This window comes from Bos javanicus, chromosome 19 (genome assembly GCF_032452875.1).
Source record: "Bos javanicus breed banteng chromosome 19, ARS-OSU_banteng_1.0, whole genome shotgun sequence".
Taxonomy (NCBI): domain Eukaryota; kingdom Metazoa; phylum Chordata; class Mammalia; order Artiodactyla; family Bovidae; genus Bos; species Bos javanicus.
The window spans coordinates 38,876,621-39,002,114 of NC_083886.1; the positions used below are offsets into that span (position 1 = coordinate 38,876,621).

The window sequence follows — 125,494 nt, forward strand, 5'->3', positions numbered from 1 at the left end:
AGACTGAAACCTCAGCAGGCAAATGGACTGCCTCCAAGAGCCTGAGAATTTGATCATCATACTTAATTGGGAACTCTCAATTAAGTATGGTCAACTCTTGACCAACTCTCAGGTGGTCAAGTGGCCTCTTTCTTTCCAAATAGCAGCATGTGCATGTAGCACCAGCAAGGCACACTTGGAGTCAGTGTAAATGGCTACTCTTTTTCCTTTTCCCAGCTCTAAAGCTCAAGTCAGGGTTATGAGCTCAGCTAATTGGGCTGAAGTGCCTGGTGGTAAAGGTTTAGCCTCTATGGTCTTGAAGTTAGAGACTACTGCATATCCTGCTCTCTTTTTTCATCTAAGACAAAGCTGCTCCCATCAGTGTACCAGATTTCCTCAGGATTGGTCAGAGGATCTTCTGACAATCCCTCTTGGGGTTTTGTCCAATGGTCCAAAGTTTCTAAGCAAGAGTGAAAGAAGAGAGAGCCCTTTGGGGTAAGCAGGAGGGTAGCTGGGTTAAGAAGCTCACAAGGGGATACAGTCAAGCCTGGATTTTTTGAGGATTCTTTGATCAGACTTGATATCTGAGGATTCTTTGATCAGACATCCATAAATGGCCCTCTCCCATTCAGGAGTTGTTTCCCATGGTGACTGGTAAAAATAGTTTGTCCTCAAGAGAAAGTCTTAAAGCATCTTCTATCAGGACTGGAATAGCTGCAAATTTTCTAAGGCAGGGAGGCTAGCCTCGGGCGGTTGGGTCAAGCCTCTTGGGTAAGTAACCTACTGACTAGGGCACAGGTCTCAACCTTTGAGTTAACACTCCCAAGACTATTCCTTCCTTTCCATGGACATATAGTTGGAATGCTTTTTCTGGGTCTGGCAACCTTAAGGCAAGTGCTTGGGTTAAGGATTGTTTTAGTGTAGTCTCTGTCTCCTTTTGAGGAGATCCCCACATCAGTGGGATTGAATCATCCCATCTCTTTAAGCTTTCATATAATAGCTGGGTAATTAGGCCATAGTTGGGTATCCAGATTCTACAATATCCAGTTAGCCCCAGGAAAGCTCACAATTGTTTTTGAGTCATGGGGGAAGGCAACTTGACATATCCGTATATACCAGTTTGCATCTGCTAATCTCAGACTCCCAATCCAACCCTCTCCCACCCCCTTCCCCCTTGGCAACTACCTGTCTATTCTCTGATTCTATTTCTGTTTCATAGATAAATGCATTTGTGTCATATTTTATATGACACTTACATATTCCACATGTAAGTGATATCACATGGTATTTGCCTTTCTCTTTCTGACTTACAAGTTAATATTGAATTTAGTGGAATCACAAGTGTAAGCTCCATATTCAAGGAACAAATCTTATTTTTTGTAGTGGAATGAACTATGGGTTCCAATACTTTACTCCCCTGTACTAGAGTTTTATATCACATGCTTGCCATGGCCACAAGGTGAGCCAAGCTGAAACTTGGGGTCAGCCAAAACATTCGCTTTAGCCTGGGGGATGTTAACAGAGGCTGAAATATGCATGGATTGCCTTTTTCTCCCTAGTTCCAGCAAGCTCTCCTTGGAAGAACATGCCCCAGGTAGCAGATGGCTTTTCAGCCTTGACTCCAGAAGAAAATCCAGGAAGGGGATTCAAACTGAACCCATGGCCAGGAGCCAAGCCAGCTGACAAGCAGTCTAAAGCTTATTGAGCCCAGTCTAGGTCTGCTGAAATCTAGTTGATCTTTGGACCCACAAGCATGAGAATAAATGCTTGTAAGCATTGCTGGGATGGCTTTTACACAGCAGTATTGCAAGAAAAGTCAACTAAGACATATTTTTTATTAATAAATCCAGTATATTTGAATCCTAAGCTTTAAGAGAAACTCTGATTAATATTTAAACTTCCTTATGCTGAGGGGCAACTAAGCCCGTGTGCAACAACTACAGAGCCCACGCCCAGGTGCCTCAACTACTGAAGCTTGCATGCTCTAGATACTGTGCTCTGCAACAAGAAAAGCCACCACAATGAGACGCGCATGCAGTGCAACGAGAGAGTAGCCCTTGTTTGCCGCAATTAGAGAAAGCCACCCCACCCCACCCGTGCAGCAATAAGACGAGAAGAAGTAAGGCCATTGGTCATCTCTTTGCCAGAAGCCAGGGGAATCTGCTCCTCAGTCAAAAATAAATAAATAAAAATTATTTAAATTTCCTTAAACAATCATATACATCTGTCCATGTCAGCTTCACTGTTGACTCAGTCCAAAGGGTTTGACTGGAGAACTATTTACAGAGATGTGAGTAGGGTTAAGAAATCAAAATGAGATGGTAAAACCCTTGGGCAGTAAGCAGCAGTAAGAAGTTGTTACCATCTTAGGCTGAGTGACACGAGGTGGGAAGAGGGATATCTGAAGTACCTCCCACTCTAAAGGATATCTGATGGCATTGTTCACCTGTAATTGGACTCCCCTGGAAAAACTGCTTATTTGTATCGGTCCTGTAGTTAACTCAGAGGCCCCCATGGAGACCCAAATGGCCAGGCCAGAGTGGGTAGAGCTTGTTTGCAGTTTTTTATGAGTACTTTACAAGGGTGCTTCACTCAACCAGGTAAAACTGCATAAGCCTCTGGTTACCTGTAATATCACTGGGTTTATTGGGTACCTGATAGCAGACCTGGGCATGGGAGCAGCATACACACCAAACGAAGCGGTGAACTGGGCCTGTCATCTGGTAGACCAGCTACACCGCTGCCACCACCACCAACATATGAGCTACACCTGTCATCTCTGAGGGCTTCCCTGGTGGCTCAGACAGTAAAGAATCTAGCTGCAGTGTGGGGGACCTGGGTTCAATTCCTGGGTTGGGAAGATCCCCTGGAGGAGGGCATGGCAACCCACTCCAGTATTCTTGCCTGGAGAATCCCCATGGACAGAAAAGCCTGGTGGGCTACAGTCCATGGGTAGCAAAGAGTCTGACACAACTGAGTGACTGAACACACTTATCTTTGAATCACCTGCAAAATAATATTCTTCCCTTAGCCTGATTCTGGGTATTAGTAGAAGATGGAGAATTTAAGAGTCTCTACATATCATAGGGACAAGATGGGGCAAAAGAAGAGAGTAGAAACTGAGACCCAGAGAGGTGACCTGACCTTCTCAAGGACACACAGGGAAGGGCACAGCTGGAGCTTTACTCAGAACTGGATCTCTTGCCTCTTGGATTAGCTTTCTATCACCTCCACCCCGCTGATGCTGATAGCCCCAACGATCACTGTGGAGCCTTATAAGTGCCTTTTTGTCCTTTACTCCACATCTAGTGTGTCACCCTATGGGTGTGAATCTAACAGCTGGGCAAACTCCAGGGTCATATCAAGATGAAGACTGTGACTTTTTTTTCAGCCTCAGGTAACACCTGGCTAAAAGGGCTTAAGAAGCAAGGCCATTGGCCATCTCTTTGCCAAAAGCCAAGAGAGCCTGCTTCTCAGAATTTTCAGTGACTCACCAGTGTCACAGAGGTCCCAAACGCATGATCCTCTACTGTTCCTAAGAGTACTGTCTTCATGGTGGAAAGACTAAAGCAGCAGCTCCTCTAATGGGGAGAGTGGAGCAGGTGCCCCCCACTTACATTACTCTCACACCAGAGGCCCCAGCATCCTCCCACTAAACTTCTTCCCAGCCCCAGGCCAAGCCTTTTTCCTAAGAGGGGATGTTCCAAGGATTTGGTATTAGTCAGAGTTCTCCAGAGAAACAAAACCAAAAGACCCCTAGGGTATCAACATATCTATATCTAAATAGACAGATTTATTATGAGGGATTGGCTCATGTGATTATGGAGACTAAGACGTCCCAAGATCTGTAATCAGAAAGCTGGAGATCCAAGAGGGCTGATGGAATAGTTCAGGTCAGTGACTGAGTCTGAAAGACCAAGAAAAGGATTTCCCAAGTGTGAAGATAGAAAGAATTCTCTCTCACTCAGCCTTTTTGTTCTATTTTGGACTTCAACAGATCAGATGAGGCCCACCCACATTGGGGAGGGCAATCTGTTTTTCTCAACCTACTGATTCAGATGTTAATCTTATACAGAAACACCTCCACAGACACATGCAGAATAATACTTTAACCAAATATCTGGGCAACCCATGGCTTAGTCATGCTGATGCAAAAAAGCCAACCAGTACAGTCTCCAAACAATTCTGGACCTTCTGATCCAAGGCTAGAACTTGTGGTGCTTGCTTTCACAGCAACAATGTTGAGGGAATCTAGTGAAGACTGAGTTGATTCTGGTGAAATGTATGGGACTAAATATCCAGAGGGGCACACAGATCCAAAATACTGATGCTCCATGGCAGGAAAAGGAAGTCAGAGCATACTACACCAGCTGTGGAAAAGATGGGGGAGTCAGTTTCTTCTCTAAGTTCATTATGAGTCGAGTGGGACCTGGTGGTGTCCCTTCTCCTCCCTATAATGCAAGTCTCCCCTGTTTCCTGGGTTCCTCCATGCCCCCTTTTCCAGGCCTTGCCCTATCAGTCACCTCCTCTACCTCGTATATCTCCAACTTCTCCCTTTCTACTGGACCCTTATAGGCAACATTTAACATGTTTGTGCCTCTTTCATTAAAAAAGAAGAATCCTCAGATTGTTCTTCAGCTACTAGTCTCCTTCCTCCCTTCACAGCTAGATCTCTGAAATGTTGTCTATACTCATTACCACCATTCTTCCACCTGCCACACATGCCTCTATCTCCCCGTTGTGGATTCCACTCCACAATATCACAAAATTAGCTTTTGTTAATATCACCAGTGGCCTGCATGTTGCTAAGCCTAATGTATGCTTTTCAGCTCTCATCTTTCTCGATCTCCCAGCAGTGTCCTCACAATTCTAAGTCTAGAGAATTGGGTTATTTACACCTCCTTTTTTCAACTGCTGATGAACATACCATATATAGTAGATTGCATTATTGTTCCCAATTATTCACCCTTCCTTATGCCTTTTGTAGCGTGACTTTGCATTTCCTCTGTGCCGCTGCCATCACTATGGGAGAAAAAATGCCCTGGTTCCAGAAAACTGAAACATACATGAGAAGAGCATTTCCAGCTGACCCACCGACCCATAAGCATGAGTGTGATGGCTAATATGCACTGCTGCATGCCACTGGGTTAGGGGCTGTTTGTTACACAGCACTGCTGTAGCAGTTGCAACTTGATAATGCTGTGCCTTCCCCACAAAAAAGTCATGGGCCTCAAAACTGGTCAATCTAGAAATCAAAGCTGTTCACCAGAGGCTGTCTTAAGACTCTTCTTCCATTTCTCTTGTCTTTGAAGTGAAAGAAGAATGAAAGGTTCTACGAAGAAGACATGTCAGCTCTTGGAATTTTTGTGAGGATCTCATATTTCCATGTCAGATTTTGGGATGGGATCTGTCAGTTGGACCTTGTGGGAGCTCTTCAAATATCAAACCAATTTGGTCCAGGAACTGCTATGTGGAACTTAAAGTAACAAAATTTTGTTTCAATTTTGTATAAATGGGTATCCACTTATTTTTTTGGTTGGTATTTATGATCTTAGATTCCTAATGTTCAATGCTTATGGCCATAAATATTAACAGAGTTTCCTATACTTCCAAAAACAGTAAAATGCTCTTTATTAAATTCCAAAATGCCTTCCAACAATTTCTATTATTTTCTGAGTTATGTATCTCTTTGACACTGGCCCTAAAGTTACATCAGCAGCAGTAGTTTTAGTCATATTTCATAGCTAAGTCATCTATAATTTTTTATTTCTATATTATTCTATATTTGTAATGCCAAGCTAGTGTAGTTTTTTAATGATCTTTCTCTAATCTCTGTGGCACATCCATGAAAAAATGTGAAGAAGAATTGAGTTGGGTTCATAAATATTAATAGGTACCCTTTCTAGGCTTGAAGTGTCCAGCTCTGAAGGGGACTGCCTTGGCTGGATGAATTTAAAAACCAACTTGGGTTATAATCCTTGTGTCAGAGATCATCAGTTCAGTTCAGTCACTCAGTCGTGTCTGACTCTTTGCAACCCCATGAATCGCAGCACGCCAGGCCTCCCTGTCCATCACCAACTCCGGGAGTTCACTCAGACTCACGTCCATCAAGTCAGTGATGCCATCCAGCCATCTCATCCTCTGTTGTCCCCTTCTCCTCCTGCCCCCAATCCCTCCCAGCATCTGAGTCTTTTCCAATGAGTCAACTCTTCGCATGAGGTGGCCAAAGTACTGGAGTTTCAGCTTTAGCATCATTCCTTCCAAAGAAATCCCAGGGTTGATCTTCAGAATGGACTGGTTGGATCTGCTTGCAGTCCAAGGGACTCTCAAGAGTCTTCTCCAACACCACAGTTCAAAAGCATCAATTCTTTGGTGCTCAGCCTTCTTCACAGTCCAACTCTCACATCCATACATGACCACTGGAAAAACCATAGCCTTGACTAGACGGACTTTTGTTGGCAAAGTAATGTCTCTGCTTTTGAATATGCTATCTAGGTTGGTCATAACTTTGCTTCCAAGGAGTAAGCGTCTTTTAATTTCATGGCTGCAGTCACCATCTGCAGTGATTTTGGAGCCCCCCAAAAATAAAGTCTGACACTGTTTCCACTGTTTCCCCATCTATTTCCCATGAAGTGATGGGACCAGGTACCATGATGTTCGTTTTCTGAATGTTGAGTTTTAAGCCAACTTTTTCACTCTCCTCTTTCACCTTCATCAGAGATCATGAGTGCACATAAATATCAGGGTTTTCCTCTTCTTTCTGACATACAACTCAATAATAATGCCCCAGCTGTAGTTAGAAGCTGCACAAATTTTATGATGGGGTTACCCCCGTGTTCTCTTCTGTCTGGCTCTATTACCCACTGTAACTGATGCTTCAGCAAGTGCCCACAGCTCCCTCCCACCTCCAGGTGTATTATGGGGCCACAGAGTCTTCATGCCATCATGCCCACGAATTTCATGCCATTGCCTAGATTTGGAAAGTTCATTAAATACCCACATTATTCATAAATCCTTAACTCTTCACATATCAGTGACTCCAGGTTCTGTTTGTATCACCCACACATGTTAAGGAAATATCTTGGTTTCTTAGAGCTGAGATTCACTTAAGTTCTCTGTTCTGCCCCATGCACAAGCTCGGACAGAAAAGGGCAGAGATATTTTAGGTATACTGTTTTTTATCATCTAGAACCAGCATTCTGTTTCTAGAGCAAATACAGAGAACATGGCACTGGGTGAACCAGTCACAGTTCCCACCGAAGCTTCATAGGAGGCTTTTGTTCATGCTTGGAACCATGCACTCATTGCTCTGTGTATCCCCACAGGCTCTCAACTTGTCCAGAGTTGTGCGAGCAGAATGATTTCCCACTTCAAAAGACAACTGATGACATTTTCCACCTGTGATCCTTGGGAAAGCTGCTTATTTGCCTCATCCTGCAGTTAACTCAGAAGGCCCTTGGAGACCCAAATGGCCAGGTGAGGAGTGGGTGGAGATTGTTTGCAGTTTTTTATGAGCACCTTACAAAGGTGCCTCACTCAACCAGATGGCATCATGTAAGCCTCAGGTTACCATAGAGTTTTGTTGGGTACCTTGTGGCAGTCCCAGGCCTGGGAGCAGTGTGTGTGTGTGTGTGTGTGTGTGTGTGTGTGTGTGTGTGTGTGTGTGTGTGTGTTTAGTTGCTCAGTCATGTCCAACTCTGCAACCCCATAGACTGTAGCCTGCCAGGCACCTCTGTTCATGGGGATTCTCCAGGCAAGAACACTGGAGTGGGTTGCCAAGCCCTTCTACAGGGGATCTTCCTAACCCAGGGATCGAACCTAGGTCTCCCACATTGCAGGCAGATTCTTTAAGAGAGCAATGGAAATACCAAACAGGGGTAGTAAGCCAGAGGGGAGCTTTGCCTTAGTCTTCCAATCTAAGCATAGGAAGAGTTCTGGGCACTTCTGACCATACCCCTTTATCTGTGATTACCAAACCAGGGCTCAGCTATCCAATTATTCGGTGTTTTATATACTTTTTTTTTGCTTACACACATATCCTCCAGGTCTTAAGCCCCTTCTGGCATTCAGTCACTTACAAGAAAGCTGCTGGAGCCCCAGTCAAGCTGTCCATACGCCAGGCAGCAGGCAGAAAATACATTCAATCTGTTGGGAATTGAAATCTTCTGCAAGAAAAAGAGACTCTCAAAAGTGTGGCTTGTACAAAATAAAAGTTTTATTTACCTTGTATAATAAGAAATCCAGAGAAAGGTAATCCAGAACTGGAATGATGGCTTCACATCACCAGGAACCCAGATTCCTCTGGTTCCCACTCTGCTATTCCTGGGGTGAGTCTTCATCCTTCCGCTCACATAATGGCTGCTAAGGCTGGAGCCATCAATTCCACATTCCTGGGAGTAGGGAAGGAAGGACCAAGTATACAAAGCGGAAACTACCAGTGGGGTTTTCCCCCCTTAATAAGCCAGTGTCTTCCACTGACATCTTATTGGCCAGAATTGTGTCACACGACCACCCATAACTTTAAGATAGGCTTGAAAATGTGGAGGTTTTTTTTCAGCCGAACTTATTGACATCCTGAATACAACTGAGGTTCTACTATGAAGAAAAAGGGGTAGAATGGATATTGGAAAGCACCCCGCAGTTCCTATCACACCCAGAGAAGACTGCCATTTGAACTTGGATATGCATGCAACACCCAAGAAGAGGAGCCTACCCTAATTACCCTAATGGAAGATGTCTAATGTTAGTTCAAGGCAGGGCTGGAATTTGAGCCCTGCCTTGAACCTCATCCTTTTTCTATAAAGCCAACTGTGTAAATTTCTTTGATTAATAGCTGTCACTGACTGTACTGCTTACTTGTGGAAACTCCCAGGTGACAAATTAATGTAAACCTGATTCAGAACAAGTATTTCTTTCTCTATTTTTACTGGAGTATAGTTGATTTACAATGTTGTGTTAGTTTCTGCTGAACATCAAAGTAAATCAGTTATGTTGTTGTTCAGTTGCTAAGTCGTGTCTGACTCTTTGGGTCCCCATGGACTGTCGCACACCAGGCTCCTCTGTCCTCCACTATCTCATGGAGTTTGCTCAGATCATGTCCATTGAGTCCATGATGCTATCCAACCATCTCACCCTCTGCCACTCCCTTCTCCTTCTCCTTTTGCCTTCAATCTTTTCCAGCATCAGAGTGTTTTCCAGTGAGTTGGCTCTTCACATCAGGTGGCCAAAGTGTTGGAGCTTCAGCTTCAGCAACAGTCCTTCCAATGAATATTCAGAACTGATTTCCTTTAGGATTGACTGGTTGGATCTCCTTGCAGTCCAAGGACTCTCAAGAGTCTTCTCCAGCACCACAACTCAAAAGCATCAATTCTTCAGCATTCAGCCTTCTTTATGATCCAGCTCTCACAACCATACATGACTACTGGAAAAACCATAGCTCTGATTATACAGTCCTTTGTCAACAAAGTGATATCTAGGTTTGTCATAGCTTTCCTTCCAAGGAACAAGCATTTTTTAATTTCATGGCTGCAGTCACCACCCACAGCGATTTTGGAGCCCAGGAAAATAAAATCTGTCACTGCTTCCACTTTTCCCCTTCTATTTGCATTACAGTGATGGGACTGGATGCTACGATCTTAGTTTTTTGAATGTTGAGTTTTAAGCCAGCTTTTCACCCTCCTCTTTCACCCTCATCAAGAGGCTCTTTAGGTCCTCTTCACTTTATGCCATTAGGGTATTATCATCTGCATATCTGAGGTTGTTGATATTTCTCCTGGCAATCTTGATTCCAGCTTCTGATTCATCCAGTCTATCATCTCACATGATGTACTCTGCATATAAGTTAAATAAGCAGGGTGACAATATACAGCCTTGTCATACTCCTTTCCCAATTTTGAACCAGTCAGTTGTTCCATGTCTGGTTCTAACTGTTGCTTCTTGACCTACATACAGGATTCTCAGGAGACAGGTAAGGTGGTCTGGTATTCCCATCTCTTTATGAATTTTCCACAGTTTGTTGTGACCCATGCAGTCAAAGGATTTAGTGTAGTCAATGAAGCAGAAGTAGATGCTTTTCTGGAATTTCCTTGCTTTCTCCATGATCTAACGAATGTTGACAATTTGATCTCTGGTTCCTATGCCTTTTCTAAACCCATCTTGTACATCTGAAAGTTCTCAGTTCACATATTGCTAAAGCCTAGCTTGAAGAATTTTGAGTATAACCTTACTAGCATGTGAATTGAGCCCAGTTGTATGGTAATACGTTGAAATACTAATGATAAAAATGAATGAAATCTTGCCATTTGCAACAGCATGGATGGACCTGGTGGGTATTATGAACTAAGTCAGACAGAGCAAGAGAAATACTACATGTTTTCACTTATATGTTGAATCTAAAAAGCAAAACAAACAAATATTAATATAACAGAAACAGACACAGATACTGAGACAAAGTAGTGGTTACTACAGGGGGAAGGATGAGGGAGGGGAAAAATAGGTAAAGAGGATTAAGAGGTACAAACTAGCAGAGGAAACTCAACTTTGAACTTAGGGTTCTGCCATCCCTGTATCGCATGGCAAGCCAGTTCCCACAGTCTAGCCTGGTCTTGCATTCCACGGTCCAGTCCCTTCCCCTTCCAACCACTTCCTTCATCTTTCCACAGATTTTCATAAATTTTCATGAACCAAGCCTTCACATCTCACATGCTATCGGCTCATCCTGCAAAGAACTAACCCTTGGCCACTCCGTAAGCCTAGGGATGTATATGCTGACAGTGGTGACACAGGCCTGTGGGAGAGGCCTGTGCAGATTCTGGAAGTGGGCATGGAATTCCAGGGTCCTGGGCACCTAGAGAGTGGCTTGGGTATGTGTGGGCTCTGGGTTGATACATCCCCTTGGCCCAGACTCCTCCTATCATGAGGACCCCACACCCCTCATAGGAGAAACATAGCAGGGCCTCTGAAGTGCTTGGCCCAAGTCAGGGCCCCTTTTTGCCTCTGTCTAATGAGCATATCCTTTAAACCTGTGGCCAATATATGCTATTTTCTTCCCCTCAGCCTGGAAGCATGGACTGCAGAAGCATGCTTCATGGATGAAGCAGCCCTCTTACTATTACACATAATAATTTTCTTGAATAATCTTTTTCCATCCCCCATGACCTTGGGTTTGGGTATGTGAAGGTCCTAGTGAATGAACAAGGAGGAATGCTGTCACTGAAATGCACACTCATGACTTCACTGAATTACAAGCTGAACCAGTCTCCTGGAGGCTTGGGGACAGAAGTGACTCTCCAGGTTGGTTGACCTGTTTTCCTTAGCCCTTCACTTGTCTGTGCTGCCCTGATTTCGTTCTGAGGAAATCTGGACAAGCTCTGAGGTGTGAGTTTATATACCCCACAGTAGTGAGCCTTGAGCTAAAACTACTATCCTATACCTTCCACCCATTACCCAACCCCTAGATTCTTTCACAATCTTTCCATTTTATGGTATTTTCCCTCCACAGTTCAGCTTATTGGTAAAAACCAGAACTGCACCATAGTTCATTTCTAAATATTTAGAGATTTCCATTAAGATTTCCTCTTTAAGGCACACACTATTTAGAAGTATATGTCAGTTTCCAAATTAATAAGGTTTCTTGGCCTGTGTATGTGTGTGTATAATTCTAACTGCACTGCAATGTGGTTAGAGAATGTGGTCTATAGGATACTGACTTTTGGGAGATTTTTGAAGGCACAGTAAAGCATCCATTTTGTAAGTGTGTGTGTGACATTAAAAAAAAAGAATGTGTATTCTCTACCTTTTGGTTATAAGTATGTGTGTGTGTGTGCATATATGTCCATGTACATAAGCATACATGGAACAACTGACTGGTTCAAAATTGGGAAAAGAGTACAACAAGGCTGTATATTGTCACCCTGCTTATTTAACTTATATGCAGAGTACATCATGTGAAATGATAGACTGGATGAATCAGAAGCTGGAATCAAGATTGCCAGGAGAAATATCAACAACCTCAGATATGCAGATGATAACACCCTAATGGGCAGAAAGTGAAGAGTCTTTTTCACTTCACAATGAGTCAGTTCTTCGCATCAGGTGGCCAAAGTATTAGAGTTTCAGCTTCAACATCAGTCCTATCAATGAACAGCCAGGACTGATCTCCTTTAGGATGGACTGGTTGGATCTCTTTGCAGTCCAAGGGACTCCCAAGAGTCTTCTCCAACACCACAGTTCAAAAGCATCAATTCTTCGGTGCTCAGCTTTCTTTATAGTCCAACTCTCACATCCATACATGATTATTGGAAAAGCCATAGCTTTGACTAGATGGGCCTTTGTTGGCAAAATAATATATCTTTGGTTTTTAATATGCTGTCTAGGTTGGTCATAGCTTTTCTTCCAAGGAGCAAATGTCTTTTAATTTCATGACTGCAGTCACCATCTGCAGTGATTTTGGAGCCCTGAAAAATAAAGGTTATCACTGTTGCCATTGTTTCCCCATCTATCTGCCATGAAGTGATGGGACCAGATGCCATGATCTTAGTTTTCTGAACGTTGAGTTTTAAGCCAATTTTTTCACTCTCCTCTTTCACTTTCATCAAGAGGCTCTTTAGTTCTTCTTCACTTTCTGCTATAAGGGTGGTGTTATCTGCGTATCTGAGTTTATTGCTATTTCTCCCAGCAGTCTTGATTCCAGCTTGTGCTTCATCCAGCCTGGCATTTCGCATGATTTACTCTGTATAGAAGTTAAATAAGCAGGGTGACAATATACAACCTTGACGTACTCCTTTCCCAATTTCCTGACATACAAGATGACGGAGTAGAAGGACATGTGCTCATCTTCTCCTGCAAGAACTCCAAAATTACAACTCATTGCTGAATAACCATCACCCAGAGAATGTGGATCCCACCAAAAAAAAAAGATTGTCGTACTTGCTTCACCACAAAAAGTGTCCCCTGATTGCCATTCCACATTTTATGAGAGGCATCATGGTAATGGATGATGCATTCTATGCAGGGGGTTCTGGCAGGAGTGCTGAGGGCAGGCAGGCAAATTTGTACCCAAATGTATCTTACCCCCATGTGGACAAAGCACTGCCCTCCCTTATGGGGAAGGGTTGAGTGAAGTCCATCCACCTTGCCTCTAGGTAGCCAGCTGATTCCCAGGGAATTTGGGGAGGTTAGTATAGTCTGCTTTGGCAGGCTGGGCGCTCAGCAGTGGCAGGAGCCAATTCACCCTTGGGAAGGGAAGAATATGTCTCCACTATGGCTGCTTTGTACCTGGGCCCACTGAGCAAGCACTAAGGGGCTAGGCAGGGAAAACAACCTCATGCCGGCTATTTACATTGATCCTAGTTAGGACCTTCCAGAGCAGAAAGGGTCTGCTGTTATCAACCTGCCTCTGAGTGGCAAGTTGGTCTCCTAGAAATGGGAGACAGCTTAGCCATTGTTTCTGCTGCTGACCAGTCAGACACTCAAAAGACAGCAGCAGAAAGTAGACCAGCCTTGAAGTTGGGAGCCCACGCACAGGGCCATGCTTAGCTGCACCCCTGCCATTATAGCTATACTGCTCATGGGCACATTGGCATGCACTGGGCAGGGCTGGAGGGTGGGGAAGGAGAGGCTGGCTGACATCCATTGAATGAGTTAGCGTATCTACCTGGTTGTTGAGCCCCTCTGAGATGGATGCCCTTTTAAGGTTACTGATGGAAAACATGGGAGAAGGCACTGGTGACCCACTCCAGTACTCCTGCCTGGAAAATCCCATGGGTAGAGGAGCCCGGTGGGCTCCAGTCCATGGGGTCACTAATAGTAGGGCACTACTGAGCGACTTCACTTTCACTTTCCACTTTCATGCATTGGAGAAGGAAATGGCAACCCACTCCAGTGTTCTTGCCTGGAGAATCCCAGGGACGGGGGAGCCTGGTGGGCTGCAGTCTATGGGGTCGCACAGAGTCGGACACGACTGAAGCGACTTAGCAGCAGCAGATGGAAAACATATGCACATTGATGCCCACTCCCATGTCCGTTCACACGTATCTCTAGACCTCCTCTCTCTAGTCTTTCAATTTTTCTCCTTCCAGACCAATCCACCAAGCTATTCTTTATCATCTGGAAGTTCAGTGAGAGGGCAGACCCTTCCCAAGCCTCTGCTTTCATCACTTTTGCTAATGTACCATTGCACAAAGCAAACCACCTGGCCCAACCTAGATTAAAAGGGTGAAAAACACGATCTATTTTTTGATGGAAGGACTGGCAGTCACAATGAAAGGGGTATGAATATAGCAATTTGTGGCCATTATTGCAATCTACCACAGGGCTTTAGGACAAAGAAAAATCAAGGGTGTGGCTATCACACCCTTTGTAAATGACCCTTGAGAAGATAAAGGCAGTGCCTATAAATTCATTCAGCTAGACAAAAGTGTTCCTGGAATGATTAACTATAAACCAACAGAAGCCTGATATGTCTGTTCTTAAATATTTGATATTAAGAGGAAGCATAAAAGAAATGTTTGCATGGCTTTTAGCCCATGAAGCTGTCTGAAATAAAATACATAGGAAACATTCATTTGTGGTAGAATTGTTGGCAAGGTGCCCCCAACTTGGACTGAAAGAGACAGGAGATGTAAAAGGATTCTGATGCCCCCAAGTTTCTACTGTGAAAGGAAAATCAAAATGGACTCTGTACTGCTAAGGGCACTCTCCACAATTGAGCCAGGAAGCCACTAGGGAAGTGTGACATATGCACGTCTCAGCCTGGATGGAATCTAACCTTTTGACCTGATGAAGTCATGTTGAACATGTGCCAGAAGCTCAAGATAATTATCAGACCCTTACCCTAAAATAACTTGTGATTCCTTGAGGACAAATATTTTCATCAAATATTTGCATCAGAGTCCATCATAATTCTTACCAGGTAACTTTTAACAACCCAGTGGCTTGGAACTTTCTTTTGGAGTTACTCAAATCTGTGCCTCTCCAGTTGCAATTCTTAAGATCCCAAATAAATACATAAATTCTTTGCTTATTTGCAGCTCCTGCATTATTATTTTAGTTGACACTGAAGACAAGAAGAAGGCTAACAAATCTTCTCCACCAGCACAGAGGGCATATTTTTAATGCCTGCTTCCAAAGTGACCAAGGAGGAGAGTAAGAAAGGAAGGATCTTGTGAATACTGAGGTAGATCCTAGCAGGAAGGTTATTAAGGTGGTAAACACTTTGCTGAGAATGTCATGGTGCCATGATGGTCCCATCTCTACACTCATACTATTTGCCTTCTTGGGAACTGTGAGCACAGTTGGCCACTCCCTCTTTCTAGGTACCCATTCTTTTTTTGGTTTCCACCCTATGACATCTTTCAGGTTTCCCTCCTACATCCTGACAGCTGCTTTCCAGTCTCTTTTACTGGCTCTCTCTCTGCTCAAACTCAAAGTGCTGGAGTAATCCAAGGTCATTTCTGAGAGTCCTTTCTCCAACTATACAATATCCCTAGGAAATTTCACTCAGACCATGACATTAGATACCAACCCCATGCCAATGACTATTAAATCTGTATATCTATCATTTTCTTAAATCCAGACTCGCTGCAATACTGCAATCCAGTTCTGACACTAACTACTCAGAGTTAGCACAGACATTACAGGTTTAAGGGCACAATCTCCCCCAACTGCTCTTACTTCACATGCCAAGTTTAGGGGTGTCATCCCCCTCACATTCAATAATTTGCTGGAATGACTCATAGAACTCAGGAAACTTTATACTTACTACACAGTTTTATTATAAAGGATATAAATCAGGACCAGCCCCATGAAGAGATATATAGTGGAAGGTTTTGGAATGAAATTAGATGAGCTATTCTCACTCAGCTGAAGGCTGAGCTAGTTTGCCCTGCATTTCCTGGTTCTGGAACAACTTGATTGTATATGTTAGTCAGCTGGGGCCACTGTGACAAAATACCATAAAATGGGTGGCTTAACCAAAAGGAAGTTCTTTTCTCATAGTTCCAGAGGCTGAAAATCTGGGATCAGGGTACCAACATGGTCAGGCTCTGGTGAGAGCTCTCTGCCTGGCCTGCAGACTGCCACGTCCTTGCTATGTGCTCATATGGAGGAGAGAGAGATTAGAAGTTCTCTTATGTACCTTTTTTTTTTTTGACTCATCCCATGGCATGTGCAGAGAAGGCAATGGCACCCCACTCCAGTACTCTTGCCTGGAGAATCCCATGAACGGAGGAGCCTGGTGGGCTGCGGTCCATGGGGTCGCTAGGAGTCAGACACAACTGAGCGACTTCACTTTCACTTTTCACTTTCATGCACTGGAGAAGGAAATGGCAACCCACTCCAGTGTTCTTGCCTGGAGAATCCCAGGGACAGGGGAGCCCGGTGGGCTGCCGTTTATGGGGTCGCACAGAGTCGGACACGAATGAAGCGACTTAGCATAGCATAGCATAGCATAGCATAGCATAGCATAGCATGACATGTGATGTGAGATCTTAGTTTCCCAACCAGGGATCAAACCCATCCCTCCTGCAGTGGAAGCTCCGATTCTTAACCACTTCCCTGGACTGTCAGGGGAGTCTTGTGTATCTTCTTGTAAGAGCACTAATTCATTCTTTAGGGTCCCCATCCTCATGAACTCATCTAAAGCTAATTACCTCCCAAAGGACTCATCTCCAATACCATTACACTATGGGTTCGGTGCATGAATTTTGAGAGGACACAATTCTTCCATTGTTCTTGTTGTTCAGTCACTAAGTTTGTCTGACTCAGGCTTCCCTGTCATTCACTATCTCCCAGAGTTTGCTCTAACTCATGTCCACTGAGTCAGCGATGCCATCTAATCATCTCATCCTGTGTCCCTCATTTCTCCTCCTGCCTTCAATCTTTCCTAGCATCAGAGTCCTTTCCAATGAGTCAGCGCTTCACATCAGGTGGCCAAAACATTGGAGTTTCATTTTCAGCAGCAGTCCTTCCAATGAATATTCAGGACTTTACGTTCACCACAAGCCATATTCACAACTGAGTGCCGTTTCTTCTTTGGCCCGGCCACTTCATTCTCTCTGGAGCTATTTTTCCGCTCTTCCCCAGTAGCATATTGGATACCTGCCAACCTGGAGGGCTCATCTTCCTATGTCATGCCATTTTGCCTTTTCATACTGTTCATGGGGTTCTCGAGGCAAGGATATTGAAGCAGTTCATAGCACTGCAGTTTTTTAATCTTATTTTTCTGTTTGTGAATCCCCACTAAAGCTTGTCCTGCTGCTGCTGCTAAGTCGCTTCAGTCGTGTCCGACTCTGTGCGACACCATAACCGGCAGCCCACCAGGCTCCCCCGTCCCTGGGATTCTCCAGGCAAGAACACTGGAGTGGGTTGCCATTTCCTCCTCCAATGCATGAAAGTGAAAAGTGAAAGTGAAGTCGCTCAGTCGTGTCCGACCCTCATCGATCCCATGGACTGCAGCCTAACAGGCTCCTGCGTCCATGGGATTTTCCAGGCAAGAGTACTGGAGTGGGGTGCCATTGCCTTCTCCGAAAGCCTATCCTAGGTGACTGCAGAAAGAGCTGTGTCTTCGACCTCTTTGATGTTTGCTTGGGTTCTCTTTCTTCTACTGTATTGTACCCTTTATTGTTTCAAGTATATTTTGCTAAGACTCATGAGCCTTTTAATCATCTGATTGTGTGTTAATTGCTGCATCCTCTTCCTGCTGAGCCACCTATTTGGCTTCCACCGTTTCTGTGAACTTCCCGAGGGTCAGATGCGTCTAAATGGAGAGAGTGAGAGCGAGATGAGGCATTGTAATTGCTTCCACAGCGCTGCTGCAGAGCCCCCATGGGGACTGGAGGAAGAGGCCAGGGATGGCTCTAGCAGCTAGAGACAAGGCGAAGCCAGAACACCCTTCCACCTCCACATCCGTGTCCAAACTGAGTTCACAGCCCAGAATCCTCAGCTGCCCAAGTGCTCCTGTTCATCACTGTCCTCAGGTAGGAAACAGCCATGGGCACCAGAAGGTGTCTGCTCAACTGACCACCTCCCCAGGGGAGGAGAACGGTGGGTTCCAGGACCCCCAGCACCGACAAGTGCTCTTCCAAGGCCCTTTGATGGCCTGTTCAAAGCCCCCAGAGAGACCAGATGGAAAACTGAGCCCTTGAGAGTGAGGCACGCAGCTGGTTCTCAGGGATTCAAGAGTGTGAGGCTCTCTGCTCATGGATTAACCAGTCCACTGCTTTCTCACAGCATCTCCATCACAAAACAGGAAGAGTATGAGTGAGACTTCCAAATCATGATTTTGCAAATATGGTGTTCCTTACATGCAAGTGCTTCTGATAAAGAATTTAAAGAAAGAGTAAGCAGATAAAGATACTGCTTAGGATGAAGGTTTAAAATTCTTACTATGCATAGGCCTTCCCTAATAACATGAATACTTAAGAGACTTGGCTGAAATAAATGTACCTAATGACAGCACTGGAAGAGCACAAGCTGGAATCAAGATTGCCGGGAGAAATATCAATAATCTCAGATATGCAGATGACACTACCCTTATGGCAGAAAGTGAAGAGGTACTAAAAAGCCTCTTGATAAAAGTGGAAGAGGAGAGTGAAAAAGTTGGCTTAAAGCTCAACATTCAGAAAACTAAGATCATGGCATCTGGTCCCATCACTTTATGGGACATAGATGGGGAAACAGTGGAAACAGTGTCAGACTATTTTGGGGGGCTCCAAAATCACTGCAGATGGTGACTGGAGCCATGAAATTAAAAGACGCTTACTCCTTGGAAGGAAAGTTATGACCAACCTAGATAGCACATTCAAAAGCAGAGACATTACTTTGCCAACAAAGGTCCGTCTAGTCAAGGCTATGGTTTTTCCAGTGGTCATGTATGGATGTGAGAGTTGGACTGTGAAGAAGGCTGAGTGCCGAAGAATTGATGCTTTTGAACTGTGGTGTTGGAGAAGATTCTTGAGAGTCCCTTGGACTGCAAGGAGATCCAACCAGTCCATTCTGAAGGAGATCAGCCCTGGGATTTCTTTGGAAGGAATGATGCTAAAGCTGAAACTCCAGTACTTTGGCCACCTCATGCGAAGGGTTAACTCATTGGAAAAGACTCTGATGCTGGGAAGGATTGGGGGCAGGAGAAGGGGACGACAGAGGACGAGATGGCTGGATGGCATCACCGACTTGATGGACATGAGTTTGAGTGAACTCCGGGAGTTGGTGATGGACAGGGAAGCCTGGCGTGCTGCGATTTACGGGGTCGTAAAGAGTCGGACACGACTCAGCGACTGAACTGAACTGAACTGATTCTTTTTCTCATTTAGGTTATTACAGACTATGGAGCAGAGTTCCCCGTGTTATACAGTAGGTCCTTGTTGGTTATCTACAAATTTCTCTTCTTACAAGGATACTAGGCAGACTGGATTAGGACCTACTCTAACAGCCTCATTTAAGCTCTTTAAAGCCCCTCTCTCCAAACACAATCTAATCCTGAGGTCCTGGGGCTCAGGGGCTTTGTTTTGTTTTGGCTGCACCGCATGGTGTGCAGGATCTTAGTGCTCTGACCAGGGATTGAACCTGGCCTTAAGCAATGAAAGCACAGAATCCTAACCACTGAACTGCCAGGGAATTCTGGGGGTTAGGGTTTTGACAGATGAATTTTAAGGGGACACAGTTCAGACCATAACAGTTTCCAAGAACTTTGGTTAGGTTACTGGTCCCCATTCATGCTGAGGTTAATATTCCATCCCTGTTCACTCGGAAACTGAACCATCTTACCTAAGGCAGTCAGTATGCTGCCGTAGCCCTTACTGCCAGAATAACGTCTCCAGGTAACGGTACTGGACCCTGCTGGTGAGACATCAGCCTCTTGAGGTCTCGGTCTGCCCATCAGAGACAAGTTATGGGAGAGATTAGGTTGCCTTGCAGCAGCAGCCCAGTGACACATTCTAATCTAAGTCACATGAAGGCAAATCATCTCTGATCATCTGGATGCAGAGAGATGCTGGAGCCAGGGTTAGTGAGGCCTCCAGTGTATGAAGCTGCTCCAGTCTGCAGAATAGGGCACTGGGCCACATTCAGTTTGTAGGGATCCACAGGAAGATATCAGTAACCAATGACTTTTTCACTGGCCACACAGGGTTATTATAAGGTGATAACACTTTTTAAACATCTCTGCCTCCATTAGCTTCTTGGTCTAGTGACATCCTGTCCTTCCCTACCCCCCAACCCCCACCCCCCGCAGTGTGTGTTGGTTCAGTCGTAAGGGTAGGCTGGGAAGCCTGTTGAGAACAAGACTGTGGACTTGCTCCACTACCACTTTTCCAGCTGTGGCACTTCCCCGTTGGGAACCTCCTTTGTGGTCAGCAGCAGTATCAGTGACAGCCACTTGAGTGTGTATTGTCCCAAAGGGCCCACTCATCGAGTTACAGTAGTCCACTGTCCAAGCTGAGAGTCTGTCCCAAATTCAATGGCAGTAGTTTTCCGGCCATGTCCCTGGGTATTTCCTGGCACCAGAGACTTGTACTTCTGTGCCCAAAAGGACTGAAAAGATTTGGTGACCTTGGTTGCCATCAAGTCCCCAGCATACCTTGACCAGCACCATCAGCCCTCCTTAGGGAAGAGAGGAGCTTGGCTTCTGCCCTAGTCTTATTTGTTCTTGAAGGGGTGACGTCTGGTCAGACAGGTGGTGTGAAGGCGCCAGACGAGCCCCAGTGTGCACAGCGCAGGCCTCGGCAGGGTTTCTCAGCCCTCCCAGCCCTCCTGTTTGTCCACAGCAAACAGCACAGCTGGCCTGGCATCTTCACCTGCCACAGCCCAGATCTTTACATTTGTGGCTTTCTACTGGCCTGAGAGTGAGGATTTCCCTCATGGGCAAGTCACCAATCTCCTGTCTGGGAACTCCCTGGTGTAAATGCTATGTCCATATTGTCCTACCATCCGAATCTTCAACCCATTTTTCTCCTCTTTAGTTTGAAGGGCATTTACTTTGCCCTGTGTCAGGCCTCTATTCTGGGGAGCTGGTTGCCCAGTTGTTAAAGAATTTTCTGGACTTAATTGTCCCTGATAATTGGTGCCAACTGAACAAACCAGTCAGACCCTGAGTGACTATCTCATCACCTGGGTACTCATGGTTTCCATATAATTACAGTTACCTTAAGGAAATGTACAGGTTCCCCTTCTAGCACCACGGATGCTTATCAGACAAGGTAAGCTCCTGTGAGGTAGGCCACTGTTTCGCTGTGGAGGTAAAGACCCACCAACTGCCCTAAACCATTCCATGTTCATCCAAGGTCTTCCCCGTGTTCATGTCATCAGCCAGGCAGGCTTCCACATCAGTCATTAGACAACCAAATGTTTTCTACTTTTTCTCATCCAACACAACTGGTATAGCTTCTTCCTTCACTACAGCTAAAGCGCCAATCCCTCTAGTTTCATTGGGGGCTATAGACTGAATGTTTGTGTCCCCCAAATCCATATATTGAAACCTAATTTCCAAGTGATGTATTTGGAGGAGGAGTCTTTGGGCAGTGATTAGGTCATGGAGTGAAGTCCTCATGAGCGCGATTAGTATCATTATAAAAGAGATCCCTTCATCTGACGGGAGGACACAGTGGAAGACATCCATCTATGAACCAGAAGGCAGGTCCTCACCAGACACAAAATCTGTAGGCAACTTGATCTTGGACTTCCCAGCCACAGAAGATTTCTGTGGTTTGCAAGGCATGCAATCTATGGTACTTAACTGTTATAGTAGCCCCAGCTAAGACACTGGGCTTTTGTCCAAACCTCATGTTCCTCCTCTTCCACTCTTTGTAAGAGCAGACCGCAGGACGGTTCTGCAGAACTGACTGCACCTGACCACAGGGAGTATTTTATATCAGGTTACCCCCATAGGTGGGAGGAAGCAGTTTCGCTTCCCCAGGGAGCAGATGGGTGAACAGCAACCATGCTTAATTTTTCTTAGTGTTATAGGATCCTCTAACCATGGGCAACAGTCAAGTGCCACTTTTCTCCTGTCACCAAATGCTTCAGTAACCAGGGTGCCACCATCTGAGAATCCTGATCCATAGCTGCCTTTTTCCAAAAGGGCACTGTGGTCTTATCAACCTCCAGGGGAAGAAGGATTAAAAAATTCCATGTAGCCAGCCTATCACTGGCTACAGTGACAAGATGGGCCCACCCACCTGGTATGGCTTCTATAGCAAGTTGCATTGTGTCCCCACAAAACATATGCCCACCCCAAACCTTAGAATGTGATCTTAACTGAAATAAGGATCTTTGAAGAGGATCACGAGATCATCCTAGATGAGGGGGGTCCCTAAATCCAGGGAAGATTATCTTTATAAGACACAAAAACAGAGACACAGAGAAGACCATGTTGGCAGAGATTGGAGGGATCTGTCTTCAAGCCATGGAGGGCCAATGATTGCTATTAACTACCAGAAGCTACAAGACAGACATGAGACAGATGTTCCTAAGGGCCTCTGGAAGAAGGAGATCTGACGACAGCCTGAGCTGACTTCTTGTTCTAAGCCATCAGTTCTGGGGTAAATTGTTACAGTTATCCAAGGAAACTAATATGGCCTCATTTACAGCAAGATGAATAGGCCAGGACTTCTCTGGTGTACCAGTGGTTAAGAATTCACCTGCAAAAGCACGGGACACAAGTTGGATCCCTGGTCCAGGAAGATCCCACAGGCTGTAGGGAAACTAAGCCTGTGTGCCCCACTGCCGAGACTATCTCCAGAAACCAGGGGCCGCGACTACTGAAGCTTGCATGCCCTCAGTTCACTCAGTTGTGTCTGACTCTTTGCAACCCTGTGGACTGCAACACACCAGGCCTCCCTGTCCATCACCAACTCCCAGAGCTTGCTCAAACTCAGGTCCATTGAGTCAGTGATGCCATCCAGCCATCTCATCCTCTGTCGTCCCCTTCTCCTCCTGCCTTCAATCTTTCCCAGCATCAGGGTCTTTTCCAATGAGTCCGTTCTTCATATCAGGTGGCCAAAGTATTAGAGCTTCAGCTTCAGCATCAGTCCTTCTAATGAATATTCAGGACTGGTTTCCTTTAGGATGGATTGGTTGGATCTCCTTGCAGTCCAAGGGACCCTCAAGAGCCTTCTCCAACACCACAGTTCAAAAGCATCAATTCTTTGATGCTCAGCTTTCTTTATGGTCCACCTCTCACATCCATACATGACTACTGGAAAAACTATAGTTTTGACTAAAGGACTTTTGTTGGCAAAATAATGTCTCTGTTTCTTAATATGCTCTTTTGGTTGGTCACAGCTTTTCTTCCAAGGAGCAAGCGTCTTTTAATTTCATGGCTGCAGTCACCATCTGCAGTGATTTTGGAGCCCAAGAAAAGAAAGTCTGTCACTGTTTCCATTGTTGCCCAACCTATTTGCCATGAAGGGATGGGACCAGATGGCATGATCTTCGTTTTTTGAATGTTGAGTTTTAACCCAGCTTTTTCACTCTCCTCTTTCACTTTCTTCAAGAGGCTCTTTAGTTCTTCTTCGCTTTTGCCATAAGGGTGGTGTCATCTGCATATCTGAGGTTATTGATATTTCTCCCTGCAATCTTGATTCCAGCTCATGACTCATCCAGCCCAGCGTTTCACATGATGTACTCTACATATAAGTTAAATAAGCAATGTGACAGTATACAGCCTTGACGAACTCCTTTCCCAATTTGGAACCAAATTATTGTTCTATGTTCCACTGTTCCATGTCCAGTTCTAACTGTTGCTTCCTGACCTGCATACAGATTTCTCACGAGGCAGATAAGGTGGTCTGGTATTCCCATCTCTTGAAGAATTTTCCACAGCTCGTTGTGATCCACCCACACAGTCAAAGGCTTTAGCATAGTCAGTGAAACGGAAGTAGATGCTTTTGTGGAATTACCTTACTTTTTCTATGATCCAGCGGATGTTGGCAATTTGATCTCTGGTTCCTCTGTCTTTTCTTAATCCAGCTTGAAAATCTGGAACTTCTCGGTTCACGTACTACTGAAACCTAGTTTGGAGAATTTTGAGCACTACTTTGCCAGCGTGTGAGATGAGTGCAATTGTGCACTAGTTTGAACATTCTTCGGCAATGTCTTTCTTTGGGATTGGAATGAAAACTGACCTTTTCCAGTCCTTTGCCCATTGCTGAGTGTTCCAAATTTGCTGACATATTGAGTGCAGTACCTTAACAGCAAAGGATTTGAAATACCTCAGCTGGAATTCCATCATCTCCACTAGCTTTGTTCATAGTGATGCTTCCTAAGGCCCACTTGACTTCACACTCCAGGAGGTCTGGCTCTAGGTGAGTGATCACACCATTAGAGCTTCACAGTCAGAAGCTTATACACTGCGACTAGAGAAAGCCCTGCATGCAGCAATGAAGACCCAGAGTAACTACCCCCACCCCTGTGAATAGGCCAACTCTGACCAACTTTTAACAAGAGTTACGTTTAGAATTAGGAACATAGAGTTTCTTGTTTCGTTAAAAAAAAAAAAAAGTTTTTTCTTGACTGTCAGAGAAAATCATTGTTTCAAGACACGACTTGGTAAGCGTGTCTGCGTCTCAATGAGGCTCAAGGGTTGTGGTTGCCACCACTGGCAGGCATCCAAGGCCACTCAGGAGGAGACATTTAACTTGCCAAACAAGACATTAGTATTGAGTGAAAATTTTGGACACCAGAGGAATTTTCTAATACTTCACGCAGTCACAATTCAAATAGGTGACACATTTCAATACCAGCTACACATTTATACAGTGAATGGGTTGGACCTTTCACCTGCAAAGTTACTTTTGTTCTTTTTTCCCTCTCTTTACTTTTTTGCCCAAACTCTAGTAGGTGCTTTCTCAAGGAAACACAGGAATAGCTGAAAGCTGAGTGAGCAACTTGCACCAATAAGCAGCTCTGCACTTACTTTGGGTTTTAAGTGGCCATTAATTCAGCCTCAAACTCACTTTTAACACCTGAAAGCACCAATCCTACCTCTAGCTGCTTGACCTTCAACGTTTATCAAGTGGCAACAGCTATCAGGTCCCTGGAAGTCCTGTCCCATGAAGCATGCAGCCCCTGAATAGAAGGACCTCTACCCTCTTGCCCACCACTGAATTACCAGATCCTGGGGCACATATATTATTCTCTATCCTGTCCACACATACTCCAGTCTTTTTTTTTTTAATTGGAAGATAATTGCTTTACAATGTTATGTTGGTTTCTGCCATACAACGTGAGTCAGCCATAAGTATACATATTGCCCCTCCCTCTTGAACCTCCCTCCTACCCCCCTCCAGTCTTCTTTCAAGGGCACTTTATGAGCCCCATGCTGGGCACCAAATTTGTCACACTCATGTACCCATGATGAAGGGCCAAGGCCAAGGTCTGACTGATTTGACCAGCAAAGATAGAAAGAAATGTATAGTTTATTACTTACATGGATGGTGAAAAGAAGAAAAAGGTTTTCCAGTAAAACTCATCTTGTCTCATAGTCAGCAATGAAGACTTCTCTTGCAGAGGTGCCAGTCAGCCTTATGAAAGATAGTTTCTAGAATTAAATGTCTATGTGACTCTAGTAACATAACCTCTAAACTTCAATTGCTTCATTTATAAGATAGGAATAACATTCACTTTAGGATTGTTGTCAGAGTTAAATAAATAATACCTCATATAGACTCTAATGCCTTATCAAGCACAATATTTATCACAACAAGTATTAGCCACCATTAGGAAATATCCACAGGGTTTCGTTCCCATGTTAAACCACCTTAGTTATTCCTTTTTTGGCAGGGGAGGGTGGGGCTGTGCTACATGTGGCTTGTAGAATCTTTGTTCCACCACCAAGGATTGAACCTGGGTCCGGGCAGTGAAAGCACCAAGTCCTAACCACTCGACTGCCAAGGAATTCCCTAAAGCTTTTTTTTTTTTTCCCTTTCCTACCTTAATTATTCCTGAAACAAGTCAGGGAACAAATAACTACTACTCTGCTTGGGCTTCCCTCATAGCTCAGTTGGTAAAGAATCCGCCTGCAATGCAGGAGACCCTGGTTCAAATCCTGGTTCAGGAAGATCCCCTGGAGAAAGGATAGGCTACCCACTCCAGTATTCTGGCCTAGAGAATTCCAAGGACTATACAGTCCATGGGGTTACAAAGAGTTGGACACAACTGAGTGACTTTCAGTCACTTTCACTGCTATATAGAGCTTCCCCTAAGGCTTGAGAATCATGCCCCAATATCTACCCAATTATTTGGGAAGGCACTATAACAGCAACACTGAAACTAGTCCAGTGACCTCATCCCACCCCATCCAGAATCACTATGCAGAGGACGAGAGTAAGTGTGGTATCAGTATACTTAGTAAATACTCCCCACTGTCCCCTGTGGAAGTCAAGGTTTCACTGATCTGCTCGGTATCTGGGGCTGCTTAAAAAAGTGGGAGGGACAGTTCTTAGTGTGTTCATTCTACCCCAGACTTCTAAGGGTAGCCACATCTGTCCACTCAGAAGATAACCTGCTTGTGTGCTTAGTCGCTCAGTAATGTCCAACTCTTTGCAGCCCTGTGGACTGTTGCCCACCAAGCTCCTCAGTCTATGGTATTCTCCAGGCAAGAATACTAGAATGAATAGCCATTCCCTTCTCCAAGAGATCTTTCCAACCCTGGGATGGAACCCCAGTCTCCTGCACTGCAGGCAGATTCTTTACCTTCTGTGCCACCAGGGAAGCCCAAGATAACCTGGAATGACATGACACTTTAAATGGGGAGCTGTTCCTCTTTTAAGGAAAAGGCTGGACCAAGAATCAGGAGAGCCAAGTCAGGGTCCAGGTTGTCTTGCACAAGGGTGTCCCTCCACCCATCTAGTCTTCAGAAAGGAAAAAAAGAGAGGGCAAGGTCACAGTAGATGGTGACTGAGCTCCCTTCCACGAACCCTCCCCTCTCAAGGCCATCGGCATCATTTTTCTTACGGTAGGTATCAGGAAGAACAGCTGCAACTCCTCTGCAGACGTTACCCAACATTTTTAATAGTGAAGGCCTTATACCAACATGCCAAGGGAATAAAGAGCAAGGCACCATTTAAAAGCCACTCTTGTTTTACTATCCTGTAAATTTAAGAAAAATGCCTACTTCAAATCTGAGTGACTCTGGTCCCTGGAAAGCAAGACTCCACCCCCAGAGGTCTGACCATCTCAGCAACCAGATCCCCCAAACCCTCCCTGAGACATAGACTCTCTCACAGCTTTCAATATAAGTTTCCTTTTATTTTGAAATTGAAACAGCGGAATCAAGTGATTTGTAGCAGAAACAACTTTCATGGGAAAGAAAACTGGAGTGCTCATCCAGCAAAAGAACAAACTCCAAAAAGTCTGAGCCAGCCGCCCCATCTTCCCAGACCAAGCACAGGGCAGATTAAAGAGTGGGAGAAAGGGTACAATCAAAATTTGGTGGTGACGGCTGGCCGATCCCCAGCAAAGTACAATTTTCAAAGTGGCCGCAGTTACAGAACAGGGTCACACAATCACAGGCACAAGTCCCCCCTCCAGTCCCCACCAAGTTTTGCCTTCATAAAAATCACTTTCCACTTTCCTAAGTGATGTCTCAGGACTGAACATGATTCACTTTGCCTCAGGAGAAGGGACTCTCTTATTCTGGTTCCTGGGATCAGGATCAACATGTTGGAGTAAGGGGAGGATTCAAGTGGTGGTAGAGAATGTTTATTCCTCCTGCTAACTCATTATCTGCTGAAATTCATTCTGAACACCTTTACACTGCAGTAGGTTACAGAAACTTGACACAAAAGGGTTGCAAGTGCCCCCCGCCCTCGCCCCCACCCTCCACAGGTTGAAACGCTGAGTCCAGACTTCAGCACCGCCACACACACAAAGCCTTTGTTCCGTGGGGCTGAGTGAAGTCACCTGGCTGAGAAGCAACAGGGAGAGCACAGACAGGAACTCACTGACAGGAACAAGGTGCGGGGTGGGGCAAGCCAGGGGGGCAGACTGCAGAAGCTGTACCTGTTAGAATAGCACATTATCTTAGACCAGGTGCAGAAAATTGCCAAAGAGTGAAACTTATTTGTGGGGGAAAAAAAGAGAAATGTTTAGGGAATTAAAACAATCCAGCGGTCACTGGAAAATGTCTCCCTCTTAAGAACTTTTTTTTTTTGGCTTTTTTTTTTTTTTAATTTTTTGGAAAGTATTTTTAAGGTAATATTTTTTTTCCTTTGGAAAAAGAAATCTTTTTCCCCCCCTAATCTAAGCAAGTGGAGTTGCCACTACCTAATTTCTCTCTATTGTCTTGCTAAGAGGTAGATAAAACAAAAGTGAAATGGGGCTTCTATGAGGAGGTCCATTAGAGGGTGGGGAGGGGCTGGGATCGCCCAGTGGAACTCCCCGACTACAAAGGCTCCTGACGACCAGAGGACAGGCCCTCGGCCTCTCAGGATAAGGGATCCTGCTCCACCTCCAGAGCCCACCGTCCCTGTGAACACTGGGAAGGGGTAGAGAGGTGGAGAATCTCAGAGAAACCCTGTTGAAGACGTCTTAACTTCGGCTTCCCCAGGCTTCCTGGCTGTGGGGCTGAGTGGCCGGTTCCAGGCCAGGCCCCACATCACACCTCCTGGCAGCCTCCTCCGGTAGAAGACAGGAGGCTGCCCCGCTCTGGTAGGAGACAGGAGGCCCGTCCTCTCCGCCCCCTCTGGTGCAGCAAGATATGGCAGGTGAGAGCAGGGCAGGCTGCAGGGAAGAGGTGAAGCAAGGGTCCCCAGGCCGAAGAAGGCAGAAAGGGGGGCCTAATGACCAGTCCTCTCAACCCAACCAATGAGTATCTAGCAGGTATGCCTATTCCTCAAGGACAAACCTTCTGTGGCACAAGCTTCAGCTCACTCCTCCTGGCTGGGATCCACCCCCTCACTCACCAGTCCCAGCCCTCGTTCTAATCTCACTGTGAGGATTGAGGTAGTTAATCCATTTATACTCGTAGCATCCATCATCTGTGGTTACTCAAAACACATGCCCCGAGGAGCTTCCTGCTATTTCACTTAAGAAAAAAATTCTTTTGTCTCGTCCATCCAGATTCAACCAGACTAAGGCACCAGTAATGGTGCCATCAGACTGTGCCCCCAAGGAGGTGCACAGGGCTGAGGGTCAGGGCTGGGGCTCCGGCCCTCACCCTCTGAATCCACCTTCAGTCATGAGGCCTCCTCCCTGTCCTGTACCCCAATAGAGAAGCCTTATGTATCCAAAAGAAAGAAACTGCAGTTTTCAGCTGGTGTTGCCCTAAGTCTGAATACAAGAGAAAAGCCCTGCCTCTAAATCGCCAAGAGTTTGGAAGGGAAATGGCTTCATGTCCCCTGGCACCGAGGATCCTTCTTCCATCTTCCTGCAGTTACAGGGGCAGGCTGTGCTGTTCTCCTCCTACCGGTTTTCAACAAATAGGCTAGGCGAAAGTTGGCATGTTTTGAACATCAAAGCCTCTAGGATCTCCGCATCAACACTTCAGGGGAAGGAGGCCCCCACCCTTGAGTGAGAGAAAGGAGGGAAGGTGGAGTAGAGGCAGAAGCTCGGCGGTCCCTGGGGGCTCTGTGAGGTAGTTACGCGGCACCGCTGTTCCCAGTGTGGCAGAGAGCATGTCTGGGGTGGGAGGAGGGGAAGGCACCCTGGAGAGTTAACTGAGGCCCCTCCTCGTTGCCAGTCTGCCAGGCCTGAAGAGAACTCGCGGTGCTGTCTCTGCAGTGGGGGCGAGGGATGGAGCGCAGCCTCACAGGGAGGAGCCCCAAACCCCTCTCCTTCCCCAAAGTGCAACCGGAGCCAGTGGACCCCTTCTCAGCTCCCTGTGCCTTGGCACGTACCGCCCCCACATCCCCCAGGAGCCTCAGAAGGGAAGGGCCGGGTCTTTTAGCCCATACAGTTCCCAGGACCTCTCCCCCTCTCAGACAGCCCAGGTACGGGTTCAAAGGATGGTTATTGCTTTGATTCAGAGATGGCGTCTCTCACAGCCTGTCTTTGGCACAGGGGAAAATGGACACACAGAACCAACTGGAGGGCTCCCCTCCAGTGTTCTCTGGGTTTTACATGGGGTCTCTTCTGCCAATCGTGAGGCATAATTTAACAGAATAGCCCCCACTGGTCCCAGAAGCGGAGAGCTCAGGGTAAAGGAAAAGAAGACTGAGAAAGGACCGAGAGGAGCGCAGGTAAGAGTAGAAGGTGATGAAACTCCCTGTCCCTAAAAACGGCTCTCTCCTCCCCAGGCCCCTCTGAGGAGCCAAGTCCACAACCCAAACCGCAAAAGGCAACCAGACCCTCACGGGCCATTGGGTGTCACTGTCAGATGCAGCTTCAAAGTCAGGGAATCAAACCATTTTGGTTTTTTCATGTGTTCCACAGAATTAAAAAATACATCCTAAAAGTGATGGTCTTTTCTTAAAAATATATATGTAGCTCACACACATATCAGAGCACAGAAGTTGTTTTTTAAAAGTCACTCTTTTCAGATCATCCAAATCTCTCAAGTGCATTTCACATTAACTTGTTATCTCACCAAGGATGGGGACATGGAGGTGATGTGCAGGGGGCGGAGTTGCCCCAAGACCTTGCCCAGAGGTCAAAGGTGGAACCACCAAGACAAGCCCTTTATCCTGCTAAACCTTAACCACCAAACCATATTCCTTTGTTTTCCGGTAGCGTAACATGCACAATTTTCCTGCTGGGCAAATATCAGCCATGCCGAATCCAGGTTTGACAGTCCCTTGCCACACTCCTGGTCTCTTCTGGGAGCTGAACCAGCCAGAGGGAAAGGATGTGGGCTGCAGGTGTGATGGGAGCAGGATCCCAAGGAAACTGAACACTGCAACAATCACATTTCAGGTACTGTGGGGGGTTTTATTCTGATGGCAGTTTTGAACCAGATATCAAAGCATGCTTGCTGCTGGAAATTCACCTTAAATCACTAAATGGCCGATGTCTGAAGTTATCTGCTTCATTTTGGAATAAAGCATATAGAGCCAGAAATATAAGTTGGGAGACCCTTTTCTGTGGTTTGGACAGGTGGGAAGCTTAATTAAACTGGCCTGGTATCATCTCTAAAGGCTTTCCTGCTTCCTCCTCTTTGGGGCAGACAGTTCTGGAGGTCTACAAAGGAACGTCATGGGAAGAAAGTAACAAGACACCAATGAGGCAGGAACCCGTCCCCAGCTACATTCCCAAATCCCTTGCCCCTCCTTGCCACCCACCATCCTGAATCAAGGATTTGTAAGTGTGGGTCCACTGTTAGAATCAATCATATCAATTGAAAGAAGATGAGGAGACAGAAGGGCCAGTTATCTGTTCGTCCCTTGGTCTACTGATAAAGACCAAAAATGGCAAGATGGGACTGAAATGAATTAAGTCACGATAAATGAAAAGCACTGCACGGCAAGCCGGGTGGACCTCTCTCAGGACGAGAGGGTGGCTTTGTCTCTTCCACCAATGGAATCTTGGCTCCCATATTTTTAGAGAAGTATACATTTTTTTAAGGGTATGTTTTTTAGTTATTATTTCTCTCCTCGATAAAACGGAGGCAATACTTTAAAATATCTCAACAGCACCACTGGTGGGAAAAAACAACCGGGGTGCCCTTTAACCAAAGGGGGGAGGGGAGACCACAGGCCAGCTGTTGGAGGCTGTTGCTTCGCCCTTGGGGCCACAGCTCTGCTGGGCCTGTCAATCTCATCAGGCAAGGTCTTCCTGGGAGAGGTGGGTGGCTTAGAGATCAGAGCCTGGCCCTGGGCTCTCTCACGCCTGGGCCTTCCCTCTGGGCCCAGCCTCCCTCCAAGGGGCAGCGCCGGCTGCCTTTCCCACAGGGCCTGTTCTCCATAGAGACTTCCTAAAGAGTTACACTGGCTCATGTTGTAAGAAATTATGAAACATAACTTTCTCATTTTTTTCTTTTCATTAAAAAAATAAAATATTCAAGACTATCAGCTTCTCTTTTGCTTTGCTTTTCTTTTTTATATAAAATATCAGCAAGCCGCAAAGAAAAAAAAGATTAAAAAAAAAAAGAGGTGGGGGGAACAAAAAGGAAAGTAATTGCTGAGGTAACTTCATACCTTGAGGTAGTTTACTTCGCGCACAGCATTACCTGACTGACTCCGCCCACATGTCATGGTTGTCTGGTTGTTACTGTTGTTGCAATGTTGCAAGGAGGGGAGTCCCGAGCATGGGCTCTTCCACACGCAGAGGCCTTCCTCCCTTCCCAGCACACTGGATAGCATTGTCCAAGGCAGCTAAAGTGCACCACCTGGCTAATATGCACTGACGATCAGCACACGAGGAGGGGAGGCCAAACCTCATTTAACTGACGGCTGCTGTCTTCCACGAGGGCTGAACTTAAAATGGGACCTTACTGAGCCTGGAAAATTAATAAATTAAGCTTGTTTACCCTTTTGTGCATAATGCTGCTGGTATTTTGAATTTTGTTTCTTTTAGGCACACATAACATCACACCGACGACTCGTGGAGGCAGAAACCATCAGTTAAATACGCCTCTAGGATAAACACAGAAGCAAATAGTCTCCGATTTACTGAATATTCATAATAGATGCCAAATGATGGACTTCAGCTTTTGCAGGAGCTCAGGGTCGGGTTGCACATCCCACCACCACCAAGGGAACAGTGCCGTGGTGGGGGAGTGCCCCGCAACCCCCGCTTCTGGGAGCCAGCCCTTAGGAAAGCACATGGCCAGCGTGAGGGCACAGTGGCAGCCTTTGGGGCCACTCAAGTCCTCCATGGAACTGAGACTTTATCAAGGGGAGTTAGGCTCCCCTTCCCAGTGCTCGTATCCAATCATTAAAATAGACTTTAAAAAAATATAAAATCTGCCTGAGAATGGCAGGAATCAGGGACAGTACAGTGGTCAGCCCCTGTCCCGCGGAGCAGTCAGTACCACCCATGCGCTCCTGGACACGACGTGGGACTTTCATGGTTAGAGGGACATGAACAGGGCAGGAATCTTGGTGGGGAAGCCCCGACCGTGCGGGCAATTTGAACTGCACCAGTTTCTTAAGGTGGTGATCTGGAATCCATCAGCCACAAGGGCACTCCTTTTAAACGTGGATTACTATATATTTTAATCATCTGTCTCTCCCATTCTTTATTACTCGCTGTTCCTATAGGTTGGTTAGGAAGGGACTGGAATTAATCTACAGATGCCGATGTGTCTTTTCCCTTCGAGTCAATAATATACACAAAGCAATGCATTGGTTCCCACTTTTGCCAGTAGCAGAAAGATGAGCTAACCAGTGTGAATACAGGAAGAGGTTATGTCAGGGCACGAGAATAGAGGTATTTTAATCAATAAACCAAGGAGGAGAAGGCTGGAAGGGCTTTAGGGTCAAGAAGTAAATCATCCTTTGAGATTGATTAAAACACCCCTCTGCATGTTTTAAAAACCTGAAGGAAATTTTATTTCTCTTCCCACTGGGGTCTGACCAACCCTCTCGATGAGACCTGGAGAACTTAAAACAATCCACGTTTAAAAGCACCCTGAGCTAGAATTTCCAAGGTGACACCCTCAGGGATGGGCAGTGTTGGGCCAATTGGTTGGGTGTTTGGGGCTGAGAGATCAGGGTTCCTCACTGGAACAACTTTCTCAAGCACGTGGGCAAACCTGATCTACATCCCGGCCCAAGTGTCCCTGATTCCCGCTCATTCTCAGGCCTGCGGGGGAGATCATGCTCTCGATTTCGGCCTGTTGTCCTTCAGCCGACATGATGGGGGTAGACGTGAAGGGGCTGGTCACTTCCTCCGGGCCTGGGCCTGGTTACTCTGTCCCTTTTGGTGCAGCTGTTTGACTTGGGCCAAGATGTCTCGTATCTTCCGCTGAGCCATCTGCACAGAGAACACGTGAGAGTGAGGACCTTCAAAGGTGGGGAGAGACAGCCCTACTGGGGAGACAGGCCACTGGGGTTTGGATCCTGGCAACAAAGAGATCACATGGGACTTAAAAGAAAGGTAAGAGAAGGCTGAGGGTTACAGTGACAGAAAGTTTGCCTCTGAGCAGACCCTGAGCACCCACTGGATTCATACAGGGGAATGGAGGAGAAAAGCAGTATAAAGTCATTCATCAGAATTTAAAACATGACCAAGCTGACACATGTTTCTGAACTCAAGGGGGCACTCCCTAAGTTTCCAGGAGTATGTGTTGTCAGGAGGTCAAAAATCAGAAGGCCTTGTCACCAATCACAACTCCACTATGCATTTAAATATCCTGGGAAAGGGGATGAAATGGAATAACCAAAAGGAAGTGAAGTAAGCTCCACCGTGACAGTGGAGAAAACAAAGGACCAGTATCTTTAACTCTTTGCTTCTTAAAAATTTCTTCCCTATGAACAAAAGTTTGGTGAGCGAAACCAACTGTCAACTGTGATTCACTTGACAGAAAAATACTAGAATGTCTGCTTTCCATAAGATAAGTGACTGATTTTCTTGGTTAAAGAGAAAAGTTGGTCTACGTTGGAGAACGAATTTGGAGTCGATATTTTTAAATGTTAATGCCTCCTGTCAGCCCTGTGCATAATGTTTTACAAAGTTTTTCATTTAGTTCTCATTCTAACCAACAAAAAATACCCCCCTTCAGTATTTAATACATCCTGGCTCTTCTGCATCCCTGAATACATCATTTACTCTCTTAACCTCATGTTCCTCATTTGTACCATGAGGTTGTTATGAGGATGACATGAGTTAATAGAGACCACACAGAATGGTGCCTGGTGTGGCAGGAGCACCCACAAACCTTAAGATAGTTTTTGTGGCTATTCAGTTCAGTCGCTCAGTCGTGTCCGACTCTCTGCAACCCCATGAATCCCAGCACGCCAGGCCTCCCTGTCCATCACCAGCTCCTGGAGTTCACTCCAACTCATGTCCACTGAGTCCATTGAGTTGGTGATGCCATTCATCCTCTGTCGTCCCCTTCTCCTCCTGCCCCCAATCCCTCCCAGCATCAGGATCTTTTCCAATGAGTCAACTCTTTGCATGAGGTGGCCAAAGTATTGGGAGTTTCAGCCTTAGCATCAGTCCTTCCAACGAACACCCAGGACTGATCTCCTTCAGGATGGACTGGTTGGATGTCCTTGCAGTCCAAGGGACTCTCAAGAGTCTTCTCCAACACCATAGTTCAAAAGCATCAATTCTTCGGCGCTCAGCTTCCTTCACAGTCCAACTCTCACATCCATACTGCTAAGTCACTTCAGTCATGTCCGACCCTGTGCGATCCCACAGACCGCAGCCCACCAGGCTCCCCCGTCCCTGGGATTCTCCAGGCAAGAACACTGGAGTGGGTTGCCATTTCCTTCTCCAATGAATGAAAGTGAAAACTGAAAGTGAAGTCGCTCAGTCGTGTCCGATCCTCAGCGACCCCATGGACTGCAGCCCTCCAGGCTCCTCCGTCCATGGGATTTTCCAGGCAAGAGTACTGGAGTGGGTTGCCATTGCCTTCTCCATCACATCCATACATGACCACTGGAAAAACTATAGCCTTGACTAGATGGACCTTTGTTAGCAAAGTAATATCTCTGCTTTTCAATACACTATTTGGTCAGAACTTTTCTTCCAAGGAGTAAGTGTCTTTTAATTTCATAGCTGCAATCACCATCTGCAGTGATTTTGGAGCCCAAGAAAATAAAGTCAGCCACTGTTTCCACTGTTTCCCCATCTATTTCCCATGAAATGATGGGACCAGATGCCATGATCTTCGTTTTCTGAATGTTGAGCTTTAAGCCAACTTTTTCACTCTCCTTTCACTTTCAACAAGAGGCTTTTATTTCCTCTTCACTTTCTGCAATAAGGGTGGTATCACCTGCATATCTGAGGTTATTGATATTTCTCCCGGAAATCTTGATTCCAGCTTGTGCTTCCTCCAGCCCAGCATTTCCCATGATGTACTCTGCATAGAAGTTAAATAAGCAGGGTGACAATACACAGACTTGACGTACTCCTTTTCCTACTTGGAACCAGTCTGTTGTTCCATGTCCAGTTCTAACTGTTGCTTCCTGACCTGCATATAGGTTTCTATTAATGGCTCCCAAAGGACTGTCAGAGAAAGTTGCTACGCCACGCTGGGGTCTGGGTTCCTGTTTGGCCCTTGATTTCACAAGCAGCCTCAGGTGGGCCACAAACCTGCTGTGACAGGCTTATCCTCTGGAAATGGAAGCAGTGGCTTCCAATAGCCTTCACAGCCTTCCAGCTCCAACAATAGGGGGTTTTAGGAAAACCCCACTAGTTTCAATCATCCTGTAACCTGAATCTGATATTTGCCCTCCTTTCTAGACTCTGGGGTCAGTCCCAATGCTGGGCACTGCTGACAGGCTCACTGGAAGCAGCACAGAAATGGATAGTGAGTGCCAGGATGAGACCAGGAGACTGGAAGAACTGGAAGCAAGGATGGAGCAGTGGTTCTGGGAAAGGTGAAGGAAATGCACTGGAAAAGGGCAACCCATGGTGTTACCCCACAAACAAGACTGGGCAGTGGCTAAGACCCATTTCTCTTCTCCAGTGCAAAAGAGAAGGACCACGTGGTTAGACGACAGCGAAGACTATCAACATATAACATACGACATGTAACATTAACAGTTACTGTACATAACATATACCCACGAAAATAGTCAAATCATTGTCCCTACAGTCTTTTTTTTTTAATTTTATTTTATTTTTAAACTTTACAATATTGTATTAGTTTTGCCAAATATCGAAATGAATCCACCACAGGTATAAGTCCCTACAGTCTTAAGAGGGAATAAGACATCTACACATCACACCCTATACCTGGAAGAGAAGAGTGACCCAGGCCAGAGGCAGGCAGAGTCCTGCTCCTCTGATCCCCAGGTTCCTGCCACCCTCCTGTGATGGGGGAGTGCCATATGTACCTGGCTGGCATAGAAATGCCCAATGATCTTGACGATGACCTGGTCGTTCTCATCAGGGGTCTGGTCTCTTGGCACCACCACCTCAGCTGCTGTCAAATTTTGCAGCTCATTCACCTGGGGGCAGAGGCGGGAGCAGGACAGATCAGAGAGGTGCTTGAGTGCTGACGGTGTCAAACATGGATGGCAGTGGAGGGAGGGGAAAGAAGTTTAGTCACTAGCTGGTAGAAACTGCAGGATTCAGGAGCTGAGCTTGGAGAGTAGAATCAAGTAAAGGGGCAAAGGGCAAGAACTAAGATTGAGCAGACCTGGAAGATCCCCTGGAGAAGGGAATGGCCACCCACTCCAGTATTCTTTGTCTGGAGAATCTCACGGACAGAGGACCCTGGCACGCTACAGTCCATGTTGCAAAGAGTCAGCACAACCAAGTGATTCACACTCAGAGATCACTCAGGGTGGGGAAGTAGGGGGCCAGGGCAGAGCTTTCAGGTTCAGGGACTAACATCCAGAGCTTTCAACCTGACCCTCATGGCTCACCGTCTTGCCACCTTTGCCAATGACCCGGCCGGCTGCTGACGCTGGCACCCGGATATGGGTCTCCAGCTTTACTTCTTCCTTGGGACCAAAGAAGTTCTCCTCCTTGAGTTTTCCATAAATTCTTCCCTGAGCCTGGGCAAAGGAGGTCTTTGTTATGTTGGCAGTACACATATGTATGACAAAAGGGAAGCTCCCCACGCCCCACTCCCTCGTGAGGGGTAGATCACCACCTAGGACAGGTGACGTGAAAGGTCCACAGCCCTGACCTGTCAACACTCCTTCTGCTCACTTGTAACACTAGGAGGCCTGGGCAAAGTAACTGAATATGAATACATAACTCCCCAGGCGAATACAGTACCTAAATCACAAACCAGACCTAAGGGGTCTGGGAGGCTTGCATGGACTCAGACAAGCAGTGAATGGCAAGTCAAGCCCTGAGTGGCAGCTGGAGGAGTCACTCAGTGGCCGGCTGCTGGTCACTGTACACAGCCTAAGGCTGTCCCCATTCTCCATCCCTCCCTAGACCAGAACAAGTTACTTTATTAGCTCTTTGGCTGTCTGTCAGAAGTCCGAGACCCTAGGAACGTAGCAGGGACATAAAGGAGAGAAGAGCCTTCCTTAGTCATGACAGCAGAGGGCAAGGAGACGGCCTTCCTTTCCGTGTGCCTATTCACTCTCAGGAATCAGAGAGGGAAGGCAATAGAATGCAAGTTGGATGTCAGTCTGAAAGCAGCTGTGCAGCCCCGAATTTACAGGGAAGCTTAAAATCTGATGCAGATTTGCACTCCCACACAAACTTGATTCCCCTGGGTCCTACTCGAAAAAAGAATAAAGATCAGAACCTTGAACTGGGCTTCTGGGGGTCCAGTGATGATGACCATACGAACTTTGGAGTCTGGAGTTTCAGGAGGAGCAATCTACAAAGCAAACACTGGTCACAGATAAGCCCTCTATCGCCCTCTCCTCCAGAACCCTACCAACACCCTGCTTCCACTTCCCACTTCTGATGGCCAAGAGAGTGAAGAACAAAGACCCCGCACCCAAGGCTATTGCCCCTGTGCCAAAACTCTTAGGAGGGCACAAGTGCATTTGTTTCTTGACGTTTTCTAAGTAGGGCCTCCCTGCTCACCACCCAGAGGGGTTCAGTTGAGTCCTGCTAAGAGGTACCCCTGGTGGTGGTGGCAGTACAGGGGAACAGACTGATCTCCTAGAGAATCTCTGGGAGCCCTTATTCACCAGAGAACATATACTCCATTTGACCAAAATCCTCAGACCACTAAAACCAGTGGCTTTAGACTTGTGAAATTTAACAAGTATTCGTTCAGGTTCTCCCTGACCAGGGAAGGTGGAAACAGCTAAAATTTACCCAGCAACCACTGTGCACCAAGCACTGAGCTGGGGGCTTTGGCTGCATCATCTCAGATCATTCTCATCACTACTATACTGATGGGGAAATGAAGGCTCAGGTACTACAGCTCAAAAACTGGGATTGAACCCAGGCAGTCTTGCCTGAACTGAAGCTCTCCTGTGCTACGATACCACTTCCTCCCTTAGTCTGAAAGTGAAGTCGAAAGCAAAAGGAACTGGGACCCCACAGGAGAGAGCCCTAACACTAGGCAAATGGGGTGTCTGAGAACAAAGGAGAGGGCGATGGGAGCAGAGCGCCCTCCCACCCTGGGAACCAGAAGGAGAACAGAGCTGGTCACCTTGATGGAGGCGCTGGCGAACCGGGAGAGCTGCTTGATGTGCTGCCCCTTCTTGCCGATGATGGCGCCCACCGCCTGGGCAGGAATGAACACCTGCACCATCTCCTGCTCTGGAGCCTGCTGCCAAGACAGGACATGTCATTAATGCAGCTCGAGTCAAGGGGCACAGCCCAGAAGCCCGTCCATGGCCCTGCCCTGCACTGTCAAGGAAGAAAGGGTGCAGCACCCAGACACCAGCCTGGGCGACATGGTCTGCAGCTCTCCCAAGGCCCCAGAGAGACAAACGGAAGAAGCTGGACCAGACGAAGAGGACGAGTGCCGCCAGCACCCGAGGCTGCTGCCCCCAGGGCTGAGGCTCTGGACGCTAGCACGAGTGGCCGGGAGCGCTTCCCTCTCCTGTGAGTTACCAGCTATCAGGCTCCCACGACTGCCCACAGGGCTGAGGCTCTGGACGCTAGCACGAGTGGCTGGGAGCGCTTCCCTCTCCCTGTGAATTACCAGCTATCAGGCTCCCATGAGGAGTTGAGCCCTAAGTGAGCTCACGGACAGCCCAGGGTCCCCTGCACCTACCATAAAGGAGCTGTAAGGTGCAGCTCCAGTGACGCTGCTGGGAGGTGGTGGGACTGCACTGGAGGAGGCTGGGAAAAGACCTACAGCTGCCAAGTTCAGTCCGGGGATGAGATGTGACTGCAGCTGGGGAAAAGAAGGCAAAGAGAAAGAGGTTGGCTCATTCGGATGGGGCCTGGTAGCTCTTGTACGTGGTGCTGGCTGAACAGGAGGGTGAATGGGCCAAAACAGGAGAATGGCATGCTCTTGCCCCAAACCTGCCTGCCCCTCTGGTATTCACAACACTCACATGTACACAAGGGTTCCCACCTCTGAGGTGAAGGGACACTGTTTTAGACCCTCAGACGTCCTTCTCCAGCGGTCCCCCCGCTCTGATGGAGGCAGACCTCAGACTCACAGCCCGTGACAAGGTGGGGGAGATGGGTCTCTAACTTCTAAAACTCACATATTTGGTCATGTGACCCACATCCTCACTCACCTTTAAAAACCAGATGAAAACTAGGAACCCTCTCCCCCACTAACACATAGCACATAAACACAAAGCTTACAGGGGGACCACAGACCCAAGACTGGATCCCCACTTGCACCCAGGAATCAAATGAAGAACCCCTATTAATTCAGTGTTAAAAGGACTGATCAATCTTGAGGCCCAAAAGCAAAGTCAGTGTTCCCAGGACCCCACCATGTGAACGCCCACCCACTTGGAGACCCACTTCTGCTATGGCTCCGGCTCAAAGGCGTCCGACACTCACGCTCATGGCAGCCACGTCATTCTCATAGGCTTCCCGCACTTTCTTCATGATCTCCTGCTCGGCCCTGCAGCAGTTCTCGATGGCGCCCTTCACAGTGATGGTCCTCTCGGGGTTATAGAGGGTGAGATCCTGCAGCCTGGGGCAGGGAGCAGGTTAGCGTCAAGCTTCCACTGACAAGCCCGGACTGGGAAAAGAGCCTGGCTGAGGACATCACAGCCACGCCGTTTCCACAGGATGTTTAGTTTGGGGCAAATATGAACAGCTCTGTCTCTGGCTTTCAGCTCATCCCCAGAGCAAGGTTTCCCCACAGGGAGGTGAGGACATTGGGCACAGACTGTAAGCAAGGAGGGTGCTCCTGGCTGGGAATTCCCCAGTGGCACCAGCAATCCATTTTCTGAGCCCTCCTGAAGCAGAGCAGGTAATCTGCCCGCAAGTAAGTCTCTTGACACAGTCAAGAGACACAGTGTTCACAGAGGGGCTAACAGATTCCTCCTGAGAAGCAGGCCACCACAGAGCACCTGCTCAAGGCTCAGGTAAGCATCTGGGTCTGTCCTCTCCCTGTGGCCTGGCAGTGTGCCGGGAGACCCCCCGTCCTGGCCCCTGGCTGCAGGCTCTCTCCCCCAGAGGCAGAGTGAGAGAGACAGGATGCGGGAGCCAAGGACTGAAGAGGCAGCACCCTAACCACAGCGGTGATGGAAGGACTTCAGCCGTTACAGAAAAATGCTCTTCATCGCTGCTTTAACTATTCTTCGATAAGCAGAAACTGTATCTGACTTACGGGGCAGGTGTTAAGGACAGATAATGAAATATGCCACCCTGGGGGCCCAGGCATCCCACTCGCAGAGGGAAAGGAAAGTGCCTTACGAGGAAATGGTGATTTTTGTCTCCGTGTCCTGCTCCACCTTCTTCAGGTTGCGCCCTTCCTTGCCAATGAGTCGCCCCACAAAGTTATTATGGGCCAGGATCTTCAGGGGAACCTCGTCAGCCCTTGGAAAGAAGTGAGGCACAAGAGCTCCTTAGATGGTAGGCCGCTGCAGATGCGGGTTTCCGGGACAGACGCCAGAACCAAATCATGTTTTCAAACAATCAGTGGGCGAGAAATGGGGAGTAGGGACCGGTGGCAAAGGCACGGGTCACGATGGGTGATGGGCACGCTCCTTAACTGTGGTGATGGTTTTTGTAAATAGACTTGTATTAAAAGCTCATCCAAGGGTATACTCTCAAATGGGCATACTGTAGAATTTAGCTCCGTTGGTAAAGAATCCACCTGCAATGCAGGAGACCCCAGTTCGATTCCTAGGTCAGGAAGATCCGCTGGAGAAGGGAAAGGCTACCCATTCCAGTATTCTGGCCTAGAGAATTCCATGGACCATATAGTCCATGGGGTCGCAAAGAGTTGGGCATGACTGAGCACTTCCACTTTCACAGAATTCTGTGTACCTTTGGGCTAGTGGCTCAGTTGGTAAAGAATCCACCTGCAATGCAGGAGGATCCGGTTTCAATCCCAGGGTCGGGAAGAGCCCTTGGAGAAGGGAATGGCAACCCACTTCAGTATGCTTGCCTGGAGAACCCCAAGAACAGAGGAGCCTGGCAGTCCATGGGACTGCCCAGAGTCGGACACGACTGTGCAACTTTCTTTCACAGAGTTCTATGCAGCTAATCAAGAACAAAGTGATCGTATGTACTGATGCACAGCAGTGGAAAGAACAGACTGCGAGACAGTATGTTCACAATGATCCTACGTGTGCTAAAACACATGCATATACATATGTGTGCGCATGCCTACGAGGGCACAGCACTGCCAGGATACACAGGCCCTTATTTACAAGGAGGAGGACTCATTTTTCAGCTTTTACCCTGTTGTACAATTTCTGTGTCCCCTGTTTGTCTGTGTTAAGAGTTGAGGAGGCGACAGTGCCCAGAGAAGCTAACGCCTTACGTTTTGGTGTCCTTGGCCTCCTTGTGCATAATCTCCAGGATCATCTTACAAGCAGAAGAGCAGCCCTCAGGGGTCGAGTGGACACTGATGGCCTTCTCGGCAGCACCTGCATTCTCCTTCCTGTGTACGTCGATCCTAACAAGCACATGGATGGTTAGCTGTCCCTGGTGAATCTCCTCAAAACAAAGTACAGGCCCGCTCTTCTTGGAACAAGGCCAAGTGTGGAACTGAGACAGGCAAGGAAAGGGCAGCCTGTTGCCATGGATTCTGTCTCAGTCAGGAGGCGGCAGCCGAGAACGATGGCATCTTTCATGGGAATCCAGGGCTGGGGATCAACAGCCCTCAGCTCTGAAGCTGCGTTTCCCCCTTGAAACAACTATAAAGGGACGGTACACTGTGTCAAATTAAAAGCAAACAATAAAAGGGTGCATTATGAATCAGAACACAAAATGACCTGTTCTGTTCCACAGATCAGCTATAAAGATTAGAGAAGAGCGGTGGCTATGTGCAATGGGAGAAGGTCAGAACTACGCCTCTCACTGAGGTCCCTGACTGGCCTGTCCTGCTGCCACCAATAACCAGTGTTGAGGTCACAGAGCACTAAGGAGGCTTTCTTCCCAAGACTAGCTTTGCTCCATGAGAAGCTCTACAAAGAAACCCTTCTTACAACTATAGTGTGTGGCCCAGCCACTGCCACCAAATGGCACATCCCAGGCCTATTCTATCTCCCAACATTTCCTAAGAGGTAAAGTTGAGTTGAAACCCCTCCGTCTGTTTCCAGGAGGGGGCCTCGCCTCCTGGGCACCAACCACTGTTTTCTGGCCCCACCTCTATTTCCCCTGCGGCCAAGACTCACTTGGACTGGGTCTGTTTTGTGATGTTGCGGATGGTGGCACCCTCCTTGCCAATGATGGCGCCCACATATTGAGTGGGCACCAGGAGCCGTAGGGGGATGTCCACTTGCTGCTGTTTGGCTGGGGCCCCAGCTGCCACAGGGGAGCCCTGGCGGGGCTGACCCCGAGAGCCAAAGCCACCTCGGCGCCCGTTCTCAGGACCCTGTGTGATCTGCTCGTCAGGAATGTAAGAGACCTTCAAGGCATGATTCTCTAGCTGGTGGCCGTTCAGCTTCAAGATGGCTCTGAGGACAGAGAGAAAATCTACTGGTCACTCCAATCCATGCAAATCACACCAAATGCTCTCCAGGTATAAAGCACTCAGCTGGGTTACAACATGGAACATTCCAGAAGAAAGGGAGATGACCACCTGCCCACACTCCCACCTTCACCTTAGAGACACCCAGTCTAAATAAGACATCAAATAAGGTAGTATAGCAAAAATAAGCTATTTCCATTGAATTTGGGGATTGGCTTGTTAATTTCAAGTTTCCAAGTAAACTCCATGGAAACAGAAGAAGTGGCTTGCAGAAGTTTAAGTCTATCTGGAATGTCTGCAAACCAGGACTAGTGAACACTGAAGGGAGGGGCCATGTGCCATCCATTCCCTGGGCTGGTTAGAAATGTTAACAAAGCAACAATATGCAGTAAGACGTAAGCAAGTGTGGACTTAAAACCAAGTTAAGGCCCATAGACTGGCCACAGGGACCTCCAGAAAATTCTGAGCCCAGCAGACACCTGAAAGAAAACTGAAGGTTTGAGAAAGTGGTACAGTTTTAAACTAGGTTGGAGGAAACAAATGGGATAGAGGCAACATGTTGAAGGAACGAGAAAGCCATCAAAAGCAAAATGTGGCAAAAGGCCTATAACAGAATATAAATGAAGACTATCAGTACCAATGGGGTGGGGCAGGGTGACTCAACCAAACAGCTAGGGAGCCAGAAATTGTGGATGTGAGGGGACTCAAGGTGATTCCGGAGATATGAATAAAATGTCTGCTTCTGCCACATCACAAATCTTTTAGGTCTCAGTTCCTTCTCATCACCACTAGATGGCACCATCAACACAGCAAAGGATCCTATGGTCCGCAATCGGAGACCTATCAAAAACCAGGATCTTCTAAAAAGGATTTCCCACCTCCTCTGGGGAAGTCTTTGGGTCTTCAAAGTTTATCCTATCAACCCCAGGGAGGTTTCTGAACCTCTGAGATTCCTGAACCAAATGACAAGAGTCTGGCACTGGGTGCAACAAAATGAGAGGGCAGGCGGGGCCGGTGCCCACTCTTGTCAAAGCAGGGGCACCTGGCTCCCAACCTCCACAGAGACCCTCCCTATCCCACTTCAGGGTCCACTCACTGCCTGGTCTGTTCCCGGTTGGAATAGGTGACATTGACTACTGCCGTCTCACTCTCCGTGTTCACTGGGGGAGCAAAAAGAGAGATCAGGGTTAGAGCAGTGAGTCCTGGAGATGGCACCAATGATGTTCTTAAAAGGCTCATCTCTGAGGGCCATGCAGTCAAGAAGGAAACACTTGAATGACAAAGCAGAGCATTTCCTCTACAGGCCCCTTTCATCACAACTCCTGGAAAATTCAAATTAGCCTATCATTTTCCTTTAACTTTAATGTCTTCCTTCGATTTCCCTGCCAGCCCTCAAGAGAGCCAGGCATACACACGGATGTGCAGTCAACATATCAGCAGTTATGCAGCAGAGAGCACTCACATACACATATACCCCAATCTGGAAATAAATGTATTCTTAGAAACAAATTTATACTAGTTAAAAATCACACACTGAGTGAGATTACACAAAGAAAAGGTCTGTAAGGACATCCCCGAAGAGATTTGAGAAAACACCTAAATCCATTTTAGAGTACCCTCAAGTATTCACTGATCAAATAAAAGTGTATCATTCATCTAGCTGAATAAGTTTACAAGAGTCTGCCATGGAGTCTGGAGGGGCAGGATTTGGGAATGGACTTGGGTTGGATGTTCCATGTGATCTGGCCACATAGTCTTCCCCCATTTTGAATTAATAAAATTAACCTATGCTTTATGTATCACTGTCTTGTGATTTTGGGTCCCCTAGACCTGCTCAAGAAAGCAGGGCTCTTTCTTAGGCTCAAAAATCACTGCAGATGGTGACTGCAGCCATGAAATTCAAAGATGCTTGCCCCTTGGGAAAAAAGCTATGACCAACCTAGACAGCATATTAAAAAGGAGAGACATTACTTTGCTGACAAAGGTCCATCTAGTCAAAGCTATGGTTTTTCCAGTAGTCATGTATGGATGTGAGAGGTGGACCATAAAGAAAGCTGAGCACCAAAGAATTGATGCTTTTGAACTGTGGTGTTGGAGAAGACTCTTGAGAGTCCCTTGGACTGCAAGGAGATCAAACCAGTCCATTCTAAAGGAAATCAGTTCTAAATATTCATTGGAAGGACTGATGCTGAAGCTGAAGCTCCAATACTTGGCCCACCTGATATGAAAAACTGACTCACTGGAAAAGACCCTGATGCTGGGAAAGATTGAAGGCAGAGGAGAAGGGGACGATAGAGGATGAGATGGTTGGATGGCATCACCGACTCAAAATGAGTTTGAGGAAGCTCAGGGAGTTGGTGATGGACAGGGAAGCCTGGCATACTGCAGGCCACGGTTCGCAAAGAGTCGGACACAACTGAGCGAATGAACTGAATTGAGACTGCTCAGCCCTGGCGTGGGGGACTTGGACCAAAAAAAAAAAAACAAATCCACCCCTCCCCCTACAATACCAATGGCACTTATCACCACAAAACTGCAGTGCAGACCACTCTTGGCCCCTCTGGCCTGTCAGTAGAGCTCTCCCAACTCAGTGGAGAGGAAGATTCTGCAAGAATCTTCTAGCAGTTAAGTGGAAATACAGGAGCGAATCAAACAAAACCTCTGCTCTCACGGAGGTTAAACATACTAGTAAGAAGAGAAAGCAAAAAATATAATAAGCAAAGACTGTGAAAAGATGGTATGATAATAGACTATTACTCAACCATAAAAAAAAAAAAACTAAATCTTGCCATTTTCAGAGATGTGGATGGACCAAGAGCATATTGCTGCTAAGTTGCTGCTAAGTCGCTTCAGTCGTGTCCGACTCTGTGTGACCCCACAGACGGCAGCCCACCAGGCTCCCCCGGCCCTGGGATTCTCCAGGCAAGAACACTGGAGTGGGTTGCCAGCATATTACACTTAGTGAAATGTCAAAGAAAGACAAATACTGTGTGATATCAGCCATATGGGAAATCTAAAAAATACAGATGAATATATACGCAAAACAGAAACACAGATACAGAAGACAAACTAGTGATTACTAAAAAAGGCGGGGGTGGGGGCATCAAGGGTACGGGGGTATGGACCGACAGAGACAAACTACTATGTATCAAGTAAAATGACAGGAATTCCCTGGCAAGCCTGAGGTTGGGACCCAGCGGTTTCACTGCCAAGGTTGGATCTCTGGTCAGGGAACTAAGATCCCACAAGCCAATAAATAAATAAGTAAACGAAACAGTCAAAGGATAAAAATAAATTGCACAGCACAGGGAGTTATAGACATTATCTTGTAATGACATTCAATGGAGTATAATCTTGAAAAATGCTGAATCACTATGGTGTGTAACTGAAACTAATATATTATAAATCAACCATACTTCAATTAAAAAAAAAATTCATGTTCTCCCTGCAAAAAAGTAGAAGGGGTTGAGTGCTATGGAGAAATACAAAGCACGGAAAAGGAGGTGGTGGTCAGGGGTATAATTTCACGTAGGGTGGACAGAAAGGGCATTGCTTAGTAAGCGGCGTTTGAGCAGACGAAGAGTTTATTGTTACAAAAGCAAACATTTGCCATTCTGTTTTCTCCAGGGAGCAGGCATCGCCCCCAGATTCGGTGTGTTATGGTTCTCTGGTGAGCCTCTGAACTAGCAGTGACCCCTGCTGGGCACCCCTAGTGAACCTCTCCAACGTGCTCCCAAGCCACTGCTGTCTGTCCAGGAGTAACTGAGTCATCAGTCTAAGATGTAAGCAGGACTGGACAATGGTTATCAGGGACTGAGCAATGGTTATCAGTGCTTCCAGTTATGTCCTGGTGCTTATAGTAAAAGCAAGCTCCAGGGTCAGGGCAGAAGAGAACCTGTTCGACTGATTCAGCACCTCAGATTTTTGTGCAGGCGAGTATTTTAATCATTTGTAATGATTTACAGCTTGCCTATTTAGAATTTGGAGATGAATATTTTGTCTTGTCTAGGTTTCTTAAAGATCTGCAAACTCAAACCATTTTGTCTGCCTAATGACCAAGCTCTACTTTATGTCCAGCCCAAAACACTTCAAATTTTTATTCATTCATTCATTCACTTTTGGCTGAGCCGGGTCTTCATTGCTACACATGGGCTTTTTTCTAGTTGCATCGAGCAGGGACTACTCTCCATTACCATAGGCGGGCTTCTCATTGCTATGGCTCCTCTTGTTGCAGAGCGTGGGCCAGAGGCACAAGGGCTTCAGTAGTTGTAGCTCAAGGGCTCTAGACAGCCAGCTTCAGGAGCTGTGGCACCCAGGGCTCTGATGCACCATGCCCCATGGCATGTGGAATCTTTCCTCTTCCCAGATCAGATGAAATCCACATTCCCTGCATTGGCAGGTGGACTCTTAACCACTGGACCACCAAGCAAGTCCTCCAAATTTTATTTTAGCTCATTTCCTCTGAAAATAATTTATAATCTTAAGCAATTTGAGAAGAACTTAAGAAGTTTTTGGAGAAACTTCAAAAATCATAGCAAACTTTTCATGATCTAGAATTCTTTTTTATTATTTCTCCTTCTGCAAGGAGATCCAACCAGTCCATCCTAAAGGTAATCAGTCCTGGGTGTTCACTGGAAGGACTGATGTTGAAGCTGAAACTCCAATATTTTGGCCACCTGCTGTGAAGAGCTGACTCATCTGAAAAGACCCTGATGTTGGGAAAGATTGAAGGCAGGAGAAGGGGATGACAGAGGATGAGATGGTGGGATGGCATCACCAACTCAATGGACATAAGTTTGGATAAACTCCAGGAGGTGGTGATGGACAGGGAAGCCTGGCTTGCTACAGTTCATGGGGTAGCAAAGAGTGAGACATGACTGAGTGACTGAACTGAACTGTGGGCCTACTATTTTTTTTTTTGGCTGCGCCAGGTTCTAGCTGTGGCATGTGGGATCTAGTTCTCTGACTAGGGATTGAGCCCAAGCCCCCTGCATTGCGAGACGGAATCTTAGCCACTGGACCACCAGGGAAGTTCCCGTGGGCCCAGTCTTGAGAAAGATTTTGCCTGCCCATCAATATGTGCAAAAGTGATTCTCTGCCTTTTTTTTTTTTTAATTAACCAAAGACATGTAGCTGATAATCAGTTTCTACCCTCTCTGCCCACCACCCCAAAAAAAGACAACCTGTTGATTATTTCAGACAAAAACCAAGAGTAATGAAGCTTTTAAAGTAAAAGGGCTACAGATTTACTTAGCTTGCACGCACAGCTTCCATTCTTAACCTATTTCTAAAATCCAGGGAACCTCTGTTTCTACCTTGGCTGGCCCATGGAGACTCCATGCTGGGAATGAGTGATTTGCTGATTCTCTTTTTAACCAGAGGAGAAGCCAGTTCCAGAGAAGTAGCAGAGCCAGAGCTGGGACACTCCACTCTACCTCCCTCCACGGTACCCTCTGGGCTGTCTTTGGTGTTCCAGAGAGATGTGGCACCAGAAAAGGAAGCAGAGCAGATTTTCGCCCTTCCGCCCCACAACTCCTCCAACACCCATCTACCCCTACCCCACTACCGCCGCCTCTATCCACTCTTACCTTGCTCGCAGTTCTCCACTGTACCATACTGAGCCAGCAAGCTGTCCAGTACCTGAGAGCAGGGGAAGGGAGCACGGCTAACCTGAGTACCCCAGGAACTCACCAAGTCATCACTGGGCACACCCCTCACCCCAAAGCACTGGGAAACCCTTTGGTGGGGACTCAACATGTTACCTGCTTGGGTTGCCCTTTCTTAGGTACTAATGCTGGCGGTAAGCCATCAGAATTTCTTCACAGAATGTGCTCAAAAAGCGGGTGTGGAACTTAAGGTCCTTTTTGGAAGCAGACCTGTAGCACCTGGTCTCCAGCCGGTCCTCTGTCATCACTAAGCTTGGGGTTCAGGGAACACCCTTCCCGCCTCCCTGATGCCTCTCACCAGAGGGAATGCCCAAGAACTCATGCTGCAAGTCTTAGGCTGAGGATGCAATCCAACTGTCCACCCCGCCACCCCCTCCCTCAGACTCTCTGGCCTAGCACCAAGCCCCCAGGACACCTCCCAGTCATCTCTGCCACCTCAGGCTAACCAAGACTCCCCTCCCAGTCTCCATGACCCCACTAACAATTTCCCCTAATCACTTACTTCCCATCGAAGCTGGGGTGGAATATTTCGGATCTGTATTTTTCGACTCCTGAAATTAGAGAGAAAACATCAGTGACAGCTCTGGATACTCTAGGGGCCTGTGACCTTGCAGGTTTTAGTCCTCATTCCAGTCTATCTTCCTACCTTCTACTCAACACCAAAGACTTAAGAGTCTAAGAATGATAACCTTTGGGAATGGAAAGCTGGCCTCTTTTTAGAGAGCGAAATACAGTGCGACCACAGATAGGAAAGCCAAAACCAGGTGCCCTAAGCACTAGGATAACATAATCCCCCCAGTCATACCTGCTTTGTTCATCTCTCCTAGGTTCCTCACTCATTATATCTTACTCAGTAACCATCTATTACCACCCACCATGTCTCAGACTCTAGGAATACAGAGCTAGCTATGCGAATTACTGTATGAATCATTCACCTGATACCTTTCTAGTCGGTGTCTACTTCATGCTGGATGACTTTGTTCTACATGCTGGGGACACAACTGATAGACAGAACAAAGTGCCTGGCCTCAAGCTGCTCACAATTATTAGGGGAAACATATACGCAAACAAATTGCAGCAGGATAGTTGGCAGTAGCTAAGCTCTTTCTTTGATACAGATTTAAACTTGCGCTCCACTTAGCACTGATCTTTAAAAGGTTATTTAACTCGAGGCTCAGTTTTCTCCTTTGTAAAACAGGGATAATACCTATTCACAGGGAGGTATAAAGTGATGTTAGATAATATTATCAAGAGCTTAGCAAAGGGTTTGGAGTAAGCATCGTACTTAAAATGTAATAATAGACACACGTGTGAATACTAAGGTGGAGTGATTAACACACACAATCCAGCATCATAATCACCCCCTTCCCTCCTCCCAGTTTATTATAGTTCCTCCTTCCCACCTTTCAAACGCCTCTTAAAAATGTAATTTTCCCTGAGGAAGGCTTTCAGGTTCAAGGTTGATGCCCAGGGCAATTAACTGCTCACCACCCAAATCAATGCCCTAATCCCTGGGCTTAAAACATTTCAATTGACTTGATCTGCACTGGTCAACTGTCACTTGTCTTTGTGTATCCTTGATTACAAAACTCTCAGTTTCAGGACACGGTCCAACGCAATTCCAGAGGCACGAGGGAACATGAGAGCAGGAGCAAGAAAGTCCGGTTCTAGCCCCTCAACTGCCCCCGACTGGCTGTCCTGACTAAGCCACTCAAGTTTTAGGCCCTGTGTTCCTGGCTGACATGCAACAGGGCCCAGTCAGTTCTTGCCAAGTTGGGGGAAATCATGCTCAAAACACACAAGAGTGGGACTTCCTAGGTGGTCCAGACTCCACGCTTCCAATGCAAGGGGCATGGGTTCCACCCCTGGTGGGGGAACTAAGATCCCACATGCCATGTGGCGTGGACAAGAAAATATAAAAAACAAAACCCTACACACACATGAGGGCAAGGGAAGGGATGCTAAACTCTAACTGTAAATGTTTTGATCTTGGCTCTCTGCCCTCGGCCAGCTCACTCATTTCACCAAGTCTTTAGATGTAGAACGGAAACAGAAGGGTCTTTAAGACCCCTTCTAGCTCTGCAGTTTTGAGGATAGAGAGTCTTTATCAATGACATACACTAACGAAATCTCTTCTGGGGTTGAAACAGCTTAAGGGAAATGTGCCATAATGGTTCTTTACTTTGGTTTGGTTCATGAACCTGATCTAAGGAGGTTAGACCATAGCCGGACAAAAGAACAAGCATCAGAAACAAGCCCACTTCCAGGGCCTCGAGTCCCACACCAGGCCAGCTTCTTGGGATCCAATTCAATGGCCAAGAGTGAGCTTCACGGTATCTGCATCACATGCCCTATGGGATTTCCCATAAACAACTCATTTTGTGATGAAATGGGCAAAGAAAACGCAGGAGCTCTCACAGGAGGAAAGTCAAATTCCTGGCGAACTGAAGAGGTGATTTATACCATTAGAAGATGGAGAACACTGATCTACCTTAATGCTAGTGACAGGGGTCCCCCAAGCTGAGTGAGGACCTCTCTCAAGCAAATGCTTCTGGAAGGACCAAAGGGGATGGGCGGCTGCCAGCCTGGAGTTCAAACCAGTAAGGGCTTAAAGCAGCCCCCTATGGAAGTTTAGTTTTAAGAGCACACTTTCAGGATGGTCCCTTACTATAATCTCAGGTCAAGGGTCAAAAATACCCTCTTCAAAAAAAAAAAAAATACCCTCTTCTTCCTCAAACTCCCTCTTTTAGGGGCTTTCTTTTCAGGGTAGGGAAGAGTTGGGAGGGGATGGGGAGGTGAAATCAAATCTCAGTTTGGGATGTTAATCCATATCCTGAAAGCAATGGCAGTCTGGAATGTCTGGAATGTTTCAGGAGAAGGAGGGGGGAGGAGGGCAGGGATACCCAACCAATGAAAGAAAAGACATCCTGCAGCCCTCCCCCACCCCCAAAAGGCACGGCTCACCCACCTCTCCAGGGCACACACACCCAATCCTGGGAACCCACACAAGGCCACTTCAGGCCTCCAAACCTGGCTAGCAAGGCAAACCCTGAAAAAAACAGAGACCAAGAGCTTTTGTCTTTTAAGCCCTTGGCCTGGTTTGTATTAAGTATGGTGCTACCTAATTTCTTTCAGGCCCAAGGCACATGGGGCCATGTTGAGAACTGGACCAGGAACCCATGGCTAACTCATTAGCCATGTAGGGTGCTAATAATGCCTGTAGGGTGCTACAGGCATTTCCGGTTGCCCAGTACAAGCTGGGCCAGGGCAGGGTGCTGAGGGCTTGGAGGATCAGGATGGAAGTTAAGAAACCCTGACTTCTTTACTCAGTACCTTAGTTTCCTCCTGTGGAAAACGGATAGGGCTTTTGTGAGGACTTAGAACAGGCAGGAGGCCTGCTAAGTCATGGTCCAGTCCAGGTGCTCTGTCCCAGTCCCAATTCGAGTCCCCAGGACACTAGCATGGGAAGAGGCTACAAGTCTGACAAGGATGGCTACCTGTGATAGTAAAACAGTTAGGCTTCTGCACTGATGGGGAAATAGCGGGAAATATCACAGCCCACACCCCCACCTCCTGTGACAACCAAAGGGCCCCAATCCAGCATTTGACTGATAGACAGGCTTCCACTAGCTCAGAATGGAGCTTCTGCACTACAGGCAACGGGGCACTGCACACTGAGCAGGACCCTGAACTCCAATACCGACTGTTCAGAAAAGCAAGAGGACTCCCCGAGGTTCAGGAGCCACCACCCGTCCTGGAGCTGATAAACTTGTGAAGTGAAAGAGTGACGCCTCCAGCCCCTGGCAATGAAGGCAATGGGTGCACGAGTCAAATTATTTGCCTGGATGCCAACACCCTGAGGCCTCTGACCCCCTCTGCCTGCCCTAACCAGCAGGGCCCTGGGGCAGCTCCCCAGACACCGAGTCATAGGGGGTGCTCCTTTCTGATGTGGTTGGGGGCAAGCAGGGGACACCAGGGCCACAGGGACCAAGTGACCTCCTTCGAGCCCAGGGGAGATTCCAGGAGAGACCAGAGGGAGAGCATCTGAGCAACCACTAAGGAGATAGTAGGAAAACAAGAGATTCAGGAAGAACAGGAGCTGGGCACCTGGAAGTATGACTGGAAGCCCCCGCCCCGGGGCAGGGAGCTCTGGCCCTATTAACCTTTTTAAAGACATGTCATTGACCTTGAATGGGAAGGAAAAGAGTTCATTAAGGAAGACACGAACATTTCAGGAGTGCTTACCAGTCGCCAGGTGCAGATTCTACACCTCCAAGAAGCCTCCCACTATCCATGCCCATGGTAACTGTGGCTCCACTTTACAGACTGAGGCCCTGAGATTGAGGGGTTGAGTATCTGCCAAGTCAGATACCCAGAGTCAGAGTCAGTACTGAAACACAGAGGCTGTCTGGTTCCAGGCTCTTCCAGGCTCGTCCCCTTGTGCTGCCTTTCTGATGACAGAAAGGAAACTAAAGTCTTTGCCAAAATACAGGAAAGGTTTGGCTTGAGGACAGATTTATAACACTCATAGAGTTCAAGCATCAGAGTGAAGAGCAGACATGCTGAGTGGGTACTGCTCTCCAGGAGTCAAAACGCCCCACCTGTAACTTCTGGAGAATCTGACTTAATCCTAGTTCTCTGAAGAGATGAAAGCCTTGATTTGATTCTGATAGGGGGCTCTGGGGGTTGGGGCCCCAAGCCTGAACAGTTTTCCAAAACCTACTATTGCCTCTCTCCCCACAACTGGCTTGCTCCACCTAGATGCAAAGGGAGTCTTCCCACTAGGGGAAGATGAGGTCGCTAAAAGTGATTCTATGGTTTTTGAACACTGACTAGATATTTGATAATATTAGAACAGGCTTTGGTAACCAAATGTTTGTTTTCGGTATCTGTGAGTCTTATTTGTTTTGTATACAGGTTCATTTGTACCATTTTTGAAAAAATTAGATTCTTAAAAAGTCAGGGAATCCCTGGCAGTCCAGTGCTTAGAGGGTTTGCAGGTGGCAAAGTAGAAAAGGTTCCGCCTGCCAATGCAGGAGATGCAAGAGACATGGGTTCAATCTCTGGGTGGGGAAGATCCCCTGCGGTAGGAAATAGCAACCGACTCCAGTGTTCTTGCCTGGAAAATCCCATGGACAGAGGAGCCTGGAGGGCTACAGCCCATGCGGTGGGAAAGAGTCAGACACAACTGAGAAAGACAGCACGTAGGCACGCACACCAGCAGTTAGGACTCTGGGCAGCTCTCACCGTCAGAGGTCAAGAGTTCAATCCCTGGTAAGCTAAGATTCCACAAGCCTCAAGGCATGGCCAAAAAGATAAAATATTGATTTTTAGAAATACATACTGAAATAGTTACAGATAAAATGTCATGTCTAGGTTTACTTTAAAGTAACCAGGGGGAAAATTAATACAGATCAAATATGATTTGGTAATTTTTGGTGATGGGTACATGGGGGAATTATTTAATTATCCTTTCTACTTTTCAAAATACTTTTTTCCATAACAAAAACTTTTTAAAAAAGATAATTCTAGCTCACCCAATTTTAATGTCATCACAGATTCAAAATTAATGAGTCTAAGCCAATGAAGTTTTCTTATTTTATTTTTATTAGCAAGAATCCAGGCCCTGGTGAGGAGCCTCATGGGGGCAGGGAGGACGGGTCTGAGGTCCAGTGGAGAGACAAGCAGATGCACAGACAGAACACTTTCAGAAGGGGGTCTCCCCAGATGACAGAATGCACACCTGGACAGAACACACCCTGAGAAGTTTTTAGGTCTTCTGGAGGACAGCTAAAAACTGCCTGCCCCAAGAAGTGTTCTTTTTCTAACTCCTGCAGACAAACCACCTCCTTCCTCCTTCCACCCCCATGTCCAGAGGGTAGGATGCGACCTTCAATTATGCTAGCGACCTCATCTTCCCCTAGTGGGAAGACTCCCTTTACATCTAGGTGGAGCAAGCCAGTTGTGGGGAGAGAGGCAATAGTAGGTTTTGGAAAACTGTTCAGGCTTGGGGCCCCAACCTCCAGAGCCCCCTATCAGAATCAAATCAAGGCTTTCATCTCTCCAGAGAACTAGGATTAAGTCAGATTCTCCAGATTAGACCCTCATCTCCACCTCTCCCCAAGGTCATGGTTCTCTGACTAGCAGGCTGCATGCCCTTGAGCAAGTCAGGCCTTCAACTCTCCAGACCTCAGTTTCTCACATCACAGAAACAAGGATTAGGATTAGCCCATTTTACTGGATCTTGTGTTCCCAGATAGAGATCAACCCTGTCCACCTATAGTAATACGCTTTCTTTCTTTTTTTTTAATGTATTTGGCTGTGCCAAATATTTATTTAGTTATGGCATGCAGGATCTCCACTGTGGCATCTTTGCTGTGGAATGCGGGATCTTAGTTCCCTGATCAGGTATCAAACCACTCTACATTGGGAGCATGGAGTTCTAACCACTGGATCACTAATTTTAAAAGTTCCTACACCTTTTTAATTAGAGTGATTTTTTTGTGTCTTAATGGTCTAAATAAGTGGTTGTGAACCGATTTTTCCGCTGGAGATTCCCATTAGGAAATATGATAAAAGGTAAGAACACTCTTCACCAGAAAGATGCAAACATTCTGCACACAATTTAAAGATTTCATGGGTTAATGAAAGCTTTGGAATCCATCCATAGCCCAAAGTTAAGACACTCTCTCACACATCCACACTTAACTTCATCCCCAGTGATACCCAAATTCACTCCAGCCTCCAGGCATCTCCTCGAAAAAGTGGGAAGAAACAAGCCCAGGGCAATTAGAAAACTAAGCTTGCCTGGTGATGGGGTTGGGGTTATTACCTGGCTATTTTAAAAGAGTGAGCAACTAATTAAGATTTTTCAAACTTGCAATAACACCATGTTCTTTTCATTCTAATCAGCAGTCAAGGTCATTACCATTTTCTTAAGGTTTCTGGTGTCCAGCTGCTGGAGTCATTCACTCCAGACTTTCTTGGCACCTGCTATGCACTGAACCTGTGTTATCCACACTGCAGTAGCCATTAGTCTAGTCATATGTGGTTACTGAGCACTTCAAATTAGCAATTGAATTTTTTCTTTAAAATAAAAGTTTTATATAATTTAACTTTTTCTTCTCTAAATTTTATGAACTCTAAATACAGATGAAATGCGTCCAATGAAAATTTATCATATGAATTAGAACAGGCTCTAACAGTAAAATAAAATACACATTGGGTTCCTAAGACTTCATGCTCATCATGATCAGTTATTCAGTTATGTCCGACTCTTTCTGAACCTGCAACCCAGCACGCTCCTCCGTCCATGGGATTTCCCAGGCAAAGAATACTGGAGTGGGTTGCCATTTCCTTCTCCAGGGGATATTCCTGACCCAGGGACCAAACCTGGGTCTCGTGCATTACAGGCGGATTCTTTACTGCCAAGCCACCAGGGAAGGTAGTATCCCCCAAAATTAATAATAATAATAACAAAGTAGTAAAAGTATGCTTTTACAGATTGCATGCTGACAATAATCTTTGAATAAATTTTAAAAATAATTTGCTGAGTTAAACTTCTACATTAATTTCACTTTTTTTGAACTTCCCTGGTGGTCCAGCGGTTAAGAAGCCACCTGCCAATGCAGGGGACATGAGTTCGATCCCTGTCCAGGAAGATTCCTCATACCTCAGAGCAACTAAGCCCGTGACCACAACTAGTGAGGCCATGTTACGCACAAGAGAAGCCACCGAAACGAGGAAGCCCTCGAACAGTGAAGACCCAGCACAGCCAAAATTAAATTTTTTCCACTTTTTCTCAATGTGGCTATTAGAAAATTCACACTTAGAGATGTGCCTTGCCTCACGTTTCTATTGGACAGTGAAGGCACTGTGCTGCAGTAGAGCATGGAGGGATGAGGAAGCTAGGCAAGCTCCTGCTTTGCGTTTACAGTCCAGCAGGACACCCTAGCTTGGTTAGGGATGGGAGAAGGGAACAGACAAGGCTGACTGCATTGAGGGGGTGGGCTGGGCAGAGTAACCCTTCAGAAGTGGGTGATACTGTCGACTCCTCAACAAGAGAGTCCCATGCAGCTGACACCAGAGAAGAGGCACTGCCCCCCTCCCAAAGCTGGCTCCCATCCCAGTTGCTTTGCCCAACTGAAAAATCACACATAAAAGATGTCCTAATGTGCCAACCTCTGCCCTTTCCATAAGATCACCATTGACCCAGTCCTTCCTCCCGACCCTGCCTCCTTACCCCTGTAGAGTGGAGAGGTGGAGAAAAAAATAATCGTGGAGGAAAGCTTCTGAAGGAGGCGGACCTGGCACACTCCAAGCATGGCAGTAGCTGAGAAAGGGGGCGGGGCTGGGGAGGGGAGGAGAAGCTGGCCCAATGCCCAGGGCTCTGTGCCAGGCTGATCCAGAGGTAGGGCAGCCAGACAGGCAGGCAGCCGGGTGGGTTGACGGGCAGGGTAGGGGCTGGAAAGGAAAACACGGACCTGCTGGAAAATGCAGGACCAGGCAGAGCAGATGCCACCACCAAGGGGTTGAAGTACTGGGGGAACTGGGCAGCAGGGACACCACTGGAATGTATCTCTGGTCCCTCGAACATGGTCTTTTAAAGGTATGCAGCACACACACACGGTCCCGTGTGCTCCTGAACTAATGCTGAGGACAGGAAGCAAATTCTGGGGAGAAACTCTGAGACAAATCATATTCCCTCTTTGGAAGGCTCTTGTACTGTGTTTAAAGTGCCCCTGGCCCGCCTGGAATCAGGGAAGAAGAGGGGGATTCATTAAGCTTCTCAGATGACCAAGGACATACATACATCATTAACCCAGCAATAGGAAGTTCCAGTTGAAGAAAATCAGATTCCTACACCGAGGAAATCAGATGTAGACACTAAGGTCCAACAGAGTCCTAAATAGTCACTCTCATTTTATAGAAGGAGAAACCGAGGCACAGGAAAAGGAAAGAGACTTGGAAACTGAGGTAGGACTAGAACTCAGCTCTCCTCCCAGGCTGGTTTCTGCTCATCTCACCAAACTTCGGTTCTTTCTCTCTGACAAGAAGTGTTAACACAGCAGAAGCTTGTATAGCCCCAATGTCAGCAGCAGGAAAAATGCCCATATTCTGTATGGCTAAGTGCGTGCCAACTGGCTTTTATTGCATGCGGCTCCAATTTGGGCACAGGATTTAACTTGCAGAAGAGCTAACTACACTATAATACGGCTGGATGATTGTCAGAGAGATTTGTTAGCAGGGAAAAAATATAGTCACCAAATATTGTCTTGCAAAATTTCATCTTGGTTTGGGATAGGCAGGAGTGCAGAAGTGACAGGCAGTTGGGAAGGCGCTACCTGGTGTTGGAGAGCAAGCAAAGGAGGAATAAATCCTCTGCTCAATTTACTCATCTCGGAAATACATGGTTTGACTAGAGAGCCCACTTTTTTTTTTCCTTGCCCATCTGGGCAGTGCCAAAGGAAGCCAAAACAGAAGCTGAGACAGTGAAGCTCTTTCGAGACAAATTCCAAGTCGGCCTGGGCCAACTGCCACTCCCTCCCTCCCTCCACAGTGCTCTCTCTGCCTAGAATCCATGCTCTTTCACCTGAGGGCTGCCTAGAGCCAGAGCTGGCCTCCCAAGCTCTACAGTGTCAAGTGTGAGGTGTGAAGGAGCCATGCACTAAACCGAATGCATGGAGACAAACAGCAGAGGTGCCCACTGTGAGCAGCGCAACCCTGCAGGTGGGGGGAGCGACGCTGTGGGTAAGAAATGAACCACGGGGGACAGTGCTCACCTTCATTCTCTGGCTGGTAATGGGAAGCGTTTCCAGGATCGTCCCTCAGAGTGGGGGAGGCTAATACACTCTGACAGAGGGAAAGGTAAAGCGGGCTAGAAAGACCTCACGGAGAGATAGATTTAGCCTTCATCCCCTCAGTGGAGGTATCAGCACCTCTCGAAGATGCTTTAGAGCCAGAAGGTCTGGCTCAGGGGCCAGAGACCTGGCTGAGGGTGGAGTGGACACTCAGGGGAAGGCACTACCAGGGTGAGCCTCAGAAATGAAGCAGGGGGGTGGTGGGGGGAGGGGGGGGGAGGTCTCCCCTCATGAGGGACCAGCAGCTCCAGGCTAAGATTTTGAGGCAGAGAAGCAAACAAATGGAAACTAGACCAGTCTTAAGAGAAACCTTCTCTTCTGCAACTCACAATTTGCACTGAGAAAGAAAGACCTTGGTGTCATCTGGGCGCTTCTTGGAATTGCTAGTGTTTCAGGATGGTGAAAACCATCTCGCATGACGTTGATGGGACGCCTTGGCAGAGTCTGGGACTGGGGAGAAAGGCCTTTAACAGAGAGGGAATGGGAATGTATGCCAGGAGACGTTGAAAAACACAATTCACCCTGTTGGTGAGAAGGCGCTCTGGTTGTGTTCCTCCAACAGGAGGTTAACAACCTCAAGGAATTCTCTCCTCCAGCTGCCAACACAGACCTGTTGGTGGTGGAAAACTTCAGGAACTGCTGTTTCTTTCTTTCTAGTGGGTAGTGCATCAAAACAACTCTCCTCTGCCACGGACGCGCAGCCCTGAGTTCTGCCCCGGCTTGTGCGGGAGCCACATGCCCTCTCTGTTAAAGGCCTTTCTCCCCAGTCCCAGACTCTGCCAGGGCGTCCCATCAGCGTCATGCGAGATGGTTCTCACCATCCTGGGCCAGGAGCAGGGGCAAGGGCTTGAAGAGCCCAAGGAACCCAGGGCGGGGAGGACAACGGGGAGCAGGCGCGGCAAGGCAAAGGAGAAAGAGGTGCCTGGGAAGGGCGGCAGCAGCTGAGGGTGGGGGAGGGCTGGCAGCAGCTGGGGGGGAGGAGGGGAGTCCTCATGAACGGGCAATTGAGAAGGGCCGAGCAGCTGAGCGGCCGGGCTGGCGTCGCCGGGCCTGTGCCCCACGTGGGCTGGCCCCTTCCCCCAGCCCCTCTCACCTCACCCGGGGGAAGCCGAGCGCTCAGCCCCCCAACCCGGCTGCTGGGTGGGCCGAGTTGGCAGAGCACAAGGAGGGGGACAGAGGGTGTGCCCGGGGCCCGTGGGGACCGGGCGGTCTAGAACGTTCTGCCGCCAGAACCCCCTCGGCTTCCCGACTCGCCACAGCCGGTCCCACCCGGCCCAGGGGGCCCCGGGCTACCCGCGCAGGGCCCGGAGGGGGAGGGGACAGCCGCCGGGGGGCTGCCGGGTGGGGGTGGGGACCAGGACTTTGCCCTTTGTCTCTCTCTCCAGAGCCACCGGCCGAAACCCGACCCCATCAGCGAGTCAGGCAGCCAGCGAGGGGCAGGCTCCCCCTCTGGGGTCCTTTAGTAAATCCAGACCCGACCTCCCTGTGGTCAGGGCTGTGACTGAGGTGGTCCTGTGGGGGAGGGGGCTTCCCGCCTGCAAACAGGCCTGCAAGCATTTAAGTGGGAACCGGTTGGGGGTAGGGGGCTGGAAGTGGGGCCGCAGAAGCAGGAGGGGAGAAAATGGCCCGGGAGGCGGCATTCCTTAGAGACCTCGGCTGGGCTGTGGGAGGAGGCAGGACCCGGGCCGGGAGGCCTCCCACTGAGAAGGCAGGAACTGAGGCCTGGGAGTAGGGTGGGCTGGGGGCGCGGAACCAAGAGGCCTTCCGGGCCTCGAGAAAAAAAAGACCCTCCTCCCTGGGCCTTCTGGGAGCCACTATAGAAAATTTATAATCAAAGAGTCACACCTCCACGTAGAGTAGGGCATTTGTCTGGGGGTGCGAATGACATTCTTTTGTCTGCCCTCTTGGGGTGTCATCAGTCTTATTAATAACTCACGTTTACACAGTACTTCAGCAAAGAGGCAGACACAACTGAGCCACTAACACTTTAGGGTTTACAATTCACTCTCTCCTATGAGCCTAGAACACAAGAGGTTGATTTGAGCCTCTAAACCACAGAATATTGAGAATATTTTTATTTTCATTCTGCAGCTCAAAAACAGGCTCAGAGGTTGAGTGCCTAGTCCCAAGTTGACACTAGCCCGCAAGTGTCACCACACCATGGAGCCTGCTCCTGCTCATCAGGAAAAGGTAACTGGGTTCTCGCTCCTCAAAAACATGTATGAGCTATGAATTATGACTCTGTAGGCTTGTAACAATGGTTAACTCTTTGTCCTTTCCTGCTAGGAGGAGGCAGGGTAGGAGGGGAAGCCACTTGGGCCCTGCCCTTCCCCCCAGCCTCCCATTTTCCCCAGGTTTGAACCTAAACAAAAGGAAAAGGCAAAGAAAAAAAAAATTAGCCCAAAGCTCCAGTCCTGGCACCTCCAAGAATGCCAAAGGATGGAAGCTCTTAGAACTCAAAATACATACGTACCCAGTTTATTTTCCGGGTTTAGGAGATGGGTAGGTTTCAGATGGCAGGAGGCCCAAGAAAATATTGACCCCAGATCCCACAGTGTACCCACATCTGGCCAAAGGGCAAGCTGAGATAGACATCTGAATCCTAAACCACTCAAGTCCTTCTCCAATTCATTCAATTCCCTTTCTGTAGGTTTTTCATTACGAGAAGAATTCCCATTTCCTATCACAGCTGCCCAGACACAGGGAGAACATTCTTAGTTTTCTTCAACCAGTCAAGATTGCCTGAAAATCCCAGTGATGAGAAGAAAATACAATGCAAAGCAAGTATAAAGCATCTACAGAGTCAGGAGGCTCAGAACACGGGAAAAATTAATGTCAGGCATGTTTTTTTTTTTTTGCTAACCTTATGCTCTCCCCCCCAAAAAACATTCAACTTCTCTTAAAGGATCAGCTGCTCCGACCTTCTAAGAGAGCTCAGCCTTGAAGGTACAAAGGTCTGAGTTTGAATCCCAGCACTCCTTATTCAAGGTATAACCTTGACTAAGCTACCATAACCACTCAGAGGTTCAGCTTCTTCTGTGGAATGAAGACTAATGCCTGCAGGGTTCTTAGTAGGAACAATGCCTATCTGAGTAGGGACTCAATAAATGCTTATCATTGCAAAAGGCACTCATCTTTTGACCTACAGCACAAAGAAGATGCTCAATAGGGGAAATAACAGTGACACATTCGGTATCTACCTGGAGGGGGGCTCTGCTCTCCCCACTAGGATACCACCACTCTCTTCCAGAAGAGTTATCACCCCACAAACATCTCGCTGCCTGCCCACAGTTTTCTCCCAAATCCATTCCTATTTTTTCTGCCCATCCTTCGAAACACAGCTTACACTCACTCAAAGCCTACCTCCTGCTAGTTCCTGAGGTTGAGTGCCTCCCATTGCAGTCTCTTGGCTTCTGTGGTCCCACAGCTTTTCTTGGATCTAAAGTGAAAATGCTGGGGGGCAGGAATGTTATCTTGCACCTTTTTTGTGCAGCTCCTTCTCCCTATGTCTCCATTCCCTGCCCTGAAAAAGACCAAATAATGCTAGATAAAAACCAATGAATAATCAAATGTTTAATTCAGGAGAAGGGTCAGGCAAAGACTCCCATTTTATATAAAATGGGGAGGCAAACACCATGTAAGAAAATCAAAACCGATGATGCAAATACGGCTGAGGGAGGTAGGAATGGGGTGTTACTGTTTATGGGGTACAGAGTTTCAATCTTGCAAGATAAAAGGATTTCTAGAGATAAGTAGAGAGGATGGCTGCACACCAATGTGAATATTCTTAGTACACCTGAACTGTATACTTAAAAATGGTCAATTTTATGCTCTCTATATTTTACTTCATAAAATTGTTTTAATTATTGCTTAATTTTAATTTTTAATATAAAATTTATTTTTTAAATTTAAAATTAATTTTTTTACTATGCCACACAGCTTATCCAAAAAAAAAAAAAACCACAAGGATAGAGGAGGAAACCTAAAAGCTTCAGGAGAAAAATGATCTGATAAAGTGTATTTCCTTCCATCTCCACACTAAAGACTAAAGTCTGTCTTTGTATTACATCTTGTTCTTTGTATTTCTGGTACCTGGCAGAGGGCATGTCAATAGCAGACTCTAAACAGATAAAAATAAGTGCATGCATGGATACATGCATGAATAGAGGTATCAAGCTTTGGAGCAATATGCAAACTATCAGATGTCTAGTTAAATATTTTCTTACGTGATTTAGTTGTAAATATGTAATTTTTAAAATTATACCCCACTTCAACCCCTAAAATGGATGATGACTAAGTGGCAAGACCCCCACACACTCAGACTAAAGTGGCTGACTGTGTGGTGTTTTAGAGGAGAAGAGAAGAACTTGGGCCTGGACAGGCATTATTCTTCTTCTAGTTAGAAGTTCAGGGAATTCCCTAGGGGTCAGGTGGTTAAGACTCTACACTTTCAATGTACAGGGCAGGTGTTCCATCCCCGGTTAAGGAACTAAGATCCCACACACCATGGGGCACCGCCAAAAAAAAAGAAGTTTAAAGGGAACTACCCAAGATGGTCAGGGGCAAGGGTGGGAAAGTAAAATAAAGATGATCTGAGAGATCTGTGAGGTTGTGAGGTTTGTGAAATCATTTTATTCCCCCTCCTGCCTCCCACAGCTTATTCTGGACTTAAATCATTCCAGCCTATTCTAAAAAGTCAGCAGAAGCAGCTTTGAATCAAATGGTAATAAACATTGGGAGGAAACCCCTCTATATAAAATGAAACTTCAGCCAGCTAGATTTTCCCTTCTTCCACATTAAATAAAAGGTTGCCGGAGTGGACACTCCAGAAAAGAAGTGAAAAAGATTATTCTTCTGAACCCTACTGTCTCCCCAGCCAACATCTTATTTACATCCAGTCCTCGCTCAGAACAAACTGGCTGCAGCCACCAACAGCCACGTCTGTAAAGGATCGTCTTTGCCCTTTAATTTAGGGTTCCGTCTCCAAATCCTGCCAAGGCAACTGCTCTCTATTACAGTTGGACCTCTCCTCCCAAGCAACTTAGAGACCTGGAGGAGGAAGTGGCATAAATGTCTAATTCTGAATAGATAGCCCCAACAAGTTTACTCCACCCAACAGCCCCCACTTTAGTTCCTGTCTCCCCTCATTTTCTCCTCCTCAAGAGTACCTCATGGAAAGTTGACAAGCCCCAAGCAATCCCAAATGCCACTCCAGAAAAGAGGCAATACACATCATTCCACATAAACTAATTGTAAAACCCTTTATAGTAACTGATTAAAGTCACAAGCCTGTTAAATGGTCAAAAACCACATCCGGGTTGAAAGCCCTACCCCTCTCCACCCCACTAAGAGAAGAGTCAATCCTCACTCTCTGCACAGAGATGTGGAAAGGGACTCTAAGTCTGTGGGTAGGTATGTTTGTACCTTTTGAGCACAAAGGGCTGAAGAAAGGAAATGGACATGAAGGTGGGTCCAGAGTACACCTTTGGAGACTATTTCCAGACCAGGGAAACAGACTGAGACCACCACGGCTTTGCCATCTAAGAGGGCACAGGGAGGGGAGCCATGGATGCAGTCACTACCTCTGAATCCAAGGGACCCCAACTCCTGAATGCCTACTTTCTTAGCTTAAGAGGAGAACTTCAAGACAAACATGCCCATCTCCTACCAGGTAGAGGAAGCTGCTTATTTCTTCCTTCCTCAGACCTTCTAGAGGACTTAAGAGTCCCCTTCACCCGGAATTCTCACAGCACCTACCTCATCTGCAGAATTAGGGGAACTCTCCTCTCATCAGTTTCCCTACCCTACAAGCACCTTTGACAGTATTACCAGAGTGAAATTTCAGTGAGGAACCTGGTCCAGGCTGAGAGCATCAACAATGGAAAATATGCTCTATTCTCCTAAAAGGATGGTTAAGAGACAATGGCAGGGCCCATATCTAGGGGTTCTTGGCAGTTGCCCTGATGAGCTTCATCTCTATCTCCCAAAAGGTGGCCTTTCCTTTTAGCACACAGGTTATCAAAAGCATCCTACACACAAATCCCCTTCAATATACCTATCCATCATTGTTCCACATAAAATGCACACCATATTCACAGAAGTGGACTTGAACACCCTACCTACTGCCATAGGAAAACAGCCCAATGGTTACACCCAGTCCAAAGACAGGAGGCACAAGCCCATATGGAAAACAAAGAATAGGAATAGCTAATGTGTGGTAGCACCAGTTTACAATTAAGGTAATGGTGGCTCAAGGAGATTAATTAACTTTCCCAGTTTCCCAGTCACTGCCTGACTCTAAAACTCTTAGGAGGTCTCTGGAGACACCTGGAAAGGTGTCCACACTTCTGTAGGACTGAGTGAGGGACCTAGGAAAGGTCATGAGACTCTGACCTAATATTAGTGCTTCCTCTCTCCTTGAGCCTCAAGAATTCTGAAAATGATTCCTGTCCTCCCTGCTCCTGTTGCCAAAGAACTCAGACTCCATAAACAACCTTTACACAAAACAATCTTTTAAAAATTTCTAAATTCTCTCATTTCTCCTCTTAAAGATTCTAACTATATCCAATTAACTAAATTAAACCATCCAATCAAACTTCACTCAGACTTAACATTTTCCATCCCAAGTGGCCAAAACATCTGGATGAAAAACTAATTTTTTAACTGAAACTAACTCAAAATGAGTAAAAATGAAGCCTTCCTTAACCCACTGTTCCTAAGGAAATGCTAAAAGGATTGACTAACATCCACAAAACAGATATGCTGTAGAGGGAAAGAGAAAATGAAAAGGGATCCTTCACTTCTGTCTCCTCTCTAACAGGGATCTTCTCCACAACCTCCCACCTACACTATGGACAAAGTTCCCACCCATCCTGACCGATCCTGACCTTATATATGCCTTTAGCCACCAAAATGCCCCTTGTCTAATAAATCAGACTTATCCTTAGGGGTTATGAAAATATCTGGACAATCTAGTGAAAATTTTTTTTACTCTTCCAGTTATTTGCTCTGTATTTCACACAAAAGCAGTTTACTGGTGGCTCGCCATGCTCTCTGCCACACGACCAGAACATCAGATCCTGGAAGCCTGGACTTCTGCACTAGAACTGCTTTTCTGGTGGTGTTTGTTCTGTATACAGTTACATTTCAGCGTTTCGCAATCAAGTTTTCTCCAACTATATTAAAATGATGAGGTCCAGACCTACTCTTCTCCTGTGATTTACCCATAATCAACACACATCTTATTTCAGCAGTCTGCATTTAGGGTGAAAGCTTGTTCAAGCTTCTTCTTCCTTCACTCCACGCCTCTTTATTGCAAACCTACTGGCTGCAAAGGAGAAGCTGGTCTTAGAAAGCTGACTCTGCTTGTTCAATACTAGGATGACCCCTTGGACCTGCTAAAAAGTACAGAGCCCCCTGTGAACAAACTCCAGGTTCTTCTACTAGAACGCAGTTAACAAACCAAGGACTGGACATCTCCCTGTTAGTGCTGCTATCACAGGCGCCCTCCTGGATGATTGTTTTCCAGCCAAATCAAATCAATTACCAAAAAAGCTTACATTTCGATCCCACGTTTTTTCAAGGACAGACCTTTTATTTCTTTTGACAGACATTTTAAAAGGTATGGACTGGACACAAGTGGAAATGGTATGCAAATCTGATATTAACATGGAGTCAAACACTTGGTTGATCTCCACAGCCTCACCAGTGGCCAACTGAAAGACCTGTTGTCAATCACTTACAACTAAATAAAACCCATGGTAAATCCTCTGGTTACTATTACTCCCTTTGTTATTGTTTCAGTCAGCCTTTGGGAGGTGGGGACACACAGTCCATCTACTAAAGAGTAAATATTATCCCACTCTGTTAACTCTTCAAGGTTCTATGCCCCATGGCTAAGGGCCTCAGGTCTATGGGACAGGGCAGCAACTAGAGGCACTTCCATTTTCTCTCCACCTCTCTCATCCTTTTTCCCCTGACTCGCTCTTTTCCTGTCTCCTCTGCCTCTTCACTCCACATTCACCCACCAGCCTTTAGCTTTTGCCTTAGAATGGAAAGGTCTTGAGACAGCGCGGGCGCTGGAAGGTCTGCACCATGGGGCCTGAGACCTCTCCCCGTGTGGAAGCCCGGGTAAGCCGCCGCGAGGTTTGGGATCTGGGGGCTCCCAGGACCAAGACGAGGCTGTGGGCCGACGACTCGCAGCCAGGGGTCTCAGGGACCCTGGGAAAGGAAGCCCTCCTCGGAGACCCAGGCCTGCGTCTGTTCCCGGGCAGGGGCTGGCTCACAGGCAGGCGGGGGCCCCTGCGCGGAGCGGGCAGAGATTGCGAGGCCGGGGCTGGGCTGGGGCTGCGGCGGGCGGGGAAGGGTTAGGGCAGCGGGGCCGGCGCGGGCTCTCCAGGAAGCGCCTCCAGCGCCGCCTCGACTTTCTCTGCTTTTTGAAAAAGCGAAGGGAAGGCAGGCAACTCCGAAAGCAAAAATCGCCTTGCCCTGGGCTGAATCTAACACCGTCTTCTAAACCTGGTGCCTGAGAGCCCCTCTCCCGTCGGTCGCTGTGCGCCTCCGGCCGCTCCTCTTTAAAAGGGAAGCGGGCAATCCACCCCAACCCCCATCTCTCTTTCTTTTTTTTCCCCGTCTGGAATTTCCAACCCAGGACTAACTCGTCTGATTTTTCCAGTCTCCCCTGCTGCTTTTTTCCTCCCCTTTTCTCTCCCAAACACTCCCATCCCAAAATCTAAGCTGCACTTTCTGGAAGGCATTAGCCACATTTTAAGAATCTTTTAAGAGGATGGGGAGCGAACAAGAGGGAATTTAAATTCTAACAGTTGGCAAAATGTCTGTTCTTCAAACGCCTTTGCTTCATACATTTATTCTAATGACAACATGACCAACACCAACACCACCCCCCCACACACACACACAAATCAACACACGTATAACCAGTCTATATCTCTTCATCACAAAAACCCTTAAACGTCTACAAATAGCACTTAGGTCTCCTTCTTTTCACTTTAAACCAGATCTGGAAAAAAAAAATTAGTTTAAAAATTTTATACTCACAAGCCTATCTCAATGGTATCTTTGTCAACTGACTTGTTACACATTATAGAATAAATAAGCTCAAAAAAACGAGGCTTAAAAGTACTCAAACACATAAAGTATGATTCAAATGACATATATTAAGGTAATTTTAAAAGATTAGACGCTCTGAAGCTTTGAATTAAGATTCTTCCAATGGTTAACGTAACAATGTTTTGCTCTTGTTCCAGCAAAGTCTATGCCATTACAATTTTACATTTGGAGCAGTTAACTATACTTTGAATAAATCAGTGATGGGAATTACAATTCTTCCACCTCTTTACGCAAAAGTTCTCCATCTGGGAAACCATTAAAATTTCATCTACTTTGGGTTAGAAAGCCAAGGGTTCTGGAAACCTACAGCTCTTCCAAAGGACAGTCTTATACCACTGTCTTTAGGAAAGTCATTTTCAAATACCGAGCACTAAACGCTAAGTTAAGGATTTCTCTAGCAGTGAAAAAAATTAATTTGCAAACATTTACTTTCTAGGTGACAATTAAAATGCAAAGAGTGAATTGCTTTCCACCTTTCCTCCAAACAGTGCAGAAAAATTAAGAATCAACTGATTTTTTTCAACTTATTTAAAACTCAAAAAAACTGCTATTAGTTAAGAAAACCTTTTTACTAAAAGTGTCAAACTATTTCTACTTTCAACTTACTTGTTGAAGACCTGGTCAAATGTACCTTTCAGCTATAACCACTATGGCAAAAGTGCGTGCAAATACTCCCAACGCTAGTACTTTTCCTCCTTTGAAGTTATTTTTCTTTTTAAGACATTCCCTTGTTTCTCTTATAATTCATTTCAGCCCATAAGAACAATTTTCCTTAAAGGCAAACCCATTCCTGAAGGCAAAATTTTTGTCTGTTTTGAATACATTCAGTGATCCAATTATTTCTTCAGCATCTCCACAAATCACTTAAAAATATTTGTTGCCATTTACAAGCCATCCCTTTACAGAGATTTTTAAAGCAACCAACTTTTAAAAATTAAACTGTAAAATCAGAATAAAGTTTGAATACATACTCTTCTGAGAGTTCTCACACTTCATTTGGCTGGAAGACCATTTTTTGTGTGTTTTTTGGTAGTTAGAAATATAAGGGAAAGTATTCAATTAGCCCACCTCATTTTAAGTCAGAAAAAACAACACTAACCTGCCTAATAAAATCAAAGTCTTCATCTTGAACACATTTCACCTATAGAAATGGAGTACATCTTTTCTTTTTTTTTCCTTAACAACACCTTTTATTTTGATGACACCAGTTGACAGGAGGTATGCTATCTTTAGGCCACATTCCTCTAGAAAAAGTCACACACAGTGGTCAATTAAACAAAAATTTAATTCCCTTAAAAAATTAAGGAATTTTCTTCCAAAATACCCAAGTCTCATTAGGATGATACCCTTTTACCTTCACTACTCAAGTGTCTCAAATTTAAAAATAAATAAATACAAATGCTTTCCACAATTGTTTCTAAAATGCTTTTGCTTTCCCTCCTTTGTCTTAACACTTGGCAGTAAATTTATATAAATTCTCAACAATAAGCTGAAACTCTTGACTAAAATTCCAACACTGACTTAGAGGTCATTTGGAAAGGTGATCTCAAGAGAAATTTAATGCCATTCATCTAAAAAATTCAATTTAATGTTTTCAGTTTAAATGTATAGCGTTCATTCTCTTGAGTTCTTAAAAAGGAACAAACTGTATTTATCAAATAGATACAAGATTAAAACAAAATATATTAACACTTCAAAATCAGTTACTCAGAGGGAACTGCTAAAAAATATTGTATCTTTTGCTTGCTAAACCCCACCCTCTAAAAACAAAAACAAAACAAAACCAAAAAAACCCCAGTAACTAGGTTGGGAGGTTTTTATGAATCTCTTGGAAATCTTTAAAGCCATAGTTCATTTGGAACTGAGTACATCAAGAAGAGTTTTCCTCTATTTTTAAACTGTGAAAACAATATATATATACACACACACAAACACACACACACCCCATATATATATATATGCACCATTGTTCATTTTGCTTAAAATACATTCCGTCATAGTTAATTAACTAGTTCCTGTCCTATACATCCACAAAACTAAAAAAGCCAGGAACAAACCAACTGAAGAAATAACTTTTCAGACAGACTGAAAACACATACCACAACATGCCTCCTCAAAGAACACAAAATGATAGAGCAAACCGACTTCAGGAAAACAAACCTTTTTTTAAATCCTAAAACTTCAAAAATTGATTCATTCTAGAAAAATGAAGTGCCTTACCACCACTCAGAGGAACAAAACACAACTGACTCAATGTTTGTGCTCAAAAATTGTTTCAGGAAGGGGGGAGAACACACAAAACTTTGAATATGGGTGTGGAAAGAAGATTTTGTACCCAGTCCTCACAAACCCCACCCTTTTCCAACTCAAAGAAGCCCTCAGTAATACATTTTGGAGGGAACAAGAAGCAGCCTAAAAATGGCTTTAAAGCAAGCAGATGGCTTAGGAGAAAAGATCCATAAAATACAGAGCACCATGAAAATTAAAATATAAATGTTTGGGGTTCCATTTCATCACATTTTGCTATTTTTCTTGCTTTTCACTTCATTCCCTTTAAAATTTAAACCATCCTTTAAAGCAAAAGGAAAAATTCCACATATTTCAGAATTCCAGTTATTCTGGTTATTTCCCATCAACAAGTTTCAAACACTCAGCTTTCAGTTCAAAAATCCACTATCTTCTCAGTAAATCTACTGATGTCAATGTACATACTTCTCTTAATCCCATCTCCAGGAAATACTTCCAAATAATAAATAACACTTCTTTTTCTTTCTTCTGATTTTATTGCCTCTTTATTCCTTAACCCTAATTGCCTTTCCAATAACAGAGTATTTCAAGCACTGGAGATTAAATCACAAGTTCTATAAACATAGTTACAAGTCATATTGATCATCTATAGATACAATAGTTCCATGTTACTTAAATATCTCAAGCTAAAGCACTGAACAGATTTTTCTCACATTAAACTTTGTAGATCCTCTTAACTGCCTTCAAAAAAGCACAGTCACCCACCTCCACCCTCCCACCCAGAAAAAGCCAGGGACTATCCTGAAATGCAGCAAGTTTCCAGTTGAAATGACGGGGGGAAAAGATCAAAGATTTACTGGGGACTGCAACACGAGAGAAAATTCTGCACTGTCAACACGTTTAAAGTGAGGTTTGCAGAAAGACTCTGCCCTTATACTTCCCAGCCAGAGTTCAGTGAAAGATATGAACCATGAATCAGTTTGGGGGATAACATGACAGACGTACCCCCTTTGCTAAAGAGAGAACAGGAAGGTACTGGAACAGTCTCTTTCTTACACACTTATACACACACACACCCATTCATCCAGGGAGTTCTAGACCCTCCAAAGAGCCCCAGCTCACAGCCTGAACACAAAGCTCTCACCCCAGATGGTCCCCTTGTAACAATGGACTGAAGGAGTGGGGGTGGGGGGCTCAGAAAGGATAGTACAGCCAAAGCGTATTTGCAAAATCCAGTTGGAAGGGGAGGACTAGGTCTGAGGGGAGGGACTAGAGATAGGGGTCTGTGAAAAAAAAATTATGCCTTTGCCTGTTGCAGAAATATAAAGCACAAGCATAGAATTCTTTAGGGGCCAGGAACTCATTCCACTTCCCTTAGGAAGTCAAAGGGGACCCCTCTCCCAATTCACTTAAAAATTATGGTGAGAAGGGTGGAAAAAACAGGCCTGCTAAAAAGTTGCTGAATGGCCATGAGTCTAAACTCTTTTTAAAAGATTTTTAGCTTCCCTACAAAAATAGCCCCACACACCCGAACAAACTCCACAAGGTTTCTCCCCCATTGATCTTTTCCCCCTTTACTTCTCCAAGTAACATCTCCTAGTCCACCCCAGCCCCAGCTTTTTTTTTTTTACAAGCTGTAAACCACCCATTACAAGATCTTAGCCAATCTTCCCTCCCTGCCCCCAACATCCGGAGTTGGGGGTGGGAAGGCCAGTAAAGGGTTTCTTCCCCTGGAGACAGGATGGACCCCTAAACACAGCCTCTCAGCATCCCCAGGCTGACCCCTCCCCAGAGAAGAGCTCATTCCTACCTTTGTTTTTTGGGGACGGAGTGTTCAATCTCTAGGCGTTTTCCTTGCAGCTCCACTTTCCCTACAGATTAAATTGAAAAAGACAATATGAGGGCTTGGACAGGGGGTAGGGGGCGGGAAAAGGAAGGAGAAAGACACTAGGGTGATTCAGGGGTTACTGGGATTTGAGATTTTCCTAGGAATCCAGGTAGTGGGTTCCGCAGCCGGATGTGAGAAGGTCGCTGGAGGAATGGTGGACTCTATAAATTCATTATCGTGTTTTCTGAATTTGTGTTTTGTTCTCTCATTGAAGCTAGCTGAGTAGTGGACGGCTCTGGGAGCCGGATTTGGGAGAGATGCGAGGGCGTCCGTGTGGGCCGGCTACCTTTACAGCTCCCAGATGTGGGGAGAGGGGGCCGAGAAAGGGCTCCCCGTTTCTCCTAAAGTGTGTGGCGGGGGGTGGGGAGATGGGGTGCAGAATGAAACTTTATTTTCCTGCCTAGCCAGGGAGAAGGGCTTCGGGTGGCGGGGCGGTCACCTGTCGGGACCGGCCCGGAGGCGAGGCCTGGGGGAGCGGAGCGGGGCCCCGCGGGAGGGTCCCCGGCGGCCGCGGCGCGCGCCTCTCGGCCCAGCCTGGGTCTCGGGAAGCAGCATGGCGACCCGCCGCCGCCACCGCGCCACCCCGCTCACGCCCCACTTTCAAATCAAAATGGCTCAAGCCCCGGGCCCTGGGCGGGAGGCGGGACCCCGCTACTCTCAGGTCGAGCCCGAAAGCTGCAGTCCCCACGGAAACCCTGGAGATCAGGAGCCGAGCGAGGACCCTTCCCCGCCCGGAAAGGCCTAGGGCGGAGGAAGGGGAGGGAGTGCTGGGGCGGGCGGGGGCGGGGGGGCGGTGTCCAGCCTCGGACACCGAGGGCCTGACTTAGAAGGACGCCCACGCGGGGGTCGTCTTGGTGGCGAGTCCCCCCTCCCCTCCTGCCAACGGGGGCTCCCGCCCCGTCGGTGGAGGGGTAAGGGGATCACCTTACTAAAACCTCCAGCTCTTCATCTCGGGCTGGGAGGGACCGGCGAGGGGTCAAAGGGGGAACCGAGAGGGCGTCGGAGGAGGTGGGTGGAAGTCGGTACCCAGGCCAAGCCCCGCAGGCCGGGAGCAAAGAGGAGTTGGCGGGCAGGGGAAGAGGAGGAGCAGGTCCCCGTTGTTCAGGCGGTGCTTTCTCCGGGGAGGGGGTGGACTCTTACCCGAGAAAGTTTCGATGGCCTTCATCGCCCAGTGCTCGTCGGGGCAGTCCACGAAGGCATAGCCGGATTTGACCAAGAACTGGCCGCTGTAGGAGATCTTGTGCTCCGCAAACACTTTCTCCAAGTCCGCAGGGGTCACGCTCTCGTTGAGATTGCCGATGTACAGCTTGTTCATGGTGGCGGTCTCGGGCAGGACGCGGTCCCGGGCAAGGCCGAGCGGACGGGCGCGGGCGGCGAGCCTCCTAGGCCGAGGCGGGAGGCGGCGGCAGCAGACACAAACTTTCTTTGCACCCCACCCCTCAAGTTGTCCGGAGCCGGGGCGGGGAGGGCGGCCGGAGGGCGCGCAGAGGTCGCGGGAGAGTTCGGGGAGGCCCGGGAGAAGTGCCCGCGGCGCGCTGGGAGGCGGACGACGCGGCGCGGCTCCTTCCCTTCTGTCCGAAACCCCTCCGAGCGGGCTGGTGTGTCACGTTTCTCCGCGGCCGCCCTGGCGCCGCCTCTAAATAAAATCGACTTGAAAAAAAATGGAGCGGAAAAAAAAAAAAAAAAGGCAAAGCCACGTGGTGAAAGCCCCCACCCACCCTGCAGGGGAAGACCCCCGACGCCTCAGGGCCCTTGGGCCCTCCAATCCAGCCCAGCCCACCAAACTCCCACCCGGGGGGGGGTGGGCTCTCAACTCACCCCCCGGGTAAGCTGGGTAGGAGGGGGCTGCTTTCGTGTAGCTCTACTTGCCCCCTCCCCCTTCCAAGAATCTGGCCCCTAGGGAGGCGCCCCGCCCCCCACACACACCCATCCCCCTACCCGGGCCCTAGCTGGGGGAGGGTGGTCCAGCCCAAAATCTCCCTCCTCGTACGACGTTGGGTAAAATGTGCGGTTATTTTTCATTCAAGTGGTCTGGGCTGGGGGGGAGTTTGCCCACCCTACCCCAGCTAACTGCTAGCGACTGACAGGCGGGGGACGGCCGAGAGAGACAAAGAGAACGAGGACTCTGGGGTCTTCAGGAGGGGGTCGCGCGAGCCGGTGATTTCAAAAGAAAGGCGCTTTTCCCCTAGATCTTTAATAAGTGTGTGTGCGGGGCGGGTGGGGTGGGGTGGGTGGTTCTCGGCCTCCCCTACCCCGGCTCTAGGAGACTCCCTCGCCTCGGGGAGTCCGGGACTGAGGGGCCCCGAGAGCGCGGGACTGGGAAGCTGGAAAACACGGGGGATCGCAGCTGGAAACCAGGGATCCGCAGAAAATCGTGTTTCGGGATTCCCTCGGGAGAAAGGATGGCTCACACTCGGGGTTCGGCTGTTGAACTCTAACGTCTCGGGGTCCTGGGGGAAAGCGCGGCTCCGGCCCAAGATGACCCCGAGAGAGAGGGAGGGGTGGAGAGAAGGAAGAGGAGTGGTCGCACGAGCGGACCCGGGCTAACCGAAGGGGGAGGTCTCAGGGAGGGAGTGACAGGGTGGAGATCCGAAGGATCCCCTTCTCGCTCCCAGATACGGGGGCAGACAGGTGGAGTCCCCTCCGCCCGTCCCTCTCGCGACAGCGACGGCAGCTTTCCCAGCTCCGGGTTCGGGTCTCGGAACTTTTCTAGGGTGCGGGATTTGGATCCTAGCTGGAAGGCGGGAGAAGGGCCGAGGGGCGGGGGGGGGGGGGGGGGCCGAGCGCTAAGCCCCGCCCACGTCCCCAGGTCAGGCCCGCGGGGGGAGGGGGTAATTTCCGCTCGGCGCTCGGGGAAGCGAGGGGCGGGAGCTCAGCTCGGAGGAGGGGGCGGCGGCGCCTTCCCCGCCCGCCTGGGGAGGGGGAAGCGGATCCGCCCTGGTCCCTTCCCTCGCCTTTGACCAACTCGTTCCGGATCCTCTGGCCCCGGGAGCCCGAGGGACGGACCCGACTGGGCGAGGGGCGACACGTGGGCGGTCGCACCCCGTCTCGGCGGTGGGGGAGGGGGCGGTTGGCCGCGCGTCTCGGAGTCCCGGGTGCGCGGCGCAGAGCCGGGCGTGCGGTCCACGCGCAGCCGGGATCCCAGGCCGAGGGGCGAGCGAGGCCAACGAGTTTCCAGCGGCGGGGGCTGGGACGGCGCCAGCGGGTGGTGGAGAACACGGCCCTGGGACCCTGGAGCCCCTTTACCCAGCGAACCAGGGCAAGAGGGGGGTGGACCCCCAGTAATGCCGGAGTCTCCCCGAACTGGGCGGAAGCTGGGGGTTTGCTCCTGGTTCTGCGAGAGGGAGAAATAATTTTGTCGGGGGCACGCATGCTGCGAGGGCAGGTGAGGAAGGGGGTCACTCTCCCTTTCCCGGTCCCCGACCCCATTGTCTCAGTCGCCGGCGGCCCGGGCCGACTCCGCAACACGTGTTAGCTGCACCGATATGAATGCCTTGGATTTTTTTTTTTTTTTCCTTGTTATTATTTGGTGTTTGCAGAGTCAGTGAGCCGGCTGCGACTTCGGCGCACCGCCCTTCTGGCAGACGATTTTCCACCGTTCAAAAGTCGGGAGTTAAAGGACCGCACGCTGCACCTTTGTCCCCCACCCCGTTTTCCCCGCGCACTGAAAAGAAATGGGGTGGGGGAGGGCTTCCAACTCGGTTTCTCCATCTCCACTACCTTCCAAACCCACCCTCCAAATCCGCGTTTTGTTCTTGCCAGCCACGTGTTTCTCGAATTTTTACTTCTGTGATTTTTTTTTTCCCATGGATCTACAGAAATCTGAATACTATAAGCCATCAGTTGCTGAGTAGACAAAAAATGTTTTCTATCCAAGAAGGTGGGCGATATCTGTATTCCACCCCCTAATTCCTCCGACCCTGTCTCTTTCAGACTCTTTAATACTTGGCTCTTGACATAAACAATTTTAAACAAACCAACGAGTTTCCACTGCCTGCCACATAGTAGGCATTCAATAAATAATCTCTCTTAAGTGAAAAGCAAGCTAATACAAGCTGTAGAGCGAAGAAAATTAAGAGGAAAATTAGGAGGCTAGGGGGGAAAAATTATCTTGTGGGTCTGTTGCCCGGGGACTCTTCTTGGTGCTGTGTGCTTACTTTTGAAAGGGCTAAAAGATGGTCTCAGAAAGGCTGTTGTGTTCCTTGGCCTTTCCCTAAATAGGAACCCAGCTTCCTGAAACCTTTTCTGTTACATTGGGGAACAAGGAAGAGGGTACTCGGCGGGGCATTCCAGGTCCCAGAAACCTTAAGTGCTGTTTCCCTCATTTAATTTAAATCTTCAGGAATTAATAGAAGCACCTCTCAGGTTTTCTCCCTGGGGAACATATCCACTACTCTATCTCTTTATTCCTAAAACAAAGGCCAGTTACACCCCACAAAAATCTCCATTCAACTCTCTAAATGCCTGTAAAATGCAGCCCACATTTTCCTATCCTAAATTCAAAGGGAAACAAATTTCAGTTAATAATTGAATATTATTCAGTTTGCTTTTAGCTTGATTTTTTCTATTTAAAAGAATAATAGAAGTGTAAAGGTTAGCTGAAATTACTCAGTTTTTCAGATGTTTTAAAATGACAAAGGAAAAAGTATAAATATATTAAACAAAAAATTTACCAAATGCTGATAAACTGATCAGTACTTTTTAAAAATCAGCTGTTTCACTGAATTCTAACCCTCCCCCACCCCCCACCACCAAGAGCTTCTGTGTGTAGTCAGAGGCTGCAAGAACACAAGGGAAAGGAGACAGCTGGGTGAGATGCAGACCTTTTTAGCCCCCCAAATCAGTTTTGCCTCAGTGACCTGGCTATTTTAGGCTGAGGTTGGGGGTACTGAATGATGTTGATTGGTGCTTCATCTTTTCCTCTGAGTGAGTCTAGCTCTAAAATTAACCTAAGAGAGGGGTTATTTCTTGTCAAGACTCACTCCCAGGTTAGGAATAGGGGTGGGAAGACTTGGGATGCCATCATTTGTCATCATTCTTTTTTTTGGCTTTTTTAAAAATTAAAGACAACTAGTAAACATTGTATTTGTTACATTTTTTTCCCTTACATCACTTCTGTGGGAAAATTTAATCTTCAGTGCAGAGTTAAATTTACTTTGTGAGAGTTTAAAAGAATAGCTGCAGGGTAAATTGTCTTGAGAATAATGATTTTTAAAAATATTACCATACTTTTTGTTCTCCTCCTCTTCCTCCTTTATTTTTCCTGAAGAAGTGTTTGGTCTAGTTACGTAATTCAGTTTTCTGAATTCAGAAACACTGAAACTTGACTCCATTTTAAAGATGGGGGTTCTGATCCATTTTCCTTCAGTGCAAACATACAAATACTTGGAGAGAGAAAAAAAATTTAAGAGGATAATACAGCTTAAAAAATTTTAATATAAAAATAATTAAATATAAAGTGAAAAAAATCAGCATTTCCACAAATTAATTTTAATATTTTTTCAGTTTTTTATTTGTAATAATTTTATATTTTTTATTTTGTCATCTTATTTGTATATCTTGATTTTTTTACTCACTCTTGTACCATAAGTATTTTCCTATGCTGCCCCAAGCTTTGATAATGACCATTTTTAGCCAAAATGTTATATTTAGCCCAATAGATGTGTTAATCATGAATCATTATTCTTAGGTATATAAGTTACATCAAATCTTTTACTTTTGTTAGTAGTGCTGACTAGGTATTTGAGGGCATATAACTTTTTCCTCTTTTAAATTAGCTCCTTTGGATAAATCCCCAGAATGTATACTGCATTTTAAATCTAAAAGTTATCAATGGCTTTCTATTTCAAAAACTTAACATGCTTTACAAAAAAGAGGACACAAATTGGAAAGCACTTAAAAGGAAAATACATTAAAATAGAATTTTTACAATTTTTGTTTTCTAATGAATCATAATCACTATTGAAATACACTTATGGTTTCTATGAAACACAGAAAAAGAAGACTGCACATTTCCTGACATTTGGCCACTTTGACTTCAAACTTTTTAAAGAATTTGTCTTTTGTTTGCTTGGTTTTTGTTTATTTTGTTGTTGTTTGCTTGTTTTTCATTGTTACTGTCTTGAGATATTTTATTTCTTCCTGCAACTTGAAGTTTTAGTGTGGTTCTTTTAAATGCCTACAAACTTTGAAAAAGTGTAAATTTGTCCCACTATTAAAGCACATTCAGCATTTTCTCCTGTCAATAAGGATAATTATATGATTAAGATAACTCACAAAATGTAAGAGAATTATAAGCAGAAAAGGAAATTTCCTCCTTCAAATTATTATTTAAGTGTTCAGTATTTAAAGCCTTGAAAAGAAATGTGTTTATTCCAGAGATAGAAGAGATTCATGGAGGGGGAAAAAAACTTTAAGAACAGTCATTTGTTTTTCTATGGGTCACACAATGTGTATGACAAAAACTGCTTAACTTTTGGTTTTGGCTCAGGTTTACAATGTAGAAACTTTTAGATAAGGGAGAGAATAATTTATTTAATTAACTTTTTAAAAAATAAATGCTTCCAAATTCAATTTGTTAGTCAATTAAACTTCACCACACTAACCCCTATTCACACATGTAAAAGAAATGGTGATAACATTCCTCAGATTACACAAGTTTTTTTTTTACAGCAAAATCATTTGGTTAAAAGACAATAAACAACTTTATTTAGTCATTATTTTGCACAAAATGTAAAATAGATAGTTGGTATGTTTGGGGCAAAATTGTACAACTGAATATAAGACAAGGAAATAAATGTTATTTTTTGAAGTAAATGTTATTTTCCCAAATAAATTATAACAAGCAACAAAAGTGAGGGAATGCATACATGGATATTATTTAAGTGGGAATAGTAATAAGACAATTTTTTACTTGAAAGCTACATGTCTTCTAAGTAAATGATTTTAAGTTACAACATTAAATTGAATGGAGTTAATTTGATTTTATCTGCATAACCTTTATGCTTTTCAAGACTAAAAGAATTTTTCTATCTGGAACTCAAACTATTTTTGTTTTCTTCATTAAAAGTTTACTTCTGATGATAAAATTAATTTACCTTACTCCAGTTTCTAGTTGGACCCTTTTTTTCAGGAGGTGTCTTGAATGTTTAAATGTTTCTGAGTGCTTAAAAGGGATACTTTTAAAAATATATTTAAGATGAAAAAATTAATACATATACTATTTCACTGATAGTTCATCAGCGAAATACTCATTAAAAACACTTCAATCTGTCTTTGTAAAACAAACTTTTTCTTTGTAAAAGAAAAAGGACCCAGCCTAATAGTACATTGTTGTTTTTTTTTTGTTTTTTTTTTTAAATGGTTGTTTAACTAAACTGAGACACAATTCTAAAAGTTATTTCAGTTTTCATGGGTTAACAGTCTAGAGTTTTGGTCCATCCACTCCTCCCATAAATACTAAAAGATTTTTAAGAATTTTTATTAGCACAACTTCCAGTTTTAAACATAACCTGAAAGTATTTGATGAGCATGTGTGTGATAAATGATTGAATACCTTTTATGAATTTCTTTTCATTTCTAAAATGTGCTTACAAAGTGTGTAGGAAACAAATACTAGAGTTGTTTCTAAATTGCTTTGAAATGAGGTTCAGGATCTCTATCTTCCTCTTCCTCCCCGCCCCTCCCCCCACCCCTCCTCTTTTTCTTCCCCCTCCTCTCCTTTTGTTCCTCCATTTTTCCTCCTACTCCCGACACTGCCAATTCCTTTCCTCCTCCCCCTTTACCTTTACCCTCTTTTCAGTTTTTCTTTTTTCTTTGTTACTTCTCTTCCCCCTTTTATTATTCTCTGAGTCTTATGCCCCTCAACCCATTCCTTTCCTCTTTTTAATCAGTACACCTATTCAAACTTTCTTTGCTTTTCTTCATTCCTTCCCGCTTCCTCTCCCACTATCATTGACGTGTCATTTAAACTGTTATTTCCAGTGAAGTGGAAGGACACAGAGATGCTTGAATTATTTTATACACCAAAATGGGAAACTTATTAAATTTTTGAGAACTCCAGGGTTATTCAGACCCCAGAGCTGCTTCACCCCTGTACCCCCAGTGTGTTTTGTCTGAACATTACCTAGACACTTTTCCTTCTTTGTATCATTTTCCTGTGTCTGTGTTGCTTATAACTAATTTGGTTATTAGCATTTTCTGCATCAAATCCTTGACAGCAAAGACTGTTACCCAGGGAGTGGGACACAGTGCTAACAGGTGTCTGACATATATATATACACAGATATATGTATATATAAAATAAGTGTCTTTTGATGCTACCTGAGAAGAAGATGAACTCAATGCAATCAGATAAAATGCTGTATTCAGCTTATAAGTGCATTTTCTTTCCTTCCTTCCTCCCTCTTTCCCTCCCTCCCTTCTTTCCTTCTTTTCATTTCCCTTACCTTCCCCTCCTCTTTTCTTTTTTAAATACAATACTCAACAATCATCAGTTGAAGTACAAATAAATGCAGCCATCCAAAAAAACTGATTCGCCTGCATCAAGAATAGCAACCAAATGGCATCTCTGGGCTTTTCACTCCCTAGTCTTGTGCCATGACAGTGCCCAATGCCCAATGTGGAGCATCCTCTTTCCATGTCTGGTCCAAAGAATAGTCTTGAAATTATTCTCAACTCAGAGTTTCAGGCAGTCATTGGCAACCAACAGAGCTGGCCAGTCTCTTTACTATCTTGATCTCCCTTGATGCCACACAACCAGCATGACAATCCCTATCTACATACACCTCCTGCCAAGATCCCTCTTTGGGTCTTTCCTCTGGAATGTAGGCAGCTCCCATTAACCATCATCCAAAGCAAAAATGTCATTCCAGGACAGCCCTCCCATCTTGATGATTCTCAGAATGTCTGGAATAGTCACCCAACAATAGCAGATGTTTATTAAACATTCTAGCTATCAGTACAGGCTTCCCACGTGGTGCAGTGGTAAAGAATCTGCTTACCAATGCAGGAGAACCCAAGAGATGCAGGTTCGATCCCTGGTTCAGGAAGGATCTCCTAGAGTAGGAAATTTCAACCCACTCTGGTATTCCTGCCTGAAAAATTCCATGGACAGAGGAGCCTGGCAGACTACAGTCCATGGGGTAGCAAAGAGTCAGACAGGTCTGAGCACAGACACACAGGTATCAGTACAGCCATAAACACTCAAGGAGAAGGCAAACATATTTGAATAGCAGGTTAAATAAGGAAAAAAATAAAGCCAGTTATGAAAATAGCAAAATGATTTGTTTGGTTTTTAATTTATACTCATTACTAGCAGGAATATAGGGAAATAGAACATTCCATGTAACTGGAGGAGAAGTTTAAAGCAACAAACACTTTTAAAAATTCATACCATTTGACTAAGAAATTGCACTTTGAGAACATTTCTACCAAAAGTCCAGTATATAGAGTGTTTTATTCAGCCTTAAAAAGAAGTGAATTTCTGATAACTGCTACAATATAGATGAACCTTAAAAACATTACACTAAGTAAAATAAGCCAGATACAACAGGACAAATATATGACTCCACTTACCTGAGATACCTAGAGTGAATTCAGAGACAGAAAGTACCAAGATTTGGGAGAAAAAGGTGGGGTGGGTAGTTGCTGTTTTGAGGGTACAGAATTTCAACTTAAGAGGACAGGAACGTTCTGGAAACAGTGCAATGATTGCACAACACTGTAAATGTACTTAATACCACTGAATCTTAAAATGGTTAAAATTATAAATTTTATGTTATATATATTTTACCGTGATTAACAAAGGCAAAAAAAGTAGATTCCCCAGTGGTCCAGTGGACTGGTGGTCCAGTCCAGTTAGGACTCTGCTTCCACTGCAAGGGGCATGGGTTCAATCTCTGGTTTGGAAACTAAGATCTCACATGCTGTGCAGGGCGCCGCTTCCCCCCAAAAAAATTTTTAAAGGCAAAAAACTTAATGAAAATTTCAAAAGGAAAAAAAAAAGATAATGAATAAGGATGTGTTATGTATCTGTCATATAAATGCTTTAAAACACAGAACTGTTCAAGTAACTTTATTAGTAAAATATTATGTAGTCATTAAAAATTATGTTCACACAAGGCCAGTGGGACTTGTTTGGAGGAACTGGAAGGATGCTGGAAACAGCAACTCTGCTCTTAAAGAATGTGTGCAAAGTCTCACATACTCTGAATCACGTTCTTGATTGGGGTGGTGATTTCCTGTGTCTATACATGTGTCAAAGCTTATCAAATTGTATACTTGACCTATATCTTATCTTTCCTACCATCCTTCACAGTAAACTGTCAAGAGTTCCAGATCAAGCCTGAACATACAATGTAGAGGGAGAACTGTGGTTTACATTGAGTTTAAAATTAAAGTTATAAATAGACTAAATTTTTAAATAAGAATTTGTGAAATTATTAAATTTGATCAGTTTTTCATTAAGTGATATGAAAATGAGATTCCATAGATCATCAATGATGACTGTGATTAGAGAGGCATAAACCTACTTCATGGTACTTTCTGCTTAGACAGCTCAAGAAACTGGCCACAGGAGTATGTTGTTTCCTTAACTAAGTACAGAAGAGGTAATATCATTTCAAAGTGTAACCTCAGTAATATTAGTTTTACTGCCAAAACAGATACTTTAGCATTTGTCATAGAGTTAAATTTGGGAAGATTGTTTGGAGTCAGTATTTTGTATAAAATTCCTTGAATACATAAGTCCTACAATTTTGAATTTTCTTCTTTATCTTATCTGAGTATACAAATTCTTAACTCAGTTACTAGCATAAATCTTATTAAAATAAAACTGCATTTGTGTTAAAACAAAAAAAAAATTATGTTTAGAGTTTAGAAAAACTTAGGGGAAGTTTACCCAAAAATGTATGTCGCAAAACAGTATTTGTGCTTATGTAGTCTGTATGATTGAAAATAAAAATTACATGTGCATAAAGGACTAGAAATTACCTTATAGAAACTCTTGTACATGGAGATCCAGAGACATGTACAAGAATATTTACATCAGCATTGTTTATAATAACAAAACCTAGAAACCCTACAAATGTTCACTGATAGGAGAATGGGTAAGTAAAACCAGGTATAGTTATGCAATGGAATACTAGTGAGCAATGACAATGAACGAATTTCAGCAATGTGTCATCATGGATGAATTTCATAATTTGATTTTAAAAAGAAAAACCAGAGACTGAGTAATATACACATTATGGTTCCATTTATCTAAGTTCAAAAAATATGCATAACTAAACAGTGTGTAGGGAGACTCAGGATACTTCAAAGATTGGGAATGGATGTCCTAGTTCTTAATCTAAGTCATGGCTTCGTAAGTATTTGTTTTATTATTGTTGAAACTCTATGTGTATAGTTTGCATTATTTTTGTTAAGTATAATTATTTCATAATAAAAATTAATGGAAATAATAAAGCTTGGAAAACTATTGTTAACAATGGTTTTTTCTTTCAGTTTTAATAAGCTATAGTTGATATACAGCATTGTATAAGTTTGTGTACAGTGTAATGAGTTGACAAGTATATCATGAAATGATTACAGTAAGTTTAGTGACCATCATCTTATATAGATACAAAATTAAAGAAGTAGAAATAAATAGTTTTTCCTTGTGATGAGAACTCAGGATGTACTCTCTTAATAACTGTCATATATAACATACAGAAGTGTTATATTAATCATTTTGTTCTGTACATTCCTAGTACTTATTTATCTGATAACTTGGAGTTGGTAGCTTTTGATCACCTTCATCCAGTTCCCCCTCCCCTCACCACCCCCATCTCTAGTAACCACAAATCTGATCTCTTTCTGTTTGTTTGTTTGAAGTAATGACCTACAACACTATGTTAGCTCCTGAGGCAGAACACAGTGATTTGATATTTCTATACATTTCAGTATTATCACCATTAACAATAACTCTTTGGTTTTAAGACTATTAGTGAATTTCCTTCTGTTCCCCCTCCTTGTTTCTCTCTCTCTCTCCCCACTGTCCATTTCTCTCTCTTTGCTATATTTTTCAGGGTTTCCCAACTATTACATTCTTGTAACAAACTTTTTTTAAAAGGTAAAATGGATATTTAAATTAATCATCCCAAAATATCTTTACAAGCCAAATCATGGATGTGGCTTGACTTTAGCTAAAGGTCTGATTAATTATACATGTATTCATAATAAACTGAGATGGTCTGTGCTGAAACTTAGGACCAGCTGGTGAATAATAGGAAGCAAGCACCCAGATTCACACCTGCCCAGTCTATCCTAGGTCTTGCAGATGCATTTCATTGGCATCACTGGAAACCCATAGGGTGAAGCTTATTTCTTTCTCATTAGTTTGGGAGTTTCTTGCTGAGGGATCATGTCCTTCAATACATTGGAAACCGCATGGCAGGATCCATGTTGTTTCCTTTCTCTGAGTGGCTTCATTATTTTTACCACCTAAGATCTCCTTTATTATTTCCCTATAAGCCCAATATTCTGAAAACCATTGCTTATCAAAAAATTCCATTGATCAAGTGAGAAATTCCCTATGGTTTAGCAGCAAAGAATCTGCCTGCAATGCAGGAGGCATAAGAGACATGGGTTCAATCCCCAGGTTGGGAAGATCCCCAGGAGAAAGAAATGGCAACCCACTCGTTTTCTTTCCTGGAAAAGTCCATGGACAGAGGAGTCTGGCGGGACTATAGTCCACGGGGTCACAAAGAGTCAGACACGACTGAACATGCTTGCATATATAAGCCCAACATTTTTCAAAATGTTGCCTTAACAAAAAATTCCATTGATCAAGTAATAACAAATGAGTGGCTAAGCCTTGATGCTGGGAAAGATTGAGGGCATGAGGAGAAGGGGGCAACAGAGGATGAGATGGTTGGATGGCATCATCAACTCAATGGTCAAGTTGTAGCAAACTCCAGAAGATAGTGAAGGATCGGGAAGCCTGGCATGCTGCAGTCCACAAGGTTGTAAAGAGCTGCACACAACTGAGCGAATAAACAACAAAGCAGAGCTTCTACACAAGTGGCAAGAGGTTACACTATTTCCACCAAAAGCAGAGGGACTTGACATTGGAATTTACCCATACAGCTGTGCCTAAATAATTTGTATTTGATGTCTGGTGTGCGTGCATGCTTAGTCGCTCAGTCAGGTCTGACTCTTCGCAACCTTTTGAACTGTAGCCTGCAAGGCTCCTCTGTCCTTGGGATTTTTCAGGCAAGAATACTGGAATGGTTGCCATTTCCTCCTCCAGAGGATCTTCCTGACCCAGGGTTTGAACCTGTGTCTCCTGTGTCTCCTGCATTGCAGGCAGATTCTTTACCCACTGAATCATGCTGAAAATAGCTCATGGATAACACTGTACCCATTCCACCTTCCCTCCTTCCTTCTTAGAGTCCTGGATCTGAGGACTCTAGAGTTTGAGAACCATTAGTCAGGACCAGCTTTCCTAATTCCAGTACTTTGCTTGGGAGGAGAGCAGAAGAGGAAAGAAGAGATGCACAAAGAACAATGGAAAATGTGGTAAACACCCTGAGGTGGTTGTATCATTGTTTCTACTCTATAGGTCAACTATGCCACAGATAGACCAGGAGTCTACCCAGGTATGCTTAGACAGGAGTCCTTGCGCTTGCTATTCTATCAGTGGAGCATTTAAAAATCCCACTGTAGCCCACATATACATCACAATTCATTTCATACAAATGTGTAAAGACAACTCAATGGGGAAAGGATAATCTTTTCAACAAATGGTGCTGGAACAGTTAAATACCCACATGCAAAAAATAAATATCCTTTCATACCCCATCCTATATACAAAAGTTAACTGAATCATATACCTAAATCTAATCACTTGAGTCATATAATTAACTGAAAAACCCAAAACTATAAGACTTCTAAGAGAAAAATCTTTGCAACCTTGGGTTAGACAAAGCTTTGGTATGACACTAAAAACAAAATTCACAAAAAAGCCTAATTGATAAAGCGGACTTCATCAAAATTTAAAAATGCTTCTCAAAAGATATTGTTAAGACAATGAAAAGACAAGTCACAGTGGTGAGTATCCTATAGAAACACTGTGTCATGTACTTGGAACTAATATAGTGTTGTATTGTAGGTCAATTATGCTTTGAACAAACAGACATAGAAAAAGGTCAGATTTGTAGTACTAGAGAGGATGGGTGAGGGGAGGGTGAATTGGAGGGGAGGGTGAAGGCAGTCAAGTTACAAACTTCTAGTTATACATAAGCACTCGGAATATGATGTACAACATGAATACTATACTCAACGATGCTGGTGCTATATATGAAACTTGTTAGGAGAGTAAATCCTAAGAGTCTCATCATAATAACATTTTTTTTCTCCTTTTAAAATTTTCATAGATGTCTGCTAAACACCCTGGTAATCATTTCACAATGTAGGTATAAGTCCAATCATCATGCTGATTGGATATATAGTGCTGTATGTCAATGATACCTCTAAACTGGAAGAGAAAAATAAAAAATAAAAATGCAAAATAAAAAGAGACTCATCATAGACTGGGAGAAGAGTTTTGTAAATCATATATCTGACAAAGGACTCGCATCCAAAGAACTCTCAAAATTCAATAACAAGAAAACAAACAACCACCCCTCCTCCCTAATAGTCAAAAAATGTGAGCAGACATTTCACCAAAGTAGATATACAGATAGCAAATAAACCCATAAAAAAGCTACTTAACATTATTAGCCATTAGAGAAATGCAAATTAAAATCACAATGAGATACCATATCTATTAAAATGACTAAAATTTAAAAGTGACCAAATTCAGTTTTGGCAAAAAGGTAGAAGAACTTTCATACAGCTTGTAGAAATGTAAAATGTTACAATCACTTCAAAAACACCTTGGCAGTTTCTTAAAAAGCCAAATATACCCCAATCCTAGGTATTGTTCTTTTATATGTCCATACAAATAAAAGTATATGTCCCTACAAAGACTTGTCCACAAGTATTCACAGTAGTTTTATTTGTAATAGCCAAAAGCTGGAAATAATCTAAATGCCCACCAACAGATGAATGGATAAACTAATATATCCATACGATGGAAGAATATTACATAGCAATAAAAAAGAATGGACAGTGTGCCACAATGTGATTGAATCTCAAGTACGCTAAATGAAAGAAGCCAGCCCAAAAGAATACATACTGTGTGATTCCATGCATGTAAAATTCAAGAAAATACCAACAAATCTACAGTGACAGAAAGAAGATTGGTGATGGGAGGGGTAAGTCATAAGAGAGAGGGGCTCCAGGAAACTTTGGGAGACAGCAGTTATGTTCTCTGCCTTAAGTGGAGTGATGATTTCACGGGAGGAGACACATGTCAAAACATTGCATTGTACACTTTAAATACGTGCAGTTAAGTATGTGTCAGTTATACCTCAACAGTGCCATTTTTAAAAATCCCAATACTGAGGAAGGAGTGGTGAATTGGAAAAATAACCATTTTCCATCATCATAGTAGAGATAAGTTCAGGCAAGAATCATCAAAAGTTGTTAAATAAGTCTGAGGGTGGGGGAATTCTGATGAAGAAATGGGGATGTGCATTGTCCTAAAGTGTCTCCATGTACATTGCTTATTAGTTATAAGAAGAACTGTACCGTGGGAAAATCCACGTGATCAAAATTATCATCAGTCATGGGAAGGCAGACACCTTGTTCCTCCAGGTGCAATACCTTGAAAAAGAGGCACATTTTCATTTTCCAATGTTCTGGTCAGGATGTATAACCCGAATCTAATCTAGAAGAAACATCAGACAAAACCAAATGGGGAAACATTCTATAACATAACTGGCTTATACTCTTAAAAATGTCAGTATCATTAAAGAAAGAAAGACTGAGAAACTGATTAAAGGAGAATAAAGAGACATAACAATGAAAGGCAGTACACAATCCTGGACTGGATCTATGAACAGAGGAGAAATACCTGAAAGGACTTTAGCAGGATAATCGAAAAAAATTCTAATATAGACTATATGTTTATCAGTTCAGTTCAGTTCAGTCGCTCAGTCATGTCCGACTCTTTGCCACCCCATGAATCACAGCACACCAGGCCTCCCTGTCCATCACCAACTCCGGGAGTTCACTGAGACTCACGTCCATCGAGTCAGTGATGCCATCCAGCCATCTCATCCTCTGTCATCCCCTTCTCCTCCTGCCCCCAATCCCTCCCAGCATCAGAGTCTTTTCCAATGAGTCAACTCTTCGCATGAGGTGGCCAAAGTACTGGAGTTTCAGCTTTAGCATCATTCCTTCCAAAGAAATCCCAGGGCTGATCTCCTTCAGAATGGACTGGTTGGATCTCCTTGCAGTCCAAGGGACTCTCAAGAGTCTTCTCCAACACCACAGTTCAAAAGCATCAATTCTTCGGCACTCAGCCTTCTTCACAGTCCAACTCTCACATCCATACATGACCACAGGAAAAACCATATCAACGTTAAATGTCTCACATTTCATAATTGTACTTATTGTGGTTAGATAAGTGAATATCCTTGTTTGTAGGAAATATGCTTGAAAATATTAACTGGTAAAGGAGCATGATGTACATAATCTACTCTCAATTTAAAAGATAGATAACAGAGTGATGGAAGAAAAGTGGCAAACGTTGAATGCTGTGCGTGTATTGGAGTTCTCCATATTATTTTTACAACTTCCCTGTAAGTTTTAACATATTTCAAAACAGAAGGTTTTAAAAATCTCCAGACAAATGACACACAGAGTCTCTGGGAATGACACTGAGGCACTAGGATTTTTAAAATCTTGGGGAAGTTCAGGTTGCCATATCTGGCAAGTAACAGCACAGGATGCTCAGTTAAATCAGAATTTCAGATAAACAACCATGTTAAAACACTTTTATTACAAACACATCCCATGCAGGATTTGCTGCCTACCCAAGCAAGTACCCTCTTGGAATGCAATTCATTCTGCTATCTGTCCTCTGCTGGTCTTCGATATCTAAAATCATCTCCATTTCCACTCTTGCAGAGAGATCAGGACTGGGAGATACTAAGTGGAGAGATAGGGATAGGGAGATATTAAATGGCCAGAATTTATGATGATGAAAAGAAACGAATCTAGCATTTTCTATAACAGTGGAAACAGTGGTTAACATTTTTTTAGTACTGATTATGCATACGATATTGTTGTTGTTCAGTCACCAAGTTATATCTGACTTCTTCATGGACTGCAGCACGTCAGGCTTCCCTGTCCTCACCATCTCCCAGAGTTTGCCCAAGTTCATGTCCATTGAATCGGTGATGCCATCCAACCATTTCATCCTCTGTCACCCTCTTGCCCTCAATCTTTCCCAGCATCAGGGTCTTTTCCAATGTGTTAGTGCTTCGAATCAGGTGGCCAAAGTATTGGAGCTTCAGCTTCAGTATCAGTCCTTCCAAAGAGTATTCAGGGTTGATTTCTTTTAAGATTGACTGGTTTGATCCCCTTGCTTTCCAAGGGACTCTCAACAGTCTTCTCCAGCACCACAGTTTAAAAGCATCAATTCTTCAACGCTCTGTCTTCTTTACTGTCCAGTTCTCACATCTGTACATGACTACTGGAAAGACCATAGCCTTGACAATATAGACCTTTGTCAGCGAAGTGATATCTTTGATTTTTAACACACTGTCTAGGTTTGTCACAACTTTCCTGCCAAGAAGCAATCATTTTCTAATTTCACGGATGCAGTCACCATTCTCAGTTACAAGCAGGAGATGGCAAGTGTAAACATCAACATCTTAGGAATCAGTGAATTAAAATGGACGGGAATGGGTGAATTTAATTCAGATGACCACTATAATTACTACTGTGGGCAGGAATCACATAAAAGAAGTGGAGTAGCCCTCATAATTAATAAAAGAGTCCAAAATGCAGTACTTGGCTGCAACCTTAAAAACAACAGAATGATCCTGGTTCATTTCCAAGACAAAACATTCAATATCACAGTAATTCAAGTCTATGCCCCAACCACCAGAGCCGAAGAAGCTGAAGTTGATCAGTTCTATGAAGACCCAGAAGAGCTCCAAAAACTAACACCAAGAAAGATGTCCTATTCTTGGTCCCCACAATCACGGTGGATGGTGGCTGCAGCAATGAAATTAAAAGACACTTGCTCCTTGGAAGAAAAACAATGACAAAACTAGACAGCATATTAAAAAGCAGAGACATTACTTTGCCTACAAAGGTCCATATAGTCAAAGCTATGGTTTTTCCAGAAGTCATGTACGGATGTGAGAGTTGGACAATAAAAAAGGCTGAGCATCGAAGAATTGATGCCTTTGAACTGTGGTGCTGGAGAAGACTCTGGAGAGTCCCTTGGATAGCAAGGAGATCAAACCAGTCAATCCTAAAGGAAATCAACCTTGTATATTAATTGGTAGGACTGATGCTGAAGCTGAAGCTCCAATACTTTGGCCACCTGATGCAAAGAGCCAAGTCACTGGAAAACATCCTGATGCTGGGAAAGATTAAGGGCAGGAGGAGAGGGAGATGACAGAGGATGAGATGGTTAGATGGCATTACCAACTCAATGGACATGAGTTTGAGTAAACTCCGGGAGATAGTGAGGACAGGGAATCCTGAAGTGTTGCATTCCATGTGATCACAAAGAGTTGGATATGACGGAGTGACTGAAGAGCAAATTCATCATAGGGGACTGGAATGCAAAAGTAGGAAGTCAAGAGATACCTGGAGTAACAGGCAAGTTTGGCCTTGGAGTACAAAATGAAGCAGGGCAAAGGCTAACAGAATTCTGCCAAGAGAACACATTGGTGATAGCAAACACCCTTTTTCAAAATATGAGAGATGACTTGACACATGGACATCACCAAATGATCAATACCAAAATCAGATTGATTGCATTCTTTGTAGCCGAAAATGGAGAAGCTGTATACAGTCAGCAAAAACAAGACCTATAGCTGACTGTGGCTCAGATCATCAGCTCCTCATAGCAAAATTCAGGCTTAAACTAAAGAAAGTGGGGAGACCACTAGGCCAGTCAGGTACAACTTAAATAATATCCCCTATGAATATGCACTGGAGGTGACCAATAGATTCAAGGGATTAGATCTAGTACACAGCGGCTGAAGAACTGTAGACAGAGGTCCGTAATATTGTATAGGAGGCAACGAACAAAACCATCCCAAAGGAAAAGAAATGCAAGAGGGCCAGGTGGCTGTCTGAAGAGACTTTAAAATAGCTGTGGAAAGAAGAGAAGTGAAAAGCAAGGGAGAAAGGGAAAGGTCAGTCAGTTCAGTTCAGTCGCTCAGTCGTGTCCGACTCTTTGCAACCCCATGAATCGCAGCACACCAGGCCTCCCTGTCCATCACCAACTCCTGGAGTTCACCCAGACTCATGTCCATCGAGTCAGTGATGCCATCCAGCCATCTCATCCTCTGTCGTCCCCTTCTCTTCCTGCCCCCAATCCCTCCCAGCATCAGGGTCTTTTCCAATGAGTCAACTCTTCGCATGAGGTGGCCAAAGTATTGGAGTTTCAGCTTTAGCATCATTCCTTCCAAAGAAATCCCAGGGCTAATCTCCTTCAGAATGGACTGGTTGGATCTCCTTGCAGTCCAAGGGACTCTCAAGAGTCTTCTCCAACACCACAGTTCAAAAGCATCAATTCTTCGGCACTCAGCCTTCTTCACAGTCCAACTCTCACATCCATACATGACCACAGGAAAAACCATAGCCTTGACTAGATGGACCTTTGTTGGCAAAGTAATGTCTCTGCTTTTGAATATGCTATCTAGGTTGGTCATAACTTTCCTTCCAAGGAGTAAGCGTCTTTTAATTTCATGGCTGCAATCACTATCTGCAGTGATTTTGGAGCCCCCCAAAATAAAGTCTGACACCGTTTCCACTGTTTCCCCATCTATTTCCCAGGAAGTGATGGGACCAGATGCCATGATCTTCGTTTTCTGAATGTTGAGCTTTAAGCCAACTTTTTCACTCTCTACTTTCACTTTCATCAAGAGGCTTTTTAGTTCCTCTTCATTTTCTGCCATAAGGATGGTGTCATTTGCATATCTGAGGTTATTGATATTTCTCCCGGCAATCTTGATTCCAGCTTGTGTTTCTTCCAGTCCAGCGTTTCTCATGATGTACTCTGCATAGAAGTTAAACAAGCAGGGTGACAATATACAGCCTTGACGTACTCCTTTTCCTATTTGGAACCAGTCTGTTGTTCCGTGTCCATTTCTAGCTGTTGCTTCCTGACCTGCATACAAATTTCTCAAGAGGCAGGTCAGGTGGTCTGGTATTCCCGTATCTTTCAGAATTTTCCACAGTTTATAGTGATCCACACAGTCAAAGGTTTTGGCAGTCAATAAGGCAGAAATAGATGTTTTTCTGGAACTCTCTTGCTTTTTCCATGATCCAGCGGATGTTGGCAATTTGATCCTGCCTTTTCTAAAACCAGCTTGAACATCAGGAAGTTCACGGTTGCTGAAGCCTGGTTTGGAGAATTTTGAGCACAGGGAAAGGTACACCCAACTAAATGCTGAGTACCGGAGCAAGGAGAGACAAGAAGGCCTGCTTCAGTTTGCCTAAGATGGCCAGTCTCTAAGGCGGCCTCCAATGACCCTGCCTCCTGGTAGCCACAGACGTGGAGTCCCTCCCACATTGTGCTAATGCTGGTCCCTGTGACAATAGCGTACAGGTTACCTGATGATATGTGGTATGTCACTTCCGGGTTTAGGTGTTAAGACACTTGGGCTTTCATCTTAGGCGCACGCCCTGCCTCTGGGGGAAAGAAGCCACGCAGTGAGAACCCTTGTGAAGACATCCATGTAGTGAGGAACTAACGCCTTCAGCCTAGAGTCATGGAGTGAACTTGGAAGGTGACCTTCAGCCCCAGATGAGTCTTCTGAGACTACAGCTCAGCTGACAGGAGAGACTCTAAGCCAGAACCACCCAGCTAAGTCTCTCTCACATCAGTGATCCTCAGAAATCGTGAGAAATAAATGTTCGTTGCTTTAAACTGCTAAAATTTGGAGTAATTTGATAAACAGCATAAGATACCTAATGCATCAAGGTATAATGTAACATAATGCATTTTCTAAGTATAATACTTTCCAAACCAATGCTCTGAAGCAGGAACTATTACATTCCTCATTTTGCCGGAAGGTAAACCAAAGCACAAGAAGGACACATTACTCCAAATCACCCTTATAGGTGGACCTGTCTCCAAAGCCCTCAGCCCTCCTTGGCAATTTCAGCATCTTCTATGTTTTGGGTGCTGGACTGAACCAACCTGGACTTATTATTTCATCTTATTTAAGTCTCATGATAGAGTGAGGTAAATAAGGTCATTCCAGAGAAAACCACCAGCCAACACTGGCAAGAAGCCCTCAAATTAACAAAACAAGTATTTCACACTTCCCATAAGCTAAGCAGAGCAGATTTTGTTTTCTGGTCCCCAGCTTAGAAACAGTGAAGCTAAGGCTCTGTGTGGGTAAAGCCTTCAAGGAAACAAAGCCAAACAACCCCTGGAGTGGTGAGAGGGTGGAGCTGGAGCTTGAATCCTTCTACTCCTCTCTTTCCATCCTACCAGGCTACTCCCTAATCTAACTAAAACTTCATGTTTTCTGAAGTTGCAGAAGGCTCTCCCCATATCCATTGCAGGAAAGTGTGTGTGTTGTATTGATGGGAGGATGGGGGGCACTCCCTGGGGACCCTGAAAATCACTTCATCCTTCATGTTCCCCATACAAGGAAAAGGAAGGGAAAGCCCTCACTTCCTACCCCTCTTGTTCTTTCACTGGGATGTGCTCCTACACAGGAAAGTGAGAGGCTCAGGAAGGCTGTTCTCTCTGGGAGGGCCAGCTCTTTGACCTTTTATTACCTAAATCCCAATTCTTTCAGTCCCTGGAACTGAGAACCTGTGGCCACCCCCCTCCCAATTCTAATTCCTCACCGCTCTTCTCCTGCAACTACTAAGGACTGAGCCCTTTTCTCAACAAACCAAAGCAGACAAAAACAAAACAAGAAACCCTCCCAAAACAAACAAAAAATCCCACACCTTTGAAAACAGCAAGAAGGACTGGAGTTAGAGGGAAGAAAGTGAGTGTTAGTCACTCAGTCGTGTCTGACTCTTTGCAACCCCATGGACTGTAGCTCACCACGCTCCTCTGTCCATGGAATTCTCCAGGCAAGAATACTGGACTGGGTTGCCATTCCCTTCTCCAGGGGATCTTCCCGACCCAGGGATCAAACCTGAGCCTCCTGCATTGCAGACAGATTCTTTACTATCTGAGCCACCAGAGGGAACTTCCAAACTAATCCCCTAGAGCAGATGGTCAAGAGAAGCTATAGGTAGTATATATTTTCTTTAAGATCTTTCTGAAAAGTATCTTGATCTGAATGGCAGTGGAGGCTAAGTGGGAAAAAATGTCTGGGACTATGCCTGTGTTTGTGATGTGACTCAAGGGTAAAGCTCTAGGTAATCCTTCCAGCAATCACGATAGACCAGATGACTCAGCAGAGTTTGTCAGGGTTCCCAGTCACCTCTTGTCTCCTCTTCAGGAGGAGAATAAAATCTGCCACCTGGTGTAAGGAAGCTCCAAGAGGGATGGCTACTTCCTGAGTCAGCTGGTAAGCTTGAAGATCGAGAGAATTTCTAGAACAGAATCCACGGCAGGGAGGCTGTAGCCAGCCCTCTGAGTCACCTTGGCTTGGCTTCAGAGCCAGGCCTGGAACATCTGTGATGTCCCTTCGGGCCTCATGGGGGGCGAGAGTGAGTCACCTCCATGAGCTGGAAGAGCCAGGAAGCCCCCAAAGCTTTTTTGCTGCTCCAGCCCCCAGCGCCTCAATCAAGATGCCAGGAGGATCGGGGAAGCAGGATGCTGGGTTCTCTTGCAACAGAACTGCCATCACCCTCCCCTCCCCACTCTGATTCCTTGACTTGATTCCTCAGATACCCCCAGATCCACAGACCTTCTCCACCTGTCTGGGCCTTTGTGTCTGGGCTCCCAACCAGTGGGGCGTGTCTTCCTGCCTCTCTATCCCCTGTGTCCTCTCTGATCCCTCACATCCTAGAAATTCTCCACAGTAGAATTCTTTGCTCCCTCCTGAGCCTCTCTGCCCCACCCCCACTCCTGCACTGCACTGCTCTGGATTCTGCACACCAGGGCACTGCCCATCATGGCATTGACAGGCTGACTGGGTTGCCAGTTGGGTTTACTGAACTATTTTTTCAATGTTCATTTTATTCATTTGGCTGCACTGGATCTCTCTTTCAGCATGGGGGATCTATGGCACTCTCACTTGTGGCGTGTGGGATCCAGTTCCCCAGCAGGGATTGAACTTGAGCCTCCTGCACTGGGAGTGTGCAGTCTTAGCCACTGGAGGGAAGTCCCTATTTAACTATTTTGATTAAGTTCAGCAGGCCCTTCTGATCCCCAGAAACTTCCCAAAGTCATCTTTCCCATTCTCTGGCCTCCCAATATACCAGGAAGGGAGAGGGGCCTGTGGGCTCCCCTTGGAGTCTGGCATCTTCTCCGATCTTCTTCTCCAGGACCCAGGCTACATTTCTCCCTAATCTGTCCATTGCTGGGCATGAGAGCCCCAAATCAAAGGGAAAAAGGGAGGAGGGCTTCATAAAGGTCAGTGCCAAGAGCGGGTAAGGTAGGGACAAAAAGCACAGCTGGTCTTCCAAGCAATCCTGCACCTCCACTCCAAATGAGTCCCCAGGGTACCCGGCAGGGGCTCAGGACTGCTGGGACCCATTCCAGAACCTTCCTTGATTTCAGTTGGGCATGAGACGTAAGGGTCCCAGGGAACGATGTCCACCCTTTTTGGATAAGCTGTGCCTCCAGCAGAGGCCCAGGTTTGGACATCAACCCTTCTGAGCCCATTTACTGTGTTGCTCACCAGGAAGCAGGATCACAAGCAGCCCCCACACCCTCCTTGGAGGCCAAATCTGAACTGATGTCTAATCTCTGCCCTTTGATAGCTAGGAGACGGAATTTGTAGAGCTTGCCCAGAGAGAAGTTTTCTGAGATGGTGGGAAATGGGTAGTGGGTAGGCGAGGTTTCTAGGAAGCAGAGGTGAGTAGCTGTCCCAGTCAGTTCCCCCTCATCCCACACAAGCACTTAATTTCATGCTGGACCTGTTCCCAGGCTGGGGAGTTGACCTGGAAAGGAAAAGTGGCCTTTACTCGGCCCTGCAGCTAGCAGGGCTGTTTAGGGTTCAAAGTACCCACAGCAAGTGGAGAAGGGACAGCCTGGGCAGGAGGCCTTGGGGGTCGGCCAAATGTGCAGGCTGTGCCCTGTCCCTTCTGGACTGAGAGCCCATGCAGACAGAGCCATGCACTAAGTGCTTGCAGAAAGAAAAGGGCGCCTCTCAACAAGTCTCCAGTCCAAGGATCAGATACCACCCTTAACCTGAGGAAGCCTCCGTGCGATGGGGCACACAGCCTGGCTCCCAGTGCTGAGCTTAGAGCCCAGGGTCTGATGGAGGAGAGCAGGGCCTCAGGGGCCCCACTCCCATAGCAAAGACAGGGGCATATACTTCTCTCTTAGAGGAGAGCAGAGCATTTGAGGAGAGAGGTTTGGAGCTCATAAATCTCTCCAGTTAGGAACGAGTTGTAGCTGGCCCGCTTTGCTCTGCGTCCTCACGGTGTCCATGATCCTCTTTTCCCAACTCTGCCTGCCCCTCAGCAGGAAGGTAGCTCAAGTGGAAGTTCTCAGTTCACAGCTCTCACCAGGAAACCCCCATCCTTCATGGGGGTTTAACCCTCTGCCCATCACTCTCCGCCCTTTCCCCAGCCAGCCTGACCCCCTCCTAGACATCTAGATGGAGACACTGCCGCACTGACTAAGCCTTAGGCCATTGTGGCCCCACGCCCTCCAACCCAGGAGTAGCCTGATGCTGGTAGGAGTGACCCCACTCCAGTTAGTGCCACCCTACGTGCATCTGCCCTCACCAGGGGCATCCTTCTAAGCGAGAGCACCTATAAAGGAAGTGGGGGGATACTGGGGCCCAGAAGGGGAAGGGGAGAAGAAAAGGGGCACTTAAGGTACCCTGCCCACAGGTCAAGCCCAGACAGCAGCTGGAGATCCCCAAATGTTAATCACCAATTAGCACAGTCCAAGTGGAAAGGACAACTTTATTACATGTAAAATGGACTTAATGTGGCGGGAGCTGTGGGCTTAATTTCTTGAGATAAGATGCTTTTAGGCTAATCAGCAGATCAGTGATGCCTGGATATAAAGGAGCCAGGGCAAACTTTCCTGAGGCTCTGAAAGGCCAGGAGGGAGGAGGAGAAGACCCCTGCCCTGTCCCTCTGGGTGAGCTGGAAAGGAAGCCTGGTAGGAGAGCAGCTGGGAAGGGGTGGCCGTGGACGAGATGCTGGGGGTGGGTCTCGGCACCTAGCACTTTTCTTCTATGCAGGTAATAAGAAGGTGGCTTTAAGGGCTCCTTTAATACCCAGATGACGAGGCAGGAAGGCAGGGTCTTGCAGCCGACACATCTCTAGAGCTAGCTTTGGTGCTCAGGGCTTGGAAGGAAAGTTCTGCTGAAGATGCCCTGCGGAAATGGGGCTCGCCCTAGGCAGAAGCATCAGACGTCCCTGAGTGGGGACAGTGAAGTCTGAGAAATGGAGAGGGCTTCTATTTGCGATTTTCACTTTGGGCCAGAGGGCTGCGATGATTTAGGTGACAGCCAACTTAAGAGCTGGAGACTCTGGAGGTGAAAATCTTGCCAGTTCACATGCCCATGATGTCTAGCCATGGGGGCCAGGAAGGGGGCCATCCAGACATACAAGCCTTCACTGCTTTCTCCTGCCAGGAAGGCTCCCTGCTGCCCTCCTTCCTCCCTGCTTAGACTCCTCCTAAAACCCCCAAAACAGGTTCACTCTTGGCCAGGTTCCATGTGCCTTCTAATGTCCCTTCTAGCTGTAATGCCAGCACCCCTCACCATCCCCAAGGTATTTCTCCAGGGTCTTAGAAAAGCTCTAACTCCCAAGGCCTGGCCCCCAGCTTCCAGATTCCCCACAGGCTCCAGGGCTCCTAAGTGCACCACCATACTGGCTATCCCCTCAGCACAGGGCTTTCTTCTCACCCTTGTCCTTTTCTCTCTTATCGCAGGAAAGAACCCTTGGAAGATGCTGGCCATGAAGACCTTCTCCCTGCTGGTGGTGTCCCTGCTCCTGGCAGTGGTGCTGGGGGAGAAAGAAGAGGATCACTCCAAGCTGGGGTGAGAAGGAGGGGTCAGGTGGCTGGGGGGATGGCTGGGTTCTGGTTTTCAAGAGACAGGTAAGAAAGGGAGGAATCCCAGGCCAAGAAGAAAGATGCTCGAGGGAAAACCTTACAGTAATCGGGGTGCAGAACGAGGCTAGAACCAGGGAGTATTTTTACCAACTACTGTTGCAGCTGGAGAGATTGCAGTTAAATCTCCGGAAGGACTTCCCAGCAGTGAAGTGGCTGAAGTAGGTGAAAGTATCTCCCTGATGAAAGCCTTAACTGCTCATTTGTTTGTGCGTTTGATCAGATTTTATAGGCAGCTTCCTGTGTGCTCGGCACAAGGGATACACATGAAGAGCGGTCCGCAAATGCCACCTGTCCTCATGGAGCATATAGATCCAAGGGGAAGACAAAGACCCATCTAAGCAAACTTCAAACTGTCATGAGTGCTGTGAGGAGAGGCAGAGAAGGTTATGAGTGAATATAATAGGGGGAAATACAGTGAAGGGCAGGGAAGCCTGGTGTGCTGCAGTCCATGGGGTTGCAAACAGTCAGACACGACTTAGCAACTGAACACACACACACACAGTAGGGGACTCTGTTTGTGTGTTGGGGAGACCAAGAGAGACACGTCTGAGTAGAGTTAGGCCTTCTCAGATGCAAGGACAAGCCATATGGCCCTATCAACTTGGCCGTGGAAGTTTGAGACAACATCGTGTAGAAGTTAAAGACCGTAGACCTGGACCCAGACTAGCTGAGGGTCAGCCCTGCTCACGCTTGCGCTAAATTAATCTCTCTGCTTCGTGGTTGCCTCACTCACCAAAGACATGTAGTGTCTACCTCCTACACAATGAATTTATGTTCTAAAGGACTTGTACAGGACCTGACTCATATTAAGTCCTGTTTTATAAGAGCTCACTCTTATTAGGAAAAGAGAAAGTGAAGTCACCCAGTCATGTCCGACTCTTTATGACCCCATGGACTGTAGCCTACCAGGCTCCTCCATCCATGGAATTCTCCAGGCAAGACTACTGAAATGGTTGCCATTTCCTTCCCCAGGGGATCTTCCTGACCCAGGGATCGAACTCAGGTCTCCTGCATTGCAGGCAGACGCTTTACCGTCTGAGCCACCAGGGAAGCCCATTATTAGGAAACTGAGAACCGAATAACTGAATTGGGTGGCACCAGGACAAAAGGAGTGAAGGAGGGAACTCTGATTCAGTCCTTGGGGATGAGGGGAACCTCTGATCTTTGCCCAGAAGCCAGAGCCTCACATACTGAGGATGCAGGAAGTGGGATCTTGAGTTAAGGATAAAGTCCCAGGGGCGTGATGCATGGACAAAAGGGTGACTCCATAAAAACTGACTCCCAAGAAATGGGCTGCTTCCTTTTCAGATGGTGGTGACAATCATTTATTGTTGCGCTCTCTGCTCCTTCTATGGCACCTCGGTTTCCCTCTCTCTCCCCTCCCTGCCTCTCAGATTCCACTCTAAGGCCAGTGGCTCCCAGCCTCGAGCAACCAGGTATGCTGAGGGCACCTTCATCAGTGACTACAGTATCGCCATGGACAAGATCCGCCAACAAGACTTTGTGAACTGGCTACTGGCGCAGAAGGGGAAGAAGAGCGAGTGAGTCACGTGCACCCCCAACCCCTGCTCCCTGTGCCCCGTGTGATGCACAAGCCCAATGTCGTCTTTCACTTAGGTGCTGATCGGGAGCTGAATTGCACGGCAGTCCTGCCTGGGCTCCTGGCTCAGGCAGCAGTCCGGTCTGAGGGCAGGACGTGGGCAATTTTCCAATCCTTTGCTTCTAAGGGGAGGGGTCAGGGAAGGTGTTTTGGGCTCTGAGAGGATCCCTAGGGGGCTGGGGATGAAGGCAGAGGAGCTGAACTGCTGCCAATGACTCTTCAGTGGTGGCAGCTTCAGACTTTGGAAATAAGACGAGCTGATCTCGGTCTTCTCTTTGCAAAGTCTCTTTCCCTGACTTTGCTGTTTGACCTGCGTAGTAGCTTTTGAAAAGCTTTTCACTGGCAGTTGAAGACAAGCAGTTGGGAGGTTGACTGAAGAAAGAGGTAACTTCTGCTCCTTGGGTTGAGGTACCAAATGGTTGGAGCTTCTTTGGGCTGGAGAATATCTGGAATCGCCCCTGGCCCTACCTATTCCCTAATCTTTATTTTACCAGCTGGATACACAACATCACCCAGAGGGAGGCTGGGGCCCTAGAGCTGGCCCATCAGTCTAACAGGAAGGAGGAGGCAAAGGAGGAGCAGGGGTGAGTCTGCCCGAAAGGGAAGGGGTGGGGGTGGGGCCTCCGACTCACTCCCACCTCATTGTTCCCTTTCCCAGACCGGAGCAGGGCTAGGCCCCAGACAAGCATCCTCTTCTACCCAGAATTCAAAGAGGGGTCTTCACAGAGCTCCTGGAGATCAGCCCAAGCCTAAGGGAATAGCCTAGGAGGAATGGGGATGGGGGTCCTGGGAGGGGATTTGGGGCTAGAGTTTCTAAGATTGATGACTTAATGTGCAGAGTCACCAAGTCCAGGAGAGACTCAAGTCCAGGAGCTCAAGGCTCCAGGAGGGACTTCAGAAACTGGCTTCTCCCTTTGTCTGCTAAACTTCAGGAAGGCTTTTATGGAACAAGGACCCTCCCAAGGCCAGTCCCCTGAAATCAGTTACCCTGTCTCTGGAGGAAGCTGAGGAATTGACACAGATCATTCTAAAGAGTGAACATTCCCAAAGTAATCTCTGCGGGGCTGGAATACACTCTGGGAAAACTGTAGAGGTGGGTGGGTGGGATGTCTCCCACCAGAATTGTTTGTCTGCCTGTATGGAAGAGCCTATATTCCCTGGCCGACAGATCTGGGCGGAGCTTTGAAAGCTGAGACAACTGAGAGGCAGCTGTGTTGACTCGCACCCCCCACCCCCGCCCCACCTTGTCCCACCACGCCGGAGTCCCAGCCCCAGTGTTTACTCTCTCTGGGTGGGGCCTGGGCTTAAGGGGCCTGCCAGAGGCTTTCTTCTTTGTAGCTCCCTGCCCAAGAACCCCAGTGATGAAGATTTGCTAAAGCATTTACTGATTCGAGAGCTGCTGGCCTGGATGGTGGATCAGATGGAGCTCTGCAGGCTCAGGTGGGAGTTTAGCAGCTTTGGGCATATTGTATATTGGCTGTGAGCTCTCACTCTGGAGTCAGACGTGGGTTCAGATCTTCACCCCAACACAGGCTGCCAAATTACTTACACTCTCTGAAACTTGAGACTTCTCAGGTGGCTCAGACAGTAAAGCATCTGCTTGCAATGCAGAAGACCCGGGTTCAACCCCTGGGTTGGGAAGATCCCCTGGAGAAGGAAATGGCAACCCACTCCAGTACTCTTGCCTGGAAAATCCCATGGACAGAGGAGCCTGGTAGCTACAGTCCATGGGGTCGCAAAGAGGCATTTTTGTGAAAGTCAGGGTTATTTAAACCACTTCATAGGATTTGGTGGGGTTTGAATGAGATAATGCTAGGAAAAGGGTGACAGCAACATCTGCAGAGTATTAAGAGTTTGGCAATGTTGACAGATATTCGTACCACTTTCACTTCTTCCTCAGTTTCCTCCAGGTGAGACGCTGCTCTCACCTGCCCTACCCACCCAAGACCATAGCATCCTCAGCTTTCCCTCAGTACCCTTGTGCCATGGCAGCTTCTCAGTGATGAAACCCCTAGAGTTGGAGGAATGTTGCCCTTCTCTGTAGCTCCAGCTGGTCTCAATAATCCTCGAATCCTCCTCCTCAGCTAGGAAGTCTTTCAGTTTATTAATATCATGTCTTAGAAGCAAAGGGATGACTCAAAACCATGGAGAGATCCAGCCACTTGAACAGTGAGACAGGACATTCATTCAAGATGCAGACGCCAAGGTGCAGAAACCAAAACAAATTCAGACCGGTGATGGGAAGTTGAGGGATTGAGGGAACAAATCTGGAATGGCTTCCTGTAAGAGGGTTAGAAGGACCCTATGTGGCCAGAACAATGGAGAAAAAAGTATGAGAAAATCTGCTTGGTAAAGTGGGTAACAGTCTATGCACTTTTTGGAATAATTACCATTAGAAAGGTAATTTGGAGGTAGGAGGAGTTGAACTATGGCTGGGTGCCAGAATACACTTACTTTGCTGACTCTAAGCCGATATTCCCCTCCTCTCTCCACTCTGCACAGATTTCAGTGACTCTGACCAAACCCAAGCTCAGAACTGGACTCTGCCCTTCATTTACTCAGCTCTTGCTTCAGCTCCACTCCAAGATACTCCAAAGAAATCAAACTAAGTTTAAGCTGAAATAAATGTTTGTGCTCATTGTCAAAACTTATGTGTCTACTGATGACTAACTGGACGTTTGTCTGTGTGTGCACTACTCAGTGAAAAGGAGGTATGGCTCTTACCTATCTGTTAATTCATCTATTGTTTCCATGAACACTTATTGGAAACCTAACACAGGCAGGGATTATGCTTAACACTGCGTATACAGCAATGATGGAAACAGACACAATCATTGTCCCCAAGGGTTTTACAGTCTAGTGATGGAGATGTACCTTAATCTTTATACAAACTGGGACTTCCCTGGTGGTCCAATGGCTAAGACTCTGCACTCCCAAAGCAGGGGGCCCAGGTTTGATCCCTAGTCAGGGAACTAGATCCCACAGCTGAAGATTTCTGCATGCAACAGAGAATCCATAGATGGAGTAGGCAATCAGGAGGGCCTCTCTGAGAAAATGACGTTTAAGCTGAATGAGATTTTTTTAAAATGTTTATTTCTTTTTGGCTGTGCTGGGTCTTCCTTGCTGTGTGGGCTTTTCTCTAGTTGCTGTGAGTGGGGGCTACTCTGTAGTTGTGACTTACTGGCTTCTCATCGTGGTGACGTCTTTGGTTGCGGAGCATAGCCTCTAGGGTGCTCAGGCTTCAGTAGCTGTGGCATGTGGGCTCTAGAGCTCATGTGCTCAGTTGCTTCGCAGCATGTGGGATCTTCCTAGACTAGGGATGGAACCCATGTTTCATGCATTGACAGGTGGATTCTTTACCACCGAACCACCAGGGAAACCCTAAGCTGAGTGAGATCTGAAGGATAAAATGGCCAACTGGTGAAGAGAGACAATAAATATTAGCCGGTAGTATTGTTCTATGGCAAAACGGGCAATGGGGTGGAGAGAAGAGCACAAGTGGAGACTGGGCAGATGGGCAGAAGCAGGGCCTCAAAGGCCACATTAAAGCTTTGGGATTTTATCCTTAGTGTAAGGGCAGGTCCTTGAAGGAGTGTGAGCAGGGGGAAGTTAGAGAAGATCTATTGCATCTCCAATCATACTGATGATGGTGAGAATTATATTGAGATAAAGAGGAATGAACATGAAATGCCTCTTGCAGGATTCCAGATTTCACACTACGGAGATGGCAGGGAAGGTGAAGCAAAGTGGGAGAACTCAGTGTGTCCAAAAGTCAATACCTCTTTCTTTCTGCATTTCAAGACTTTCCCACCTTGGTGTGCTGCCTTCTCTCACTGCCCTGCATCCACAGAAAGCAAGGCTGTCTCTCCTTCCCACTTAGTTATCTTTGCTAATGTCCCCCTCAGAGAAGGCAATGGCACCCCACTCCAGTACTTTTGCCTGGAAAATCCCACGGACGGAGGAGCCTGTTAGGCTGCAGTCCATGGGGTCGCTAAGAGTCAGACACGACTGAGCAACTTCACTTTCACTTTTCACTTTCATGCATTGGAGAAGGAAATGGCAACCCACTCCAGTGTTCTTGCCTGGAGAATCCCAGGGATAGGGGAGCCTGGTGGGCTGCCATCTATGGGGTCGCACAGAGTCGGACACAACTGAAGTGACTTAGCATAGCAATGTCCCCCTATCCCCTTGATCTAGTCACGTTTTAGCAAACTATAGTCAAACACACCTAGATTCAAATCACTCTCTAGGTCTGTGACTTGGCAAGTTAGTTCCTCCCTCTCTCTGATGCTCAGTTTCTTGTCTGTAAAAAGATTAAAAAGTACTCACTTCATAGAGTTGAAGAATTTTAAGATAATGCTTGGCACAAAGTAACTTTTGTTATTATTCTTCACACATGAAGCATCAATTTAAAAACATGGGGTGGGGGTATTAGGACTTCTCTGGTGGTCCAGTGGTTAAGACTGCGCTTCTGGCTTCTGGTTCAAGATTGTCGAGTAGAAGGACGTGCACTCATCCCTAAAAAAAAAGCAACAAAATTGCAACTAGTTGCTGAACAACCATGGACAGGAGGACGCTGGATCCACCAAAAAAGATACCCCACGCCCAAAGACAAAGAAGAAGCCACAAAGAGATGGTAGCAGGGTCACAATCACGATAAAATCAAATCCCATACTCGGCCAAGTGGGTGACCCACAAACTGGAGAACAATAATATCAAAGAAAATCTCCCACTGTTGTGAAGGTTCTGAGCCCCACGTAAGGCTTCCCAGCTTAGGGATCCAGCAAAGGGACTGGGAATTCCCAGGGAATCTGACTTTGAAGGACAGCCACATTTGATTACAGGACTTCTACAGGACTAGGGGAAACAGAGACTCAACTCTTGAAGGGCACAAACAAAATCTGTGTGCACCAAGACCCGAGGGAAACACATGTATACCTGTGGTGGATTCATTTCGATATTTGGCAAAACCAATTAAAAAAAAAAAGCCCAGAGGGAAAGGAACAGTGACCCCACAGGAGACTGAACCAGACCTATTTGCTAGTGTTGGAGGGCCTCCTGTGGATGCGTGGGTTGGCAGTGATTCACCACAGGGATGGGGCCTTGGCAGCAGCAGTCCTGAGGCCCATGGCTTAAGTCCTCTTGGAGTTCACCATTAACCCTACCATAGAGCCCAGAGACCCCAAGGCTGGGTGGCCTCAAGCCAAACAACTTAAAGGGAGGGATCAACTTCACCCATCAAGAGATAATTGGATTAAAGCTTTACTGAGCAAGGCCCTACCCACCAGAACAAGACACAGTTTTCCCCACATAGTCCCTCCCATCAGGAAACTTACACAAGCCTCATTCACCAAAGGGCAGACAGCAGAAGTAAGAAGAATCACAATCTCACAGCAGTTAGAATGAAAATCACACCACAGAAAGTTAATCAGGATGAAAAAGCAGAGAGTTATGTCCCAGATGAAGGGATCTGATAAGACCCCAGAAAAACAACTAAATAAATGGAGATAGGCAACCTTCCAGAAAAAGAATTCAGAATGATAGTGAGGATGATCCAGGATCTTGGAAACAGAATGGAGAAGATACAAGAACTTTTATCAAAGACCTAGAAGAACGGTTCCCTGGTTGTTCAGACAGTAAAGAATCTGCCTGCAATGCAAGAGACTCAAATTTAATCCACTAGGTTGGGAAGATCCTCTGGAGAAGGAAATGGCTACCCACTCCAGTATTCTTGCCTGGAGAATTTCACAGACAGAGGAGCCTGGTGGTCTACAGTCCATGGAGTCACATGGACTGTAGTCCACGGGGTTGGGTCGCAAAGGGTAGGACATGACTGAATGACTAACACTCAGAAGAACTAAAAAACAAACAGAAATGAACAATATATTAGAAGGCATCAATAGAAGAATAAATGAGGCAGAAGAACAGTTAAGTGATCTGAAGAAAAGGATGGTGGGAATCATTACTGCAGAACAGAATATAGAAAAAAGAATGAAAAAAAAAAAAAAAGAAGACAGCCTAAGAGACCTCTGGGACAACATTAAAGGCACCAACATTTGCATTATAGGGTTCCAGAAGGAAAAGAGAGAAAGGACCTGAGAAAATATTTGAAGAGATATTAGCTGAAAGCTTTCCTAATATGGGAAAGGAAATAGTCAACCAAGTCCAGGAAGCACAGAGAGTCCCAGGCAGGACAAACCCAAGGAGGAACACACCGAGACACATGGTAATCAAACTGACAAAAAGTGAAGACAAAGATAAAACACTAAAAGCAACAAGGGAAAAACAACAAATAAAAAGAAACTCCTGTAAGTTATCAGCTAATTTCTCAACAGAAACACTACAAGCCAGAGGGAATAGCAAGATTATTTAAAGTATTGAAAGGGAAGAACCTACAACCAAGAATACTCCACTCAGCAAGGAAAACTTTCCAGACAAGCAAAAGTTAAGAGAATTCAGCATCACCAAATCAGCTTTACAACAAATGATAAAGGAACTTCTCAAGGCAGGAAACACAAGAGAAGGAAAAGACCAACACAAAACAAACCCAAACAATTAACAAAATGATAATGTGCATGCTAAGTCACTTCAGTACAAGAGTACGATTCTTTGCAACCCCTCAGCCTCCTCTGCCCATGGGATTCTTCAAGCAAGAATACTGGTGTGGGTTGCCATGTCCTCCTCCAGGGGATCTTCCCGAGCCGGGATCAAACACACATCTCTTAAATCTCCTGCATTGGTAAGATGGTTTTTTACCCCTAATGCCACCCAGAGGACCATGTTGCTGCTGCTGCTAAGTCACTTCAGTCGTGTCTGACTCCGTGCGACTCCATAGATGGCAGTCCACCAGGCTCCCCCACCCCTGGGATTCTCCAGGCAAGAATACTGGAGTGGGTTGCCATTTCCTTCTCCACCCAGAGGACCATACATACCTATAATTACCTTAAGTGTAAATGGATTAAATGTACCAGTCAAAAGACATAGACTGGCTGGCTGGATGAAAATATGTACATGTATGCACTTCCACTTACAACACTTTACTTAACCCCCCAAATTGTATGTAACTATTTTATATTGTTAGGTTAATCATGTTTCCATTATGGCTTGCAACTGTAATTATCTTTTCTTTTTTGCCTGACTATTGATTGTGAAAGTTGATAAGCATCTTTTACTATTATAATTATGTAACTATTATTCACTTAATAGCATTGTATCATGACTGGCCAACAGAAAATGATAGAATTCTAAATCACTAAAACTACTGTTTAATAGAAAAACCTGCAATCACTTTTTAAAATTCAGATGCATATCAGAATTATCTCGGACTTTTTTGAAAAATACAAATGCCCAGGTATTGCTTTTTTTCCTCCGAAGATCCAGATGTGTTTCTAATGAGCAGCTATATTTAAAAACAATTAGACTATATGAAGATTTTTTACTTTTATCTAGTTTGTTTCACTTTTTCTATTTCTTTTTTTTTCACTTTTTCTATTTCATATTCAGTGTTCCCATTTAATTTAGCTTATGTTTTCCAATTTCTCCATCTTTTTTTTTTATGTTCTTTCTCAAGCCTTTATCAAGCATACTAGAAAAGTTTTTGTATTCATCAGTCAGTCAGTTCAATTCAGTCGCTCAGTCATGTCCTACTCTTTGCACCCCCGAGGACTCCAGCACACCAGGTTTCCCTGTCCAACACCAACTCCCAGAGTTTACTCAAACTCATGTCTGTCGCATCAGTGATGCCATCCAACCATCTCATCCTCTGTCATTCCCTTCTCCTCCCGCCTTCAATCTTTCCCAGCATCAGGGTCTTTTCCAATGAGTCAGTTCTTCGAATCAGGTGGCCAAAGTATCGGAGTTTCAGCTTCAGCATCAATCCTTCCAATGCATATTCAGGACTGATTTCCTTTAGGATGAACTGCTTGGATCTCCTTGTGGTCTAGTTCGGTTCAGTTTAGTCGCTCAGTTGTGTCCGACTCTTTGCGACCCCATGAATCACAGCACACAGGCCTCCCTGTCCATCACCAACTCCTGGAGTTCACACAAACTCATGTCCATCAAGTCGGTGATGCCATCCAGCCATCTCATCCTCCGTCATCCCCTTCTCCTCCTGCCCCCAATCCCTCCCAGCATTGGGGTCTTTTCCAATGAGTCAACTCTTCACATGAGGTGGCCAAAGTATTGGAGTTTCAGCTTTAGCATCAGTTCTTCCAACAAACACCCAGGACTGATCTCCTTTAGGATGGACTGGTTAGACCTCCTTGCAATCCAAGGGACTCTCAAGAGTCTTCTCCAACACCACAGTTCAAAAGCATCAATTCTTTGGCGCTCAGCTTTCTTCACAGTCCAACTCTCACATCCATACATGACCACTGGAAAAAACCATAGCCTTGACTAGATGTACCTTTGTTGGCAAAGTAATGTCTCTGCTTTTGAATATGCTATCTAGGTTGGTCATAACTTTCCTTCCAAGGAGTAAGCGTCTTTTAATTTCATGGCTGCAGTCATCATCTGCACTGATTTTGGAGCCCCCCAAAAATAAAGTCTGACACTGTTTCCACTGTTTCCCCATCTATTTCCCAGGAAGTGATGGGACCAGATGCCATGCTCTTCGTTTTCTGAATGTTGAGCTTTAAGCCAACTTTTTCACTCTCCTCTTTCACTTTCCTCAAGAGGCGTTTTAGTTCCTCTTCACTTTCTGCCATAAGGGTGGTGTCATCTGCATATCTGAGGATTTTTGTCCCGGCAATCTTGATTCCAGCTTGTGCTTCTTCCAGCCCAGCATTTCTCATGATGTACTCTGCATATAAGTTAAATAAGCAATAATAAGTGACAATATACAGCCATGACGTACTCTTTTTCCTACTTGGAACCAGTCTGTTGTTCCATGTCCAGTTCTGTCACTTCCTGACCTGCATACAGGTTTCTGAAGAGGCAAGTCAGGTGGTCTGGTATTTCCATCTCTTTCATAATTTCCCACAGTTTATTGTGATCCACACAGTCAAAGGCTTTGGCATAGTCAATAAAGCAGAAATAGATGTTTTTCTGAAACTCTCTTGCTTTTTCAATGATCCAGCGGATGTTGGCAATTTGATCTCTGGTTCTTCTGCCTTTTCTAAAACCAGCTTGAACATCTGAAAGTTCATGGTTCACGTATTGGTGAAGCCTGGCTTGGAGAATTTTGAGCATTACTTTACTAGCGTGTGAGATGAGTGCAATTGGTTTGAGCATTCTTTGGCATTGCCTTTCTTTGGCATTGGAACAAAAACTGACCTTTTCCAGTTCTGTGGCCACTGCTGAGTTTTCCAAATTTGCTGGCATATTGAGTGCAGCACTTTCACAGCATCATCTTTCAGGATTTGAAATAGCTCAACTGGAATTCCATCACCTCCACTAGCTTTGTTCATAGTGATGCTTTCTAAGGCCCACTTGACTTCACATTCCAGGATGTCTGGCTCTAGGTGAGTGATCACACCATCATGATTATCTGGGTCGTGAAGATCTCTTTTGTATAGTTCTTCTGTGTATTCTTGCCACCTCTTCTTAAAATCTTCTGCTTCTGTTAGGTCCCTACCATTTCTGTCCTTTATCGAGCCCATCTTTGCATGGAATGTTCCCTTGGTATCTCTAATTTTCTTGAAGAGATCTCTAGTCTTTCCCATCCTGTTGTTTTCCTCTATTTCTTTGCACTGATCGCTGAGGAAGGCTTTCTTATCTCTCCTTGCTATTCTTTGGAACTCTACATTCAGATGCTTATATCTTTCCTTTTCTCCTTTGCTTTTCGCTTCTCTTCTTTTCACAGCTATTTGTAAGGCCTCCCCAGACAGCCATTTTGCCCTTTTGCATTTCTTTTCCATGGGGATGGTCTTGATCCTTGTCTCCTGTACAATGTTACGAACCTCCATCCATAGTTCATCAGGCACTCTGTCTATCAGATCTAGTCCCTTAAATCTATTTCTCACTTCCACTGTATAATCATAAGGGATTTGATTTAGGTCATACCTGAATGGTCTAGTGGTTTTCCCCACTTTCTTCAATTTCAGTCTGAATTTGGCAATAAGGAGTTCATGATCTGAGCCACAGTCAGCTCCTGGTCTTGTTTTTGCTGACTGTATAGAGATTCTCCATCGGTCCAAGGGACTCTCAGAAGTCTTCTCCAATACCACAGTTCAAAACCATCAATTCTTTGGTGCTCAGCTTTCTTTATAGTCCAACTCTCACATTTATACATGACTACTTGAAAAACCATAGCTTTGACTAGATGGATCTTTTTAGTAAAGTAATGTCTCTGCTTTTTAATATGCTGTGTTGGTTGGTCGGAGCTTTTCTTCCAAGGAGCAAGCGTCTTTTAATTTCATGGCTGCAGTCACCATCTGCAGTGATTTTGGAGCCCAAAAAAATAAAGTCTGTCACTGTTTCCATTGTTTTCCCGTCTATTTGCCATGAAGTGATGGGACCAGATGCCATGATCTTAGTTTTCTGAATATTGAGTTTTAAGGCAACTTTTTCACTCTCCACTTTCACTTTCATCAAGAGGCTTTTTATTTCCTCTTCACTTTCTGCCATAAGGGTGGTGTCATCTGCCTATCTGAGGTTATTGATATTTCTCCCGGCCATCTTGACTCCAGCTTGTGCTTCATCTAGCACGGCATTTCGCATGATGTATTCTGCATGTACGTTAAATAAGCAGGGTGACAATATACAGCCTTGACGTACTCCTTTTCCTATTTGGAACCAGTCTGTTGTTCCATGTCCAGTTCTAACTGTTGCTTCCTGACCTGCATACAGATTTCTCAAGAGGCAGGTCAGGTGGTCTGGTATTCCCGTCTCTTTCAGAATTTTCCACAGTTTATAGTGATCCACACAGTCAAAGATTTTGGCAGTCAATAAAGCAGAAATAGATGTTTTTCTGGAACTCTCTTGCTTTTTCCATGATCCAGCGGATGTTGGCAATTTGATCTCTGGTTCCTCTGCCTTTTCTAAAACCAGCTTGAATATCAGGAAGTTCACGGTTCACGTACTGTTGAAGCCTGGCTTGGAGAATTTTGAGTATTACTTTGCTAGTGTGTGAGATGAGTGCAATTGTGCCGTAGTTTGAACGTTCTTTGGCATTGCCTTTCTTTGGGACTGGGATGAAAACTGACATATTCCAGTCCTGTGGCCACCTCTGAGTTTTCCAGATTTGCTCGCGTATTGAGTGCAACACTTTCACAGCATCATCTTTTAGGATTTGAAATAGCTCCACTGGAATTCCATCACCTCCACTAGCTTTGTTCTTAGTGATTCAAGTGGGCTTCCTAAGGCCACTTGACTTCACATTCCAGGATGTCTGGCTCTAGGTGAGTGATCACACCATCGTGGTTATCTGGGTCATCTTTTTTGTATAGTTCTTCTGTGTATTCATATGTATACATAAAAAATATATATAATATACATTTTGGAAAACTTACAATCTTTGACTAGCTAAACAATTTATGACATTTTGATTCTACTTGTTTGACTTAATATGAATAGAATGCTAGATTTCTAATTTATATTCACTCAAAACTTTGATATAGTTTCATGTATTTTGGTATCTAGTAGTATTACCGATTAAAGTCTGGAAAGTTTATTATCTTACTGATTTTTAAAAAAAATTTGAATGAGGCTTGAAACTTCGAATCTAATGCAGAGAATATAAAGAAATACTATGTTGCAAAAAAAAAAGAAAAATGGGAATTTAGACCATCAAGTTTTTGCACTTGGTCTTATGTCCCTGGATATTTTCCTGTGTTTCCTAGTTTTTAGTCTATGGGAACTTGAATAGAACTTGTATCCTACTCTTGTGTGAAAACTGTATAAATCTTAATTATGTTGAACTGGTTCATAATGCTTTTCAGGTCTACTATATCCTTCTACTTCTCTGTATATTCATTTTATTAATTCTTGAGAGTTTGATATTAAAACTCCAACTAAAAATCTTAATTTATCTACTTAAAAACTAATTTCAATATATAGTGGATCTATATGTAACCTTGTTCTGTATTTTCCAAGTCTCCTGTATGTATTATCATATTTTCATAATTAAAAAAACAAAACAAAAAATACTGTGCTTCCACTGCAGAGGTAAATGGTTTTATCCCTGCACAGTGAAGTTTTTCATGCTGCATGTAGGGGCGAAAAAAAAAAAACCAAAAACCTTAAAGTTATTAGTTTAAATTCAGGGACTGGGAAACTGGATTGGCTGAATGGCTGGGCTGGTAAACCAAATAAGCTAAGTGCTGCTACTGCTAAGTCACTTCAGTCGTGTCCGACCCTGTGTGACCCCATAGACCGCAGCCCACCAGGCTCCCCGTCCCTGGGATTCTCCAGGCAAGAACACTGGAGTGGGCTGCCATTTCCTTCTCCAATGCATGAAAGTGAAAAGTGAAAGTGAAGTCGCTCAGTCGTGTCCGACTCTTAGCGACCCCATGGACTGCAGCCTACCAGGCTTCTCCGTCCGTGGGATTTTCCAGGCAAGAGTACTGGAGTGGGGTGCCATTGCCTTCTCCGAAGCTAAGAGAGGACCCTGTAAAACAAGGGGAAAGATTGGGACTGTGAAAATGGGAAAGAAATGTGACCCTAAAGGCATTCTGATGACCAAATAAAACTCCCTGGAGAACTGAATTTGCCTGAGGGCTGCCAGTTTGCAATCTCTTCCAGTTGTAACATTTTGGGTTTCCTTTCCTTTAACCTCCTTGAGTTCTAAAAGTATGCATCACACAATTTAGAGCATGCCTTTATTCAGAGGATATATTTTAGTGATTCTCCATGATAGAGCTGACTGCATTGAGGAGGAGTTTGGATCTGTATTTCTGCAATCTTGGGTGTCTCTGTGAGTCAATGAATCTGAAAGGGTTATTTTAAAAAGTTTTGTACAACTGTCTTACAAATGCCAGACATTTGTGCTCAGGACTTTTAAACATCTTTTTTTTCAACTTTTGGTGTTTTTTTTTACTCTTGTTTTTGTTCATACTTGTAAATATCAGTTTTTAAAAATCATGGTGATCTCATTTAATTTAAAGCCTCATCACAATCCTTCAAGATAATGGTAATGTAATAGCTGTTAACTACGCACTATACTGCCTCCATGAGGCAGAGAATTATAAGCCCATGCTCTAAGCCATTTTGCAGTAAGACCCAGACTCACTAGTCACTTAAAGCAAGTGAGGGCATCTGGGTTGGTCAGCATTCAATGGTGTACTGAACCAAAGTGCTTCTAAGAGCATTGTGAAATTGGCAGTAATTTTGTGAGCAGGTTGCAAAAGCATTGATAACTTGAAACAATAGCTTGAAAGGGCATACTTAGAGTATTTACACTATGGAAATTGGCAAATGCTATAAATCAGATCACCTCTCTTCCAACCTAGAGAGGTGATTATTTACCAGCACATTATTGGTCAACAAACTTTCTCTTATAGAGGAGAACAAATGTATATGAAGAAGGAATAAGCATGTCTGCTCATGGGTGCCAATGAAGTTTATCAAGGGCCAATGTGTGTACTTCAAGAAGCATGCGTGCATTTGAAGGTGCGGGCGTGCTAAGTCTCTTCAGTCGTGTATGACTCTTTGTGACCCTATGGACTGTAGCCCGTCAGGCTCATCTGCCCATGGGGATTCTCCAGGCAAGAATATTGGAGTGGGTTGCCATGCCCTCCTCAGGGTATCTTCCCAACCCAGGGTTCACTTCAGTTCAGTCACTCAGTCGTGTCCGACTCGGCAACCCCATGAACCGCAGCACACCAGGCCTCCCTGTCTATCACCAACTGCTGGAGTCTACCCAAACCCATGTCCATTGAGTTGGTGATACCATCCAACCATCTCATCCTCTGTCGTCCCCTTTTCTTGCCCTCAATCCTTCCCAGCATCAGGGTCTTTTCAAATGAGTCAGCTCTTTGCAACAGGTGGCCAAAGTATTGGAGTTTCAGCTTCAGTATCAGTCCTTCCAATGAACACCCAGGACTGATCTCCTTTAGGATGGACTGGTTGGATCTCCTTGCAGTCCAAGGGATTCTCAAGAGTCTTCTCCAACACCACAGTTCTCTGAAGTAATGAGTGTGAGTGAGGGGGTCAGTTTGTACATGTTAAGGAGTCACAGAGTGAAAAATGAGGTCAGTGTGTCTAGATGGCATCAGTGAGGATCTAAAGGACTGAGTCTTTTGTGTTAAGCAGCGGTATAGTAAAAGTATGAAAATATGAGCTCAAAATCAATGTGTGTATGTATGAGGTTAGCGTGTTTTTCATAGTCAGGGGTGGGTAGGTATAATGGAGGATTGCGTGTATATGAAAGAGTGTCAAATATATGTGTTGGAGGGGACAAATCTGTGTTTGTGAAAGTAAGTTTGTGTTTAAGGGGGCTTATGTTATCTATGTTCAGTATCTGAGGGTATGCATCAGAATGAACCTAAAGGTATGACTATGATAGCCTGAATAACTGTTTCAGCCTTAGTCCTTGAACCCATTAACATTACATTCTGCTTCAAAAGAGACGAAAATACAAAATAACAGTGCTGAATATTTTTAGCACGATAGAGCATTATTTCTCTACCTAGAAGCAGGTAGCCTAGGGCTGGTGTGACAGCTTGTCCCATAAAATCCTCAGGGACCTAGACTCTTTGGGCTCATGCTCCACCATCCCTCAAGGCCCCAAATGCCAACTAAATATCCTGTCACCTATCTCTGCTCCCATCCTCTTTGTTTCCTGAGGCTGTGCCGTGTGGCACACACAATCTTAGTTCCCCCATCTGTGCCCCCTGAATTGGGAGCACAGGGTCTTAACCACTGGACCGCCAGGGAAGTCCCTGCTCCCATCCTCTTTTTTTTTTTTTTGCTGCTCTGGGTCTTCACTGTGGCACCATGGGCTTCTTTTGTTAAAAGGCTTAGTGGCTCTGCAGCATCTAGGATCTTAGTTCCTGAACAGGGATGGACCTGCATCCTCCTCTTTGCAAGGTGGATTCCTAACCACTAGACCACCAAGGAAGTCCCTCAGGTCCTCTTTTTATCCTTTTACTTGAAAACACTCTGGTAACATTAGTCACATTCATGGTTTTGCCTTGACCTATAGCCCAGCCCATATCTTTGCGCAGAACTTCAAATTCTGTCAGTCTATCTGACAGAATATTCAGTATATCTGAATATCAGTATATTCAGTATATATCAGAATATCAGATATTCAGTATATCTGAATGACAATTGGCCATCTCTCCTGTGATGTCACACAAACCTCAATTTCAGCATTTTCAAAACCACTCAGTTATTTTCTCAACTTCATCTTGTAGTCTGTTTTACCTCTCTGAATGGCACCACCCTGTTGCCTAAGCCAGGAAGTTGAACATCCTGCTAAGTTTTCCCACCCACTCTGCCCCCATCTCAGGCTTCCCTGGTAGCTTAGCTGGTAAAGAATCTGCCTGTTAATGCGGGAGACCTGGATTCGATCCCTGGTTTGGGAAGATCCCCTGGAGAAGGGAACAGCTACCCACTCCAGTATTCTGGCCTGGAGAATTCCACAGACTGTATAGTCCGTGGGGGTCACAAAGAATCAGACACGACTGAGCAACTTTCACTCGGTGCCCCCATCTCATCAGTTTTACCATCCCACCTTAATATGTCCTGAATTTGTCCCATTCTCGCTATCCTTAAGGCCACCATCTTAGTTCCCCCCTTACCATTTCTTCTTTGGACTGCTACAACTGACTCAAAAATTAAGTCTAGGTTGCCACTAATTTTCCTGTAACAAAAATTTATTACTACTCTCTGATTTAAGAAACCTCCATTGGCTCCTCCAAACCTCTACTGGCTCCTCCTTTGCAAGACTCAATAATGTTATGGAAATCACCTACTTTAAAAAAAAAAAGTGAAAGTGTTAGTCGCTTAGTCCTGTCTCCCTCTGCAATCTCAAGAACTGTAGCCCGCCAGGCTCTTCTGTCTATGCGATTTTCCAGGCAAGCACACTGGAATGGATAGCAATTCCCTTCTCCAGGGGATCTTCCTGACCCAGGGATCAAACTCAGGTCTCCTGCATTGCAGGCAGATTCTTTACCATCTGAGCCACAAGGAAAGCCCTTGGAAATCACATATGGAGCTTTCTAAACACACAGAAAACTGATTGTATCACAGACCTGATGAATAACAAACACAGCTGATATTCATGAGCTTTGTTCTTTATTTTCTGGCTTATTTCTCATAACTTCATGAGTAGGTATTACTCTTTCACAACTGTGGATGGAACACAAGTGATTAAGGTATTTGCCTGAAGTTCCCTGGTGGCTCAGCGATAAAGAATCCGCCTGCCAATGCAAGAGACACGAGTTCCATCTCTGGGTGGGGAAGATTCACCTGGAGAAGAAAATGGCAACCCACTCCAGCAAATCCCTTGGACAGAGGAGGCTGGCCGGCTATGGTCCATGGGGTCTTGCGAGTAGCACACAACTTGCGGCTCAGACGGTAAAGCGTCTTGCCTGCAGTACGGGAGACCCGGGTTCGATCCCTGGGTTGGGAAGATCCCCTGGAGAAGGAAATGGCAACCCACTCCAGTATTCTTGCCTGGAAAATTACATGGACTGAGGAGCCTGGTAGGCTACAGTCCATGGGGTCGCAAAGAGTCGGACACGACTGAGCGACTTCACTTCACTTAAAGAGACTAAACAACTGGATCATATGTAGTGGAAGCTACGAGCTAGATAAACTAATTTCAGAGTCCAAATTCTTAACTGTAAGGCATTCCCCAGTCAGAAGCTCTGAATGATTCCAAAAGGTAAACCCTATTAGCATAGAATGGATTGCTGTATGCTTGATACGGAATCCTTGGTATCCAACTCAGCGTATGGCACTCGGCAGACATCCAGTGAGCAGTGGCGGACCTCCACCTGGAAGCTGGGGTGGCAGTTGAGGACGGCCACAGGAAGTTAAGAGGATCCGAGGAGTACACGTGGGTGGGAACACCCGGCCGCAGTTTTGCAGCTCCTTCTCGGCGCAAGAGGCGGGGCCGCTGGGCCCCTGGCGGTGGGCGATATCAGCCCCGCAGCCGGAAGTCTGGACGTAACTTCCGTCGCGCGAAGATGACGTACGACACGCGCTTCCGCGTCGGGGAGCCGGTGGCGGATCCCGGGAAGTGGAGACCCGGGGTCCCGGCAGCGGGGCGGCCCGCGGGCCACGGCGGGGATGCACCGTCGTGGGGTGGGAGCTGGCGCCATCGCCAAGAAGAAGCTTGCCGAGGTGAGGGGAAGAAGGCGGACCCACAGCCACCCCTGACTCGCGAGAGACAAATCTCTCCGAGCAGAGCTCTATACCCTCAAATAGCCTCCCGAAAGAATTTGACGCGGGCTTCTCGGATCCCGGGGAGCTGAGTTTCTCCAGCTTCCGGTGGATTGGAATGGCACCATCCCCAGACCCATCAGTCCTTTTCCCCACGCCCCTCAATTTGATTACAAGGGAGTCGTCTGTTCCCTCCTCTCCCTAAGAAAAACCATTTGCGAGACCCTCCTCTTTTCATACTTCTGCGGAAGCGATACAAGTGGGAGCCCCCAGCATCCATTCTCTCAACTCATCCTGGTCTCTTTGCCTGACAGGCCAAGTACAAGGAGCGAGGGACTGTCTTGGCTGAGGACCAGCTGGCCCAGGTGAGTAGGTTGGAGGGCTCCAGGTAGCAAGAGAGATCCCACGAGGCTGGGCAGGACCCCTCTGATATAAACCAGAGTGTCTGAATCAACCAAAAATAGAATATTTGGCAAATCCTGATTTCTGTGCTGCTCAGATCATTTAGGTGACTTGCTAATAACAACGATAGCTGACATCTTTGAATGATTACCTACTTTCAGCATCCCAGGCATATGTCCATTTTCTTTAGGTACGCTGTCTTTTTCATTCCTCTTGACAGTTCTATCAAGAAAGAACTCTGTTCTTTGCAGTTTAGAATTGAGGGCGCTGAGGTGTTAAGTGCTTTATCCAAGGTTACATAGATAGTAAGTGGTAGAAGATTTCACTTGGTAAGTAAGTGGTAGAAAACTTAAGCCATGTCAGTGGCTGAAGATTTCCTATTGTGTGAATGCTTCAAATTTGATTATTAGGCGCGTCTTTGATTTGGGTCTTTTGAGTTTTTACTTTAAATGCCAAAGAATAACATGGAAATATTGCCTAACCTCTGGCACCCACCACCATCACATCTAGGTGTGTACCAGAAGTGTGTGACAGTGATGAGGGTGTGGTTCCTACAGTTTCCTTCTCTAGTATTTCCTTCTCTGTACATGCCCTCTAGTGTACTCATTTATTTTTCCTGGTGAAGAAAAGGAGGCAGTAAGGCAGGGAAATGGGGCCCTTGAACTGAGGAAAGTAGGTAGACACAGGCTGTGCTCTTCAAAAAGTCCCAGTCATAGAGGGAGATCAACTGGAAATGGTGACTATAACAACATACACATTTTTAATAGGAGAAAATGAGAGGAGATGCTGGGCCAGGAGTGGTTATTCTTGGTGGGTTGAAGATAGGCTTTGTTAATTAGGGAAAGAGGAGTAATGCAAATAGGAAATCAGAATAGCCCCTGAAGCTAAAAAGAATGTAGCTTTAGAATGTAATGTGGTAGACTGTAGACTCAAAACCCTTCCTCAGAGATTCTTTATCCAGGGTTATCCTCAAGGAGGTCCTTGACCCAGAGATTCAACAACATGTTGATTCATGCCAGGCTTGCTTACTCCCCTATCTAGCTTTTCTGTCAGTTGCTGAAGATTTCCCACTGTGTGAATGCTGCAAAATTGATTATTAGGTGCATCTTCAATTAATTTCATTAGATTTTTAAAAATGATTTTATTTTATATTGGCATATAGTTGATTTACAATGTTCTGTTAGTTTCAAATGTACAGCATGTTGAGTCAGTTACACAATATCTATTCTTTTTCAGATTCTTTTCCCATATAGGTCATTATAGAATATTGAGTAGAGTTCCTTATGCTATACAGTAGGTCCTCGTTTGTAGGTCCTTCAGTTTAATAACATTCCCCACCCCCCCCCCACCCCGGGAAAAAGAAAAGCACTTACAACATATTATATAATGAGTTGTTAAGAGAGTAAATCCTAAGAGTTCTTATCACAAGGAAGAACGTTTTTTTTCTATTTCTTTAATTTTGTGTCTGTATGAGATGATGGATGTTCACTAAACTTAACTGTGATCATTTCATGATGTATGTGAGTCAGATAATTATGCCGTATAATGCCATATATACAGTGCTATAAGTCAATTTTATCTCAATAAAACTGGAAGAAAGTGAACGAATGAGTAAATACGAAATTTTTTAAAAAAGAAAGAATGGGAAAGAAAAAATTGTTAGATGCATACTGACTTTAGAACAGAAACACGTAGGGAAAAAAATGTGTATTTTAGAATTGAAGCAACATTACAGCATCTTGTTTCTGTTATAGCAGAACTGTGAAGGAGAGGCAGGAAAAAAAAGGAAGGGAACAGTTAACAGTATAATGGTAGTCCTGAAGACAGTAGGTTATTTCAGCCTTTGCTGTGCCACTGGCCCGGGGACCTACTCTTGGCATTTAGTTATCATTTGGTTGGGTTGCCCCTAACCTTCCCTTTGTTCATCCTGCAGATGTCAAAGCAGTTGGACATGTTCAAGACCAACCTGGAAGAATTTGCCAGCAAACACAAGCAGGAGATCCGGAAGAATCCTGAGTTCCGGGTGCAGTTTCAAGACATGTGTGCCACCATTGGCGTGGATCCTCTGGCCTGTAAGGAATCTGTAGGGGTACAGTGTTCTAGGGTTGCTAAGGGACAGAGCTCACCTAGTTGTCATCACTGTTGCTGGAACATCTTCTGTAAAGGCTTACAGGGAGATCCTAGCAGGATAGGGAGTACCTAGCAGGATAACTGAATGTCCAGTTTGATGGGAACGATGGAGAGGTTGGAGTGCAGGCTGAGTGGACAGTGTACATGATCTTCCCTGGAATGACGTGCTCTAAAACTTTTTTATGACTTTTTTCCCTTTATTAAAAAAAATTTTAGTTTTGATAAAAGTGGTATGTGTTTCAGTCAACAAAGAAAATAAAAGAAAATGAGAAAGAAGTCTCTTGACCCTGCCTGTTATTGCAGAGATAAAGTATGGTTAAGGTATATTTACTTTCTAGACATAGAAAGTAAATCATATTCACTTCATCATATTTATAAATTATTTTTTAAAGATATATGGGATTATGCTGTAATTACTACTTTATAACCTGCATTTTTTACTCAATAAAATATCTCCAGTGGACTTTCGAATACCAGGTCTGCTTATACTCTTAGCTTTGTCTAGACCATATATCCCATTGTATTTGACTCTGAGCCAGAGATATCAGCCAAATAGAACTGCTTTTTAGATTGCCCACCTTTAAAACTTTCTGAACCTGTTGTTTAGTAGGAATAACCAAGAGTCAGATGGTGTTGAGTATCCTGAGTCCAGAAGGGCTTAACACTGGGCAGAGAAGACTGCTCATATAGTAGATGTTTTAATCTAGCTTTGAAAGAAAAAGTTGTTAACTAATGAATAACCTAGCTGTTGTTTTTCTGTCTTTTAGCTGGAAAAGGATTTTGGTCTGAGATGCTAGGCGTGGGAGACTTCTATTACGAGCTGGGTGTCCAGATTATTGAAGTGTGCCTGGCCCTGAAGCACCGGAATGGAGGTGAGGGTGGTTGAATGGAGTCCTGTGGACTGGGCTTTGGGTTTCTCTGAGAAAGAAAAAAAAGTCTTGAAAAATGATCTTTCCAGTCTGGCAGTCTGCAGGCCAATAAGGTCTTGAGAAGCTGTTTGGTCCTGAGAAACACATTAGTGCTTCATGCAGTTGAATTCATGGCTGGTCTCCATGGCCAGCGGTAAACATCAAGGATTCTCTGTATTCTCCAAAGGTCTTTGGTCAGGAAAGCTTAGCTCCTAGTTGTTACAGAACATATAGGGAGGTAGAAAATAGGCCTTTCCTCCTGATAGATGATATGTCTGGATTATGATTTTCTCATTAGTAACCATAGGCCTGCTCTGCTTCTCCAAGGTGTGGTGATGTCAACGGAGTCTCTGTGCTACCCAAAATGTGACCTTCAAAATGGTCATCCAGTGGTGTCATCTTAATAAGCATACTGAATGGTCTTAAAGCTTAAAACCAGTTAGAAATCATTGGCTGTAGACACAGCCCTGGTGTCAAGAGAACATTTATAGTTTTTCAGATATGATGCTGACTTTTTTAAGTCATAAAGGTAATCCTTCAACTGCTTTCTGTCCCCCCTCTCCAATAGGTCTGATAACTTTGGAGGAACTGCATCAACAGGTGTTAAAAGGAAGGGGCAAATTCGCCCAGGATGTCAGCCAGTAGGTTTTGTCTTCCAACCTCTTGGAGTATAGAAAGGTCTTTAAAAATCAGGTGGAAATCTTTTCTCCTTACTGTTTGTAGATCTAGGTTAGTTTAGAAATCTTTTATTCCTCTTTATGATCAGAAGAAACATTTTTATTTTAGAAAACTGAAAAGAGATATAAAAAAAACCAAACCACCCATTGTTTCTCAGCTGAGAGATTATAACTATCAAACATTTTGACAGATTTCCTTCTAAGCATGCATAAATATGTCAATGTGTGTGTATGCACACACATTTTTTTTAATAAACATACTTGAGGGAGTGTATACTCTTGACATTATTTGTGGTCAAGGAGATTAGAGCAGGCACTGAGAAAGGCTGGGGAAAGGAGTTGAGCTCAGAAGATGGGGTCTAAATGGCCCTGGTTCACTAGCCTTTATACATGACTCCAATTTGAGAAAAGGTGAAAAAAGCTAATCAGTATGTAGACTGCATATGTGGTCTGCACATTTTCAGATGTGGGTTATCTTTTCTAATTTCAGTTAATTGTCAACTAAGAAATCAGAAAATCGAACACTGCTGGGTCTGAATTTCCAGATGGCAGTAATCAGCTGGGTTGCCCCCTTTCAAATGGATAAGCATTCTGTATTTTGCCATGGTTCACACTACTCCCTATTAAGTTCAGCTCGCTTATTCACATGTCCTGATGGGCTCCTGGAAGCATGTTTTTTTACCTCTGGTGTTGGAATGGCTTGCTGAATGGAAAGCCTGACTCCTCTACCATCTCCCTTGAACGTTCAGGCACCATTTGGTGCACTTTAACCCTGCCTTTTTACCAATGTAGTTAAATGTTGTACAGACATGTGAGTCTTCCATCAGGGTATCCTGCCTAGGGCAGAGCTGAAACTGCATTGTTGCTAGGTCTGGTCTGCCAGGGATCTTTATGCAGCTCTTCCTCACCTCAGAGACGACCTGATCAGGGCCATCAAGAAACTAAAGGCACTCGGCACTGGCTTCAGCATCATCCCTGTGGGTGGCACTTACCTCATTCAGTCTGTTCCTGCTGAGCTCAATATGGATCACACTGTGGTGCTGCAGCTGGCAGAGGTACTAGTGCGCCTTCTGAGAGAGAGTGTGTGTGAGTGTGCGCATGCATGTGCATGTGTGTGCATGACAGTCTAGGAAGGTATTTTCTGATCTCCTCCCCACCATCACTCATGCGTTTGCTGAAACTGTCTAACGGATGCACTACTCAGACCTGGTATTTAGCAGATGTTTATTGAGCAGCTACAGTGCAAAGCACTGGGCCAGGCTGGAGGGGCAAATAAAGATGGGTACCACATAGTTCCTGCTCTCAAAGAGCTCACATTCTAGTGGAGTAGTGGACAGGCATGCAGACAACTAACTGAATATCCTTGGTGAACAGATTTTTTTGATGTCTTTGTCCTGTTCCTTAATAGTGCCTTAAGCTGTACCATCTTCCTTCAGATCCTTATCATGTGTTTAGGGAAGACACGTTTTCAGTGCTATAATGGAGACTAGAACTGAACAAGGGAAGGGGCTTTTCTGGGTTGGGGAATGGTTCGGGTGAGGCTGGACAAGGGCTGAATTCTTAATTATTTTCAATTATGATCAGTTTTGATGATCATCATTCCTATCAGTTAATCATTCTGAATCTTTGCCATACTCTCGAGTTTGCTGATAAAAGTCTACATTAATATTTAGTACCAGGGATTCTACTTAAGACTGAGCACCTCAGTCTGCCTACCTCTCTCATCCTGAAAATCACTTCTTACTCTCTGCTGGGACCTCTAAACATTCTTTTCTGTGCTCCCTTAGGCTTTACCCAAGGGCAGGTCCCCCTACTGTCTGGATAAATTACTTGTCCCTGGGCAGATGCTGGATTCTAAGGGAAAGCACACACTTAACTCAGTCCCCATTCCTTCCTTCAGAAAAATGGCTATGTGACTGTCAGTGCTATCAAGGCCAGTCTTAAATGGGAGACGGAGCGAGCGCGGCAAGTGCTGGTACGTGACTTTTGGAATGGTTGAGAAAAGATGGGCCCCAGACGGGAGGAGGTGGGTAGACAGGTACCACTCAGGCAAGGGCTGCAGCTTCTTTCTGCTGACTTCTTGCCTTGAAGGCTGTTGCTACCACACAGAAGTAATCCCAGTGTTTCTCTGCAGATGGCACAGAGAGGTAGAACTCACAAAGGGGCTTCGAACACTGGCACACAGGTACAACCAGCCTGCCACTGCCACTGGGGAGTCACCAACACCTTCTCTCATGACCTGTAGAGCCTGGTCAGATGGTTAATGTGGTTTGACTAAAATTAGCAGTGGATACAGAGTGAAGGGAATTATTAACTAATGATATTAGATTTCTGTAATTAGTACATTTATATATAGTTTTATATATACAAGTTTCCTGGTACTAACCAAAGACTAGTGTGAAGAGAGAGTAGCATGAACATGTAGGAGCCCTGGCTTTCAGTATCCTTACCCAGGCAGTTAAATTAAAGACTTAACTTCATCTGTGAAGTGGGGATGACATAAACATTTGTTTAATAATATTGGGTCAAACCAACCCATCTGGAGCATATTTCCAGTTACAGGAACTATGAGTCCATTCTAATGCAGACTTTCCATTAACTTTTCCAAAAGGGTTTCCCTGTCTTGTAGCTGTCTGTTACCCTGTAAGTTAACTGAAAGTTAGTGATCTCCATTTGTTTTAGGGAATGGAGTTAGTGATTTACTCAAGGCCATGTAGCAAATGTTTCTGTGGCCCTACCTTCCTTCCACAACATCCCCCTTTGTCATGATCCTCTTTCCCAGCAGCACAGATTAAGCAACTTGGTAGTATTTCTCACACAGGGGGAAAAGATCTAGGTTAAACACATCATTCCAGTTTGGCTGTGTGGATATGTGAAGGCACTCTTGTAGATTTAGTTTGAAAACCCTACTGAAGCCAAGATAGGTTTGAGGGTTATATACCCTACTTTGTGGAAACTCCCCTTTCTCAACTGACTTTTTCCTTTTTCCACCAGGAACACCTGCTGAAGGAAGGGCTGGCTTGGCTGGACCTGCAGGCCCCAGGGGAGGCCCACTACTGGCTGCCAGCTCTTTTCACTGACCTCTACTCCCAGGAGATTACAGCAGAGGAGGCCAGAGAAGCGCTCCCTTGACTGGGAATGAAGTGGGCACAGCATCAGGCAGGGAGAAGAGGGAGGAGCTGGTGGTGAATAAAACCTGGACAACTTTGTTTTAAAAAAGAACCAAAAAAAACCCCCCCAAAAATTCCAAGTTTTTTTCTTCCCCTAATATTCTTCATTTATTACTTTATTATTTTTTTAAAGTGCCTTCACATTGCATTTTTATTGGAGAAAACCTTGTTTATCCACTAAGGATAACCTGAGTAACAGAAAACAGTGAGCACATATAAAATGACTTGCACAGGTCATCTACTATAAGGTCACGGTAGAACCGGGCCTAGAATGAAGGCTGTCTTGTCTCCTGGCTAAGACAGTCTAGTCTCTGTAGCCCTGAAACATAAATTCTAGTCTGTTAATTCCAACCCCTTCCTCATAAGATGTTCCTTATCTCAAATGAGCAGACCCTAATAGGCCAATAAACATTCACTTTCCCTCTTCCAGCTTCATCTGTAGAAGTTCCAGCTTATGGCCGCAGACTCGGCTGTGAGTGTTAAGGAAACACAGGTCAATGGTTGTTAGAGGAAAGAAAATGGAATTTGAGGGGAATCAACCAATAGTGGATACAGTATTTCTCAAATTCCTGACTGACTTTCCCTTCTATACTGATCACTAGGTCCCTCTAGCATTATTGGTGGGAATCACTTATTGAACACCCGTGAGACACCCAGTTTTATATACCTTTTATATAGTCCTCACAATGGTAAATGTCAAA

General features: G+C 45.4%; 3 protein-coding genes across 6 annotated transcripts; 2 read left to right on the forward strand and 1 right to left on the reverse strand.

Annotated features, from left to right (window-relative positions):
- Window positions 1-26,949: 26,949 nt before the first annotated feature.
- Window positions 26,950-75,149, reverse strand: IGF2BP1 (insulin like growth factor 2 mRNA binding protein 1). 2 transcript variants are annotated; one of them, XM_061391468.1, is made up of 15 exons: window positions 73,438-75,149; window positions 72,220-72,280; window positions 49,676-49,724; window positions 49,096-49,147; window positions 44,604-44,667; window positions 43,212-43,493; window positions 42,356-42,490; window positions 41,281-41,403; window positions 40,417-40,552; window positions 39,668-39,790; window positions 39,098-39,214; window positions 38,234-38,308; window positions 37,392-37,523; window positions 36,858-36,971; window positions 26,950-33,825 (listed from the first exon to the last, which is right to left on the reverse strand). In XM_061391468.1, exons 1-15 carry the CDS (start codon window positions 73,610-73,612, stop codon window positions 33,733-33,735), a joined length of 1,731 nt encoding a protein of 576 aa, XP_061247452.1. In that variant the 5' UTR covers window positions 73,613-75,149; the 3' UTR covers window positions 26,950-33,732. The 2 variants fall into 2 exon arrangements, with proteins under 2 accessions (XP_061247452.1, XP_061247451.1); XM_061391467.1 differs by having other exon boundaries at window positions 39,098-39,217.
- A 22,445-nt stretch (window positions 75,150-97,594) lies between these two features.
- GIP (gastric inhibitory polypeptide) lies at window positions 97,595-102,882 on the forward strand. Of its 2 annotated transcripts, none has more exons than XM_061391469.1 (6): window positions 97,595-97,675; window positions 98,453-98,561; window positions 100,030-100,176; window positions 100,730-100,819; window positions 101,574-101,675; window positions 102,738-102,882. In XM_061391469.1, the coding sequence occupies exons 2-6, from the start codon at window positions 98,470-98,472 to the stop codon at window positions 102,745-102,747; spliced, it is 441 nt and encodes a 146-aa protein (XP_061247453.1). In that variant the 5' UTR covers window positions 97,595-97,675; window positions 98,453-98,469; the 3' UTR covers window positions 102,748-102,882. The 2 variants fall into 2 exon arrangements, with proteins under 2 accessions (XP_061247453.1, XP_061247454.1); XM_061391470.1 differs by having other exon boundaries at window positions 97,619-97,654.
- A 14,432-nt stretch (window positions 102,883-117,314) lies between these two features.
- SNF8 (SNF8 subunit of ESCRT-II) lies at window positions 117,315-124,891 on the forward strand. 2 transcript variants are annotated; one of them, XM_061391472.1, is made up of 8 exons: window positions 117,315-117,467; window positions 117,821-117,871; window positions 119,842-119,980; window positions 120,806-120,910; window positions 121,515-121,587; window positions 122,537-122,678; window positions 123,524-123,598; window positions 124,618-124,891. In XM_061391472.1, the coding sequence occupies exons 1-8, from the start codon at window positions 117,414-117,416 to the stop codon at window positions 124,753-124,755; spliced, it is 777 nt and encodes a 258-aa protein (XP_061247456.1). In that variant the 5' UTR covers window positions 117,315-117,413; the 3' UTR covers window positions 124,756-124,891. The 2 variants fall into 2 exon arrangements, with proteins under 2 accessions (XP_061247456.1, XP_061247457.1); XM_061391473.1 differs by lacking the exon at window positions 124,618-124,891 and adding an exon at window positions 123,758-123,868.
- Window positions 124,892-125,494: the final 603 nt, after the last annotated feature.

What these genes read in the sequence shown, in the direction of transcription:
- GIP (XM_061391469.1), top strand. Translation starts at nt 98,470, where the DNA reads ATGCTGGCCATGAAGACCTTCTCCCTGCTGGTGGTGTCCCTGCTCCTG. An exon ending in GAGGATCACTCCAAGCTGGG is followed by an intron (nt 98,562 to 100,029) that starts GTGAGAAGGAGG and finishes CCTGCCTCTCAG; the next exon opens with ATTCCACTCTAAGGCCAGTG. An exon ending in GAGGCAAAGGAGGAGCAGGG is followed by an intron (nt 100,820 to 101,573) that starts GTGAGTCTGCCC and finishes TCTTCTTTGTAG; the next exon opens with CTCCCTGCCCAAGAACCCCA.
- SNF8 (XM_061391472.1), top strand. Translation starts at nt 117,414, where the DNA reads ATGCACCGTCGTGGGGTGGGAGCTGGCGCCATCGCCAAGAAGAAGCTT. An exon ending in CTGAGGACCAGCTGGCCCAG is followed by an intron (nt 117,872 to 119,841) that starts GTGAGTAGGTTG and finishes TTCATCCTGCAG; the next exon opens with ATGTCAAAGCAGTTGGACAT. An exon ending in CCTGAAGCACCGGAATGGAG is followed by an intron (nt 120,911 to 121,514) that starts GTGAGGGTGGTT and finishes CCTCTCCAATAG; the next exon opens with GTCTGATAACTTTGGAGGAA.
- IGF2BP1 (XM_061391467.1), bottom strand. Translation starts at nt 73,612, where the DNA reads ATGAACAAGCTGTACATCGGCAATCTCAACGAGAGCGTGACCCCTGCG. An exon ending in AGTGGAGAACTGCGAGCAAG is followed by an intron (nt 44,668 to 49,095) that starts GTAAGAGTGGAT and finishes TTGCTCCCCCAG; the next exon opens with TGAACACGGAGAGTGAGACG. An exon ending in GAGGCCAAGGACACCAAAAC is followed by an intron (nt 41,404 to 42,355) that starts GTAAGGCGTTAG and finishes CTTCTTTCCAAG; the next exon opens with GGCTGACGAGGTTCCCCTGA.